This window comes from Porites lutea, chromosome 9 (genome assembly GCF_958299795.1).
Source record: "Porites lutea chromosome 9, jaPorLute2.1, whole genome shotgun sequence".
Classification (NCBI taxonomy): Eukaryota; Metazoa; Cnidaria; class Anthozoa; order Scleractinia; family Poritidae; genus Porites; species Porites lutea.
Window position 1 is genome coordinate 4,834,608 of NC_133209.1, and position 125,000 is coordinate 4,959,607.

Sequence of the window (125,000 nt, forward strand, 5' to 3'; positions counted from 1 at the left end):
AGAAACAAAATCACAATTTGGTACAATTATGGCTTAAAGCATCGCTGTTAAGTGGGATCTACCAAATAAAAAAACAATCCTCCTAAACTGCCATCATTTCACAATAACGCCGTAAACTTTTAATTACTTCGCCTCTAAAACAGCCGAGATATAAACGTTTTAAAAGATGTAACACAAGAAAAATTTTGCCTTATGAATTTATTTTATAATAGATGTCCCCCTCGGCTTTAACAGCAAATTTTGGTAGTGTTTAGGCGTGTTAAAAAAGAAAATGCCTCACATCCGGTTAACATACGTCACTCTAAAACGTCTTTGCTTAACCTCCCTGGTGAAAAATCTGCGGCGCTGTACTTTGCTTATAAATTACATCTGTCATAAGGACAAGTAGGTTCGAAATAGTGCCACTTGAATATCTGCAAAGTGCTCAAGCAATGATATCCGAGCGCTTTTCGCTCGCTATAGATATTTTAAAATCTTTTATTGAACCAATGTAAGGGGTTGAAAGCTACGATTTCCTACCGATCAAAGCAGACAATTCAGATTCAGCCAAAGGGGTTTCCTTAGAACCTCTGAAAATCTTCATGCATTAGAAAGTCATTGCTGTTTATGTTACTTGTTAAGGTAAAGCTTTGAGCAAATCAGCGTTTATGGCATTAATTAAGAAGAATTCAGAAGTTCCAAGTTACACTCTGATTTTCGCAGCCGAATTGACAAATAACATAAGTGCACGGAAAAAACTCTTCCATTATTGTAAAGTAACTTTCTTCCTTTACATAATGGCTCACTAATACCACGTTCATCTAGCACGAAATATATTGCGAGCAGTCTCTATTTTGCTTCAGGAGGGTATACGCGTGCGTGAGCGTAAAGCGCTTCCCGTCTCGCGCCTTTAGCTACGCGCGTGGTCATTTGCGTGTCTTGCGCGTTTCGCTCGACGGGCAAAAAGAAAAGAGGGACTGCTCGTTGCCTAAAAGCACGAAACTGATAATGAAAACAAATAAATTATGGCTTTTTATGGTTTTCACTACCCTGGGTACCAGAGGTTTTTTCTCGCGTGCGACGAGGAGCTTTCGGCCGAAGGCCGAAGAAACGAGCGGCGAAGCCGCGAGAAAAGACGCGGGTCACTTATAACCGGAAACCGGGCATGAAAAGTCTCTGGCACCCAGGGCAGTTTTTCACTTATAATGCTAAGCATCTTAAAACTTCATAATTATCTATTTTCTGTCTTTATTTCGTAAAATCCTAATACGTGACCTCAAAGGATTTGCTGCCCAAACTCTATGGCAAGAATTACGTCTTTTTCTAAATGCCATGAAACAGTTCATTTAGTATAGACCCCTTTAAACCGTTATCTATTACATGTTCGATTCATCGGCTGAGAAAAAAAAAAACCACTTCGGTCTTCGGTACGTCGGCCCAAGTTCAAACTCACTGCGGTTTAGGAATGACCGGTTTACAAAGTTTGAACACGAGCGGTGCGAAAAGAAGGTTGATTTAACATGGAACTTACATAAATATTATAATTTAAAAAGTCTATCGTAGTTTGATCTGCGCTTGGTTTCTCAGGCGGCACAAAGGAAAGTTGAGGAGCGAACATCCGCACTCCTCCTCCGACGGGATATATGGGCACACCCAACAGCACTCTTTTGCTGGAAGCTGTTGACGAAAACAGAAGATACAATTTACTGTTTAATTTTTAAATAGGGATCTCCCAGGTTTATTGTGCTATTGCTGCAGAATATTTTGGTCATCATTATTTAAGAACTTATTAATAGCCTTAATTTTATCACTGAAGCAAGTGCGATCAATGCCTACTCCCATTCAAGTCTTTTCAAGTTTCAGTTAAATTACATGTATGCAAAGTTCATTTGATAGAATCTTGAATCTCAAGGTGTCTTAAAGTCTGGAATCGCGTTTTCTGATCTTCTTTTGCTTTAATAAGTAAACCAGAGGAAGCTAACGACTGTATCCAGTCAATACCTCTAGTTTAACAGGGCCGTGACATTATCAAAGCTTAGCTTTCCCTCACTCCTTTCGTTGCAATTTTTAGTCAATTGCGTTAATACTATGAAGCTAACTGGTTCCCAGCCGTCTCTTGTCTCTCTCGAAACTTGAGCTATTGAAGAAGAAGCTATTGAAATTAGAAGCTTTTGTTGCCAGCCGTTTCTTGCCTCCCTCGACTATTAACCCTTCAAACCCTAAGATCAAATTATGAATTCTCTTTTGCTGCCCCTATTCATTTCCTACAGAAGTTGTAGGGAGAAGCTGATAAAATATCAAGCAAATTCATCTTGGGTGATCGTGTCCGTAATTCTCATGACCGCTCTGTTTAACAAAGTATTGATATTACAAAGAGAAATTTGATGCTGATCACTCTTTAGGTCTTAAAGGGTTAAGCTATTGAAAATGCTTGTAGATATATTTTTTAGTAACTACTATAATTTGCAGTCTGTCAACTTTGAATTGATGAAGAAGCTGTGAAATAAAGAGCTATTGTTCCCAGCCGTCTCTTGTCTCTCTCTACTCTGGAGCTGATTGGAGAAGCTATTGATGAAGCTATTGAATTAGTTTTCTGATACTTACCAGGTACAGACGCCGTGGCCATTAACTGAGCTCTGGGGTTCCCTTCATCTGAGTACTAATGATTTCATAAGAACGTTATCATCATCACCATCATCATCGATGTCGTCTGCATCATCGTCACCATCATCGTCATCAACATTGTTATCATCATCGTCGTCATTATCATCATCATTATTATCGACGTCATCATCATCATCATCATCATCATCAACATGATTGTCAGCAACACCATTATCATAATCGTCGTTATCATTGTCAGCTTTATCGTTTGCATTATCGTCTGCATCATCGTCAGCATCATCGTCATTATCATAATCCTCGTCAACAATGTTATCATCATCGTCGTCATCATCGACGTCAGCATGATTGTCAGCAACACCATCATTATCATAATCGTCATTATCATTGTCAGCATCATCGTCAGCATTATCGTCATTATCATAATCGTCCTCAACAATGTTATCATCATCGTCGTCAGCATGATTGTCAGCAACACCATCATTGTTATAAACGTCATTTTAATTGTCAGCATTATCGTTTGCATTGTCATCAGCATCATCGTCAATATCATCCTCATCATCATCGGCATTATCGTCAGCATCATGGCCATTATCATCATCATCATCGTCACCATCATCCAATGAACATCACAGTGCCTCTTCAGGCTGCCCAGCTTGTTAACGTTTGCTGTTCCTAAATCTCTCAAGATGTCAAGACCAAACTTTTAACTGAACTTATTAGCAAAGCTTAGTTTTTTCTCTCTCCTTCATTGGGTCAATTCGTGTGACAAATAATAGCAAAATTATTACTAAACAGCAAAGACAAAAGCGACAAGACGTTCCCAGACATTTCGGATAGTCAGACAGTCCTTATAAAGCATTAGAGCGGCACAGTTGGAAACTTGATACAATGGTTTAAACATTGTAGCTCAAATGTAGGTAGCTAGGGATAAAACGTAAAAATAATGACTTACGCACAAAAGAATAAAGACAAAAAAGGTAAATAAATGTAAAGAACGTAACAAAAAGGAACTTTTAAAAAATATTTCTATAACCAAGATAATAATGATTATAATGATAGAATAGAAAAGGAAAAGCGTGAAATTAAAAAGAGACTTTTGAAAAACCAAAAATACTTCTAGCTGGATTTTTGCAACGTGACTGCCTTAATCAGTCCTTGCAGTTACGGTTTCAAAAACCAATCAAGTATTTTTCATTGCTGTTAATTCCTTTTCTATTGTTATTATCATCTTCTTAATCATTATTAACACTATTATTATCAATAATTTATTATAATATTTATTTGAGTTTATTTTCATTATTATATGAAATTTATCATCTATTACCATGTATTATTATTTTACTAGTTTTTTTTATTTATCTTTCGTTGCTTTTATTTATTTCTTATTTCTAAGTTCATTTCTGTTCCATTTTTTTTCATTTATTTACATTTTTGCCATTTTTTTCTTTTGTACTTCAAATGAGTCCATCATGTGACTCATTTACGTGTTATGTTTTTTTTTTTAGTTTTATCCCTTCTAACTCCTACAAGCCTTTGGCTGATCCTCCGAGAAGAACGTCAAGACCATCCGAATTATCGGGAAAACTCAAATCCCTCTTGCCTTTACTGTTGTGGTATTATAGGTCTTGAGCTTGTCAATTTACTGTATTTCTACCCACCCTCCCATCCCTACTATTTCACGGGCCATCCAACCCCGAAACCAACCACTTTCCCGGGGCCCTCTCCTACGCATCTCCCAAGGAGACCCTGGGAACGAGTTTGCCCCAAGCTTCCCGAGGTTCTGCGATACTCGTATTTCTAGTTTAAGTTTGAATGCACGTTTCACCTGCTGAAGAAGACCACTGAATCGGCTTCATCATCACCACCACCGTTGTGCTTCACCGCTGACATCATCATTACTTTATCGTCGTCGATAATCAATACAACGGGTTGCCATGTCAACCATGGTTCCAGTCCTACTCGTGACAGTGCCTCACCAGACAGTTCCTTCATCTCTGTAGAAAATGAGACAAGGCTGGAAGAAAATTTAGTGAAGGTTCTCACAGAAATTTCTTCTCCTTTTTTACAGTTTTAACACATGCTTATTTAGGGAATTTAATTCGATACAAAACTCTTATTAAGAATTTTCCGCCCATAGCTTCGATCCGAGCCCAGTTTCATTCCAGACAAGTGCTTCCGTATCATTTGGTGAAAGATGGGCATTGAATATTTTTCTTATTCTAATACCTCTGCTGAGTTGAGCAAGATCCAAGTACCGTTTTCCAGTCAAAGGCTAGGATTTCATGACAGCAGCTATCTGTGGGGAGGCATCACATCTGAGGTCTTTAGGATCTAAATAAAATATATCTCAAAAACAAGAAATGCAGTTTCTTTCAGCAACTGAAAATCTATTACATATAACAGTATCATAAACTCTGTTTTGTATGCGACTCTTGGTTTTGTATTGGATGATGATTACTGGAATTGAAGTCCTGGCTTGAAATAATCATCAAAGGCTTTTAGGTACTGCTTAAAAAACGAGCAGGAGTATATTATCAGGTTTAAAAACTCGAGGCAAAGTCGAGAGTTTTTACACCTGAAATGCACGACAAACGGCTTCAAAATCTCTGATACTAGTCAACTCATTATTGCACTAATATTTAGATTCGGGGTTATTTTGGTCTAAAAAAAAATTGGAGGTAAAGTTTAGCAGTGTCTTTACCAGAAATAATGAATTTTTAAAGTCGTTTTAGAATATTTTGTGTGAACACTTTCTTCCTTTCTGGTACATACCTTGGATTCCTGGATCTTGTATGTGCAGACAACTTCTGGTATTGAACAGACCTAAATGAAAAGTTTCTAAAAGCAGATTATCAAAGCAACCTTGCACCGTGACAGTTCTTTCACGGGCACCGGCGTTAGAATGTCAAAAATATTTCATACCAGTTTGCTTACTAATGAAGCAATGTTCACAGGTTGGAATCCCACTAGAACAGAGGCCAGTTTAGTAATCAAATTACGACTTTTGGTGCAGTAGGAGTACAACTGATCGTAAAACTCTTTCCTTAAACGAAAATACGCCCTCTTTGGGTTAAAATGTTTATCCTCTTGAAAACGAGAACATTCCTACATTATGATACTTACAGCTCATAGGTCGCTGCTGATGGAAGTTCAGAAATGCCATAACACAGCTGGACATCAGTCTGACCTAAATGAAATATTTCTTAAAAACAGAGTAAGTAACATCAAAACACTGGCTTTGCTGAGTTATTAGAATACCGACTGCAGAGCCCACTTGCTTTTAAAGGCCAATGAAACAGATTCAGTGGATCGTTTGAGATCCTAAGTCTCGAAAACTGCACTCTTTGGTAGACTAGGAACACCAGTAACTAAACAAAGATCGTGGGTTTGAATCCCACTTTAACCTGAATGAATCAGTTTTAATATCTGAGGATAGGTGCTTGAGTCAGCACAATTAGATTTAGTGTTCTCAGGGTTCTTTTCCCATCCGTCCTTACCCCTTAGGCGCTGGCAAACGCTCCTTTGCTTCACGCACTAAATCTGGAACATAAAAAGATAATGTAACAGTTAAAACACTTGGAAGAAGAAACAAGTATCTCCCTTACCTTTTCAACTTGGAGTCGTTTTTCAGGCGTAATCAGTGTTGTCTTGCGTTTCTTCAGGAACGCAACCATCAGTGCATCCAAAGCGAGCTTCTTGAGAACATACGTCAAAAAATCAGTTTGGCGTGCTCGGTCTTTAGAGGGCGCGCCCCAAAAAAACGTCTTGAGGCGGCAATGTTCGAGGAAAAAAAATGTTTTGAAAGATGACGTCCAAAGTTCCTGAAATAAAACTAGTTAAGTCTTTTCGCTTTAATAGAAAAGATACAGCGATGAAGTGGCATTGTGCTGGTCAACCTTTATTGTTTATTTCTGAAAAGCAACTCCGTTACAACAATTTCGATTATTTAGTACTGGTTTAAAGGATAAAAAACAAGCTGATGAATTTCTTTTGTTTGTTAAACTTTATTTTTCATCAACTTTTAATTACACACAACTCAATTACAATGACCTTAATATACCAGTTCCATGCTCTGCAATCGTCAATTCACTTCCACTTCGAAAAAGGTAGCGCCGCCATGCGTTTCTTCAAGAACGCATCCAAAAAGAAGAATAAGATAACGTAGAAAAAAGCCATGTGCGACTGAAGATCTCGAATGAGCGCACCCAAATGAGATGTTTCCATTAACCGTCTAAAAAAAAGTGGAGGTAGAGCCAAAGAGCCGCAAAAATATAATTTTCGACGTACCTGAAATGGAAAAATTAGTTGTTTGTGTTTTTACAGTAGAACACGTTGACTCGACACTTAAAGTCAGTAAATGCGCGTAGTTGCGTTAAAAGACCACACTCACAACTCAGTGTTTTTTTTTTTTTGCTGTTGTTTTATTTTTAATGGCATTATTACAACAAGTACTTTGGAAGATACCTGCGAATCAAATCATCATTAGTACATACAACTAATTACTTTATAAATTTAAAACACTCTGACCCGACGCTTAACGTCAGTAAATGCGCGTAGTTGAGTTAAAAGACCAGACTCACAACTTAGTGTTTTTTTGTTGTTTTATTTTTATTGGCTTTACTACAACAAGTATTTTGTAATATACCTGCAAATCAAATCATCATTAGTAATTATAACTAATTACTCTATAAATTTAGAATTAAACTAAAAGAAAAAATCACACAGACAACATATTAGTTAATTAAAAGTCTTTTTATTGAATTCAGTTCGCCGATTACAAAATTCAGTAATCTATATATATTGGGTGCGCTCCTACAAGAATTTGGCGTCTGAGTGAGACTGAGGAGTGTGACATGTGTCCATAAACCTTGATTGACACCTCGAATGAACCACGCCAGGGTCCCCCAGACGGTACGCAGGGATATTTGGCGGTCTGCTATCGAAACATCTTCGATACCAAGCCTTCACATTTTTTGAAGCCGAATCCGGAATCAGATCGAAAGTCGAATCGAAAGCCGGAAGAGAGCCGAATAGACCGATCCGAAAATCTAATCGCCTAACAAAGAAAAAAAAATTCCACATACCTTGTGCCACACTGAATTCTTACTTGGACTGATTGATGTGGTGCAATGCTGCGTTAGCAACGAATCTTCCTACAAAAACAACGTTGCCGTGGAAATTCCATTTGCCGTACGCTATCCATACCAAGCGCGTCTGCTTTACGCAAACTTTGTACCAACATCAATCAGCCCTACCTTATATGGGATGCTGTACTCCGTCTTCACTATATGTTCCTCTACCGAAGGACCAATGATACTGGGACCAACAATCCAATAGACCAAGGCGTAGATATGAATAGTCCTCGATGTTGTTGTTGTTTTTGATGACTTGGAGTTGCTCCAAAGATGAAGTCCGGCCGGCCAATTAAACTTAGAATTATTAAATATTAATAACTGTCTTAATTAACATTGGACTATTCGAACATTGGATTCGAGATTAGATGAAATTCCACTTCTGCGCGGAACATTTTCGGAATTGCATTCCCAATTGCTTAATTCCAAGAAACATCTGTTTGACTCGTTTCAAAATTTTTCAAATTCGTTCCCACATATATAGGAGGAAAGGGAAAAATATAGGACCTAATAATGGAAATCTCAACGTTAGTTAAGACAGCTCTTTAAAAGTTATTTCTATATGCTGTCTTCTCTGGTTTTACCTTGCCTTCCTAATCAAGAAGTCGTTTACACTACGATGTCATCGGCTTCTGTTTGCATAGAAGCAGAATGACTTCTTAGTGTAAACGATCATCAATACCATTGTCGCCATCATCACCATCGTCATCATCATCATCATCATCATCGTTATTGACCGGTTCGTTTCGACGTGATTTTTCTTCTCCGTTCATGGCTGCAAAGGCGGTTACCTCGTTTACTTAAGTAAGTGGACTACTGGACTATCTTTCTAAGCCTCTCGAGGTTCTTTGTTCTTCTTTCTTCGGCTGGCATCTTTCCTTGATGTAGCAATGGACCCACAGTACAATACGACACAGTTCAAACAAATACTTTTTATTCACATTTCCAACATTTTGTTACAATTAACATTCAGAAATAAGTTGAATAAACAGCGTGCTGCGTAGGTTTCAGTCCCAGTAATGGCGTACTTCACGAGCTGTTGGAGGTAGAACAGTGCTGACGACTTCCGGTGGAAGGAGAACGACGAAACCAATGCCCACGAACAGTCGACGTGAAGACTACGTACGCCTACCATTTGTAGACGATCTGCGCCTGCGTAGTGCAATGCAGGACTTCCTAAGAAGAAAACTCTCCAGCGAGGCAAAATTAACAGGAAGACAAATCAAATCGTCTTAGTGTCAACGATGCCATAACTAGAGTATCCTCTCCTGCTACTTACTGAAGGACTATCTATAACCAGCGAGGTTTTCACCTGAATGCCATTCAGGGGCACGCATATCAAGGTATGGTGGGCCTCGACATGTGTGCCCCCGAATATTCGGCCTAATAGCATTCTCATGATCACTTCGCGGGGTACTAACTCTTCTTAAAGCATATCCACGGCTTGATCTTGGTCCTCCAACAATGAAACTGTGTCGTACATTGGTCTTGAAGACTTCCTACGCTTACAATTGTAAGCGATCTAGCCTATGGTGTGTGAATTGTCCCATATTGCCCAAGTAACCTACAACAAGGCGTTGGCTCTTCGCGGAAAGAAACACCTGGTCGCAGATTACCTTTGTTGTACGACTAAACCTGTCAACTGATCTACCATCATAAGTTCGAAGTCTTCAAAAAATTTCTCTTCACACTTGTACTGTTTAACAGCAAAAGCCAAATTGGTAAGAGCAGACTTCAATTTGCGAGGCTGAACTAACTATCTACCTGTAACCAGAGAGACCACTAAGCTTGTAAGCAGTGACCAAATGAGGTCCTCTCACATTGGCTGAATGATCCAAAGTCTCTAGTTAATTAGGTTATGTTTTAGAGTAATCACTGTCTGGTTGAACCTTACGAATGAAAGCTTCACTTGCCCAGCGCATAGACTATCAAGTGAAGTGTGATAGATCAATTCAAATTTGGCGCAACTAAGCGGGAGCCGGAAGTGAAGACGACGACGACGAAGATGGCGGTGGCGAAATCCATCTGAAAAAAACGCAAAAAGATGCAGCCGAACCGTTTCGAAGATGCCAAACCGAATACAAAAAACCGAGCCTATTTCTAAAAGCCGAACTCTCGTCGCTGACCGAACACCTGCAAAGGAACCCAACTTATGAAAAAGGGCAGGGGAGGCCCTTACCAGCCCTGGGAACCCCACTAACTAATCTAACTACAATTAAGTTAAGCCGAAAAAAGAATTCCGCAGTCTTCAGGCCGAACGTGTGTGGAAAGTATGCTTTGCAAGGTTCATCCAGAGCTCTGTATACCCCCCTTGACCCAACCCATAAAGAATGCACCTGACCTGTACCAGTTCAAGAGGTTGGGTATGCTGTGCTGATTGGAAGCTGAGTAGTCAGGGATGGTGGTCTGTGGTCTGATGTGGCGGTGGAGGTCTGTTCTGATTGTCTGATTTGGTGGTGGTCGGGTCTGGCGATGGTCTGATGTGGTCTGATCTGAGGTCGGATTTGGTCTGGTGTGGTCTGACTTGAGGTGGTTCTGATAGACTGGTTTGGAGATCCGCCAAACAAAAATGGTCTGACCTGAGAGCTACAAATCGAAAGCATAAGAAGATTAGGTGATAGTAGTGAAAAGTCTCAACTAAGTGCAGAGAGCTACGTAAAGAGAAACGGAGAAAAAAACGGAAACACCTAATTTTTAAAATTCACATGATTTATTCAAAACTTTAAAACGCTTTTTGACACAAAAAAGTTTGCAAAAACCCAACCAAACCAGGAGCTGATGGGCTCCTGACCAAACTAATTCAGGGTTCTGGAAAGATCTTTTGTATTCCTATACAAGCTCTATCGCAATTTATTTACGCGGGAGTTCACGCGAGAGGTCGCGCGTGATGTAATCATATCATATGAGGTCTGGCGCTGGTGACGATCTTTGCGAATCTTATCCATTCCTAATTAGCATCATAAATTGAATTCTTCAACATCGTAGTAACCATACACAGGCTCTGTCGCAATGTATGCACGCCGAGAGTTCGCGCGTGATGTGGTTATATCATTTGAGGTACGAATCAAGCAAGGCTATTGGTTGTTTCTGTTTTAGAGCAATTAAGCCAGGCGACTGGCGAAATCTGACCAAAAGTAATGGAATCCATCTGAAAACTTTGAGACAACTGATCAATAATTTACTTTTAGTGCAATTAGTCACTCTACTATTCATCATCAATCTAAGAATAAAATCGTCAATAGTCTAATTTTCAATGTCAACTGTTTATTGCCATTTTAAACTATATTGGTTGATGTATGCATATTTTATCCCATCAATTCATTTTATTCTTTTAAATTTTAGCTAAGGTTCGTTCGAATGTATTAAAGACCAATCTCATCTAAAGCAAGAAAGCCTCATAACCTAAGACTAGTGAATAAATAAGTCTAGTGAGCAGCACAAAGGAACACTTCTTGTAGTTGCAAGCTTTTTCGTTTATTTCCGACGCGTTTCATCTCTTACTGAGACTGCTTCAAAGAATAAATACAGCTAACAAAGTACAGCATATATAACACGTTTTGTGCGTACGTAAAACTTCAGATAGAAGTGAATAATAACTTAACTATGCTGCAAACGGGCGTTATAAGAAACGCCTTAATACATATGTTATTACGTGTTATATTTTGGGGGCCATACAATTAGCGCCAATCGTAATAAAAAAAATCAAAAAAATCAAAAATCAAAAAATCAATTATAGTGTTTGGGGAAAGCGCAAACCAAGCAGCAGTTCTCCGCGAAAAAGTTGTACGAGATTGCTCTTTTAACGCTTTGTCAACCACAGCCCCTCGCATTTCACATCTTCAACAGTAATTTTCGTCATTGGGCGGTTATCAGCTTAAAACTGTTAGTTAAGAAGAAAGAGCAAGAAATTCACGAAAACATCCTTTACAAACTTCGAGGCTTTCCGTGAATACGCAGCGCAATAGCTTAGGTCTTTCCTGGCTTTATTGAGTGGTACAGTGGCCTCATTTGTGATATTAACTGAGCCAAAATCTTGCCGTTGTACACCGAGAAAAAAATTAATCAAATTTGCCGTCGTTTTTGAAAATTCCTTTCCTGGTCACTAATTTTTATGTAGAAGAAGAGTAAGACAGGATTTGCTGGGCTACTTTTAACTGGAATGTCTCCATTTAGTTTCGCTCTTATTTCAGTAACCGCCACGTGTTCGACCTTGTACCAGAGCTACGAAGGGCTTTTAAAATCATGCACTAATATTATGCTTGAGCAGTGGGTTACATGTCCACTCGCTATTTCCCTTCTGAGAACAAATAACCTAACATCAAAACAAGAAGATTGGACACCGAAATAACTTACTTTTAAGTTGGACTTCCCAGAATAATTACAAATTTCCACCAAATTGACGACAACTCTAACAAGTAATTTACCTCGTACGCTGGTTTCAACACCTTAGGTTGAGTGCTCTCATAGTTCGCTTTCTTGCAGTAGTGAAGCTCAGAAAGACGGGTAGCCAGTTTATGTGAGAGCGTCTTGTTTCTCTTTCGTGAGCAACCTTCGCAAGCAGCTTTCGCAAACGAAGTTATCAATTTTTGAATGTAGCGCGGAGCAACGTTTTGATTTGAATGCTAATTTTTGATTGGATTTTTTTACTGCACGTGTCTATGTAGCAAGAACAAGCGTTGTTTACCGCAATTATTTGTATGGAAAACCCGAAAATTCCGGGGAGAATTGAAATGGAAAAGAATGGTTTATCCCGGTAAAAAAGTAATACCTTTCGAGGTATTACCTTTTTCCCGTTTTTACCGAAACATTTGTACCATTTGTTTGAATTACGGGGGCCAGGCTTCAAGTCAAGAGAAAGCGAAAAATTTACCGATATTTTGTAAATGGTACAACTCAATCCCGTTTCTGCTTTCGGAGCCAAAAAAAATACCAGTACCATTTGGCGAAAATTTTTCACCGAAATTTCCGTGCAAATGGTAATTGCTCCTAGAATTCGAACGGTTGGGGCTATGACCCTGGTGAAATGACTGGAATAAGGTGCCGACGATAAACTTTTCACTCTTAAGGTGACTCGACCCAGTTTTTTTGGGGGGGTACCATCCTACTTTGAAGCTCTCTGGTATCCCCACCTTTACTTTTATCGTAAGTCTAACACATAGAATGGATAACATATAGATCAATCTACAATATAACATAAAATTTTTGGCGATCGGAGTAAATGTCACGTGGTTATAATGCCACGCCCCTTTGAGGTCTGAGTCGAAAATCTGCTGTTGCCGGCATTTTTTCGTGAAAATCTCTCGGCTACACATAGTGCGCATTAGTGCCTTGCGCTGAACAGAGTTTCACCAAAATCGCAAAGACCCAATTCGAGAAATTCAGCGGTTTCCAAATTTAGGTCATAATTTATGCGAAAATGATAAGCAAACTTTACACGGATTATATCTAATAAACTATGAGATTCATCTCTTTATTTTGGGCATCGTTATAACAGATGGGTCCTTGCAAGTCAGCAAAACGCTTTAGGGCCTTGTAAATGCGCGCGATTTCGAGCAAAGCAAACATATAGAAATTATAGTTTTCGCTATTTGTTGACGTTTGTCAGCGTTTAAGAGTCCTTCTCACTAAAAAAGCATTTTCTTAAAAATTCGTAGTTTTTTTTCCTTCAAATTTTTTCAGGGCCACAATTGATTAACTAACTACCCGGACTCTGAATTTCATGGTCATTGAAAAACTGTGACATTATCTTCTATAAGCCCAAACTTGAGTAAACATTGAAGATTTTTAGCGTTTTGGCTGAGTTTGTGCTTTGGGAGTTGTCTATTGTTTCTAGTCTGTCATTATACAGCATTCTTGTTCAGCACGCGTGCAATGACCACGCTTGGATGACTTCCGAATGCTCACCGGCCAGAATCCTCGTGAACTCCAACATGCTGCTCTGCCTTGTTGGTTTGAGCCAGCAAAGCGGTCGCTCCTTTAAATTTGTGCCCCAAAAAATATCGCCTGCCAGAAAGAGACGCGGCAGAGATGCGCGTATGACTTTCTGTTTAATTTCTTTCTTTGCGCCATTTCCATATATTAGCTTCCGCATAATTATGGCATTATGCTCTATGTCCCTTTAGATAGTATTATTGAGTCAGTTATTGCTGTTGGTGGAGTCTTGCTTTGGGTGAGCTCTGTTTGCTGGGATACCCAATAATGACAATTCCAGTTTGGGATAAATTTGGCCACAAGAGTGGCCGTTTATTTTATTTAAGCATATCAAGCTAGGAAAGTCCAGATACACAAGAAGATTTATCCCAGCAAAGGTGAGGGCACACCCGCCATCTGGGAGATGATTCTGCAAGCCATGCCACATGCCATTCCGCAAACTCATTCCCCCTTTCACCCGCACGTTTACAAGTTAGCAAAACATAGACTTGATACGTCATCGACTACCCTGCCCTCTGGTTAATTTTTACAAAGCTGGCTATTCATTGGCTTTTTAACTCTTCTCTGTTTTGTGTGTACCGCTCGGCTAAAAGTTATTTTTCTGATGTTTCATGACTGGCTAAGCTTTCCATTGAAATGCAGTCCGCCAATAAGAGAGAAAGTTTCTCACAATAGATCTTTAACTTAACATACCCCATTGAATAACCTGTTCAAAACAAAGGAATTGAAGGCGTATTAATGTAGTGGATTATATTTTGCCATAAATAACGGTCGACAAGCAGCATCACTTATCACTTGGCGGTAACTTCGGGACGTGTCTGAAAAGAACTTCAGAGACTTTCAGAACTTTTCAGTGCGATTCGCAGGTAAGGGTGTCTAATGATTTACCAGTTTAGAACGTCATGTTTATCTCTCGGCTACCTATACATTGTGGCAAACAACAAGAAATGATTGGAAAATTATTTAGACTGGCGTTCTTCTGGGACTTCAAAAAGTTTCACTTTGATATGTCATAATTTAAGGCTCCCGCTAAAAATAAGCAAGAGACAACATGGTTTGCAAGAACAGTTCGTTCATTTTGTAGGCGTGCGTTAGGACAAAGTTGGTTTTCCTTTCCGATCCAATTTCCTGGCAAATTAGTGCCTGTCTGCTGATGACCATTTATTTGTAAATTCTCTTGTTTTCTTACAGTTTCTCCAGTTTCTCATCATGGTATCGAAATTGGTCGGTGCAATCTTTCTGGTCACTTTGGTGGTTGCCATTGTCACTGCAGATTATGACAAAGTTGACAAGCCATCTCGGCGCCTTTTTGAGGTAAGTTTTAAATAAGTGGGGGCAAAATAAGCGTTAAGCGTTCTTGAGTTAATTTAGTGCTGTATTTTGGACCGGTGAGGGAAAAGGAGGAATGAGTTTGCGGAATGGCTCGTGGCATGGCTTAAGGAATGACATAAATATTCGGAATGTAAGATATGCAGAGCGACTCAAAGAAATAAATTAAACTGAAAATTGGCCCTTTTTTGGCACGCCTTTCAATCAGCCGCTTTTTTATTGTCGCGAGCTCGACTACGATGACAAAGGACTCCTTCATATCTCACGGTCGATTAGCTTTTTTTGCACGCCACAAAGATTCTACTTACCTTTATATTAGTCGGGCTGAATGGCTACATCACGAAAGTAGGCCATATATGTTAAGAAAAGATGTTTTGGAAGGTCACCATCCCTTTTTTTCTGCAAAAGGTATTTGCGCGATTAACTTCACTTTTTCACCTTTATTGTCATTTGAAACCGCGTGAGAAGTGTTTTTTTTTCAGGCGGTGGGTCGCGCGATAGTTAGTTTGTTTATTTCATTTAGGACAACCGAATCTGCCATTTCCTGTCATCCTCTTTCCCAGGTCCTCTCTCTTCCTCCATGATTTTACCTTGTCCGCCGTTATGATGTTTTTCTAAGTAATGAGGAGGGTAAAAACTCAACAGAAGACTGGTTAAACTTGACATGTTTTCGTACTTTCACTGTGCTTCACCGCAAAAGAGACGTGAGAAAAGAACCGCTTCAGTTTATTTTGGAAACGAGTTATCGATGAATTATCAAGTATTGGTGTTTCAGCTGTGTTTCAATTTTAGCCTTGTTTTAATAGCGGTAATAAAGGGACCGGCAAAGCGGTTGCTCCTTCAAATTGGCGCCAAAAAAAACGCGCGGCAGAGACGCGCTCATGCTTTCCCGTTTAATTTATTTCTTTGCGCCATTTTTCATATATTAAATTACGCATAATTATGTCATTCCGCAAGCTATACAACATGACATTCCGCAAACTCATTCCTCCTTTTACCCTAACCGGGTTTGGACAGGATGCCTTTTTCAAAAAAAAAAAATTGTATGTTCGACTCGGATCACTTTTTTCAGGTCAGATGACAATCATTTTACCAGTATATATGTACAGTCTATGGTTATCTTTTATTCAAAAACGCAAATTTTAAAGGACATCGTTGAATAAGTTGCAGGAAAACAGGAGAAACTGAAATGAATTCAAACGAAATAAATTTAACTTAGAACTTCAGGTAGCGTTTATCTTTTGAAAATCCGTTCAAGGGCTGCGTCATAAAGCTGTGCAATCATCAGTTTCGACAAAAAATACGCATCGCTAACGAAGGCAGATGTTGTTGCATTATTTCCTTGTAATTCTGACTAATTTTCTCTTAGTGTCCCGCCTTAGTCTCAGTAACATAGCCACGAAGCTTTCAGTAACCAGCCCTAATTGATTTTCATGGGCCTTTGAAAACACATCAGCTATTGCTTGTAAGGCCAGTGGACATTGTTTGGGCGATCTGATTTTAGTCTATTGTTTTGCCAGCTGATTAAACAACTCGTTTTGACATAGGCTTTGTGCTCCCCTTCCCCACCCCTTTCAGTTACGTAGCGCGTGAAGGATGCCTTCACAACCGTCTCTCAATCGCTCCTCGCTGCTTGAGACGTTTTGCTCGCGGGAGAGAATCGCAGTCGTCTCTCCCGCGAAACGCACCAAGCAGAGATGAGGGAGGAATAGATGGCTGTATTCGTAGGCTACCTTTCCTCGCCTCTCTCGCTGTTTTTCGTGCGCCAAGTCTGCAGAACAAGTGTTGTTTTGTCGCGTTTCATAGGCGGGCGAAGGCACGCGCGAAGCGAGCGAGGAACGCAGAACATGCGGGACGGGGAAAGGTTAGGTGTCAGTTATTTCTCTCAGCGCCTTCCCCCGTCCTGAGTGTCCCGCGCTCCTCGTTCGCTTGGCGCTTTCCGTTTTGCTCGCCTGAAAAACGCGGAAAAATAACGCCTGCAGGCTATCGTGCGTCCAGACGAGTGTAAAGGCAGTAAAGGCACTGTTTTGACTAACTCGTGATTTATCTTGCAGCGATTTCTTCAACGTCGAAGTTGCAAAAAAGAGTGCGAATGGGGTTGTCGATATGACTCAGACTGCTGTCTTTATAAGAATACTGGCAGAAATGGACGATGCAGAAGTTACAATAATTGGCCACACGGATAGTAAGTTCGCTTTAAGTTAACCACTTATTATAAGTGATATAATCCCAAAAGTACCCAACTATAACTGGCAAACAAATAAGTGAAGAAAAAAACAAATTTATTTACTCCTAAAAAGCTATAACAAAGTAAAATAACTCAGTGGATAGTCTGTTGAAGAAGTTTCACTCGCGCGCAATGTTCACTGTTCTTTTTCATGTTAACAGCGGTTTTCCATTTGAAGTGATTGTTTATTATTCAAAATAAATTAGCTCTGTTTCCAAGACAAAAGATAAACAAAACAAGAAGTTTCCCTGCATATAAGGACTAAGATGATTATCGAGGTTTTAGAGATTTAAGATCCACACAAAATGACGAATTGATCGAATCAAGAGCTATTAAGCTTCTTTCAGTAATTCTCCGTGGCTGACCGTGATAGTGATCAAAAAAGCTCTAGCTAAGGGACTTGTCAGAAATTAGCAGGGGGGGGGGGGGGGAGGGGGAGTGGGAATTTTAAATTTGGGTTCGGAAATGAGGTTGCCCATCCCTGCAATGGGAGTGAAATTCGCTAACCCTCCCCTTGACCTTGGCCTAAAATATCATGACCTTCCCCCTCTTGTATAAATGATAAAATCCAGTTCTTGCAATACACTAGGGTGAGTCAGTATTATGAAAGCTCAAAATATATTTCTAATCTGTTTTTTGTAATGCCATATACATACATTTTAGATGACAGCATTAAGAGTCCGTCTCTGATTCTGACAGCTGATCACTCGACTCTCCTATTTCTCCCAGGTTTTTTTTACGAAATAAAGAACTTCTTTTTTCTTCTGTGGGTGAACTTCTACCTGATCACGGACACATATTTGCATGACCCTCCCCCTTTTAACGGCCCATTTTTCATGACCCATCCCTTTTCTGCAGTCTCAAAAAGTTGTGACCCTCCCTCTGTTTCCACCCCCTCCCCCCTGCTAATTTCTGACAAGTCCCTAACGATTGACTCTGAGGTGATTCACACCACGTAAACAGTTCCAGCTTTTGCGTTTAATTCTCTAAAGCCTGATCTACATGTACCAAGAATCCGAGATAACCAGAAATTTCACTTTTTGGCGCCGATCGTCCAAGATTTTGCCCAGTTAATGTAAGAGCCACCGATTGCGCAGACATTTCCAGTCATCTGGTTTTGTCGGGGACAAATTAGAGCGCTGTTCCGTGAGCTATTTTCGGATCAACTAAGGTTTCTGGGAAACTGCACTCCTACCCCTCCCATAAGCCAACATTTGCCCTAAAAGAGAAGTAAGTGTTATGTTGGCTTAGGGGAGGGGTAGGTGAACAGCCCCTCCAGGTTTATATTTCCTGTGATGCTCGGGGTCATCGTGATGGTTCGCACCTAGACATGCTTGTAATATTTGGGATGTTTGAGAGCACCACTAATTTCCTGTTTTTTAACTGTCCGCCGATGTAAACGCTTAACACAGATTTGACTGTATTTTTGTGCTTATTTTATTATGTTTTGTTTTATTTGCAGCAAATATCAGTGTATTCACCCAGACTACCGATATGTCACCACTACTGAAGTCATAAACGATGATTGCGGTACTTTTAAGGGAGGAAAATAAAACGACGATCATGCGTGCATCTAGTGTGATTTCTCTATTTTCCAATTCCCCATAACTCCCTCTGTTGCCGCCAAATTTTGCATTTTCAAATTCTCCAGGAAGGACTGCATATTCCCAAGATCATTTGAAAACAATAACTTAATACGCAAAAATTGGGGGCAAAAAGACAGAAAAGCCCATGCATTAAGGGGGGTTCGAAAAATGGCAATGAGTGAGGATGTACAGCTGGCAATGCTTTTATTTTCAGTGTGAACGTAGATTGTATCACCTTTTAAAAGCGTTGTATTAAATTTTGTAAAATGCAGTGTGAAAGAACCAACAAATAAATTTGCTGAAGGGAAAAGTCAGTGAAAAGTGATCGCCTCATCTTATTACGGAAGTACGAAGCTAGTGTGTGATACCAGAAAGGGCAGCCCCGCTCAGTCAATCACAGCATTGATCGGGAATAACGCGATGTCAGTCTGGGTTTCGCCCCCTAAGGGATTCCGGAATCCGGGAAAATTTAGGTTGTTGAATATTCGGAATCCTGAGCTTTGAAATCCATAATACAGCTGAAAGAATCCGGAATCCAACTGAACTATTGGAATCCGGAATCCAATTTCCACTGACGGAGACTGGAAGGTAGAACCTGGAAACTGGTTGGAAGGGGGGGGGGGAGGTACTCCCTTATATAGGCTTTATAGGCTATGTGGGCGCCAAAGGGTATGGTTTTTTTAGCTGTTTTGGTCTGAAATAGAGCATCCATTTTGACCGTTTTGGTCTGAAATAGGGTATGGTTTATGCACTCTAGTCTTGAATGTCCTTTACATTGGTCTGCCCTAGGGTGCAGATTTAAGGGTCAGGTCTGAAATAGGGTAGGTAAAATCATATATTTTGGTCTGAAATAGGGTAAGGGTTTCAGTGAGCGTGCCGCACACACCTAATTTTCTGGAAGTACCCCCCCCCGGGACCTGGAATCAGGAATCCACGGAGTGGAATCCAGGTTCCAACCTGTCTTGGATTCCCTTAAATGAGGTCCTCGGCTTAGTGGGGTTACGTATGTCCCTCGTCTGAATTTCAAAACCTGTCTTTGAGGAGGAAGCCATGTCACTGTCGATATTTGTTTTAGTTTCAAGCCATGTTTGTGTCGTTTGTCGCCATTTCTGCTGTCCTGTGTCCCTATTTCAAGGCCATGTCGCTTGTCAGAAACTTACCCAAACAGGGCCTCTTACATGCAGTCTCCTTCAACAGCCATGAACAGCCGTTTTTAGGCTCGTCACGCAACGCTCTTCCCTTCTCTCTTTGTGGGGAGGAGCGTTGCGTGACGAGCCTAAAGGAGACTATCAACCGTGGGGTGACTCTTGAAGACAGATATCGTAGGCAAGCAAGAAATTTTACAACAAATGTTTGGAAAATTCTAGATCTCAAATCGTCTTCCGAACAGATATTTTCCGAAAATTGATGTTGGGTGCCCCTCAGATATCAACTAAGCCGAATTTTGAAAAATGTTAGCGCCAAATATAGGCAGTGTATCTCCAAGAAAGCCCATAAAAAAACTAAGGGTGTCACCATTCTTAAATTCTTCCTCCTCGCTCATTTCTTTTCGCCTTTCTTTTTCCTTCGCTAGTGTGATTTGCGAGCTTGTAGGGCGCAAAAAACCTGCTTTTTGGCCCTATTCGGCAGTCAAAAGGTTGCGGGCAAATATCGCTAGGTTTAAATTTTAAAAAAATCGGCTGCATACACCTATTTCAATTAAGGTTGCTCCAGTGAAGCATGATCAATGATGGATGATCCATGTTTCATAGCCTGCAATGCATTATGGTAAACCTTTTTGTAGCGAGAAGTGTTCATCGGAATAATGGAGTCCGTGCGTCATTTCAAAAAGCTTTTTGAGAAGACTTTCAAGGGAGCTTTCAACTCAAGTTGTTGCGCAAATTCTTAAGCGTGAGTGAGCTGAAGAATCTCATTTTTAAACCTCAGAGTAAGAAATTAGAAGCCGCTTCGTCTACCGCTTGTTTAAGCTGCGCGAGTTTTTGGCCAAAATGCTGATTATTTCAATAAAGCAAATGAACACTATTCCTTCACTATCTTCGTTCAGTTGAAAAAAAAAACTGCCTCAAAAATAAATAAACGCGTAATCTTAAGTTACCTCTTACAGTTCAACAAATGCCTTGAATTTGGTTTTTAAAACTTCATCCAAAATTCCCACGTGCACGACTCAAGCAAACTCGTTAAAAATTTGCAACATTTGCATATTACAACGGAGTTACTGAACCTAAATTTAAATCACTGACTTAAAATGCGGCAACTGCTAAAGGCCTAGGCTTCAATGTTTTGAAACACTTTATCTTAACGTTCTGCTGACATAGCATAGGAGCGCCAGTAACGTTTACTGTCTGGGTTTGTTGGCTCGTCGTGGGCATGTAATTTCTGAACTTGTTCCCATAATGCACCGCGGGCTATGCAACATGGATCATGCATGTATCATTCTTCACCGAAGCAACCTTAAGGTGATTCCCTGGTTTTGCATTGCGCATCTATTACTGCCCATAAGAAGATGGCCTCCGTGAAAAAGAGCATGTGAAGTAACGTTATTAAAATGAAGTTGACCGAAGAGAAACGCTATTACAATTTTTGCTTGCGGTTGTTTCTTGCCGAGGTGAGACTCAATGTGGTGGAAATGTGCATAACGTAAGCAGTACGCGTGTTGCTGAGTTCGACTTCCTCACGGAGAACCTCGATAGTGGATGTTTAATTTGTGCTTATTTACTTTGATTTTCATTTAAACGCTTTCTTTATCACATTGTGTCCTAAAGGTGATATCTCGATGTAAATTCTGTAAAAACGGATTTTTTAATACTTTCTTCCCCCTTTCACATACATTCTATTTTGAAACTCGCCCCAGTCCTCTCTCAAAAATTAAGGAAAATGCATTTGGTGCGCACTTTCTGCAGCTCTACTGCAAAAACGAGTACGGTGACCCCCATTTTTTATTTTATGATTTTAATAAGGACAGTGCATCCTTTCGGTGAGGAAAAAATTGGCACAAATCTATGTTCAGTTTTTTGGCAATTTTACTAAATTGTACGGATTGAGCAATCACGTGTCGAATAGCGCGTGTCCAATTTATTTCTACTTTGGAGCGTAAAGTAAAAAAAAGGGCATTAAAAGGCATTTTTATGGTACGTAAGTGGATAAACAATACATTAAAGTCAAATTCTGTGCGATACCACATGCATCATTGAAAAAATCTTACCTTTTTTGTCTAGTTTTGGGCTGGGCGCGGTTTTTGTCAAAGGGTCCAAAATAGCCTTATTTGTCAGCATTGTGACGTCAAAACGAGCACGGTGACCCCCACTTTTTATTACTTTTTTTATCATCTTCTTGACTTGTTACATTAGTGTACCAAGTTTCATCTAAAATCTATGTTAGGTTCTTTTACTAGGGAATCACCTTAATTGAAATAGGTGTATACATTGATTTCTCAGTCTTGATTGTTATTGATATTTCGTAAACGGCACAAAGATCTATATTGTTTAATGTTTTATACTTTAATAAAATACTCCCAAATACAGCGTTTACTATACTGGGAGAAAAAGAAATATGTCACCGAGAAAAAAAATAATAATTAAGACAATATTTTGAATAATGATAAAATTAGAATGCATTATTTATGTTCAAAAACAAAACAAAGCAAATCTTTGTTATCCCTCCCCCCCCTGAAATATTGCATGACTATTGTTTGCAATTTCTCTTGGGAAAATAAAGATTATTATCGATATATTAAAAATAGCCTTTGTAGTGACCCCCACTTAGTAAAAATCACACTCGCGTCCAAAAGGCGAGGGAAAAAAAAACGCTATCCTGTGATCTAGATTAGACCTTTCTATTTCATGTGTTGCTGATTATTTTCAACGGCAAGAACCCCCCCCCCCCCTTCCTTGTCCAACCCAGTGGACCCATACCTGTAATTGTCAGTCATCGAAAGGCAATTCCTCTTCAAAGTACTAAACAAATAACCCTGTTCCCTCTGTCACGCAACCTCGTCCCAGGGTCCTCTCCCCGCGGGGGCCGAGTAGGAGAAGTCCCTGGGCAGGAGGTTCTGACAAGAGGTGTAGCCAGATGCAGTCGTGGAACAGCCTGAATGGCCCACTTAGTTTTCTAGGACGCGATCCATTCAACCAAAATTATCGGCTCCTGCCAAAACTCAATGGATCGGTTCGGTTCCGACCGGAAAAGGTTTGAAAATATTGGTCTACCTATTGAGGTGGACCGCTTTTCCCGGTCGGACCGGTTGGAATTTCGGTTGAATGGATCGCGCCCGTATGAACATTATATGTAAACTCTTTGCTACTCTTTTCTGTCGTCGGTAAAAACTATTAGGGCAAAATGAATGAATGCAGGATGGAGCAATCTAAAGTGATTTTAAGCGGACAGGCCTGCAGCCCACTTTTCATCGATGTTTTGATAATAAAGAAACAATAAACAAATAGAGTAAAATGAAGATAATACCGTATAAAGTACAGCAAGTACTTGCTAAGTAGTTGGTGAATTTTGGCCAAAGATAATACCCGCCCGAATTAGATTCCAGCTGATTGGGCTAATTCGGTGACGTCACTGAAGTGTGTGACAAAGCGCGACAAACGGGTGTCGATTTCACGCTACAAAGACGCTACAAAAACACGATAATCTCTACAAGTGGTCACGTTCTATCAAGGTAGGAGGGCGACCATGGAAGTATACGAAGCCAAGTACGATTACTGCGATGAGTGTGGGGATAGTCTTCTCAGTTTTAAGAAAGGAGACAAGTTTATAGTCACTTACAAAGACGAGGGAGGCTGGTGGGCCGCGCAAAATTTATCAAACAACGAAATCGGATACATCCCTTCATCGTTCGTTGAGGTGAAGAATATCTGTTTGTGTTTTCTTAGTGTATCGGTGCATCTTCTTGAAATATTGGGATTTCGTAGTAAAAATCTTATATTATTTGATATTTAAATTAACGATAAGCCTTCGGATGTTGTGGTCGGCGTGTGTTGCACAAATAATTATAAATTACTCGTGCAAGGTTCCTGCTCCCGGAGAAATGTATTGCATGTATCGTTGTTTTATTTTGACTATTTTGTTTCTTCTTTGCTAAAGAGCTACACTTTTTGTTTGAGTGAGTTGACTATGTATGAATTTTAAACACAAAGACTGCGGATTTAGCTTCTAATACGAAGCGATCGCAAAAAAGCGTAGAATTCCTCAATAATTATGTTCCTGAAAATGGGAGGAAATCACTAGATTGAAGTATTAGCTTCCGCATGTACTTATAAATCGTCTTCCTTATTCCATGAAGTTCGTTTGAGTTATCCCATTTTTTTTTAGGATTCTCTTTGTATCTGAATCATTTTAGCTAAAAATATTGAATATTCGCCTCTGTATCGCGGCTGACAACCGACGCGTCGGTTAATCTGAAACGTTCATTATATTGCCAGACACAGCGCTGCAGAAATAACAATTTATCTTACCACCACGTTGCACAAAAACGAAATCGGTTTTTCATTGGTAGAAACAACGTTGTTTAATTCATTGTTCAGGACTATCATGGGACTTAGATAAGGTTTGCTAAGGTGACGCACGTGTCTGAACAGTTTCGTGTCTAAGGTTTCGTGTGATTGTCACCCTGTCAGGAAAAAGAGTACCTTTACCCTTATAAATGATTGCAATAAGTTGAAAAGCACACTCTGTTATTTTTTACGCTGTTGTCAGTGTTGTGAGCTACGTAAGTGCAGGTATGCCATCTTTCTCCGTTTAATTTCTGATCGGGATTTCATCGTGTAATGACTCGATGTTTACATAGTCTGGTAGGCTGCTTAGGCTTTGTATTTTGTGCTGCATACCAAATTAGCATGCCGCTGTAGACAGCAAAATTCTGAAAATTAGAGAGGATCGTAACCCCCGAAGAGAGATCTTTTTAGTTGCTATGGCCAGGTTATAAGAACTGTTTTTTTCTTTCTCTTTGGAGATAAACTGCGAGAGACCTTTAGCTCAGATATTTGGGAACGAAGTCGATACTGATTCACTGAACGAACGTAACAATATTACTGAATGTTTCTTTTATTATATATTGGAAGAGCGGGAAAGATAATGAATATTTTCCAAACGAATTTTAAATTTCCTAAAAAGAACACGCGAACACGGTAGAAAATGACTTGAGTTGAAAACTGCATTTCGTCTGCAGTTGGGCAGTTTAATGCTCATTGTGTTCAAAACCCCAGATCCAGGAACTTCACAAACGTGCAATATCCCAATTTCTACCTTTGATATATTATTTCAAGTGTGACATTGGAAGCTTCCATATATTAGTGAATGTTAATACTACTATGAAATATCAGGCTTACATACATCAGCATATTTATCAGGGAAAATTATTCTGCGCTGTATAATTGGGCGAATGGACCAATATTTCGTAAGATAAAAATGGCTAAACCAGTGAGCTTTTCCGGTTGTGGTTTAAGAGCAGGCCGCGTCATGGTTTCGTAGCTTTTTGTTTCCGATTTCTTGGCTATTTTCAATCTTTTCTTTTCGGAATTAGCAAGATTTACACAACAATCAAACGTAATACTGTTTACCAAATTAGGGGATCGAACCCAGTTTCTTCACGCGCAATCTCCTTCAAACTATTTCCCGTTGTGTTGCTCAATTTCTTGTTTTAGTAACTGATCGGCCGTCGAGCTGAAAGTGTAACAACAACTACCCTTCTGTCCAAGGTCAGTATGCAAGCATTAGCTGAAATGATTGATTTGTATAGGTTCGAAGTGGTTTTATCAGTGAGAAGAAGGCGAATGACGTGCTAAACGCCATCAGCGAAAATTTCAGTTGTTTACAGGTGTATAATTTATGTATGGCGTCTATGCGAAGGGGAAAGGCCGCCAGCAAACTGCTTTAACTTTCGGCATTCACTTTGTGAAGGCTGCAAATTATCCTTCTACTTCTAGCTCATGTACCTTGGGAGTGTAGCTTTTCATAGATATTTTCACTGGACAAAAATATGCCTTAGAGGAACCAAAATAGAAAGAGCAATAAGCTCGTCAACATCACCGTCTCTCACGTCATTTCGGTCGCAAGCGAACCGGTTGCTGCGAAAACTGTAATACTGTGCTATTTTTATAAATCGTTTTTACACTCACTTCACAAGCCTTCTTGCAGAACAATATTGAAGCAAATTTCCCTTTCAAAAAGATCGTGTTTGTGATTAATCTGCCTCTTGTTTGTTTTCTGAAAATTTTAAAATTGACAGAAGAGCTTCGCGTGATTCACGCGCGAATTTAGTTGATTTCTACTCTCTTGATTTTCTCTAAGTGTTTCTTGAATAATTGATTGAGAACATGTTATGTGCTTCAAAATCTTGCTGGATTTTGTTCTGCCTTCTCGCTTAAAGTTTCCTGGGACAATAATATCTCTAATTGTCTCTTTGTTGTGTAAATACGGCGTTTTGTTGCCCTTTAAAATTTCCGTAGCATCCTTTCGCCGTTTGAAAGGTGCATGATATATTAAGGCAAGAGCTGTGTTGTTCTTTAAGTCAGTGAATTCTGTATTTTCTCTCATTCCACTCGCAGTTACAGTAATTAGACAATGGTTCGAAACGTCCTTTTGCAAATAAGCTCATGTGATAAAATCAAACATCGCCCATGCCTTGTTTGTGTGCCTTTGCGTTATAAAAAAAGAGATTGTCAATACCCTCTCTAAAATGTTCGTTACATCACACAGAGATCACAACATGGTTCCTCTAATACTTTTCAGCTGTTTCTTATCCCAGCTGTACTCAACGGTAACCAATCAGTTAGCCCACGAGGGTGTACAATGTGATTTGAAAACCAACACGTTACGCATTTTTCAAATTTTGTTTTCTTCATGATTTTTCTCTCAGCATAATTAGGAAGTGTCTATAAGTTAGGAAGAATGTCAATAATTTTTGAAAGATAAACAAGTTATGTCACGATTCACGGTCTGGCTATTTGTATATACCAAAAAAATGGAGGTGGAATGCCTTTTTTGTTGTTTTGCTTTTTGTCAGAACTGAATTATAAAGTACCTTGTAAGTGTTCAAGTAGTACATGTACAGGCGTAAAGATTTGAACTTACAAAAGTTGTTCAAAATTACATTTAAAGCATGGACAACCAAACATGAATTGCATTCCACTGTCATAATGTGGCTATGGGATACATGTTTTTTAATAAAAGCATTTTGTAGCAATTAACTTCAGCAGCATGATGTATGTGCATCATCAGCCTTAGATATTTAGGGAACAGAGAGAAATCCATTAAATTTGGATAAAGGTGGTTTTTGGAATTAAAAAAAATTTGTGTAGCCCAATGTGAAAGAAAATGATTTTTAGCCCCAGTTCATCCTCCAAACCAGTTTTACATCTTGTCATTCGGGCGAGCTGTAGCTATTATTTACTAGCCCAAATTCATTTCAGCTAGCCCCCAAAATTTTTTGATGAGCAGGATTGGTTACACATTTTTTCTGTAATTTGAATGCCCCTAAAAAAAATTCACTTGCCTGTTGGGCAAGTTACATGTAAGAACAAAATTCACTAGCCTGATGGCCACATTCACTAGCCCTGGGCTATTGGACTCTACTTCCTTTGGATGCTGTATGGAATCTTAGTTGAGCTTGAAGGGTAACACCAGTGATAGCCTATTGATATTGTGTGCATAAAAATTTTATTAAAATAACAACTCTGATAATGGTAGTAGCAGTTATTGAGGGAACAAGCCAAAGAAGGCCTTCAGACTTAATAATTGCAAGTTAAAACCTAATGATCTTTAAAAGTTCTGTTGCCTTACTTGAAATGAAATGCTTTGACTCATTATTATACATGCATATGCGAGGAGTGATACAATATTATATATTCCAGGTCATAAAGAATATGGCCAATCAGAATGCTAGAAATTTGTTGTATATTGCTTATGTGTAACATGTCATATTTCATGAAAAAATCTTGGTTGTGTATGCTGCCACAATTTTGCACCACTGAGAAACAGAGAAGATTGTGACTGGCGAAACTTTTCAGTCTATGAAAATTGTCTGGTGTGACCTTAAACCAAATTTTGGGCTGTCTGGAAGCTGAAGTTTAAATGTAAAACAAAAACAGACTGCAATGGACAAAGAAATTATGAATTTTAGTGGGAAGCAACAAACAGAAACCAGAAACGTACTATCACAAAGACTGAATTAGATCCAAAGAAAACTTATATTGATTCAACAATAAACTTAACTGAAATGCCACCAGAAACATCCAATAGTTGTCTTTGCCATTTTCTTCAGTCAGAGGTGCATACAACTAAATTCATTGACAAGCTGTTAATCACCTGGATAAGTGTACCTACCTTTGATCTAAACATTGCTTCATTTTTTTTTTTCATTTTTCTTCTCCACTTACTAGACTTGCTTGCTTAAGCACCAAGACTCATAATCTGCAAGCCGTTTTTCTTCTTTGTATTTAGCACACAAAAGGGTGGTTGGGGTCGCAGGCCTTCCTAGCGAAGACCGTGGAAACTGGGAACAAGAACTGTTGTGTGACTGAAGCCACACATGTTTTGCGAAGAATGCTTAGGAAAGATTAATAAATACATTTGAGAGCTTTTTCCGGAATGGGTCGGTCCACGAATTCTATCCCTTGAAAGAGATGTCGACTTTGGAACAAGTGAACACTTCCGTGATCAGAAGAAATATAATCTTAATTAGCAAAGGCTAACTGGTCGGGTGTTGTAAATGTTTATTGTATGCAAATGAGTCTTGTGATGAGTATGCAGTTCATTTTCGGCAACGATTGAAATGACATGCCATGTTCTCATCACAATGTAATTTCTCTCAAATTGTGGCCCTTGAATTTTCTTGTAATTACAGTTTGTATACATGTGTATCAAAGCCTGGGACTGCAGACATATCTCCGGTCGTTGCTAACACGTGTGTAAAATCAATTCAGAAACAAACACTGTCGATTAAGTAGGAAGTGAAAAACCTTTAGCGAGTAAATCCTGTTTAGTCAAGTATTAATTGACTCCTCATGTCTTATCTAATCTCCAAGCAAGCAAGACTGAAGGCAAATATTAGGAGCTTTCTGTTGAATTTAAATAAGGATTTAATTTAGCATCATATTGGGAACAAAGAGGTTGTTTAATCTTTAACTTTGAAACAACGTTTTGCGTTGTTTGCTTTCTAATATTATTATTATTAGAAAACGGCTCAGCTAGCTTCAAACAGTATTTTTCAGTGAAATTTTTCTAGAGATAGTTGGTTAAAGCCAGGTCCTTTTCTTTTTTAATTTTTATTTTAAAATGAGAAGATTTCAATTGAAGATAATGTTGATGAGCAATAAGTGATGATCTCTGTGTTTGTTGTTGTTTTTTCAGTGTGTAGCAGTAGTTGATCCATTGACATTAAACCAAATGGACGTGACAGCAAAACAGCAGAAGATAAAAATGGATGCTTTGTGTGAACTCACGGCAAAGATATCTCAAAATCCTAATCCAGGTAACATTTGAAGCATAGATAAAATGGCCTAGGAGGGCTTACATGTACAGTGTATAAAGGGGGTGGTAGGGGGGAGGGTCTTATATCCAGGGATCAGCTTATAACCGGATTAAAAAAAGTGCTTGAAAAGAAGCTGCATTGTACGTAGTGCGATCAAAGTACTTTTTGAATATAATTGCTTTTTGAAACTTCAAAAAGTCATACAAATCAAATTCATTTCAATAAAAGCTTTAGGGGAACTTATATCTGGGGGAGCTTACAACAGGATGTATTTTTTGTTTGCATGTAGAAAGGACTATAACTGGAGGGGGGAGGGGGCTTGTAATTAGGGGGACGCTTACAAGGGGGGTTTATGGTGTATTGGAAAAGCACGCCAATTACCAACGTGCGAAGAAAATCTTTTTCCGGGGCTAGTGGATTTTGCTATCGGGCTAGTGAATTTTGTTCTTAACTTACCTGATGGGCAAGTGCTGTTTTGGGGGGAAATTCAAATTACAGAAGGATTGTAATCAATTGGCCAATCAAAAAGGGTTTTGGGGTTAGTTGAAATGACCTGTGGTCTAGTACATGCTAGCTACAGCTTGCCCGAATGGCAGGCTGTAAACCTGACTTTCTTTGCACCCTGAATGACTTATTGAAAAATTAATGTTAACTTTTTTGGCATGTTAATCATTACTGACAGCCATGTAATATGACAATTTGTCTTGACATTTCTTCATATTGGTGTTTGGCATTCATTTGGTGTTAATATTTTTAAATGGCATATCTTATCCACGTAATATGTATTGCTGTATTGGTTTCATGCAGGACGATACCATCCACAATACCCGAGAGAGGATTATCTTGATGAGTCAACTCCACCAACAACTCCTGAGTTCAAAAGAAAAACAACACCTCTCTCCACCTCTAGGGAACAAGAAGAATTACGCAGAGATCTCAAGTTTAGCCAGCAAAGGTGTGTTTCAGTACAGTGTAGAACATTTCATTATTTAGCGCTTACTACCAACCAGGTTGGCACCATCTCCAAAATGTCTTGCATTAAGTCCCTTGAATTCAAAACATTTCATAAGTTCTTGGTGGTCTTAAAATTTTAATCAATCGTATTATTGTGATGTGGTACTCCATAGAGTCGAGGTATAAGGCATTGCTCAGTGTGGGTGTTGAATATCCTGTTTGTTTTTTTCTTTAAAAATCATTTTGCTATTCCTGCAAAGTAGCATTGTTCCAATTTTTTCCCAAACTGTTTTTACCCTTGTTTGTGGTTTTGAGCCCTCTAGGAATTTCAGTGTTTGAATTCATTCAAGTACCTTTCCACATAAAGTGCAATACCAACTCTATTCCCCTCAAGGGCTTTTCCTTTTTTTAATTGACTTCTGATTTAATGTCAGATTCTCCCTTTGTTTTTCAAAAATATACCAGACAACTTGAGAGAGGAAACTAGCAGTATATATCTAAGTCATTGCTTCATGGGGATTTTTTCTGGCACACCCTGGCTTTATTTCCAAGTAGTGGTGTGTTGACGAGATGCCTAATGTAAGAAATGTTATCCTTAAATTGACAGATTTTGTTTCGTCTTTGTCTTGTTTCAGAGGTATTCAGCTGGGTAGACCAGAGCTTGTTAAAACTTGGGAGAAATTTGAGCAAAAGAAGTCGGTGAAAGCGGAAAAAGAAAAGGTCCCTGATAGCGAACTAGAGTCCAGATTTCGCAGCATTTCACAGAAACAAGAGGTAAGAATTGTGGGATCCTTGTGTCATGGAAGCTTTTATTTGTTATTGTCGTTATAGACACAACAATATTAATAAAAGGCAAACTCAAGATTCCTGTCTGCTGATAGTTGACCAGGGTGAAGTCGCAAGTCAACTCACAAGGCTCAAGGGAGTCATTTTTGACCTTGAATGTAGTTAAATTTTACAGTTGATACTGCAAATTGCCTTTGTTTCAGTAGAATCAAGTTAACTGTCATGCAATTGAATGAATCTAAGGAAAAGACTGTCGAAGAAAGGATAGGACCTTCCCCAGATGTCAATATTTGGGGTGGTTTGTAAGAGGCAGTTTGCTGTATAGTCAATAAAGTCATTTGTTATAACTTTCTCTTTAGGATCTTGAGAAACAGAAGGAAGTAGAAGACAGCAAACCAGAATTCTTGAAAGTCAGCCTGAAGAAATCCACTAGAGTAGTTGAAGCTACAAGCTGACCTGGAGAATCAAATTTTGTTTAAAGAAGAGAGTTATGTACACATCAGGTTAAAGTATATTATAAACAGGCTGCTGTGAATGTCTAGGAGGGAAGATAACTACAATAAGAAAAGTAAACTATGTTGTAATCAATGCAGTTTTCAGGAACACCCATGGCATTTACATTTAGAATTAAGCCTCTTTGGGTTTCATCTTCTCCATCCCACCTTTTAAGAAAGGGTGTATTAAGGTTTAAACTTCCCTTTTTAATGTTTTCATTCAGTGGCCTTCTTCCCCTTAAAAGCTCCAATAAACTTCCGTAGGAAGAGACAGAGTATTCCTATTTTTTGCAGTCTCACATGTTTACATTTTCATGTATGAAATGATAAAAGAGGAAGTTGTCAGTCAAGACTGACTTTCTATTACTTCTTTTTTGCCAGAGACACCTAGTTACCCCCTGTTTTTATGCCACTCTCTGTCATTCCTTCACCACAACACATTTTTAACAGCTTTTTCAGGTTTTTGATTTATTATTTTTTAATGTCAAATTATTTGAGCTGAATTTTCTGATAACTAAAGATAATGGGGTGGTGTGTAACCACTGTAATCCTTCAAAACAGCTTGTTCAGTCTTTTATTGCATGGATACAGAGTGTGGTGGAACTTGTCTAAGTCAGAAAGGTAAACTTTGTTGGCATTCGAAGTGCATCACAGAAAAACCACAAAAATAAATACTCTTCAAAATCACAGTCTTTTTTGTTTTCAGATAACAGACAATTTGATATCAGTGTTTCGTATTCTTGGAAGTCATCATGATTTAAAGTCCTAACTAAAATTTATTCAATATTAAATGGCTATTGATAAAAAAGTATTAATTTTTCTCTTTCTGAAAATTTATATTTTTACCCGTCATTAAACGTAATAAATATAATGGCCCAAATATTTTTTCTTATGTAATCTTTACCTGCAAAAATAACTTTATTGTTCTGTCTACTTGAAAGAGTTAATTAAATAATTAATTGTATACTGTTGACAAATATACCTTAGGTTGCATTTGATTGGGAATCTGGATTTAGATTTTGAAATCTGGATTTTGGATTGTGCAATCAAATGCGAAATCCGAAAACAGATTTTACCTCGGAGAAATCCGTACTCAGGGTGGAATTCAATTAAGAAATCGAAAATCCGCATTTCATAGAATTCCTTTCTACCGTTTGATAGGGAAATCCGAAATAGGATTTGCAAAACTATTCTCGTGAACAACGGTCTTCTTTTTGCTAATTATGAGTGCACAGGCAAGACCGCTGTTCTTAAGGACACTTTTTCAAATCCTTTTTTGGATTTCCCAATTGAACAGTTAAAAGGAAATCCAAAAACAGATATCTCAGCATCAAAATCTGTTTTTGGATAATTTTGCTTTCGATTTCAAATTCAGAATCCGGATTTTAAAATCTAAATCCAGATTTCCGAATTGAATGCACCCTTGTTGCTAGTTTAGCTATGTAAGACGAAGACTTACGGGACTGGTTGGATGTACAGATTGTATCATTTCATTTTCTGACTATGAGAGCACACTATATCTAATACTATCTTCTTGACATCACCCAAAAGATTTCACCTTAGCAATCAAAGTTGAAATCTGCCTCTCTACGTAGCCATGCAATATCCTCTATGTCCGCATTAGCAAGTAATTAAAATATATTGAGACTGTATTCGCCCCATGTTAGGGAATCCACGAAAATTTTGCTTGTGGAATCTGGAATCCTGGGCTCTGGAATCCAGCGCACGGAATCTGGAATCCCATAATGTGTGGAATCCGGAGTCCAGAGTCCAGAGTCCAGAGTCCAGAATCTAGTTTTCTATGAAAAAGACTGGAATCCAGTACCTGGAATCTGGAATCCATGGCATGGAATCCAGAATCGAAGACTGTCTTGGATTCCCTTATATGGAGCAAGTGCATGCTACTGCTTCTTTGAAAAAGTGGCTTTCTGTTTGTTATTGTTCCAGTGAACTGCATGTTATTTTCTTTCACAGCTACGCCTGGCTGTATGTTAAAATTATTGTTACTGTTCCCTTGTGCGTGAAAAATTTTGCACACTTTTGGCAGCATGTTTGCTATTATTTTGTATGTTAATATAGTTCCAGTTCAGAACCAAGTTAAGTTAAATAATATTATTTTTGTATTTTCTCAATTTTGTTTAGAAAAGTATCAACAGCAAAAGTACAAAACTATTCTTAAGGAAGCACCGTCCAGTAGCTTCATTTTATTGTTTCTAGGAATTCATCCACAGACTAAAAGTCAGGGGCACCCAACTTTTTTCTGTAAAATAAATTTTCAAAGGAGGAGCAAGTATCGCCTAAAAATTTCAAAAGCTCAAGAAAGGGTAAAAATTTCCGGATAACCGCTCCACTCGTCTAAGATATTCGTAGTTTTCCTACTAAGTTACCGACGATTTTCGCAGTTTTTTTCATTATTTTTATTACCAAGATAATTGCGATTATTGCCAAAAAGATGTCGTGAAAATTTTGATATAAAAACAGTTGCCCCCTATAATTTTGGCTACTCCACGTCCTCAAACTTTCGACCGGACCAATCAAGGTAACTAACAGTTTCGAACGAAACGAAAAAGCCGCCTAAAACTTTCGAGACGACCTAAGCTTCCTGAGACATCCCAACAAATAGATTGATCTCAGGGCAGTTCCAAGTTAACCAAACAAGCTTCTAAAGCGTACCAAAAACCATTTGAGGCACTTCTGACGTATCTGGAAACATTGGGTCGTTGGGTGCCCTTGTGAAAGTTAGAGCCACCTTGTACAGCATCATAAACAGTACCATAGCAAAGTATTGAGAAAGTAGTGTTTAGTCACTTTCGTTTAATGATCACAGTTAAGGATTTTACCCACACAATCTGATGCTTAGATCAACAGGAACTTACTTCATAATGTCTTACATTAATGGTTATTGCATGTCTTTGTCTTTTAAGGTTGAGATTTTGTTGTATATACTGAAGTGTCATACTGCATTATAGTGGAAATAAATAAGTATTCATAAAAATAAATAAAGAAATAAATTTTATTTGGTAGAGAAATTTCTGTTGTTGATTAATTTCCTCTAAGTCATTAATAATTTATGAAGAGCCCTTTTGATTTCTACAAACGTTTACTGCAAGATTTTTTGCTTACTTGTGATTTATAATCATGTTGGTAAAATCGTAATCGCAATCACAGAAAAGCAACTGTAATCATAATGACAATCATTTATCATAATGACAAGTCGTGATGATAGTCAACATCATAACCGCAATCTTAATTCTACTCGTTATATGATAATAATCATGATTTATAATCAATCCCAATCACGGACAACTACAATGATGACTGTAATTGTAGCGGCCTGGATAACCTGCGTCCCCGTCCACCGCCGCTAATGATCTAAAGAAAATCAATAGACCGGGAGCAAGCTTTACCCTAGTCGAACAAGAAAAATTTGTAAGAGCTAAGCAAAGTTCTTCAAAGCGAAGGTTAAGTTAAAAGTGTCAGACAATACCAATATGCTGTAAATTTACTACCCTTTTTTAAAGCTCCCTAAAAAATGTTCTAAATGGTGTTTTGGGCGGCGCCATTTTGCAAGCATATGATTACTCATGAGCGACGCGTTTTCAACTAAACGATGCTCAGTATTTGAGAAAAATGAAAAGATATATATGTAAAAAACAAATGCCTACGACGTTTGACTGTGATGGAGGAGCAAGCTAAATAAAATTAAAACGCACTCTGACCGCTAGCTGGAATCTTTTCTTTATACTTCCAACTTCAACTCGTTAACCATGCTTTAAACTGACTTTCAATCATGAGTTAGCGAGCAGAGAGAAGGATTAGAACAAGGAAGAAGCATTCTCAAGTTGTAAATCCTAGCTTGAGTGAAAGATCTTTGTTTCACCAGCTCAACCCCCGGGGAGGGGGGGGGGGGGACTTCCATATGAAACAGACGGGGATGCTCAACGCCGGGTTGTCTCCCTTAAACCTCGTCCAGATGAGTAAATTGTACGTGACAATATTTTTATTTGCTAGTGTACGTGAGAAAATTTGTGTAATATTAAATTTTGTGACAGAAAGAAATGCCAAAAACTAGGGCATCCGTTTTAATGTGGCGAATAAAACTACCATTTGTGAAAGTCGATCGCATACACGATTCGCCGTGTAAAATTGGGGTGGTGCTAGGGCGAGCGGACAAAGCGGGAGGCGAGAATGAAAGAGATTCAGCCCGTATACCACTTGCCTGTTCGAGGCGATCAGATAGTGGGAACGGCGCAAGGAAAAACGCAGCGCGACTCTCAACTGCCTCGGCGCCTGGAAAGGGCCTGTCAGTGGCCTCCATATACACAAGCAAATAAAATTGTCACAAGTACAAGCTGTCAGATACAAAAATTCAAAGAGGACAGAGACCAAGTTGTTATTGCTTGAAAGATCTATACGGGTATCTGTATGTCGTAACTGTAATTCCACTACTGTTTTCGGCTCCATTAAATCCTACGCCAGTTGTAGAACATTTTAGGAACCACCCACAATGTGAGCACAGTTACTGACAAGGCCTATGAGTAGGAAAACAGTCTGAAGAAATGTAATGCGTTAAATAACAAACTAGTGTTTCTTCTAAGACCACAAGATAGACTAGTGAATGAGCATGAAGTGAAGATAGAGCTCAGTGTTAAGTTTCTGAAAGTGTTTTTCTCAGTGCGCGGTTAATATCTTGGCCGTGGCACTTTACATTCATATTTTGATATTTCGTATCTGAATTCATTTTGGTGCTTGTTCGCATTCTAAAATAGACTGTCAGATAATACAGAAAGCGGGTATCATTGAGGAATAACGCAATTCAAGTAAGGAAATCATCGAGACGCCACAAAATGACGCTCGAAGAGGTCACTTTGAAAGCCAGCGACGGGGTTTTCGACTATTTGTTTTTTCTACGGCAACGAGCATTTGTCAGAACTGGCAGGCCAGTCCATTCCCGTCGCAATGATAATTTCACTTTTAATCAAAACTCTCGAGCCAGATCAGTCAAATTCTAAATGATATTTAAGAAGGAGATCGTTTTCAGCAAAAACTCTTTGAAAAAGCGTATTTCATTTTCAATCTGACTGGTCCGGCAATGGTTCGGCCGGCCAGTTCTGACAAATGGAAAGCGCCCTCAGACTATAGTGAACGAAGTGAGATAGCTTCAAACGAATTGAGTTTAGTGCTATAATGACGGTTGTGACCCTGAAAAGCATTCTGTTTTAATAGCTCTCTCATCCATGGCAACTATCCACGCGCCGGCTTTTACTTCGCGCTTTCTTTCACCTTAATTTTGATTTTTCCCTTTATTTAATTGAATGTTTCACTTTATGGCCACAAAGTAATTTACGAAGATAATTGTCGGAAACTCCACTTGTAAAGCCTACTTTCTGACAGAGTGCCAAATACAAGCTCAAATCAAATTTATTTCGCGTCTTGAAACTTTCACTTTACCTGCAAAACAGCGCACTGTAATTGCGGAGTGTGAAACCGAATTTTGACGCCAGAGATGTGATTGGCCAGGCCGGTTTAAGAAGTGGCCGTACCGTTATTACACGTAGCGAAATTGCTGGTGCCGCAAATCAAGTACATGTAATGCTAATTCAACCTTTGACTTATTATGAAGAACCGTTAACACGTTGTCTGAATACTATTTTTGCTTCAAGACAGGAGAAAATATATATTGAAAGTACCTAGAGCTGCTCATATTGTAACCAGTGGCCTGGTTTCGGCAAAGCTAGCAATCTGATCGTGTTAATTCAGTTCAGTAAACGAAACGCATCCATGGATGGGTATGTACGATTGCACGTTTCTTTTTTATATTCAGTTCTCTTTTCATTTTTTCGCTTACGCTCTTCCCGTGGCCTGTAGATATAATGAAATAAGAGGCACTGGCCTTTTGCGAGGAATACTTAACTGACTGAACCGAAAAAAAAAGAAAATTTGTACGTTTAATTTATTCCCTTTAACTGGTCTCCACTATATTCAGTGTGTATTAAACGGCTGGTGCATATTATCGACTGTTCAGGAAAAACTTCAATCAGTAGCAATTCAGCTAGTAAAATCAACCGTATTTTCCTCATTTTCACCGCACAAGACGGAAAACTGTAGTTGGCAAAAGCCCGTTCGAAATCGACAGAGAAAGACGGATGACTTTTCCCCAAATTTATTGCATTGTACACGACAAAAAAGTCACCTAACATCGAATGGCAAAATAGCCTGACTGCTTTTGTCTTCCTGGGTTTGCCGTGCGTCGCTGCTTTTTTTAAACAAGCTCGATCACGAATGAACAGCGGAATTGGACAGGGAACTTCGTAGTCTGAGTCAGCCTTTAATTTAGACCAAATCATTACACAGCGCGACAAATTACAACGCGAGTTTGGCGGTGACATCTTAGGCCTTGTCCACGCTAATGCGTTTTCAAAAGAATGCGTTTTTCGTTGTCATCGAAAACGCATCGATCGATTCGCGTCCAACGTTTTGATGCGTTTTCGACTGTCCACACTAAAACGGTCGAAAACGATAGAATTGCACGTTGTGACGTAAGCTAAACTCTATGCGCATGCTGCAAACACACGCGCCTGCGATATTTTCTGTCGTTTTCATTTTGATGCGTTTTCGACCATTTTCGACTGTCCACATTCATACTATATGTATGCCCTTCTCAATTTCGATCCACTTTCAACAGCGTTTTCAAATCGTTACGTTTTCGATGAAAACGCTCAGCGTATTATTGTGGACAGAAGGCGTAAACGCATCGAAATGTATGCGTTTTTAAACGAAAACGCATTAAGTGGACGGAGCCTTAATCAGCGCGACTCTTAGATATTAGAAAGAGTTTACGCTTAGTTTAATCAAACCAATATATAGATTTAGCCTGGGCTAAAAGCGAAGTTCTCGTTAATATACTAATAGTTTACTCAAACAGAAAATAAAACCGTGTAATGCTAAACGGCGACGGCGACGAGGTCTAATCAGCCAAAAAACGTGAAACTTCCTAGTTATAAGTTTTATGGAAGAAATGTCGTATGTGTTCCTGTTCGTTTCTTTTTCACTAACACTCGTTTTCACCTTGGTGGCTGCTAGCATTTCTCATTTTCTCACCGCCGCTATTAGAGTTTCATGTTTTTCTTCCAACGAAATTAGTCTCCTTTGTTTTTCATCTCTCGCTCTAGCTCTTTCTCTGTCATCCACGTCAGTGTAGACATCAAAATTGACTTAAGAGCTGTCAAATCATCTTCATACGGATGGCGTATATAACTGACAGACTATTGTCATTTTCTATGTCTTAATATAGTGCTGGAAGTGCTAGTAAACGTGACACTTGACACTGGCTTACATGTAAGGGGTGAACGGAAGTACGGACGTTCACGTGGTTACCAAAAATTCTCGCATCTGTAGGTTATCATTTTTTCTTATCCATGGTGCTCCGCTGCGCGCGCTCGCACGCGCTCGCACGCGCGAGAGCTCCGCTAATATGAGTAGAAGAAATGGTGTCTTCTCCCACTGTACTAAAAAACGCAGCCTTCCATTTAAGCGTTGTCAAGGAAGTCATACTCTGAATAATATGAAACTCAGACGTACAATATGATAAATATTTAAAGAAATTAAAGTATACAAAAATTCCTGTCTCCGGGCTTTAATGTAAACCATACTAAATCTACCACTAAAAAAACTGCGCACTGAGACGGCAAAATTCATAAAAGCAACGTAAGTTAAACTTCAGTTCTTTCTACAGTAGTCGGTGTCTTTAAACAGAATGACGATTTTATGGCTCCAGAGGCCCGTTCTCGAAATACCTAGGATGAAATCAGAGTGAAATCGTGTTCGCCGCGAAGTATCGGGGATGAGGTAAGGAAAAAAAAAAATCTCTGACATCCACGGCCGTTACAGATCGCAGCATCCTTACAGTCAAACAAAGTCTCGTGAAATCGTTGATATTTCCGGCTGACTTAAATGATTTGTAAAATTAATGGATGCTGAAATTTTATATGTTCAAGTATCTTTTACATGATGTGATGAGCGGATTTTTCAATCTAAGTTGTATCCTTTGTATACATTCTGGAGAATGATGACACTATCCGTCTAGATCACTATCCGTCTATTTGCGGATCTGAGTCTAAGGCCCGTTTCGTGCTACTTCCGTGCTAAACTGGCTCGACTGTAGCACGACTTGGTTTCAGTCACTCGAATAAAATCGTTGTTGGTAAAAGAGAAACATAAATATATATTTAAAAAAACCGATTAAGCTAAATTATAAAACGGAATTCTCACGTATTTCTTCATTTAAGCCGATTTTATTGTCTGAAATAAAGTCATGCTTCTGTCGTGTTTAGCAAGGCAAAGCTCACCGCACTACATGGACGTAGAACGACTTGGTTTTCGACGGTCTCGAACTTCGTGCTATCGCCGTGTGCTTCCTGATATCGAAGCTAAAGGGGTCTGTGACACGACTGTCTGGTTCGTGTTGTTAATAACGCCAATTATACCTACTTTGAATGTTTTGAGTAATTACTTTTACGTTTCTGTTTAATGGCAGTTCTCACTGCTTGAATTTTGACAAATTTCGTGACACAGCACATTTAATTCCATCAATTGAGTTCCGCGTGGCAATAGCACGACGTTTGAAACAGGCCAACTCACAACAATATTTTTTATTATTTGTGTAAAGCGCGTGTGTGAAATGTTATTTAATGAAAACCCTTAGGCCGCTCAGTTAATTAAATGGAAGTTGGCAAAAGACTTTCCCCTGGGATTACGAACGTTTGGGTACCAAACTCATGTTTTTCCTTTTACCTACAGATAAAAAGCTTTGTGGTACAGCTGTTAACGAAAGTTCTCCACGCACAAAAGAAACAAAAGGAACTACGTCTACCGTTTCCTACATTATTTACCGAAAAAAGGTAAGAAAAGTACCAGAGCGTTTATAACTAGATTTAACTCGCGAACACTCATCCTTCACATCTCAGAATTCGATTCAAATCCAGTTTCCCATTCTATTTTTGTTTCACGTTTAGAGCCACAATAACTTAAATGTTACTTAGTTCTATCGCAAATGTATTTTCGCTGACTCAGTGTTGTCTGGGCAACTTGATTCGGCTTTTACATTAACATGACATGATATGACGCCAATGAAAAGAAGTTTTCCGTTCTCGAAACAACGATTGCCTCTTACGACGTGAGCTAAATATAAGTAGAATTTTCCCAAAGTCAACTTGACTAATAGTTGTCTATCTCAATGAACGACAGTTTTGTTTTTATCATTCAACTTCTATTACTGGCGCGCTGTAATTTTGTTTTCATTCTTGACGCTTAAATTACTCAAAAGCAAACAAGATATGCCTTTTCAATAAACGATCAATACGTATAGTGACGTATATTACGTCCTTACGGATATGCGGAAAAACGACCAAAAAAATAGAACTTCTGAAGTTTGACTAGTGAAGGATGTTTCGAGATAACATGTTTGAAAAAAATGCAGAAGTTATGCTTCTACTTTTTACTTTAATTTCGTACAAACATCTCAAATGCAACAAACAAGTAAATGGCAAACATTTTTATCCTATTTACATCTAGAAACTTTATGAGTGCATAACATAATTCCCTGGCTATCACAGTCGTGCTAACTATTTCCAATGATAATCTCTTCAATCGAAAACAAGAGACTATAAAGCGGACAGAGAGGGCATCCCCCATATACACCCTATTCCATAGGTAATTCGTCTCGAGTTATTTTTAACACCACAGATCTCAGGGGGGATTAGACAACAGCCAATCACATAGCGCGAATGTGTTCCGCGTGGATGACCCACACTGAGAGCCACGCGTCCTTCACGAAATGACGCAGAACAAAATGGGGGAAGACGCGGAGAGCGATTTTGCTATTCCTTTTGTCGACGAAAACGACTACAGCGAGATTTCTGCGAAAGCTGTGTCAGCGAAACCGAAATTAAAAGAGTCGCCCTTCCTCTCTTGTATAGAGCTAACAGTAGAGCAGGGAAATCCTTAACACACAGAATATTCTCTCAGGATCATTTATAATTTACAATTTGAAGAGGGCAATTTCTGGTTTGATGTTTATTTTTTTCAGTCTTTATAGCGATTATTCCTACCCACTTACTTTGTCAATTTTAGGCGAACCCTCCTAAAGCTGAATTTCAAGGGACCATATTCAAGCTCAGAAAGAGAAATAAAATTTCGTCGTTGCTTATTTACGTCCTCCATAAAACGCGAAATTAGGCATTTTCACGTCGTAGTCGTGCAAAAACGGGAAAGAAATGAACAAAAAAGTGTGTTGCACGTGCGAAGCTGTTGTTTTGCTAATTAAACCTATTGTTTTTTTGACGTTCTAGTTGTCGTCCGCGTCGTTGGATCTTAAACTCCCTAAATTGTACAAACGACCGGTTTCAATAGACCGGCGAAATTTCTCATTTTATTAAAGCACTGAGGTTACGACAACTTCGAGTTAAACTGATTTCACGAGTTGTCAAAGAGTCCAGCGATTCCTTTTTCCCAGGTGAGCGCCGATTCATTTCGCTTCAATATTCAGGAATGCTCTCGATCTTTTTACGCTTTCAGTGCCTCTCGCCCGACATGTTTTGCACGGCGTTTGGTCATGCGAAACCTCCACGAAACATCCACCCCTCGCGCGAGGTAACTTTATCCCGATTCTAAAAATAACTCGAGACGAATTACCTATGGAATAGGGTGTCTATGGGGGATGCCCTCTCTGTCCCCTTTATAGTCTCTTGATCGAAAAGCAATAAGCGCAGCGGCGCTCTTTCGAAAAACACGATGTTTTACTGCATTTAATCCAAAGGGCGCCAACCTCAACTAAGAGTCGCATATGAGAAGAAGAAAAATAAATAAACACCTCATGAAAAAAAGCACTCTTTCGCATAAACATATTTTTCTTCTCCATTCAACCCATTCAGGCGAGAGTGCCGCATTTCCCGGCAATACAGCAGCGCTTATTAGTTTTTGTTTATCAAACCTTTTAATATGTTGATTGTCATTACTGATGTAAGCTTGAAGCATATTGATGTAAGTTTAAACTTTGCTTCGTTTTGAACTTTCATTTCTTTTAAAGAGTATGGTATTTCAATAAGTGATGAAAATAAATATGTATCTCGAAAAACAATTTATTTATCGTAGAGTACGTGATACTCTCAATGAATGATCAATCTAAGTTGAATTACAAGGTCTGCTAGGTCTACAATGAAAATTTGCGTACACCAAATTGTAAAAAATGGGGAATAGCGAAAAAAAGGGAGCGCACGCCATCTGGAAGAGAAAAATTTGTAGAATATTGTATTTTTCGAAAGACCGCAGCGGCGCTTATTGATTTTCGTACTTAAAGACGCCAAAGTAATTTGAGGACGGCGCCCTTGCGATTAAATATTGTTTTGTTATTGTTTTATTATCATTTTGCCAAATAACACAAAATACACATATTAAATCTTTAAAAAAAGATGAGGCAAGGGAGCCCAAGGAAGCCAATAAGGCTTGTGTATAGGACTACCTTTTAAAATTATGTCATCTAATTAATAATTACAATACTGACATCGGCAATTTAACTCTAAGTACGCACAATTTGTTTGGAACAAAGAAAATAATCATTAAATAGGATAAAAATAGAAATGGCTGAACGTGTAAGTGCGAAAACGAGAAAGGAAAGGTGAGAAAAAATAATGCAAGGATAAAAGAGAAAAAAGAAAGCGAAAGAAGCGGAAAATTACACACAAGCATTAGGAGAGCTAAAGTGTGCTTATACCAATAAAAAATGACTTTTTTATTTTCGAAAGGGCACCGCGGTGCTTATATTTGAGGGCGGCGCTCTCTGGACTATAATACGGTTTGGATAGTATTTGACGATTTTATTACATTCGTGGCCATCTTGTATTACATTTGAGGGCATCGTTGCATTTGTGGCCAATTTTTATTACATTTGAGGGCTTTATTACATTTGTGGCTTCAACAGTATAGTGCTTTTTCGGAAAATATATGAAAATTTTGCTCGTAATGACGAATTAGTATGTGTAACCAAATGGCGAGGAGTGAATTTTATTAATAGGGAATAATTTCACGCGCGTTTTGTCCAAATCCTAATAATCTACCTGGCCTATTAAAAAGGGTCGGGAATTTGGATAAAAAGCAAGTGAAATTATTCCCAACGCCATTTGATTACCTATCAATATCATGGGTGACAAATTACGCCCACAATCATGGGTTTTTGAGATGGTTATCGTTTCGAACGTGAACTCCACGCAGTGAAAAGGTTAGAGCTTAAATTTTGGCTTTAAGTTGATATTTTTCAAAATGTTTCGACAAAACACTTGATAAACACAAAAAAAGCACATCAACAAGGATTCTAAGGTTTTCTTATGCGTCTTTTAATGCCCTCTCATCTTCATTTATAACAGTTTAAAACCTTGACGCCATCTTGGCACTGACACCTACGGAACGTTGCCATAGCAATTTGTAATTTCATAGGTGTAAATATAAATTAACGCTGAAATTTCGCGCCAAAATTAAGGGGTAATTTGTCACCTATAGATATTATGCCAAAAAATTCTGCTAGCACAACCTATCAAAACCTAGGCACAGGTCCATTGGAGCTCATTAGGACTAGCACTGGCGGGTCCTTCCTTCTTTCCTTTCCGTAGTTTTAATTAAATACCCGTAAAATGGAGCACTAATGGAGAGAGAGGGTAAAATGTGCGCACTGTCGGTCTCAGGTTTGTCAATTTAAATGCTGTTACGAGTTATCAACGTAAAATAAGGATCTTTCCTTTGTTTGTATTATTTTCATCTTTCTGATGGTGACAGCGCTGGACACTAACTGCTACTTTCTTTATACACCTGACTTAAAGTTGTGGTGTTAGGGAAAAGCAGAAAGATATTGGTCGGATATCTCGGGATGATTAAGAAGGGGAGGTACTCTCTTATATTACGTAAAAGAAGCAACACTGAAGCAGCCCACATGGCGACACGGGTACAAACTCAATACTTAATTAGGGAGCTTAACCAACGACGACGACAACGGTGGCGATAATGTCTCTAAAAAGTAAATTCGCAGTGTTTCAAAATTCATCGCTCTTTTTCTATGCCGTTCAGGGTTGTCACATATTGCTGAATTTTTCCGGAGTTGTATTCTAAAGGGATGTATCTAAATTTAAAAAAAAAGAAAAGAAAAAGGAAAATCGCTGTCTTTTGTTCACAAGTCAGGTTTCATTTTACTTTACAATGGAAGTACAGAGGTTAGTAAAAAAATGGGTTTAAAATAACATCAGACAGGCATATAGATAACAGAAACTAAGAGATATATAAGTGAAGTTCACATCCTCCAGAAATGTGAAATTAAGACAGTTCCATGGGATGTTACTAAAACGGGAAAAGGGAAAATAAAAAAATGGGAACAAGGCAGAGAATTGGAAATGAAGTCACTGATAGGGCTAGGGTTCAAAAAGTTTTGTTCCCATTTTTCATTTTCCATTACCCCGCTTTCCGCTCCACGCTTTAGTAACATCCCAGTTTCATGTCGTGGTCGTGCAATGACGGCAAAGAATTGAACAACAACAAAAAATAAACCGTGATGCACGTGCCAAGTTGTTGTTTGGCTAATGCTTTTTTGCCGTTCTCGTTGCCCGGTCGTCGTCGTTGCGTAAGTTCGTAAATAGACCACTGGGCCGGGATAAGAAAAAGGAAATTCGCCTAGTCATTTGCGGTTTTAAACGATAAGGAAAATTTAAAAGTGGCACCGAATGTTTATCATAAAATATTGCAAAGCAAAGGGTATATTTGTGTTAATTTGAAAATAGACTGGCCACCGTACCTCCGGCTCGAGGTACGACCACGCGAGCGGAATTTTAGATCGATCCTCGGATGAACTTAATCTCATTGTTCCAAAACACTTAGGCGTCTTCCAGGACAGTCGCGCGCGATGTTTCAACAACGGCTCCCCAAGACCATCAAGAGAGCCACCTTTGTACGCAAATGCAAAGAACCTTACGTCGCCCTTAGCAAGTCTGGCGTGTGACCCCCCTTTTTTATGTAAATAGATATATATTTTCTTTCAGAGTTCTACCTTTTTTCATATTTTGTAGTTAGTGTCAATATTTAGTACTGTAGCATAGAAGAGCCATCCTTTATGGAATGCTAACAAAGCGTTATTATCATCCATCATTATTATTATTAAACGTTAATCTTACCTTTGGCATGCTACCCATTTCACTGAGAAATTTAATCCTTCATAATCTACGTTAAATTCTTCGTAATCCTTTTTGGACTAGGTATATGTTACAAAAAGAGTTACTTCGACTTGTTTCTAATGTAACGAAGCAATGCAATTTGAAATGCAACGTGAAGATGTCCTACTTTTTAATCTCAAAAAATACAGATACGGTCTTAAACACGCTTATAGAAATTCTCTAGTCAGTAGCTAGAGAAGAAAATATCTGAAGAATCCATTTTACTTTATTGCGAGTAGATGCAGAATAATTAGATCTCGGCTTTTAATTATGACCATTATTTCTGACCTATTCATTACTGATGTTAAATTTTGTCTTAGAAAGTTACTATTCATTATCAAATTATCATCAAATTTGCATGGCAAAGTCAGTTTCACTGAGCAAAACTGAACAGATGTCGATACCGCTTTCGAGCGTGCTTCTGCAAACCATTTTTGACTATTTAAAGTTCAGGGTAGGTGACCATGCATTCTTTGTTTCGCTCCCATCCCAATACCTAAACTATAGATCACCCAGAAAGATGCTATAATTGTCTCTAGCGACAGTCATGTACTTACAGGGGGCATAGAAAGAGTAGCAAAAGTGTATCTAATCTACTTAAAGCCTTGAAATTACTAATCCTTACTAACAAAACAATAAAAAGCAGAACCAATTACTTCTGCTATTGTAAGTAATTGCATCCATAAACAAAGTTAATCCCTCTGAGACCAAAATCAGTGAATGTATTAAGGTTTAGATCCACTTAAAGTTACTTGGATTAGAGATGCTAGCTACACAGCAATTAGTAATAGAGGACGTGAGAAAAAGGAAGGGCAACGATAAGCGCTGGATACAATAAATTTTTTCAACCTGCAGCAAGATCCTGTTCTGGTTTCGTTCCGATCTTGCATGTACACCATATCAACTTGGTACCTCCGTAAGACCCGCGGTTTCTGGAGGTGTCTTTCGGAAGCTAATTAACCATTTTTGGAGTTGATCAAGCTTGCTGTTTCAAGGTATTCTACAGTTTAAGTTGATAGGGGGCACCAGCGGGATTCTGCTAGAATTGTTACTGGTAGTTTTGATACTCCATAAACGGTGTGGGTCTCACACTGGTTTTCTTTGTACACCCAAACTAACATGCCATGAAATTCTACCACAGATGGAACTCCTATGTGATCAGCCTCTGTTGTAGTAATGGACTTTTTATATTTCCAACTGTTCTAAGTGCTACGCGAGAAAAAATAGTTAAAACGCAAGGACAGGGTGACACAGGAGAAAATTACGCGCAGATTTGAAAATCAAAGGGCCAGATATTTTAAAAGCGGAGTTTAGCCAGTGTTAAACAAAACCGCGTTCTAAGCCATTTTCAGTTTGCCGAACGCTTTTAGGTAAACACCATTTATCGTGAACGGTTTCATTACAGCATTATACCGAGTGTAGACTACAAAAGCATTTTTCTTCTTAAAATAACCCACCGAGGAAGAAATCTGGAGGTCCAAAGATTTCCTAAATCGCAGTCTAACTTAGACTTTGTTTAAATAACCGACCCTAAAGGTTCGTTCCATTTTGTTCAGAGAGTTTCAGAAATTATAGCTGTCGTTTGAGACGATGTACGTTTTCTACCCTTTTTGATCTCTAGCTAAAAAGGCCGCACTTTTAGCGGGTCCTTCTAAGCCTTGGTTGGATTCAATAGGCCCTTTACGGCTCGGAGTCATGTGACCTCTCTTATGCCAAGTAAGGAATACGGCTCTACAAATACGGTTTATATACCAGAGATGGAAAACGTTGAAAAAACAGAAATGATTGCGTGACGAACGAACCCCAAAGGACGTCTGCGGGGAGGCTACAAAGAGTGGGTCCGTAATTTTTTTGATTTTAAACTCTTAACAGTCTGATTCTATGGTGGTTTGAATAACGGAGAAAACACTAACAACAATCAATGGCAAAAGTCACATTCTACCGTATACGCTTCCCGGCCAAGTACGTAATGATTTTTCCTATACTTAAGCAACTCCTCAGAATTTTGCCGACTTTCCTACAATGATGAAATCTTAACTTCTTTTGTGAGGGACCTCAAATTGGCTTTCTGGCTAATCTTTTATTCTCTTTCCATACATATAGATCTGGTATTTTCAACTTTGTATCCCATAATCTTCGCATAAGGCGGGTCACGTGACTGCGAGCTGCAACAGCCATGTTCATGCATGCGCATTTCAACCGCTGGCACTATTATATTTTGCAATTTTTTTGGCGGCTATCATTGTACTGTTTCAGCCAATATTTCCTCTCATACACACGTATGAAGAGTAGCCTGTCGTAAAGCCATCGTTATATACCTTCAAACAGGAGCAAAATTTCCCACCTACATTGAGGGACAAAAGCGTTCGTACACTTCAATAAAATGGCCCTTTTTTGCGTAGTGGACATATCTATCTTCTCCCCCTGTGTATCCCAACCCCTACCTCCCAACCAACGTTGTAGAAGTAAAGGTACTTAACTATTTTAAAGGACATAAAGATCAGCAATTTTTTCTCCTTTTATAAAATCACTGATTCTTTCTTCGAACACCACAAAAAACCTACGAAAATCGTTGAGTAGAGGACCTGATTTACATGTCAATGCTCAAAGGCTTAAAGGAAAGTATTGCTTGGAGTTGCAAATTAAACGACCTGTTCGCCGTTTCTATCAGTTGTTATAATTTTCCTCAATCGGCTGTACATGCTGTTTCTACAATAGTAGATTTTGTCTAGCTGTAGAAACCCCCCGACGTGCCGATCTACTTTACACTACTTCAAAGAGGCGATTTTCTTAAAAAATACTTTAACCCGGCCGAGGAGACTCCATCTGTATTTTCGTTGGCTTGTTTTTTCTTTGCAAGACTTATTAGCATTCATTGCAGTTAATTTACGTTGCTATTGTTATTTCTAATATGTAGTAATACCAGCAATTTAAAAGAGGCAACATTATTGACAGGGCATCTTTCGAAGACAGCCCTATTGTTCAAAAACGTTAAGAGTCACACACTATAAAAAATTCCAAATATATTGTCAAGAAGTCTAAACATTAACTTCAACGCAGCGTCCGTGCCACCAGCTGCTTTTAAACCATATAATATTGAATTACTTTTCAAATTGCTGAAAATTTAACGACGACTGTTTGAAAAAGTTCACTGAGAGGAAAGCCACCGAACGCCGGCTAGTCCCCGTTAAAACTGAACGGTTCATCTTCGCAGTGGATTATACGGCGATTCGCTTTTCTGTAAGGACAAAAAGAATCGGCCAACTCACAGCAGAATCATACACAATGGCTAAAAAATGAGCAAAACCGTGGAGTATGTTGTCAAAGGTAGGAGGTGGTTTTAAGAGTTGAAAATACTCTTCATTTCACGTCGGATCGACTGAAATTTTTGCTTGCGAGAATCAAAAACTAATGTGGCGTGTTCGTTGCGAGGGTAACTCACCCAAACAAGCTAGGGCAATATCTTTCCCAGGATAACCTACTGTAATATCGCAAACACCGTTTCAATTATTGATGAAGCACTCGGCTCCAAGTGCTATGTGAGCATTTTCATTTCCATTTCTGAACGTTTTAATTAACATTTTTCCTTTATGAATTTTTTTCATTATTTTTAATTTTTGATGACATTTTGTTAACACATATCTTATTTTATCTATTCATTTATTTCTGTACATGTACGTATTTATTTATTCAGTTATTTTACTGTTCTTTTTCATTGAAAACGGCTCCGCAAAAACCAGCTTTGTGACATAGGTGCCTGCCCCGTCCAAATATGTTCATTAATATTTTATCATTTTTTTGGTATTTTTTCTATATTCAGCGACCGACAGTTTATTGTAATTAAGGAACAATTTTTCCTGAAAAAAAAAAAAAAAAAAAATTCATACAATCAGAAACACGAACACAGACTATGAAAACAGCGGAACGAATGTCTTTCCTTGACTGAATTTGCTTGGTTTCACTTTTTAGGAGTAAATAATTCTTACATAATCAAAACTTGAGCCCGCTGTGCATTTTATTTACTTGTGTAGTGGGAGGTTACGTAATAAAATTTCTCATATTTTGAACCGGATCCCCCTAATTTCGAAAATTCAAGAGGAAAATCATAAATAAATGCATAAAAACATGTCATAATTCAAGTAATAGGAGTTTTGTTGTATGAAGAGATATTTTGTAGATAATTAGTTAACGATAAGTTATTTTCGTGAGCGGTAACTGCTCTCTGAAGCGATCGTGGAAACCGAATAAATCAGAGATGACAAAGAACGCAGCCATTCGCTTCGATGGTGATTTTTGGCTGGAATATTTTTGCGTATTGTTGAAATCTGCGTTCTTCTTTGCCAATAACTTTTGACTTTTTCTACTGAAAGACAATAAGAAAAGAAATGTCTGACTGGGTCATAATAGTTTTCTCCAAACAATTATTACTTTTAGCGAGGTTATAAACAGCTGATCTCTAGATAGCTCAGCGGGGCTTAACATGTTCTAATAGAAATATAGTTTTTACACTACCAGATAAGAAAAACTGTAATAAGCCACGCTATTGGCCAACCCAAGCGCAGTACGTGCTGTGCAGTGCTTCGTAAAGTCGCGATCTATCGGCAGCGATCGCGTGAAACCGACCGCTGGTTAAAATATTTCGCAGTTCACACACTTAATGAGGATTAATGCCTTCCTTTGGAGTAAGAAATTAACATTCTAACCGATTCCCAATGGATTTCTCCGCAGAACGGACGCAATCAGCGAAAGATAAGATAGAGTTAAGAAACATCACGTTCACCACGGGAATGGACAGCCACCGTCGCACAAGCTGTGCTGTACAGCCGGGCAATCCTACAACTAACTCTGCCGTGGAGAAGGCGGGTATGAGTCGTAAGAGAAGTACGGGTCAAAAGCCTTGTAATAACGGACTAGAGAAGTTTGACCAGACAATACAATCTTTTAAGGACACGGATACAGCGAAAAAATATTACAAGCGGAAAACGAAGATGCTGTCTAGCGCGGCAGCAGTGATGGGTATTCTTGCAGTTGCTCTGGCTCTTTTAGACATTGAACTTACGATCCGAGGCACAGACACGGCCCAGGATCTGTCACCAATGGATTTGTCTGTGATTTTGAATAATCCCTTTCGACTTTCAGCAGCGGTCGTCAAGTCCTCGCTAAGTGTGTTATCGCTTCTGACCTCCATAACTATTTATCGCATGAACGTGAACGAGCTTAGATACTTAGTCGTCAGGAACATCTACCTCAGGTCAGAAAAGTTCGTAATGACTTCTCTGTTTCCGAGTTGCTTGGCGGAAGTGGCTATTTGCCTTTTTCACGTCCCTCCTTTCTTAGACCACTACGGAATGCCTTACGAACTTCAACTGCTGGTGTTTTTAAGGTTATATCTAATCGCCAAATACGTGAAAGAACACAACATGTTTGTGGATAATCAGGCAACGGCAGTCTTCGCTTCAGTGACACAGACAGAGATTTCATCGGTGTTTCTGGTGAAGGCTTATTTCCTCAAGTTCCCATTTAGGCTGATATTTACATTTTACCTTCTCAACATCTTCTTAGGTGGATATTTTGTGTATGTTATTGAAAGGACCCACAGTACTTATTTGGTAAGTACAAATAGCTGATAATTCCAGTACAAATACAACTTTATTGGACAGTTCTAGTGGTACGGAAGTGTCATTGGCCATATAAAAAAACATTTACCAAAGAATATATAACGGACGTGTTTGGTATAAATAACCTGCAGTCTTTGCTTCGACCCTTATCATTCATCGCCTGTTTTTTCCAAGACTTTCTCGACTACCTCAAATAATAATTTTGAGTTCAATAGTTCTCGCTTCATCACTGATTCAAGATGATTTTCTTTAATCAGTTATTTACACAAAAAGCAGTGTTTTTAAGCTAAGATCAATTTCAACCCTTTTGACTTTCAATTCACAAATAAGTCTATGTTGAACTCTGATAGACGCGTCGGCTTTCAATAGTACAACAAGTAAAAAATCGGTTAAGCGTGAGATCGTCTCACTAACAGTGGATTTGTACAGCAAATTCTCGGTATAGAATACCTTATTTAGGATAGATAGGTTTTGTATAAACACTTCGTGGTTTTGGAAGGTGCGAAATGTTTTTATCTCGGTAATGGCGAGGCATCCACCACAGCTTGAGTAAAAGTGATTAAAAATTGAATAGCACTTCATGAGCCGACCTCTATTATAATACTAATAGGGTTTTTGTCATACTCCGGGTTACTTTTATTTTCTTAAACAAAGGTCTCCCTGCAAATTAACCCATCGACCCACGAGTGGCAAACAGAAAGGTTCCACAGCCTCTGTAACATGTGATGTTAAGTGCGTTTTCACGGTGAATTCTTTTTCTCTGTGACCTTTTTTTATTTGACGGTCAAGCTATCGCGAGTTACAACCATTTTATGCGTCTGTCAAAATATTGACAAACGAAATCTATCTATACACACTTAAATGTCAAAACAACAGAAACAGCTCGGCGGCAAAGCGGAAAACTGATTAGTTGATATCGGTTCTTCTAATTCGTCGCATAATAATGAACAAAAAATTTCTTTTTGCCTTTTACCTTTATAATCAATTTGCGATACTAAAAAGAGTAGAAACTTTCAGTCTAAGAAATTCAAAAAAACAAGGTTGAAGATAGCTTTATTTCTAGTTCGGCTTTTAAAACGCAAATAACGCTGGCATCAGAATTGAGATTTATGCGACAACTTTTTTGTGCTAAGTGATCTGAATTAAACTATACACATAACATCATATATCGATGTCGACAAAAGCCGTGTATAGTTGGAATAAATAAACTGAAACTATTTTGTCTGAATTTTTTTAAGTAACTTTTTAAAAATTCAAAAGAGCGGTACATGAAACACATGAAATGACCTTCAGGTTATACTTTTCTTTTCGAGAGAGTTAGATTAAAACTTAACTTGTACCGACAAAAACTTTAAACTGAATGTCATACTCTGACCTTCATGCATCTTAGCCAGTCCTAACTCGGCAGGATATGTGCTTTTAACCACGTGCTTTCTAACACAAAATGTCTATCCTCTAACATTCATGACCGGCGTAATTTTTCACGACGGAGTGGAAACATCGCTAAACTTTATTATTGTCGACTTCTCTGGCATCTAGGTTAAGACTAACATTCAAATGAATTCGTTGTTAAACTGAATAAGCTCAGAACATAGTACTCTTCTCATTAGTTAAGAATAAGAGGACCGTAAGAAAAGGAGATTAGCAAAACAACAACTGCTTTTCACTCTAAAAGCCTTTTTTGTTTCCTTTCTTTCGCAAACAAAAGCAAACTGTGGCAACGAAGTCAGCTAAGAGAAACTGTGTAAATTACAATAGACTAAAATATCTGTTGTCTCTTATTTATGAAAGTGATCGCTTTTCTTGGTTGAAAATTTCGTACTGCATTACGTAACTAGCTTTGACCACAATCATTCAACATAAACAGTTATAATGTTATTGTGAAGAGTCTTCGCCAGAACAGAAAGCTAGAACTTCGTCAAAGCGTAGAGAAAAACACAAACAACATGGAATCTGAAATATGTTGCAGATAATGGACCATTATTACATCAAACTGCAACTCGTAGCGAACGAAAACAGAAGGAATCGAAATCGGTCACCCTTGTATATCTTATCTAAGCGTTGAATTGCATTGGGATGTAACGTTTATCAGCAGGGTTTAGCCTCAAACTGATAAAATGCCATTCTGTTCATTTAACCTAACGCCATGCGAATTTCCGACACAACAAACAGCATGAAATGTAGCAGTATTATAATGAGCGTTTTATTAAAATAGCAACCCTCCCAGTTAAAAACAGGTCAAAGAAGATTTTAATTTTGTTGGTCTTCTAATCTCAAACGACCTACTGCAGTTCCACTAATCCCTACACAGCGCTCTCTACACAGATCACACGAATAATAGACATATATGTATATTTGTAAAAAAGATGGAACTTTATGGAACGTGAAACACGAAACTAATACGCGGCATGGTTTTTCGCGATGCGCTAATTACTTCTTTTGACGTCATAACACTTCATTCTGCTCCCAGTAGCTGTGGCCCACGTCAAAATTAAAAGCAAAAGATATTTTTTTTATAAAATTCATAAAATCATGATAAATAAACAGCATAACGCAATAATACTGTTTAAAAGGTTTAATTTGAATGATAACATCATAGGTTTTTGTCCAAGGATTCGAAAGTTACACAAAGGTAACACCTCTGCCGCATGTCACATTCTTGGAGAATATATTTCAAGCAGCAATTTTTCAGGTCTTTTCTTCTGAAAGTGACTACTACTACTTCTGATCAATTTCTGCCGTATAGTATTGAAAAACGTTCATTCGAATCCTGCTTAACTAATTGTGGACATATTCTTGAAACAGTTGGTTACCATGGCAACATTGTCACCTGTTCAAAGCTCCCTTAATTTTAGCTTTAAGGACTTGTATCCCCCTGACAAAATATTCTTGCATGCCTATTTTAATGTAGCTGAAGTACTGATAAAGTAGCAAAGCATTCTTAAGGGGTGCACAGAGTTAACTGGATAAGTTTTCGAAGACTTTCACTTCGATTATGCTGGTCGGATCGCATGTTTTTTCAGATATTTATCAAAGTCTTTTAATAAAATGATCACCACACCTAATTTTAAACCGCGAATTCCGGCAGTATTTTCGAAAAATATTGGCCTTAATTCGAGCAAAATAGCCAGGACTTGAAAAATAAAAGACTTTCTTTAATTCAACTCCTCCTTATTCATTAAAACGATCTAAAACGGCTGTACGGTTAATTAAGTGCAAGAACTGGTGGAAAAGATGGTGCAAGAACTAGTGGCCAAGTCTGATCGCTTTTACAGATGCTACAAATAACCAGTGCCTACACCCAAGGAAATGTGTCGTAAACAAAACAAGGAGGCTCAATACTATTTTCTAATCGTTCGAAAGACGACTGATATCATGCACACCACTAAATGGCATAGGAAACATATTTAAGCCCTCAAGGGGAGACTTTAAATAATTAATAGTTATTCCTTTCCAAGTTTCAAGCTGGAACTGCGACAATCTAGTCCACGATGTCTGTCTAAATTCAGCACTCTTAAGCTTTCTACATAAGTACCCAAAATGCATATATTTCTGGGTAGAGGGTGTTTCCTTTTTAATAACACGTTGTTGTGCCTTTAAGGCAGGCATGGCCGATTCTATTTTGACATTTGTTTTAATTACGACGGGAATCGGACTGTGATTATTAAGTTTCAAATGAAGCTGGGTCAGGTTTTTAATCAACTCCGCCACTGACTTTTCGTCAAAACAAATTTAACCCGGTTTGCGTTTTTATAGAAATAAGAATTTCAATTCGTGTTATTTTACTAGGTATTATATATATATGCATTTGAAGGCGAAATCAACACTTCACACCTGCCAGCATTGGGCGTAAATTAGCAAGTAAAATTAAGGATGATTTAAAGTTGAAGATGAAACAAGGAAAATTCTATTTAAGAGTCAGGAGACGGCGTTTTTAAACAGTAAAAATGACAATAATAATCAACTGGATCGAGAAAGTGGCGAGATTCCTGTAATTTTTCCTACGCAGTTCATGGCCCAATAAAGAAAACCTTCTAAAAAATAAAAGTTGAAATAATGTCCAGCATATGAAGGGCTGACCCAACCGTTAATCGAGATCACCGGGTTGCTAATTACGACGGATCAAAACTTCGTTCATTCATATGGACACATCGACGACGGCAACGGCAGTGAAAACGTCACTTTTAAAATGAATTCCAGTTTTTCAAACACTGTCGCGTTCATTCCAATTTGACGAAAATGGGAAATGTAGGCGAATTTCCCTCGAGCTGATTTCTTGAGGAGCGCACTCAACTTTAGAGAGGGGAAAAGAAATTCGTCGTCGCTCGTTTGCTTCCTCCATAAAACTTGCAATTCGGCATTTTCACGTCGTAGTCGTGCAAGGACGGTAAAGAAATGTACAAAAAAGCGTGATGCACGTGCAAAATTGTTGTTTTGCGTAATAAACCTATTGCTTTTTTGACGTCCTCGTTGCCGTTTTCGTCGCCGTCGTCGTTGCTAAAGCTCCCTATTTGAATCAAGTTTCGGCGACAGGAGTTGGTGTCTCCGCCACACTAACACCTTAATTTTTTTATCTCACATTGATCATAAATGAAGGGCGCGTTTACTTTTCTCCTTTTTTGTCTTTAATTGAGTGCGTTGTCTGGAAGAAAAGCTGTTATCGGAAAGTCTAATCGAAGATCTGAGTGGGCGACAATATCAAAACCACCGACAAGAAAAAAACGACTTGAGTTGTCCTAAGTTGGGTTTTGGGAAGGAAAAGTCAAGTCGCTTCTTGTATAATTTGTCTTTGCTGTTTTGCTATTGTAGTTGATACGTACTAGTTTAATCTGGATGTCAAAAAATTATAAACTGAAAGTTTCACCGATCTAAATTGGGGGCTGTCTGGAGGACACTAACCGCTTAAATCTGATGAACTTTTAGTTTAGCACCTGATAGGGAAAAAAGACTACACGAGATCTTTCTCCTTTAGACAGATCAGAACTTTGTTAGTAGACTTGATCTTTCTAGAAGTTAAAAAATGAAAATGCCCCCGGGATGAAAATCCAACCTCAGAGCCATCTTGAAAACACAGACTTATTTTGACTTATTGCTCATCATTGGGGAGTACCCACGCTGACAAGTTTTCACACAGATCTTTGAATTGTGAACTTTATCAGCTGCATGCATTTTACGGTCGATTTCTTTTAACAAGGAGTTTCAATTCGCACTATTTCTAAAACTTTGACTGTCTTGGGAAATTTTTGCTTGGTTAAATTATACAATACGATAACACTAAACACTAAAGTTTTGACATTTATGAAAATGGCAAATAACGCAGTAAAATAATCAACATTATTTTGTAAAGAAAATGTCATTAACAAGTTACGACCAATAACATTGAAGAAAGTCGTTATTACGCAAAAACCTAAAGCTTCAATATCACTCCAAGCCCCTTTAATTGCCTGTCTATAAGGCTCATTTTCTACTGGAATAAATTTGTTCTAGCACCAGGTGAAACCGTTTATATTTACTTGATGACTCGCTTATTTACCACCTCAATAACAATTGCCATATTTTTCGAAATATTATAATATTTTACTGAGAATGACCCGCAATGAAATTTCTACATCTACAGGACACCGTATGGATGCTTGTCGTTACCATGACAACCCTCGGCTTTGGAGATGTTGTGCCTAAAAAGCTTCTAGCTCGCGCTTTTGTAGGCTTCGCCTCCGTGTTGGGAATATTTCTGATGGCTTTATTTATAAGCGTCGTGCACGAAGCCCTTCAACTAAAGCAACAAGAGAAAAGGATTTTGGCAACCATGGAGAATGCAGGTAATTTTTCAAACGATTTTCGCGTTCATGATTTTGAAATTATGTTAAGGAACGTTATCTTTGTGGGTTAAAATTTAGTTTTGCACTGCAAATACTTTGGCTTGGTGTCCTAGATTTGCAACTCTTCATCATTACTCTGTTTTGGTCAAGAATTACAATATATATACATATTTATTTGCGGTCTGTGCAACTTCCCGAGTCTTTTAACACACCATTTTAGGGTAAACAATCGAGTCACAGTTAGCAAGTTACTTCAGCATTCTCTGGCCACTTGCTGACAGAAAAACATGTGCTTGCTATTTTCTCGCCACTGAGCATCTACTTAACCTGCTGAACTGGTTTCCACGCCGGTTTTTTCACCTCCCTACCCTTAAAATTCATGGAAAGGAGTAATAAACTAGAATCATGACAGAATCACGAGATAATATGCGTCTTTCTTCAGAACATCTAAGCAGGAAAAAGAACCTGGCTGCCACTTGCATACAGAGCACATGGAAACTGTATCGTTTCAAGAAAGAGAACGCGGACACAATCGAGTGGGGTGACTGGTTCAAAACTCAGAAATTCAGGAGGTATGAGCACAAAATGGCTGAAGACATACGAAAATGGAGATTTGTACGAAGAAGTTGGTCACGAGGTAGGCTCACTACCATTTACAAGCGCCGACCAGCAACGGTCGAAATATTGTTAAGCGATGCGCTCATAAACTCCTGTTACTCCCTAGTTAACACTCTTCACCTCTAAATCAACAGATGACTACTGGAGAAAGTTTTTTTTGGCCGACGACATCGCCATGTTGCTGACCGATGTTTCTAGGAGTGTCGGGAACGTGGAATTGTTCCTTCAGAAGCAAACTGGTGTCCGTCGCATTAGTAAAAGCTCGTTTAAAAGAAGCAGCAGCAGTGTTGAATCACCGCCACCTATTCTTGAAGTAAGTTGTCTCTTGTTCTCAAGAAACGTTTTCAAACCTGTCGTACAATCCAAACTAATTCCTCTAGCCAATCATATAGCTATGACGCAGTTTTCAATCTTGTCATTGACTCCAATTTAAGACTTCCTAATTTCGCTGGCCAACCGTAGCAGAGACAAAGACCCAAATTAACCAATCATAGCTCGAAGTAAGCGCGGGAAACGAGGATTTCAAATCTGTCGAAGAATCCAAACTTAATTCCGCTAGCTAATCGAAGCAGGGAAAGAGACTCAAATAAACCAATCATAGGTCGACGAAAGCGCGGGAAAAAGCGTTTAGGCAAGTTATGACTGGCTTCTCCTAAGATTGGATAAGAAAATGGCGAGGAATTGTTTTTCTCGCCCATCAAGGAGAGAAGTTGGAGTGTAGTAATGTAAAGAAAGAGATAGAGAATCAAATTAACCAATCATGTCTCCAGAAAAGCGCGGGAAAACGCGTTGGCGCAAGTCACGATTGGCTTACCCTGTGACTGGTTAAGAAAATGGCGCGAATTGCTTTCTAGCCAATCAATAAGCGTAGTACAAGTATTTGCTTAAGTTTTGGAATTAATTATTGCGGTTTTAGTAGTTAAAATATTTGGAAGGCTTTTTTTTACAATGTTTGAACCACTGTAATAACATGAACAAATTAAGTATTGATACTTATTGATGGCTTGCAGGAAGAAAATACGAATTCACACGTGGAATCCCAACAGAAAGACAGATGCAGAAAAGTTCATGCGGTTCTAGTTGATCCTTGGGCTCGGCAAACAAACTTTGCACAAAATCAGCGACCACTATCACCCAGTTCATCTACTCCACTTCCAAACCAACTTCAATTTGTCAATCCGCTTGACAAGTGTACAAATGGCCATAGAAATCACGTGCCCTACGGCAAATTTATGGACGTTAACGACAACAGCCGGGTCACATTCCGTACGAGAAAGGAGAGTGACCCTATCGACAGAGGAGTAATCCCCGCTGACGCATTACATGGGAAGATTGAGTCGTTAGAGAACGCTTTAGATCAGATTTACCGAAGAATGAAGACCGAACTTAGAGACGTTCGCGACTCGTTAGCTAGTTTAAGTCCTTTACCGTCTTCCAGAGCTTACAGTTATTCTCACGGCTTTGGTTATCAACGAACAAAAGAACACGCTGACGTATGAAGACCTTAGAGAGGCATGGGTAGTGCGGGCTTAAGGTTGATCCCTTAGAGCTAAAAACTCGATTCTCAACTGATTCAGCCTAGAGAAACTAAAGAAACAATGAAACTGTTTCAGAAACAGTAGCGTAAAAGAAAAAACAAAAGCAGCAACTGTGACGACGTATCTTTAAACGTATCAAAGATCGCGTTTTAAAGGTGACCCTAGCCGTAATACAGAAGTGGGGTAAAATGACCCCCCCCCCTCCCCTCCCCCGCGAGGCGCCATAAGTAACAGTTATAAAGGAAACTACAGAGTAGATCAATTGTTTCTCTATAGCTTGAGTCAAAGTGGACTGTTAAATTATGGTAAGGGACAAGGAGAAGTTCAGGGACATAATTGGAGAGCCTTTCTCTCTCTGGCAGTGACATTTTAAGATTAAAAGTTCTTCTACAATGGACAAGTTTAAATAATTATTATAGTTACTTGTAACAATATACAATATATTTTCTATCATGGATAGTTCCAGAGGAGAAGGCTTTAAAACAAACTAGATCAAAACAAAAACTCTCGATGCATGCAGAATTCGCTCACACGACGTTCAGTTTCCAACTTTTGATAGCGTCTTTGCGACTTCGGATTTCCGTCGCCTTTACAACGCCAGAATGTTCTTACGTTCGCGTCCTAATCGCCAATACTATCAGAAATCTATTGGAATTTATTTTTGAAAGAATTTCCTCTAAAAATTGCATTTAACTACTTAAGGTAGCCCATCCCTTCTGCTTGAACTTCCTGTGGCACAAAGATTATTTTCCATACCTTTTGTTCTGCTCTCGTAAACCAAAATATCTTGAGTTTATTCAGGGCAGATCTCGTAGCAGCATGCGTGACGAGCTCAACTTTTTTCAAAAGTGTCTTTGCGCGATGGAAATGAAGTTTATCCGCACATTTACAATTCGTCCCTGCCACAGAGGTCATGGTGATGGACTGCCTTTATTTTGAAATAATTTTAAGTCTCCCAATCATTTGTAAAAGAAATCTAAGAGGTTCAGTAAGGAGAATTTGATAGTTGACATTGGGACCCTCGGAAGTTTAGGAGCTTTCTATCTGTAATGTAGGTTTTGGTAAAATTTTCTTAAGGAAATGTCGTTGGCATTATTCACAGTAGTGACTTTGGTATCTCGTTGTTACACTCATGTCAGCTATTTGTCAGCGAAATGAAACGCTTTTAAATTGACTAGTAAACATTAAAAAAAACTTAGTTTTCCTGAGAAAGTCAAAATGATAACATGCATAGTGCTATTTTTATGGATAATTCCTCTAAATTCAGGAGTATTTTATCGAACCAAATGTTCACTAATTGTGTATACTGTATATTAGAAAATAAAATCATTGAAAAAATTGTTTTCCAATGCTAAAGGAGTTTTTGAGACATCGGTTCCCTTGGGGTGTCCTCCAGGGTATTTTTCTCGTACCAAGCCCCACGTGGAACCTAAGAATAAGAACCACGTGACTCGCGCTCAGGCCCAACGGGTTTGAGCCAGGCAGCCCTAGTCTGGCGCGGTGAGAGAATAGACTAGCAAGAAAATAGACACTACGAATTCCACCTTTATTAATCCTTTTTCCCAAGAGTCATCATCATCAGTTTTCTCGCAACAATATCAATACATACTCAACAGAAAAGGTTACGAGAATTACATAAAATGATCACTAAAGGGAAAATGCTTCGATCTTTTAACAAATTCTCTCAACTTATTTTATGAGAATTGTATGAAGGGCAGTCTTGAGAATTTGCACGTAGATATTGGGACTGAAAGGGTTAACTACTAGGTTAAGGTTGCGTTCACTGATGGATTTCCAATATTTTACAGCTAAGCTGCTTAGCTATTTGCGAATTTGTTAAAACAGTGTTAATAAACCGACCACATTCTATTGTATATATAACAAATACATTAGTTCTGGTTCTAATAATCTATATCTCTAGTTACATTAATTCCCTTTTTTTTAAAAAAAATCTGAAAATTCATCTTGATGATGATCCGTCTTCAGGACTTTGCAAGGATTAATCAACTGGTTTCAATAATTTACATTTTTAAAGTTTTCCTTTCGGCCAACACACGTTGCCGAGTTTTGCAAAATGGATTTCACAATAATTAAGAATAACTAAGTGCCCCATATGTAATCAAGTGATAAGTTTGTTAGTAAGGTAGTTGACAGCTACCTTATGTCATCGCTAATCGTGAAATAATCGGGGACTTCTGACATATGAAATTAGGTACAGTACTACAAGACAGAAACGATTCACCATTTTTTCGTCCCTATCGCAGTTCTGTAATTAAAGGGAACACCTCTTTTCGTAGAGCCTCATATATATGAACTATAGCTTTTATCCTTATGAATTCGCCATAACATGATTAGAGGGCGAGGGATGAAGCTCGGCCCAAAGTTTGACTTTTTTTAAAATTCAGCTCAAACTTGTGCGCGACTAAGGTGGACGATGGGGAAAAACGTGGACAAAATTCCACGAACGTTTCGCGTAAAAGTCTAATGTTAAATTTTGTAAAGTACGCGTTTAAAACAGAAACACAAAAAGTAAAAAATAAAACCATTATCAAAAATCTTTAAAAAGTGTTGATTTGGAAAACTTCTCCTCAAGGAGAATGGATTTAAATTAAGGACACCAAAAAATGAAGTGAACGCTTTCAAAGGGGCACCTTTAACCAGTGTGCATTGCGGTCCTGCACTTTACCGAAATCATTTGCAACAATACAAATATCACGAACGTGATTTCTGTGTTTGATAACAGGATTGTATCTATGTTTTTTTTAAGAAGGGTATCACAGCCTGCTATTGCCTTAGGTTGAGACGATACAATCCAATTTTCAAACACAATCAGAACGTTCGTAATTTCGTCGAAGTGCACGACCGCAATGCACACTGGTTGAAGGTGCCCCTTTAACGGTCTCCGTTTTCGCTTTGCGCACTTAAGAAGGTAGGACTTCGTTTTCAATTGCCTCCGCTATCTAATGGGGTGTGCACGGCGCTTTTGACGCTCTGTGATTTCGATAATAAAAAAATGTATCAGTGTAGACGCAAGACCAAAACGTTTGAAAAGCGGACCACTCTAAATTGGTTTGAGCGGCTTTTTTTCGATAATAGTGACCAGAGTTTAACTTTGTCACTGCTGCATAAGCATGGAGTGCTATTTTCAAACTTAGCTTCAACATAGCGCGAAGAAACCTAAGCGATACGGCAACATTCCCTGCCACTCGTTACCTGTCTCTAGTTTGCTTTCAAATGTTCTACGGTTATTTTTTTGCTATTTAAAGTCATTATTACGTCTTTTGTTTGGAGACTGTGGGGTCTATAAATTAAGCGTAAACCACCTTTGTCATCACCTCCACACTTCTTCATTCAGGTCTGGCATTTTCAACCGAATGCATTAACCATTTAGCGTGTTCATTTAGCGTTCAACTGAAACGTTAGATTTTCAAACAAGTATCTCTTTTATCCAAAGCGAAGAAGCTTTTGGCACTGCACGAAGATCGTGACGGCGCCTTCAATTTTTCGTTCCATACGTTCTCACTACTGTGACGTACCTCTGTGGGGTGGTGTAAAGAAACACTTTGTCACGTCCCAGGGAAGTGGTGTAACATAGCCTTATCGCACGTTAGGGTGACGGTGGGACAGCTTGTGTTCGTTTGTTTTCAGGGTCACTTTCCTCTTCGTAAACCAGTGTGGGTCTCAAAGAAGCTCGGGTGAGTCCCCAGAACTTACTGGGATTTAAGCCTCGCTTGACGGACGTAAAACGCCAACCCAGATGGTTTCCGCATTGACCACACTCGGCTATAGTCCATGCATACCTTAAATGAAGAAAAACGAACCCTCTTTGTTTTTGCGAAATGCTGATTGGCGGAGATGACGCTGGTAATGACGACACTACCCTTGGCACGTGTTTTTCAATGTTTGTTTACGTTCCCGACGGTTTCCGCTTCGCGCTGATTGGCGGAAATCTGACAGCTCAGTCGACGAGGAGTCACAGGGACGTGGTTGCAAGCTCTCAGGTTATTATAGAGAACTCGTTTCAACGTGTCCGTGCGTTCTAGATCGAGTTGGATTTTGGAAGTGTCGATGTTTTTTAGGAGTGGGGAAAGCCGAAGTACCCAGAGAAAAACCTCTCGGAGCAAGGAAGAGACACAACAACAAACTTAAACCACATATGGCGTCGACGCTGGGATTTGAAGCCGGTTCACATTCGTAGGAGGCGAGTGCCCTCACTACAGCACTACCCTTGTTCCCCAACGTGTCAGTCAATTCTAAATCCAATTTAAACAAAAAATAAACTTGCACCTCCAAAAGTCCACCTTGGTTGGGTCATCGGTCGGGAAGTATTAGACAGCTTTAGATTCTGAGGCGAGGACAACTACGAGTACGAGATTTTCTCAATCCTGAGTATTGCTCACGCGTGAACCAGCGTCATTTTGGCGGGAAAACTTGATAGCCGTCGTCATTCTTCTGCGAGTTTTAGCGAGAATGTCGTAGTGACGGGAACAAGTTTTCAAATGTAAGAAGTTTTATCATTTTGCTATCGGGAGCGGGCTTAACCTTCTTTAGTATAAAAAACCGTACTAACTTTTTGGTGAAAACAAGTAAAATTAAGCTTTCCGGGGTTTATTTTTTTTGAGAACGGTTAAAATCTCGTTCTTGTACTCGAAACTAAAGCTCTCTATTCTCGCGACTTTCGTCGCTCAAGACGAAAGCCCTAAGAGAGTCTGCGCGGGAGCTTAGGGTTTGTTTTTTAATGAGCAGCCCATCGTCACTTACCCAGGAAACCAGCTGTTCTCTGCTGTTGGCCTTCCTCTTAGTCTAACGCTTGTGGCTCGGTAGAAAGTTAGCGTCTCATGCACCCAGCCATTCGGATTGACATATGCACCTAACGGACCATCCAGTGACATGCTGTGTATTTAAAAAAAGGAAACAAAAAAGACGTTCAAGAAATTGTCTTCTAATGCTTGCCTACCTTCTTACAAAAAGTGGGATCACAAAATTTAGCTCCATTTTTGTAAGGATTCATTTTGCTCTTTTGTCATAGTAATTCACCATTTTCATATGGACCATTATACACCTTGCCTACTCCCCAAAATTTTGCGTAGCCGTTGTTTTCTTTTCCTCTTGGGTCGACTGTGCTACCCAGGAGGAATTGGAAACATTGGTTAGGCAAACCTTTTTTTTGGAGGGGTATGGGGAGGCGGGGGGGCGGGGGGGGGGAGGGGCAAACAAGGGTTGCTTACCATCTACAAAGAGGTTCCGGAAAATCTGGTCAGAAAGTAAATGGAGCCTGACTTTCTGGGTCGTTCCAAACGAAAATTTCCGGGAGCAACAAAATCTCTGAAAAGGTAGTCCTGTTTTTCTGGACCGTTTTGATGGCCATTTCTTCAAAGGCATCCTTTATACCAGTTTCAGGCTTTCGTTGCCGTTTTTCGGCAAATGTATCTGATTTGTACAAATGGTAAACGAGATTCTGCGAGGACGTTGACCAGTCCTAAGCTTTGGTACCATTTTCCCAAACCGTGGATCGACCGGTTTGCCCATGCAAATAATAAACAACAGCTCACTTCCGAAAAGAGAGATAGCCTGGGACCCAAACTAGGCGCGCGCTCATTTCTAATGACCATTTGTATGATTAAGTGTCTCACCTGAACAAATCGTTTTTGTCCACTATCTTAGTTTCACATTCACGGCAACACAGGACACTGCACTGTTAAAAACAACATAAGAAGTAGAGAGTAAAAACCCTGTTACGCCAGGAAAGTTTTCTAACAAATGGTGCCACATTTTTAATGCGCCAATGGGAGAAAATTTGCACCAGAACGGTGTTAGATGAACATGTTTCACGACGTTTACGTTGCAGAGTTCATCGCGAAAAGTAGACTGCTCACAGTTCTCAATTTTTCGGTAAAATCGTCGAGATTGAGCGCTCACCGTTACGAAGGGCGGCCATCTTTGTTTCAAATGTACCAAAGGGGCGGACGTTGGGGCTCATAGCGGGGGGAAGAGAGGACAGAAAAAAAAAAAAAATGCGCTCCAGGCAACGATTTTACGGATAACAAGAGGACTGTGAACTGTGAACTCGAAAAGTAAACCTTGACTCTACCTCATGCTATGTTCTATACCTCGCGTTATTACATGTAAACAGAAAATGTGTTCTCTGTGCGTAAAAAAGACGCGTTTTCGCAACTGTGTCTATTGATTCTCCTCCATGCTATGTTCTGTATCTCGCGTTAACACGTCTAAACAAAAAAAGGTGTTCTCTGTGCGCAAAAAAGAACGCGTTTTCGCAACTGTGTTTGTTGACCCCGGTTTTCATGTAATCGTCCCAATCATCCAGACGGAATGCGGGTTTTGGGCGATCGCAATCGTCCAGATAGAACCAGCCTGTGTGGCCGGAGTTTGAAAGGAAAGGGGGCGGTAGAATTAAGGTACGAGGAAACGTGATGGGCACGTGCGTCCATCATGTTCTCGCGTGCCTCAATCGCATGGATAGTTCCGATCGTCCCAACCACCCCGGCCTCCGAGTCTTCTTCCCCGCCCCACGCCCCCCGCCTAAAAATCGATACGATTGCGACGATCCGGAAAATTTTCAGTGGGCAAACCAGTTATAACCTTCACTTACCTTTCTCACAATCTCTAGTTCTCTTCGCAGTCTCTGGGTGGGACAGTTTATGCTCAGTATTTGAAGTCTTAGGTTATCGTCCAGAGGCATGTTGGCTGCCACCCAAAACGAGAAATCTAAAGGTAAAAAACGTCAATTTGCTGTGAAAAGAAGTAGTTAAACATTGTTTGATATGCCCCGTCAAAATGAATCCGGATATTTTTGAAACTGCATATTTTTTAAAAGGACTCGGCCTTCGGTCTACACGAAACTAGTGAATCCGCTCACCGAACCCGCTATTTAGAGTTGTTATTAAGCGCCGTTCCGGGTAAATAAATACGCAGGTTTAAAAATGTCCAGATTAGTGTGGACCTGGGGCCAGGTCATACTAAATATGACTTCTGTGGAGGCGTGTGTAATCATGCGGTTAACACCTCGAACTCCGGATCTGGAGGTCCGGGGTTCGAGCCTCGCCCGTCGCGTTGTTTCCTTAGACAAGGAACTTTACTCCACTTTGTCTCTCTTTACCCAGGTGTATAAATGGGTACCGGCGACATACTGCTCCGGTAGTTCGGGCCTTTGGCTCGTCTGCGCCTTTACCTTTTTTTCACCTTTATGATTTCTAACAGTTATTTTAATTTTAATCGTCAAAACGTCTTTAATTTTCCTTTCCAGCGCACGTGAGTGCAGCCATACCTACCTGTTGGCGCTTTAGGAACATTGTCAATCCGTAGAGTTTCACTCCAACTTTTCAGCTCCTTCTTTATTAACTCCATTAACACAAACTGAAAGATAATCAGTAGAGTAGAAACTTTCTTGAAAGTCATTTACAAATAATTTGGACAATTTGGACGACTCTTTTAGATTTGGAAGATTTTTCTACAAGATGGTAAGAATTATAGAGAATATAACTAATTACAAAGTGATGTCGACAATACAAAATGAGTCGTATTTTTTTTCAACATAACGAAAAGAGTATTGCAGACGTTTAGTCTTTTCTGTGAAAACATTACATTCAATTTGTTTCGGTTTAATGTAGTTTTCTCAGAAAACGCGTACCAGTTTAGACTAACTAGGCCCATAGTAGCTAAGGACAGAAAAAGTTTGGACCACTCATCAGTCTAGCACAAAATATGACATGTGCCCCATAGTGTAGACTATTAACTTGAAACCTCTTCAGCAGTGCTTTCACATGGCACTATTTGTTTTGAATGTAGTTCTAATCCTATGGTGTTACCATTCAAATGACACCTCTTCAGCAGTGCTTTCTCAGGGTACTATTTGTTTTGTACGTAGTTGCGACCTTAGGGTCTGTGTCCGTGAATGAAATCTTATGGGTTGAACACTCAAATTAAACTTCTTTAGCAGTGTTCTCACATAGTACTATTAAGGTACTATTTAGCTCAGTGTGTACTTTCTAACTTTTGGGTCTGTCGAGAAATCTTATTGTGTGACCATAACAATCTAAAGTCTGAGACAACTTACGGGATTGTAGAGTTCATACACCCATCTTGGCCATGAACTTAGACTGACAGCTACCTACAGGTACATAATAAATGGCAACACTAATTACATGTAGCAGATAATATCTTTATCATTTAGACACTAATACAAAGACAAGAATTATTTAACACTGTCTGACAGTCATCACCTCTTAGACATGATTATCAAATTAATCATAACTATAACAAAACTCTCAAATCCGTTTGGCTATCAACTGTCCTGATTTCAGCCTAACAGGACAGTACGTGTCATGCCTAAGAAATTGGACCATACGCACCATCACACGCCCACCTAAATGGCGTTTTTTTTTTCACTGCTAGCAAAAATTCTTGGATTTTATTGTGTTTTGATTTACAAAAGCCAAACATATCACAAGTTTTGTAATAGTTATGATTAATTGGTAATTTAACAGAACTTCATGTCGTCCAATTCGGTCTCCCACAACCTGGTCATCTGATTTTGTTAATCACTTGTATGGTTACAAACCGAATTGCACTCCACTCAGTCCTATTACCATATATTAATAGTGTGAGATTGAGAGCTACCACGTTGGACAAGGTGCATAAAATCTGGACATAAGTACCCAGGGTGTGTGGGGTGGGCATTAGAATTTCTTCAGAGCAGAGGGAGGGGAGGGTACTCTCTCCTGCTCCTGCTAGCTACATTGTGGCTTCCACCAAAAAAGAAGTTTTTCCTCTCCACCAATTTAACTCACTATAATATTTCTTCCAAGCTGTCAGCTTACCCCTGGAGCAAAAGTGGTGCCCCAATGATTTTTGTCACAAAAAGTACAGCTGAAAGAATCTAACACTGCTGAAAAATGTCTTACATGTATCGCTTTGCACATTAGATTAGATTCGAACTGAGATTGAGATTAAAACAAAACACTTCTTGCAAAAAACCGTCTTACTTCTCTTACTGCCTTGAATAAATTTGTCTAATAACATGTGTAAATTTCACTCACCTTCTGATACTTAGTCTTTCCCAGCCTGTTTTTGCCCATAGAGACCTGGTACGGCTTTTCAAGGGCACCATCTGTGGTTGCCTGGCAACCAAACTTGTGATAACAGGACCAGAGTGAACCCTCAGGGTGTGAAAGAAGACTGATTTCTGGAAGGATGTGGACTGTGGCCTGTAGGATACTGGATAAAGAGGAGGCAAACAAACCCTTAGAATGAATGATAGACTAATCAACTACACCCTAGGCTGGGACTTAATGCATCTCAGGCAATCAAATGTCTTACCTGAAGAACACTACTATCTACATTTCAAATGATTGACTATGACTAATTGACTTTTTATAGCAGAAATACCTGTAGCTGCCTGAGTAAACAGCTGGGTTATTTTGTTACGCCATCTCATTACTATAATTTCCACTTCAAATGATGTCTGAGTAATGAGCGTAGAAATTCTACACCCTGATGATGTGTCACTACCCACATTTGGGTACTTTTCTTCTGACTGGTTGAAAATTTGCTTCATCCAATCAGAAGCACTACCTACCCAGATCTGAGATCATTTCGCAGGGAAAACCAGTGGTGGCATTACAAAATGTTAGCTGTGTTCTGAGGCTAGGGTAGTTGCTGGTAGTAAGTGGTTTACGTTGCAGCCCCCGATTAAGGGAAGCAACAAACAATAATACAAATGTATATTACTGAAATGAACTGATTTAACACGTAAGATTTTCAACAGGCCAGAAGCAAACAAGTTGGCTACTTTCTAGAAAAGCTGAACTTGGGACTACCAATGACAAATCCAGCTACATTATCAGTCAAAGTGGGACATAAACTCAGGCATTCTGGACTGCGAGTCCAATTCTCTAACCACTCGACTACACTGCCTCTTTCAAATATCTTGAGACAAATGATATTATTCAATATTTATTACAAAGAACAACCCTAACCTTGTTCTAAGAATTGTTACAGTATTAAAAACTTGTTCTATAACTACTGAGCACTCTGATCTTTTGATGATACTCACCCATCAACTTGTCTGCGTAGTTCTTTAATTCTAAATCTTTGCCGGCCCATAGCTTTAATTCTTAGCGTGCATATCCCAGCCTCAGCTTCTTCTTTCATGGAGAAAATCTCAACTGTTGTTCCAATGGCTGCTAACAACTGGTTTTGACTGCTACCATATCTATGGAAATTAATAGTTACATGTAATGGCAAGCAGATTTCAATAACCACTTTTAATTTTTGCTACAGAACTGTTTTAAAACCTCAAAGTACCCAATCAAAGAAAGACTATCGTCAACTCGTGGGTACGTTGTTTAGAAAATAATCAAGTAGTTATCACCTCTGGTTTTCCCACAGTGAATTTTAGGAAATGATAGAAATTCAGATTATAAATATACTATCCTTGTTCTGGAAACACAATACTTTTCTTGCTGTTTATTGCACTTTAGTAACAGTTATTTAAGTATATATTTAAAAACAAAAAAAACAAAAAAACAGCAAAACAAATAGGCAAACAAGACAAAACAAAAAAGAAAAAAAAAGGGAAGAAAGGAAAAAGAAGGTCCTCAGCAGAATTTGAACCCGGTACCTTCGGGCTGACACGACCTCACAAAGCCACTACGCCATTGAGGATGATCACGTGTTTAGGTGAAAAGTCTCAGTTTTAATGCCTCTTCCATGGAACTTCCGCCAGCAAACGACCGGGGCAAACGATCGAGCCATACTTAACCGATTGAAAAAACGACTCGAAGCAATCGGATGAAATTAACGCTAATTGAAACCAGGCTACTGACAGTAAAAAACAATGTAAACGCATTTCATGGCAATGAAAGAACATAAGCGATAGAAAGCCGATGCAAATCCTCCGCGAAGTAGGATGCAAAACATTAGCTTATGTTTTCTTATCTTGATTTCCGCTGTTATTTTAAAGGTAATGCTCAAACTCACATCCATTTCCCCCCGTGATCTTGGGGAGTCCTTAAGAAGAAGAAGAAGAAGAAGAAAAAGAAGTGCCTTTATTTACCATACATTTCACCAGTCCGTATTTTATACCCAGTCCCAGTCCGTAGTCCGCAGTCAGTGTTTTATACTGACCACCATAAATTCATTCATACACATAACCTACTACACTAATATAAGGTAGGAGATCAAGCCAGCGTCGAAGTTGAAGGAGTCGAAGAGAAAATGCTCATCTTCTCGTCAAGTTTAACGCCTGGACGGATCAAAGGCTTTTGAATCGTACTAATTTGAAAGATTCCTGCGTGTCTTAAATTTGGTAAGACCTCTATCCTAACCGTGCTGTAGCGCACGATGCACGCTTTCAGCGAGGAATTTGATGCTACCGAGCTTCGGCCAGTGCGTGCTTCTTTGGAAACGATAGATCTTCGCACTCTCGAGTTCGGACCCGATTAATTACGAAGTGCGTCTACTACAAGTGAGCGAGTGACTCATTTGCATATCTCAGTCCCTGCAATAACTCGTGGTACGCTCGCGCGTACCCACGAGTTAAAAATGGGCCAGTTTAGATGCTAAAGTTTTGGTGAGACAAGCTTAATTCGAAGTTGACAAATGTCAAGTACCTGTTTGGGCTCTGTGCAAAAATGTCCTCTTCACTAAGGAAATGAGTGGACCAGGGGATGTTATTAGATGGAACCCAAAGTCATAGTACATTTAAGAGCAACACAATTTGAAGTAAGAATTAGTGAAATTGCCAAATAAATATGTTTTTTTGGCTATAAGCACATCCCAAGTTACACGTAAGTCAAATTCCTGGCCAACCAGGTATTTGAAGAATGAACAAGTTGCTCAAAGATGTTACAACTAATGTACAGTTCTTTATTGATTCAGAGACCAATCTTTTCATTTCAAGGTATTAGTTTTGGCTCATAAAAAGGTCAGAGATTGAACCAGACCTAGCAAACCCCTTACCTGGCATTCACTAAGCCAAAGGTCCTGTCCTTTTCTACAATATTCTTCATCATGGCAACTGACTGCAAAAAAAAAAAAAAGATCATGTAGTAAACAGCCAGGCTTTAAACAATAGGTTTGGTTGTTTGCACTTCTCTGATGAAAGGATGCAGTTTCTACACAAGTTGTGATGCTGCAACAGACAGGAACTGAAACAAATGATTTGGGATTATTACCTGAGTTGGTACCAAATGCAATTGCTGCGTAGATATATGTAGATAAATAGATAGCTGTAGATTGTTTATTGTAATTCACATTTCGCAGTCCAAGGACTGAATTACTTGTAAAATTTTTCAAAAAAGATGTATATATAACATCAATCTCTGTCATTAGCGTAAGTTGACAAGATTTTTATTTATGTCTCAGTGACACTTACATAAATAAAAATATCATCTGATTGATAAAGCACATGTTGTGCTGTAGACTTTTCTTTATGAAATTTTATGAACAACACTCTTTACCTGGGGCTGGAACAAATGAAGAGGCAATGTTTGCCCAGGGACAAGGACCAAGCCCGGTAACATCAGCAGTGGAAGAACAATGTTAGAACCAGGCTCATAGTATGTACGACCACTGAACTCGTCCATCTCCTCCCCAAGATACTGCAATCACATTAATACTTTTTTCAGTTATTTTAATGTACTCACCCAGATAAAACCCTGGAGACTGTTAACTCTGGGATCTGGTTAGAAAAGTTCACTAGAGCTTCCAAAGATCTTTAACCCATGTATGAATCTCACAAACTCAAGTAAAAAAATGTGAAATAATAATATATATAAGTTTTCCACTCCATAATCTTCCAATGAAGAACTCCTGGCAGGAGGGGGTGGGGGGAGAGTACTTGTGTTAAATTTTTGCTGGACATGTGCCGCTGGCCCCTCAGAACCCCTACTCCATTATAGACTTTTCTGTGGTAACATTATAGACCCCATCTTAGTCACTCGTTGGGAAAAAAGTAATTTTCGCAATCCCACCTTAGTCAGAGGTCCTGCCAGGGTAAATTCCGACAAGCAACATCACTAACAAAGTAGTGACAGGGTGTAAAATGAAATCGTGCCAAGAGACAACCGCCCTCAGCCAAACTGCAACAGTAACGGCAAAGCCAAGAATAAGCAAAAAAGAATGGTGGTTTGGACTTAATTTATCACCAGTCTGAATGCTAAGAAGGAGTAGTTTTTGTCAATTTTCCTTGCCCTTCAGAGAACGTCTCTTGTCTGTGGAGCTTAAGTGGATCCTCCTGTGAATTGTGTTAATTGTGAATAGCGATGTATTGATGTTTGATACACGAAATGTTAACTGAGAAATTACAGAACTGTATATGGTTTCTTCTCATCACATCGCTATCCCCCTTTTCTAAAATTCCGACAAAGACAAAGAATTTCGGTTCAATTTCCGACAGCAAGGTCCTGAAGCATTTATAAACACCGACATGAGATGTTTTAAAATTCAGACAAGCGACATGGGACCCCTCCCCTTCTCCTGGCAGGACCTCTTAGTCACTTTCTGTTTATGTATCTACCATATAAAGCCTTTTAACTTGGTCATCCTTAAATGAACTGACACATTTGTTAAACTTAATGTGGTGTATATCTTTCTATTTTTAAATCCCTAAATACCTGAATTTTCTGACCTCCAAAATCCTGAAAATGTGCGACCCCATTCTAGTAACTCTTACAAAAATGCAACCCCATAATAGTCAATCCAGTCATGAAAATGCGACTCCATCCAGCCGCACATCCCCATTAGCCTACTACAGTTGACTCTCTCGGACACATCCCTAAAACGGACACCTAGAGTTGGTCCCTGCGGTTTTTTACCCCCTTTATTTGACTCTCTATAAGATGGACATCTCTCTAAGATGGACACTTACTGCCGGTCTCAAAGGTGTCCGTCTTAGAGGGAGTTGACTATACTTCTTCCCCCTCCGGGGAAGAACTGAAGTAGAGAACCAAGGTGAAGCTACTGAAGTAGCATCAACTGAATTAAATCAAACTGGACAAATAGTAATTATGACCCTTTATTCATCATTTATATGTTTCTAAATGACTAAAAGAAGGTCTATCCAATACCTGATGCTGTGTAGGAAGAGATGGATCAAAATTAATGGCATTATGTTGCTCTTCATCACTTTCCTGTACAATTTCAGCTATTAAAAGAAAGAACCAAGAGAGGTAACAGGTAAATTGCAGTTTGACATGACACAGTAACTGCAGCGCTAAAGTGAACTACCAAATTACCCGTGACTGTTATGTTATGTTGTTTGATGGACCGTGCAAAGAGGAATGCATGCAATTTACGTCAATTTACTAACCATTTCCTCCAACTTAAAATCGGAAAAGTACACTCTGTTCATTCTCTCAATACAAAAAAGGTACAGTTTAGGCTCTTCAAGGAGATCGATGCGGCTAGAAATGCCAAAACTAGATAAAAAGCCATGTTTTAATACTGACAGCTGATTTTTAAAAATTACAGCTTATTTTAGTAAAACCCTATCTAACGCCTGTCAGACCATTTCCTTATCAGCCCCACATTACCTGCTGAGTCACTGTTATCTGATTCTGAGTCACCCGGGAGAAAGATCTCCAGTTCTTCAAGAAATCCATTCTGTACCTCGACATCTTCATCCGAAGAGTCGTCCGCCATGTTTGTTTTGATGGTAACACGACAGCAAAGAGTTCTGGGTAAGAAAGCAGCCGGGGGAAGTGATACGTCATGCTTCGTAATTGACCAATCATAGAACGTTTCGTATGCTGTAAGCGGCAAGGAACGTTTCATCAACAAACTTTGCCTGGAAAAACCTCATTTAGGCCTGTTTCAGCGTACTTTTAAGTGACGAACTGTTGATTTGTAGATTGCTAGCTAGTGTATTAGTTATTTCGGATTCAACAGGACGATGAATTGTGACAATCTTATGTTGCTTGTCACCGCAACATTCAGCATTCTCGCCAGTCTTGACTTGGCTCTTGCGAAAGACTATTACAAGATTTTAGGTGTACCAAGAGATGCTAGTGACAGACAGATCAAGAAAGCTTTCAGAAAGCTTGCCGTGAAATACCATCCTGATAAAAATAAGCAAAAAGATGCAGAGGCCAAATTTCGCGAGATAGCGGAAGGTAGGTAACACCTCTCGGAAATTGGAAGTGTTTTCAATTTCGTTTAGGATTGTCAAATATAATTTGAAACAAACATAAGATGTATTCCTCTATAATACGAGGCCGTTACTTTATCTTGAGAATTAGTTTTTCCTCAGTAAAACCCAAGACTTCTCATTCTCGATACACGTCGATACCTCAAACGTTCCAACATAAATTATACGTGTATTAGAGAAAACAGCATGGGACCAGTTCCTTCTGTTAAAGTTTGGTTGTCATTTTCAAGAATTGAGTACCTTTTCATACACATTTATTGTTTTTGCTTTATATTTAAGCTTATGTTTGTTGGACATAAACTCGTTTCCTGTAATTCACTGAAAGGTTTGAATAGATTTTCTGCGTAGAAGATGTCCAATTGTTGTCAGGCTTTCAATTGTTTTTATTACAAGGTGTACTTGGATTGCATAACAATATCTTTGGAAATAATTTGCTTTTCACTTTGGATTTGAAATCCAAGCTTGTGACACTTGAATCACGAATGTTCAACTGGAGGTGTTTTCTGCTTCAATTTAATAAGTCATGTGATTTAACGCTTTTAATAGCAAAGTGATGACTCATTGAAGTGATCAGTTTTTCCGAAGATTAAAGTACAAATAAGCTTACATACTTGTACCTAGCAACAGCTCACTTTACATTACGATATACAAATTTTGCATGTGTCTAGAAGTGCTGCTTGTCAAGTAAACTGCAAGTGTGAATTAAGACTATTTTTTAACCAATGACAATTAAAAAGGGAAAACTGAAAATGAACTTGCACTGACCACACGTACATTGATTGATAGGCTGCCTTGGCCCTCTGCCCCTACTCTGAATTCTTGGGAATGTTAGATCAATTTTACCTCCATGATTCACTTTCTGGCTTACACATAACTGAGCTGAGCTCAGAGCTCAGTTTCTCCGAAGATTAAAGTACAAATAAGCTTACATACTTGTACCTAGCAACAGCTCACTTTACATTACGATATACAAATTTTACATGTGTCTAGAAGTGCTGCTTCTCAAGTAAACTGCAAGTGTGAATTAAGACTATTTTTTAACCAATGACAATTAAAAAGGGAAAACTGAAAATGAACTTGCACTGACCACACGTACATTGATTGATAGGCTGCCTTGGCCCTCTGCCCCTACTCTGAATTCTTGGGAATGTTAGATCAATTTTACCTCCATGATTCACTTTCTGGCTTACACATAACTGAGCTGAGCTCAGAGGCACTTACTTAAAGAAATGTACAGTCACGCGGGGCGTAGGGGTTTGGGGCAAAGTGTACAAAATTAAAATTTGCAACTGTGTAGTGCTCATATGTAAACTATGCACATTCAAGGAAAAATTCCACTACACACAAATGGACATTATTTTGGTCCTAATTTTTCAGTTTGTTCGAAGATTTCCCTGGCCCTTGACAATTTTTTGGACGTCAAAATAATTTATGCTGTTTTCAAAGCACTTATATTTGCTACTCTAGTAATCTTTCAAATGATGAATAATTATGACACATCAGAGAGCAGAGTAGTGTCTGTAAATGCAGTGTAGTGACAGTAAACAGTAATAGACCAGTATTTTAATTTGGTGAAAAATGTTGCAACCCAGCAGTTCCCCTGTTTTTTTTATGCCAGAGTGTACAGTGTACAGTGTAGTGTTTGCTCAGACAAATAATTCTTCAATAATAAATGGATATTACAGTTATTTTTCGCAGACACTTTGGTAAATGTGTCAGTTTGTAGGGAGAGATATTGAATTTTTCATCTGAGTTGATTATGTTGAATTGGCTACTATATAGAGACTCGGAAGCTGTTGTTCTGCCCTCAAAACATATCAAACATTTGGGGTTTGTGTAGCAAAGAGGAGGAGAGCCTTAGACTTTGTTATAGGCTACTGATTAACCTTTGTCTGTCTATTTGAAGGGGCAGAATTTTATTTGAAGAAAAAGAGTGGCTCAGCGGGTGATTAAACACAGCTGGTCATATCTTTAGTGACAATAATAAAATCCCTCTCTTTAAAGCATAATTTAATAATCCTTGCTAAACCTTTTACAAAACTAGCAGTAAACCTTTTACTGGACTACCCTTAAAGTGCTGTCCATTAAATGCCTTGGTGGGGAATTTTACGCACTTGAAAACAAATAATGGACAAATAATAATATTAAATGGCCAAAATTCAAAGTCTTAATAAAAAAATCTTTAATAAAATAAATATGCTCAAAACTTACTGGTGAAATGTGAAAGCAAATCATTCAAGTGATTGGTTACCATGTGATTTTAACAACAAGCTCAAACATATAATTTACAACAATAAAAAATTGAAAATAATAAAATTTTAGGCAGTCAGTGATCTGAAAGTAATGCTGTGTGTAAGACGTTTCACTGGTTGCTCCATAGAATGTTGTGCATGGACATAGAGATAATATAATATAATATATAATAGTAATATAATAATACATAATAGAACAACTTCAAGGTGATGTTAAAGAAACAATTCGCAATGACAATTTTTAGCTCAACAAAGCATTGCGACATTGTTTCGATTAGTTCCAACACTGCAACACTGCTTTGCACTAAAAATTGTCGTTGTGAATCATCCGGTGTACATCTTTATGGTGTGTTTACCAGCCAGGGTTAAATACCCCCAAGGCTGTGCTGTAGCATAATGCATTGCCGGTGGCCCCTGGTACATAACTTTTGCCCCTGTGACAGTGAGACTAGAAAATCTAGAAAATCAATTTTTTTAGAGCATAACCTTGTTCCAGAAAGAACTGGTAACACTTAATTCAACTCTGATGAAAGTACTCTTCAACTCTTTCAGCTTATGAAGTTCTGTCAGATGAAAAAAAGAGAAGGCAATATGATCAGTTTGGATCGGAAGGAATGAACGATAATGGCTTCAATTTCCATTCACAAGGTTTCCGAAGCTTCGATGACATATTCAAAGATTTTGACTTTGGAAGTGGAAATGGACATGGAAAAGAGTGGAAGTTTTCTTTTGGTGGTGGCGGAGGTGGATTCGATGATTTCTTTGATGACGATGATGAAGAAGAAGAAGATGACTTTTTCGGAGGATTTAAATTTGGTGGATTTGGGGACTCATTTTTCAGTGATGGAAGTTTTCACACAACTAGTCATAGAGAAGATGTATTTACAAATGACGATGGAGAAAGAATGCACAGAAATGTCAGACATACAGCATTTAGAGAATCAAGTAAGTGCACCCCTAAGGGTATGCTTATTTCAACCTTATCATGATAAAATTCTGGATTATTCTGGAATAACCTTGTTCCAAAAAAACTTTTTTTTTCTGTTTTGAGAACAGCAATCCATATAAATTTGTTTAGTGTGAAGTGAGTGATGTTGAGAGTCTTGGGACACTAAAATGGACTTAAACGTTACTCCCCCTCCCAACCCAAGCTATGTTAACTTTTGTGCACTCTGTATACTTAACCCAGGCCTGATAACATTACTTTGAGGGGGGGGAGAGAGGGGGTTAACAGGGGGAAGGGTCACAGATGACACCTGAATTCCATCACGTAACAGAGGTGGTTCTTTAAGTCTAGATTTTCATGTACGAAGTGTTTTTCATCGTTGAAGGAGGGTCTGCAATATTTGTGTCAGGAATATTCAGCCTCCTTTGTAGTCATTTAGGGTGGTTGTATACGGAATTCACAGTATGCACAAAATGAATGATTTTATGTTGTATCTTCACTCCCCTTCATGTAGAAAACCTCTCCTTACTCTCATTCTTTCTATGGCATTTAGAGTAAGAGATATTGAAACCTGCTCCTCCCCCCCCCTCCAGTGACAGTTAGTGATGGTCAATGGGTGAGAGGGAATCTGTTGAAAGTGCTCCCTAGTTTTTGAGTTTTATAGCTGGTTACTTTGCACTGATCATCCTCTGTTTCTTTCTTGGCAGGTGGAGGCAGAACATGTCGGACTGTTACAAGAAAAGTGGGAAATATGGTCACAACATTCACTGAATGTACTTAGGCTTTTTGTAGTTATAAGGGGTGAAGAGGGCAGTAGCTTCCATTTAGTCAATGTAGTTCTCAGGTTTGGTGCAATCAAGTTCTCCCTAAGGGCAGTGTCAAATGTCAAACTTTTCTTGGGACAAACCTTATGTTAATACCAAGAACATACTAAACAAATTAATGGGCTATAACTTTTGAAATGATGTCAAAATGTTCAAAACTCAGTGAAACAGCAAGTAGTGCATCCAAACATAATTTCTGAGATCCATGAATTTCCAAATTCTGTTTTCCCCCTGAGAGTGATTTGTCAGGCAGAAGAGAAGAGTTTGATAGAATCTTACATGTACATGTATCTAAAGTGTAGAAGGGTCATTACGAGGAACAGGTAGATGGAATAGTATGCAATGGACACTGCTGGCAGTTAAATGTGACTAACTTTTAGACTTAGATTTATTTTTGTACAATGTAAGGTGAAAAACATGTCATCGATCTCAACTAAGGATGCATTTCTTTGAAAAATTCCAAATTTTTTTTTTGGCCGAAATTGGGAAATGGATTATTGAACTACCGGTAAAGATTGCACATTCTGACTTGCATTTTATAAGCATTTATTTAGGATTTATGAACCATGCACTTTATGTGGTTTGAATGTGGATGCAAAAAACTACACAAGTTTGCAAAAACTCAGCTAAGAAGGCCTGTGGCATTTCTGCTGGTACAGGAAATTAATGTTAAGTTATGTTAATTTCCAATACCTCAATTTCATAGAGCTTCAATTTTCTATAAGGTACATTATTGAACTTGCCCAAGGAAATGCACTGTGTGATAAAAGGTGGTTAGGGAGTGTTGATTGGAGTATAAATGAATTATTAAAAAACTATTTAGTGTCTTTGAACATCACTGTATAAAAGCTGCAAATTGAAGACTAATATTAAGTTAGTTTGTACATATTTGTACATGTAATAAAACACAATATTTCTTTCTATCTTTTGTTGTCTTTTTGTGGCATTACAGCAGAGTGGGTTAATGTAGCATTTCCATTTATTACCCTGTTTTTTTCTTTTTTAATTTGGATTTGCCTTGATATGTGATATAGACTGTATGTGATTGGCTAAGACACTTCCCCCATTTTGTTAACCCTGTAAGTCCCAATTGTGACCAACATCAATTTTCTCTTAACCATATCCATTGATTGTCAACAGATTTGGTTATGAGAATTAATAAATTGATCCCCTAAGAGAAAATGCTTTGATGTTTCATCAAATTCTCTCAACTTATTCTGTAAGAAAATGTATAGAGATCAGTTTGGAGAATTTGTATGTGGATATTGGGGCTTAAAGGGTTAACCCATAGATGATGACTAAAGCTTGAAATAAGACCATCGACACTCTTGCGTAGCATTCAAATAATTTATTACAAGGATTTGTATTGAGAAAAAATAATTGTTTCTGTTGCCTGCGAATTTGAAAATTGGCTAACCCTTTGGTGATCATTTTTAATTCTCATAACCTTTGGTCTTGATACTGTACTGAGGTTGTTAGGAGAAAATTTGTTGGTAACTTTTGGGAATTAATGGGTAGTGAGAGAGTTGACTGTAACATTTTGAGTAACTCTTCATGGATGTCTGATTCATGTAATGGAATTAAAATTCATTTTAGAATTGCACGCCAAAAAATTGTAATGTTACGACTTCATTTGCAGGAGCCGTACACAGTTAAGAGACCCTGGAAATGAAGTTTTATAGTCACATTCATTAAAAGCAGTATTTTTCTTCTTTGAAAATTAAACATTTTTAATAGTTTTAAAAAATAACAAGACAACAATAACAAGAAATATGTACAAATCACACTGACAATTTTTTCCTTCTTTCTTTCAATGCAATATAAAGTGTCTGAGCACTGTTTCACCAACAAGAACACTAAAGCAGCAGTGGTTCTTTCTTAAAGCTCAAAAAAGAAATATTTTTAAATAGAAGGGGTTTGTGGAATAAGGCCCTAAGTGACTCTCAGAGTCAAAGGACAATCCAGCGACTCATCAGAAACCACTTGCAGCTTTTCCCACTCCTTCAATATTTCTAAGTTATCTGCTTTTTCTGACCTTGAAAGAAACTTGAAAAAAAACCTTTTAACGGTGTTAGGACATAGGTGTGCCTAGGATACATGTAGTTAAGGGAAACGTTTCAGCTGCAAGATGCCAACTTCTTCGTTTTTTTCCAGTTGATGTAGCAGTCAATGATATTTGCTAGGTTCTTGTTAGCTTGGTAGTGATCTTTTACTTGCCTCATCCAGCTCTTCCAAGTTGGGTAACCAGAATGCCTTTTTGACAAGATGTACAAATAATAATAATAAATAAAGTTGGCAAAACAATTCATATAAAATTTTAAACAGTACTGACAGTTAAAAAAGAGGGTGAAAATTAATTTCAGTTTTATAAAAGTAAAACCAGTTTTATAAAAGTTGACTGCAATCATCAACTGTAGGGGGTCAAAATATAAGGAAGGTTTAAATTCCAGTTGGGTCTTCCTGAAGCTACATGTACAAGTAGGAATTAAAATGTGTGTGGTTACAAGATACTGGAATGATATTGTTGGATTTTTTTAATGAATGTACACGTAAATGTTGCTCTTGTACTAAATTATGTTAGTAGAAAAAGAAAACCCTTGTTGCTGGTGCTGGCTGGCATTTAATTTTACAATTCTCTCTCAGTTATTTTAGATTCTCATTAGAGTATAATATATTATGGGTAGTTTAAATATTTTTTATTTTTATATTGTATACGTAATTCAATTATTTAATAAAAATTATAAATTGTGTCCCCAAATTAGTATGGGGTTGTCCCCAAGCTCTACAGCTCCAACACATTAATAAAGTTTTCTATACTATTCTATTCTACTCTTGAAATTTTAGTTTGAAGTCGGTTACAAAAAATAAGTGCCTTATACATGACTTGTACATTGCCTGTACCTTAACATAACATCAACCCATAATATTACATGTACAAAAATAAGCCCTCAAAGATCTTTCCTGAATTCCCCTTCAGTGATCACACACAATGGTTAAAGGTTAAGGCTTGATAATTTCATTTGAACCAGAACTTTGTATTTTGTCAGCAACAGGCTCGCAGTTATCTTCTATTAGCACAACTTTCTTTTTGGTGTGGTTTAAAATTTTACAAAATTGTTCATGCACTGACATTTGCATAGGTTGACTTGTTTACATCCCTGAGCCAAACCAGCATACACAAAATGCCAGTGATGCGAACAGTTTTGGAAATGCTAAAAACCACGCCAGAAAGACACCTCCACTAGAAAGATAGCCTTAGAAGTGGTACGTTTGTTGAATCACAAGACTGTAAGAAAGGTCTACTGTAAATGAAACACTCGTGTATCAATTTCTCCTTGAAATATCAACAGTAACTACAGTATTTTGTACGTGCAGGAAGGCTTCTAAAACCAAGGAAAAAGAATGATACTCTCCTACATTCCTCCAAGGTGGACTTACCATGTTAGTGCAAGCAGATGCCAGCATCATGAACTTAGGGTTAAATCCAACACACTGAATAGGGCCCGGGTGGTTACCTTCTAAAACAGTGAGTTTTTGACCACTATCTGAGCCCCACACATGAACACGCCCATCTTGCGACCCTGTTAATAGCAGAGGGGAGAAGTGTGACATCACGTTACCATGGCAGCAAAATTTCTGGCTCACAACAAAGGGGAACTTAAGCAACGACGACGGTGACGGAAACAAGAATGGCAAAAAAGCAATAGGATTATATTATTAGCAAAACAACAACTTTGCATCTGCATCAGGCTTTTTTGTACATTTCTTAGCCGTCATTGCAAGACTGCGACAGGAAACTTCCTAATTTCACGAGCCCACTTTTTGGAGTATACAACACAAAAATTTTCTTTTTCTTTTTCTAACTTAGATACAGTCCTTTCGGATTCAAACCCAGAAACTTTCGCAAACATTTTAAAAAATGAGATGAAATTGAATAAGATTAACGAAGTTGAAACAGTGCAAACTCATTTTTGTAAGTGATGTGTTTGGTTTGTTGTCATCCGGAAATTTTGCTACCTTGGCGACGTGACGTTTATGTTTTATTCTGTTGGATTTTACATTGTGTACAAAAACTGGAGTATTTGAGAATTTTTTACATAAAATCATAACTTGTTTGCCCATTACTAGGAGTTAAAGGGGTAACTAAAGAACCCAGGCCCCGGTTGTTCAAACGTTGGATAGCGCTATCCACCGGATAAATCACTATCCAGCGGATAAGTATTAGGGAAACCAATTGCGCTATCCAGTGGATAGATTTTTATCCGGTGGATAGCACTATCCAGCGTTTGAACAACCGGGGCCAGTAGGCTAGGATGTAGGGTTTCTTTGCATCTACGTGGAAGAAATATGAAAACTAGACTCACTGCCCCCCGCCCCCAAAAAAATCTAGTGCAAGCTTAAGATCCAGTTACATGTTTTCTCACTTTTTTAGATCTTTTTAGTTATCAATATATAATCTAGACTAAAAATATCATAAAAAAACCGTTACTGCCAATTATCTACAAAGCACATGTACCTGATAAGACATATTGCGCATCAGGAGAGAAACACACTTCTACTGGAGATGTTCTTGAAACAGAGTGTCCCTATAATATAGAAAGGTGACTGTACACATTAGAGGTTTCTACTGCTCATTCATATGAGCTCCTAAGGGTTCATTCTTCAAACTTGTATATTTGTTCATCAAAACCTTTCGTGCATTTAATAGATGAATACCAGGTAAGATTCTTATTCATCATAAGATTACTTTCTTAGGATTTGTTATAAAGAAAATTGGTGAGAAAAATAGCATGCCTCATTTTTTAACAGGTATACTTTTCTTCAGTTCTACACTAAAGAAACACAAGGATAACGTTCCATTAGGATGATCTGTATCAGGATCAGTAATCCAAGATCACTTGGTTTGTAGCAAATCAAGGGAACCAACGATCCTACCCTGGAGAAGGATTCATTGGTTCATTTGACTTGTTATGACCCAAGCAATCTCTGATCACTGATCTTCATCAGGATCATCCCAAAGGAACACACCGTAAAAAATATTATGAAAATGAAGAAATGATCATCGCAGTGAACGCAATTTATGCAATTGCGTGAAGAAGCCTGAAAATACTCCAACGGGGATTGAACCCGTGACCTCGCGATACCGGTGCGATGCTCTACCAGCTGAGCTATGAAGCCACTGACGTTGGGAGCAGGTCAATTCTGGGTTCATATCTTCCCGTGAAAGAAATGAGTGTTAATGATATATGAAATAAATCATATATGAACTGCGGATATGAAATGAAAATGAAGAAATGATTGTGGCAGTGAACGCAATTATTTTTTGAAAAAAATTCAGGACTTCAATGGAGTTTGAACCTGTGACCTCGCGATACCGGTGTGATGCTCTACCAACTGAGCTATGAAGCCAATGATGTTGGGAGCAGGTCAATTGTCTGTTTGTCAGACGTCTGACCTTAGGTGTCTGATATCAGAAGTCTGATGTCAGGTGTCTGATTTCAGAAGTCTGTTGTCAGACGTCTGATATCAGGTCTCTGATATCAGACGCCTGTCAGATGTGTGTTGTTAGACGTCTGATTTTAGGTGTCCGATATCTGACGTCTGATGTCAGGTGTCTGATTTCAGACATCTGTTGTCAGACGTCTGATTTCAGGTGATTCATATCAGACGTCTGATGTCAGGTTCTGTTATCAGACGTCTGATGTCAAGTGTCTCTTGTTAGACGTCTGGTTTTAGATGTCTGATGTCAGACACCTAATTTCAGATGCCAAATTTTAAATGTCTGAATCAGATGTAGGTTCTTAGATCGATGGATCCATTGATTGTTAGATCGTTAGATCGCTAGATCGTTATATCGCTAGATCGCTAGATCTTTCGATCGCTAGGTCGTTAGATCCCTACATCGATGGATCGTTAAATCGTTAGATCCCTAGATCGATGCATCGTTAGATCGTTAGATCGCTAGATCGTTAGATCGAAGGATCGTTAGATCCTTAGATCGCTAATCGTTAGTTCGTTAGATCGCTGGATCGATGGATCGTTAAATCGTTAGATCGCTAGATCGATAAACCGTTAGATCGTTAGATCGCTAAGTCGTTAGATCGCTAGATCAATGGATCGATTGATCGTTAGATCTTTAGATTCTTAGATCGTTAGATCTCTAGATCGATGGATCGTTAGATCGTTAGATCGCTAGATCGATAGATCGTTAGGTCGTTAGATCGCTATATCGTTAAATCGCTGGATCGTTGGATCGTTGGATCGTTAGATCGTTGGATCGCTAGATCGATAGATCGTTAGATCGCTAGATCGCTAGATCGTTAGATCGTTGGATCGTTAGATCGCTAGATCGATAGATCGGTAGATCGTTAGATCGTTAGATCGCTAGATCGATGGATCGTTAGATCGCTAGATCGTTAGACCATTGGATTGTTAGATCGTTAGATCGCTAGATCGAAGGATCGTTAGATCCTTAGATCGCTAATCGTTAGTTCGTTAGATCGCTGGATCGATGGATCGTTAAATCGTTAGATCGCTAGATCGATAAACCGTTAGATCGTTAGATCGCTAAGTCGTTAGATCGCTAGATCAATGGATCGATTGATCGTTAGATCGTTAGATTCTTAGATCGTTAGATCTCTAGATCGATGGATTGTTAGATCGTTAGATCGCTAAATCGATAGATCGTTAGGTCGTTAGATCGCTATATCGTTAAATCGCTGGATCGTTGGATCGTTGGATCGTTGGATCGTTAGATCGCTGGATCGTTGGATCGTTGGATCGTTGGATCGTTAGATCGCTAGATCGATAGATCGTTAGATCGTTAGATCGTTAGATCGCTAGATCGATGGATCGTTAGATCGCTAGATCGTTAGACCATTGGATTGTTAGATCGTTAGATCGCTAGATCGATGGATCGTTAGATCGTTAGATCGCTAGATCGATGGATGGTTGAATCGTTAGACCGCTAGGTCGATGGATCGTTACATCGCTAGCGCGTTAGATCGTTAGATCGCTAGATCGTTAGATCGATAGCTCGTTAGATCGCTAGACCGTTAGATTGCTAGATCAATGGATTGTTAGATCGTTACATCGCTAGAGCGTTAGATCGCTAGATCGCTAGATTGATGGGTCGTTCTATCGTTAGATCGCTAGATCGATGGATCGTTAAATCGTTATATCGCTAGATCGATAAACCGTTAGATCGTTAGATGGCTAAGTCGTTAGATCGCTAGATCGATGGATCGATTGATCGTTAGATCGTAAGATTCTTAGATCGTTAGATCTCTAGATCGATGGATCGTTAGATCGTTAGATCGCTAGATCGATAAATCGTTAGATCGTTAGATCGCTATATCGTTCAATCGCTGGATCGTTGGATCGTTCGATCGTTGGATCGCTAGATCGATAGATCGTTAGATCGCTAGATCGTTAGATCGTTGGATCGTTAGATCGCTAGATCGATGGATCGTTAGATCGTTAGATCGTTAGATCGCTAGATCGACGGATCGTAAGATCGCTAGATCGTTAGACCATTGGATTGTTAGATCGTTAGATCGCTAGATCGATGGATCGTTAGATCGTCAGATCGCTAGATCGATGGATAGTTGGATCGTTAGATCGCTAGGTCGATGGATCGTTAGATCAGTAGCGCGTTAGATCGTTAGATCGCTAGATCGATAGATCGTTAGATCACTAGATCGTTAGATTGCTAGATCGATGGATCGTTACATCGTTACATCGCTAGCGCGTTAGATCGTTAGATCGCTAGATTGATGGATCGTTCGATCGTTAGATCGCTAGATCGATGGATCGTTAGATCGCTAGATCGATGGTTCGTTAGATCGTTAGATCGCTAGATCGTTAGATCGTTGGATCGTTAGATCGTTAGATCGCTAGGTCGTTAGATCACTAGATCGATGGATCGTTAGATCGTTAGATCGATGGGATCGTTAGAACGCCACGTCGATGCATCTTCAGATCGTTAGATCGCTACCGCGTTAGATCGTTGGATCGCTAGATCGATGGATCGTTAGATCGTTAGATCGCTAGATCGATGGGTCGTTAGATCGTTACATCCCTAGATCGTTAGATCGCTAGATCGATGGATCGTTCGATCGTTAGATCGCTAGATCGCTAGATCGATGGATCGTTAGATCGCTAGATCGATGGATCGTTGGATCGTTAGATCGTTAGATCGCTAGAACGTTACATCGTTGGATCGTTAGATCGTTAGATCGCTAGATCGATGGATCTTTAGATCGTTAAGTCGCTAGATCGATAAAGCGTTAGATCGTTAGATCGCGAAGTCGTTAGATCGCTAGATCGATGGATCGTTAGATCGTTAGATCGCTAGATCGATGGATCGTTAGGTCGTTAGATCGCTATATCGTTAAATTGCTGGATCGATGGATCGTTGGATCGTTAGATCGTTGGATCGTTGGATCGATAGATCGTTAAATCGTTGGATCGTTAGATCGCTAGATCGAAGGATCGTTAGATCGTTAGATCGTTAGATCGATGGATCGTTAGATCGCTAGATCGTTAGACCATTGGATTGTTAGATCGTTAGATCGCTAGATCGATGGATCGTTAGATCACTAGATAGATGGATGGTTGGATCGTTAGATCGCTATGTCGATGGATCGTTAGATCGCTAGCGCGTTAGATCGTTAGATCGCTAGATCGTTAGATCGCTAGATCGTTAGATCGCTAGATCGTTAGATCGTTAGCTCGTTAGATCGCTAGATCGTTAGATTGCTAGATCGATGGATTGTGAGATGGTTACACCGCTAGCGCGTTAGATCGTTAGATCGCTAGATTGATGGGTCGTTCGATCCTTAGATCGCTAGATCGATGGATCATTAAATCGTTAGATCGCTACATCGATAAACCGTTAGATCGTTAGATCGCTAAGTCGTTAGATCGCTAAATCGATGGATCGATTGACCGTTAGATCGTTAGATTCTTAGATCGTTAGATCTCTAGATCGATGGATCGTCAGATCGTTAGATCACTAGATCGATGGATCGTTAGATCATTAGATCGCTAGATCGATGGATCGTTCGATCGTTAGATCGCTAGATCGCAAGATCGATGGATCGTTAGATCGCTAGATCGCTAGATCGATGGATCGTTGCATCGTTAGATCGTTAGATTGCTAGAACGTTAGATCATTGGATCGTTAGATCGTTAGATCGCTCGATCGTTAGATCGCTAGATCGATGGATCGTTAGATCGTTAGATCGCTAGATCGATAAACCGTTAGATCGTTAGATCGCTAAGTCATTAAATCGCTAGATCGATGGATCGATTGACCGTTAGATCGTTAGATTCTTAGATCGTTAGATCTCTAGATCGATGGATCGTTAGATCGTTAGATCGCTAGATCGATGGATCGTTAGGTCGTTAGATCGCTATATCGTTAAATTGCTGGATCGTTGGATCGTTAGATCGTTGGATCGATAGATCGTTAGATCGTTGGATCGTTAGATCGCTAGATCGAAGGATCGTTAGATCGTTAGATCGATGGATCGTTAGATCGCTAGATCGTTAGACCATTGGATTGTTAGATCGTTAGATCGCTAGATCGATGGATCGTTAGATCGCTAGATCGATGGATGGTTGGATCGTTAGATCGCTAGGTCGATGGATCGTTAGATCGCTAGCGCGTTAGATCGTTAGATCGCTAGATCGTTAGATCGTTAGCTCGTTAGATCGCTAGATCGTTAGATTGCTAGATCGATGGATTGTGAGATCGTTACACCGCTAGCGCGTTAGATCGTTAGATCGCTAGATTGATGGGTCGTTCGATCCTTAGATCGCTAGATCGATGGATCATTAAATCGTTAGATCGCTAGATCGATAAACCGTTAGATCGTTAGATCGCTAAGTCGTTAGATCGCTCGATCGATGGATCGATTGACCGTTAGATCGTTAGATTCTTAGATCGTTAGATCTCTAGATCGATGGATCGTCAGATCGTTAGATCACTAGATCGATGGATCGTTAGATCATTAGATCGCTAGATCGATGGATCGTTCGATCGTTAGATCACTAGATCGCAAGATCGATGGATCGTTAGATCGCTAGATCGCTAGATCGATGGATCGTTGCATCGTTAGATCGTTAGATTGCTAGAACGTTAGATCATTGGATCGTTAGATCGTTAGATCGCTCGATCGTTAGATCGCTAGATCGATGGATCGTTAGATCGTTAGATCGCTAGATCGATAAACCGTTAGATCGTTAGATCGCTAAGTCATTAAATCGCTAGATCGATGGATCGATTGACCGTTAGATCGTTAGATTCTTAGATCGTTAGATCTCTAGATCGATGGATCGTTAGATCGTTAGATCGCTAGATCGATGGATCGTTAGGTCGTTAGATCGCTATATCGTTAAATCGCTGGATCGTTGGATCGTTGGATCGTTAGATCGTTGGATCGATAGATCGTTAGATCGCTAGATCGTTAGATCGTTGGATCGTTAGATCCCAGGATCGATGGATCGTTAGATCGTTATATCGCTAGATCGATGGGTCGTTAGATCGTTACATCCCTAGATCGTTCGATCGTTAGATCGCTAGATCGATGGATCGTTAGATCGCTAGATCGATGGATCGTTAGATCGTTAGATTGCTAGAACGTTAGATCATTGGATCGTTAGATCACTAGATCGATGGATCGTTAGATCGTTAGATCGCTAGATCGATGGATCGTTAGATCGTTAGATCGCAAAGTCGTTAGATCGCTAGATCGATGGATCGATTGATCGTTAGATCGTTAGATTCTTAGATCGTTAGATCTCTAGATCGATGGATCTTTAGATCGTTAGATCGCTAGATCGATAGATCGTTAGGTCGTTAGATCGCTATATCGTTAAATCGCTGGATCATTGGATCGTTGGATCGTTAGATCGTTGGATCGATAAATCGTTAGATCGCTAGATCGTTAGATCGTTGGATCGTTAGATCGCAGGATCGATGGATCGTTAGATCGCTAGATCGATGGGTCGTTAGATCGTTACATCCCTAGATCGTTAGATCGCTAGATTGATAGATCGTTCGATCGTTAGATCGTTAGATCGCTAGATCGATGGATCGTTAGATCGCTAGATCGATGGATCGTTGGATCGTTAGATCGTTAGATCGCTAGAACGTTAGATCGTTTGATCGTTAGATCGTTAGATCGCTAGATTGTTAGATTGCTAGATCGATGGATCGTTAGATCGTTAGATGGCGAAGTCGTTAGATCGCTAGATCGATGGATCGATTGATCGTTAGATCGTTAGATTCTTAGATCGTTAGATCTCTAGATCGATGGATCGTTAGATCGCTAGATCGATTGATCGTTAGGTCGTTACATCGCTATATCGTTGAATCGCTGGATCGTTGGATCGTTAGATCGTTGGATCGGTAGATCAATAGATCGTTAGATCGCTAGATCGTTAGATCATTGGATCGTTAGATCGCTAGATCGATGGATCGTTAGATCGGTAGATCGTTAGATCGCTAGATCGATGGATCGTTAGATCGCTAGATCGTTAGACCATTGGATTGTTAGATCGTTAGATCGCTAGATCGATGGATCGTTAGATCGTTAGATCGCTAGATCGATAAACCGTTAGATCGTTAGATCGCTATGTCGTTAGATCGCTAGATCGATAGACCGATTGACCGTTAGATCGTTAGATTCTTAGATCGTTAGATCTCTAGATCGATGGATCGTTAGATCGTTAGATCGCTAGATCGATGGATCGTTAGGTCGTTAGATCGCTATATCGTTAAATCGCTGGATCGTTGGATCGTTAGATTGCTAGATCGATAGAACGTTAGATCGCTAGATCGTTAAATCGCTAGATCGTTCGATCGTTAGATCGCTAGATCGATGGATCGTTAGTTCGTTAGATCGCTAGATCGCTAGATCGATGGGTCGTTAGATCGTTACATCCCTAGATCGTTAGATCGCTAGATCGATGGATCGTTCGATCGTTAGATCGCTAGATCGCTAGATCGCTAGATCGATGGATCGCTAGATCGCTAGATCGATGGATCGTTGGATCGTTAGATCGTTAGATCGCTAGAACGTTAGATCGTTGGATCGTTAGATCGTTAGATCGCTAGATCGATGGATCGTTAGATCGTTAGATCGCTAGATCGATAAACCGTTAGATCGTTAGATTGCTAGATCAATGGATCGATTGATCGTTAGATCGTTAGATCTCTAGACCGATGAATCGTTAGATCGTTAGATCCCTAGATCGATGGATCGTTAGGTCGTTACATCGCTATATCGTTAAATCGCTGGATCGTTGGATCGTTAGATCGTTGGATCGCTAGATCGATAGATCGTTAGATCGCTAGATCGTTAGATCGTTGGATCGTTAGATCGCTAGATCGTTAGAGCATTGGATTGTTAGATCGTTAGATCGCTAGATCGATGGATCGTTAGATCGCTAGATCGATAAACCGTTAGATCGTTAGATCGCTAAGTCGTTAGATCGCTAGATCGATAGATCGATTGACCGTTAGATCGTTAGATTCTTAGATCGTTAGATCTCTAGATCGATGGATCGTGAGATCGTTCGATCCCTAGATCGATGGATCGTTAGGTCGTTAGATCGCTATATCGTTAAATCGCTGGATCGTTGGATCGTTGGATCGTTAGATCGTTGGAACGTTAGATCGCAGGATCGATGGATCGTTAGATCGTTAGATCGCTAGATCGATGGGTCGTTAGATCGTTGGATCGCTAGATCGCTAGATCGTTAGATCGTTGGATCGTTAGATCGCTAGATCGATGGATCGTTAGATCAGTAGATCGTTAGATCGCTAGATCGATGGATCCTTAGATCGCTAGATCGTTAGACCATTGGATTGTTAGATCGTTAGATCGCTAGAACGATGGATCGTTAGATCGTTAGATCCCTAGATCGATAAACCGTTAGATCGTTAGATCGCTATGTCGTTAGATCGCTAGATCGATAGATCGATTGAGCGTTAGATGGTTAGATTCTTAGATCGTAAGATCTCTAGATCAATGGATCGTTAGATCGTTAGATCGCTAGATCCATGGCTCGTTAGGTCGTTAGATCGCTATATCGTTAAATCGCTGGATCGTTGGATCGTTGGATCGTTAGATCGCTAGATCGTTAGATCGCTAGATCGTTAAATCGCTAGATCGTTAGATCGTTGGATCGTTAGATCGCTAGATCGATGGATCGTTAGATCGTTAAATCGCTAGGTCGCTAGATCGATGGCTCGTTAGATCCTTACATTCCTAGATCGTTAGATCGCTAGATCGATAGATCGTTCGATCGTTAGATCGCTAGATCGCTAGATCGATGGATCGCTAGATCGATGGATCGTTGGATCGTTAGATCTTTAGATCGCTAGAACGTTAGATCATTGGATCGTTAGATCGCTAGATCGTTAGATCGCTAGATCGATGGATCGTTAGATCGTTAGATCGCTAGGTCGATGGATCGTTAGATTGTTAGATCGGTAGCACGTTAGATCGTTAGATCGATGGATCGATGGATCGTTAGATCGTTAGATCGCTAGATCGATAGATCGTTAGATCGTTGGATCGCTAGATCGATAGATCGTTAGATTGCTAGATCGTTAGATCGTTGGATCGTTAGATCGCTAGATCGTTAGACCATTGGATTGTTAGATCGTTAGATCGCTAGATCGATGGATCGTTAGATCGCTAGATCGATAAACCGTTATATCGTTAGATCGCTAGGTCGTTAGATCGCTAGATAGATAGATCGATGGATCGCTAGATCGATGGATCGTTGGATCGTTAGATCGTTGGATCGTTAGATCGTTAGATCGCTAGATCGATGGATCGTTAGATCGTTAGATCGCTAGATCGATAAACCGTTAGATCGTTAGATCGCGAGGTCGTTAGATCGCTAGATCGATGGATCGATTGATCGTTAGATCGTTAGATTCTTAGATCGTTAGATCTCTAGATCGATGGATCGTTAGAGCGTTAGATCGCTAGATCGATGGATCGTTAGGTCGTTACATCGCTATATCGTTAAATTGCTGGATGGTTGGATGGTTGGATCGTTAGATCGTTGGATCGCTAGATCGATAGATCGTTATATCGCTAGATCGTTAGATCGTTGGATCGTTAGATCGCTAGATCGATGGATTGTTAGACCGGTAGATCGTTAGATCGCTAGATCGATGGATCGTTAGATCGCTAGATCGTTAGACCATTGGATTGTTAGATCGTCAGATCGCTAGATCGATGGATCGTTAGATCGTTAGATCGCAAGATCGATAAACCGTTAGATCGTTAGATCGCTATGTCGTTAGATCGCTAGATCGATAGATCGATTGACCGTTAGATTCTTAGATTGTTAGATCTCTAGATCGATGGATCGTTAGATCGTTAGATCGCTTGATCGATGGATCGTTAGGTCGTTAGATCGCTATATCGTTAAATCGCTGGATCGTTGGATCGTTGGATCGTTAGATCGCTAGATCGATAGATCGTTAGATCGTTAGATCTCTAGATCGATGGATCGTTAGATCGTTAGATCGCTAGATCGCTAGATCGATGGGTCGTTAGATCGTTACATCCCTAGATCGTTAGATCGCTAGATCGATGGATCGTTCGATCGTTAAATCGTTAGATCGCTAGATCGATGGATTGCTAGATCGCTAGATCGGTGGATCGTTGGATCGTTAGATGGTTAGATCGCTAGAACGTTAGATCGTTCGATCGTTAGATCGTTAGATCGCTAGATCGATGGATCGTTAGATCGATAGATCGCGAAGTCGTTATATCGCTAGATCGATGGATCGATTGATCGTTAGATCGTTAGATTCTTAGATCGTTAGATCTCTAGATCAATGGATCGTTAGATCGATGGATCGTTAGGTCGTTACATCGCTATATCGTTAAATCGCTGGATCGTTGGATCGTTAGATCGTTGGATCGCTATATCGATAGATCGATAGATCGCTAGATCGTTAGATCGTTGGACCGTTAGATCGCTAGATCGATGGATCGTTAGATCGGTAGATCGTTAGATCGCTAGATCGATGGATCGTTAGATCGCTAGATCGTTAGACCATTGGATTGTTAGATCGTTAGATCGCTAGATCGATGGATCGTTAGATCGTTAGATCGCTAGATCGATGGTTGGTTGGATTGTTACATCGGTAAGTCGATGGATCGTTAGATCGCTAGCGCGTTAGATCGTTAGATCGCTAGATTGATGGGTCGTTCGATCGTTAGATCGCTAGATCGATAGATCGTTAAATCGTTAGATCGCTAGATCGATAAACCCTTAGATCGCTAGATCGATGGATCGATTGATCGTTAGATCTCTAGATCGATGGATCGTTAGATCGTTAGATCGATGGATCGCTAGATCGTTAGATCGCTATATCGTTAAATCGCTGGATCGTTGGATCGTTAGATCGTTGGATCGCTAGATCGATAGATCGTTAGATCGCTAGATCGTTAGATCGTTGGATCGTTAGTTCGCTAGATCGATGGATCCTTAGATCGTTAGATCGCTAGATCGACGGATCGTTAGATCGCTAGATAGTTAGACCATTGGATTGTTAGATCGTTAGATCGCTAGATCGTTGGATCGTTAGATCGCTAGATCGATGGATCGTTAGATCGCTAGATCGATGGATCGTTAGATCGTTAGATCGCTAGATCGACCGATCGTTAGATTGCAAGATTGTTAGACCATTGGATTGTTAGATCGTTAGATCGCTAGATCGATGGATCGTTAGATCGTCAGATCGCTAGATGGATGGATGGTTGGATCGTTAGATCGGTAGCGCGTTAGATCGTTAGATCGCTAGATCGATAGATCGTTAGATCACTAGATCGTTAGATTGCTAGATCGATGGATCGTTAGATCGTTAGATCGCTAGCGCGTTAGGTCGTTAGATCGCTAGATTGATGGATCGTTCGATCGTTCGATCCCTAGATCGATGGATCGTTAGATCCCTAGATCGATGGCTTGTTAGATCGTTAGATCGCTAGATCGATGGATCTTTAGATCGTTAGATCGTTAGATCGCTAGATCGATGGATTGTTAGATCGTTAGATCGCTAGATCAATGGATCGTTAGCACGCTACGTCGATGCATCGTCAGATCGTAAGATCGCTACCGCGTTAGATCGTTAGATCGATGGATCGTTAGATCGCTAGATCGATGGGTCGTTAGATCTTTACATCCCTAGATCGTTAGATCGATAGATCGATGGATTGTTCGATCGTTAGATCGCTAGATCGATGGATCGTTAGATCGTTAGATCGCTAGATCGCTAGATCGACGGATCGTTAGATCGCTAGATCGACGGATCGTTAGATCGCTAGATCGTTACACCATTGGATTGTTAGATCGTTAGATCGCTAGATCGTTGGATCGTTAGATCGCTAGATCGATGGATCGTTAGATCGTTAGATCGCTAGATCGACCGATCGTTAGATTGCAAGATCGTTAGACCATTGGATTGTTAGATCGTTAGATCGCTAGATCGATGGATCGTTAGATCGTCACATCGCTAGATCGATGGATGGTTGGATCGTTAGATCGGTAGCGCTTTAGATTGTTAGATCGCTAGATCGATAGATCGTTAGATCACTAGATCGTTAGATTGCTAGATCGATGGATCGATAGATCGTTAGATCGTTAGATCGCTAGATTGATGGATCGTTCGATCGTTCGATCCCTAGATCGATGGATCGTTAGATCGCTAGATCGATGGTTCGTTAGATCGTTCGATCGCTAGATCGATGGATCTTTAGATCGTTAGATCGTTAGATCGCTAGATCGATGGATTGTTACATCGTTAGATCGCTAGATCAATGGATCGTTAGAACGCTACGTCGATGCATCGTCAGATCGTAAGATCGCTACCGCGTTAGATCGTTAGATCGCTAGATCGATGGATCGTTAGATCGCTAGATCGATGGGTCGTTAGATCTTTACATCCCTAGATCGTTAGATCGATAGATCGATGGATTGTTCGATCGTTAGATCGCTAGATCGATGGATCGTTAGATCGCTAGATCGCTAGATCAATGGATCGTTGGATCGTTAGATCGTTAGATCGCTAGAACGTTAGATCATTGGATCGTTAGATCGCTAGATCGTTAGATCGCTAGATCGTTAGATCGTTGGATCGTTAGATTGCTAGATTGCTAGACCATTGGATTGTTAGATCGTTAGATCGCTAGATCGATGGATCGTTAGATCGCTAGATCGATAAACCGTTAGATCGTTAGATCGCTAGATCGCTAGATCGATAGATCGATTGACCGTTAGATCGTTAGATTCTTAGATCGTTAGATCTCTAGATCGATGGATCGTGACATCGTTAGATCGCTAGATCGATGGATCGTTAGGTCGTTAGATCGCTATATCGTTAAATCGCTGGATCGTTGGATCGTTGGATCGTTAGATCGTTGGATCGATAGATCGTTAGATCGCTAGATCGTTAGATCGTTGGATCGTTAGATCGCAGGATCGATGGATCGTTAGATCGTTAGATCGCTAGATCGATGGGTCGTTAGATCGTTGGATCGCTAGATCGATAGATCGTTAGATCGCTAGATCGTTAGATCGTTGGATCGTTAGATCGCTAGATCGATGGATCGTTAGATCAGTAGATCGTTAGATCGCTAGATCGATGGATCGTTAGATCGCTAGATCGTTAGACCATTGGATTGTCAGATCGTTAGATCGCTAGAACGATGGATCGTTAGATCGTTAGATCGTTAGATCGCTAGATCGATAAACCGTTAGATCGTTAGATCAGTATGTCGTTAGATCGCTAGATCGATAGATCGATTGACCGTTAGATCGTTAGATTCTTAGATCGTTAGATCTCTAGATCAATGGATCGTTAGATCGTTAGATCGCTAGATCGATGGATCGTTAGGTCGTTAGATCGCTATATCGTTAAATCGCTGCATCCTTGGATCGTTAGATCGCTAGATCGATAGATCGTTAGATCGCTAGATCGTTAAATCGCTACATCGTTGGATCGTTGGATCGTTAGATCGCTAGATCGATGGATCGTTACATCGTTAGATCGCTAGGTCGCTAGATCGATGGGTCTTTAGATCGTTACATCCCTAGATCGTTAGATCGCTAAATGGATGGATCGTTCGATCGTTAGATCGCTAGATCGCTAGATCGATGGATCGCTAGATCGATGGATCGTTGGATCGTTAGATCTTTAGATCGCTAGAACGTTAGATCGTTGGATCGTTAGATCGTTAGATCGCTAGATCGATGGATCTTTAGATCGTTAGATCGTTCGATCCCTAGATCGATGGATCGTTAGATCGGTAGATCGATGGTTCGTTAGATCGTTAGATCGCTAGATCGATGGATCTTTAGATCGTTAGATCGTTAGATCGCTAGATCGATGGATTGTTAGATCGTTAGATCGCTAGATCACTGGATCGTTAGAACGCTACGACGATGCATCGTCAGATCGTTAGATAGCTACCGCGTTAGATCGTTAGATCGCTAGATCGATGGATCGTTAGATCGTTAGATCGCTAGATCGATGGGTCGTTAGATCGTTACATCGCTAGATCGTTAGATCGCTAGATCGATGGATTGTTCGATCGTTAGATCGATGGATCGTTAGATCGCTAGATCGCTAGATCGATGGATCGTTGGATCGTTAGATCGTTAGATCGCTAGAACGTTAGATCATTGAATCGTTAGATCGCTAGATCGATGAATCGTTAGATCGTTAGATCGCTAGGTCGATGGATCGTTAGATTGTTAGATCGGTAGCGCGTTAGATCGTTAGATCGCTAGATCGATGGATCGATGGATCGATGGATCGTTAGATCGTTAGATCGCTAGATCGATGGATCGTTAGATCGTTAGATCGCTAGGTCGATGGATCGTTAGATCGTTAGATCGCTACACGTTAGATTGTTAGATCGGTGGATCGATGGATCGTTCGATCGTTGATCGCTAGATCGATGGATCGTTAGATCGGTAGATCCTTAGATCACTAGATCGATGGATCGTTAGATCGCTAGATGGTTAGATCGTTAGATCGCTAGATCGATGGATCGTTAGATCGTTAGATCACTAGATCGATGGATTGTGAGATCGTTAGATCGCTCGGTCGATGGATCGTTAGATTCTAAGATCGCTAGCGCGTTACATCGTTAGATCGCTAGATCGATGGATCGTTAGGTCGCTAGATCGATGGATCTTTAGATGGTTAGATAGCTAGATCGTTAGATCGTTGGATCGTTAAATAGTTAGATCGGTAGATCGTTAGATCGCTAGATCGATGGATCGTTAGATCGCTAGATCGATGGATCTTTAGATCGTTAGATCGTTAGATCGCTAGATCGATGGATTGTTAGATCGTTAGATCGCTAGATCGATGGATCCTTAGATCATTAGATGGCTAGATCGATGGAGAGTTAGATCGATCACTATATCGTTAGATCGCTAGATCGTTAGATCGCTAGATCCTTAGATCGCTAAATTGATTGATCGTTAGATCGTTAGATCGCTAGATCGATGGATCGTTAGATTGTTAGATCGCTAGATCGATGCATCGTTAGATCGTTAGATCGCTAGATCGATGGATCGTTAGATCGCTAGATCGATGGATCATGAGATCGCTCGATCGCTAGATCGTTAGATCCATCGCTAGATGGATAGATCGTTAGATCGTTAGATCGCCAGATGGATTGATTGTTAGCTCGTTAGATCGATCTCTAGATGGATGGATCGTTAGATCGTTAGATCACTAGATCGCTAGATCGATGGATCGTGAGATCGTTAGATCGCTCGGTCGATGGATCGTTAGATTCTAAGATCGCTAGCGCGTTACATCGTTAGATCGCTAGATCGATGGATCGTTAGGTCGCTAGATCGATGGATCTTTAGATGGTTAGATAGCTAGATCGTTAGATCGTTGGATCGTTAAATAGTTAGATCGCTAGATCGTTAGATCGCTAGATCGATGGATCGTTTGATCGCTAGATCGATGGATCTTTAGATCGTTAGATCGTTAGATCGCTAGATCGATGGATTGTTAGATCGTTAGATCGCTAGATCGATGGATCCTTAGATCATTAGATTGCTAGATCGATGGAGAGTTAGATCGATCACTGTATCGTTAGATCGCTAGATCGTTGGATCGTTAGATCGCTAGATCCTTCGATCGCTAAATTGATTAATCGTTAGATCGTTAGATCGCTAGATCGATGGATCGTCAGATTGTTAGATCGCTAGATCGATGCATCGTTAGATCGTTAGATCGCTAGATCGATGGATCGTTAGATCGCTAGATCGATGGATCGTGAGATCGCTCGATCGCTAGATCGTTAGATCGATCGCTAGATGGATAGATCGTTAGATCGTTAGATCGCCAGATGGATTGATTGTTAGCTCGTTAGATCGATCGCTAGATGGATGGATCGTTAGATCGTTAGATCGCTAGATGGATTAATTGTTAGCTCGTTAGATCGCTAGATCGTTAGTTTGCTAGATCGTTAGATCGCTAGATCGATGGATCGTTAGATCGCAAGATCGATGGATCGTTAGATCGTTAGATCGCTTGATCGATGGATCGTTAGATCGCTAGATTGTTAGATCGTAAGATCGCTAGATCGATGGATCGCTAGATCGAACGATCTAAGGATCCATCGATGTAGCGATCTAACGATCTAGCCATCTTACGATCTAGCGATCTAACGATCTAGTGATCTATTAGACGTCTGATGTTGGGTGCCTGTTATCAGACGTCTTAAGACAGGTGTCTGTTATCAGACGTCTGATGTCAGGTGTCTGTTATCAGACGTCTGATGTCAGGTGTCTGTTATTAGACGTCTGATGACAGGTGTCTGTTATCAGACTTCTGATGACAGGTGTCTGTTATCAGACATCTGATGACAGGTGTCTGTTATCAGACATCTGATGACAGGTGTCTGTTATTAGACGTCTGACGGCAGGTGTCTGTTATTAGACGTCTGATGACAGGTGTCTGTTATGAGACGTCTGATGTCAGGTGTCTGTTATTAGACGTCTGATGATAGGTGTCTGTTATCAGACTTCTGATGACAGGTGTCTGTTATCAGACATCTGATGACAGGTGTCTGTTATCAGACGTCTGATGACAGGTGTCTGTTATCAGACATCTGATGACAGGTGTCTGTTATTAGACGTCTGACGTCAGGTTTCTGTTATTAGACGTCTGATGACAGGTGTCTGTTATCAGACTTCTGTTGACAGGTGTCTGTTATTAGACATCTGATGCCAGGTGTCTGTTATCAGACATCTGATATTAGACGTCTGATGTCAGGTGTCTGTTATCCGACGTCTGATGACAGGTGTCTGTTATCAGACATCTGATAACAGATGTCTGTTATCAGACGTCTGATATCAGGTGTCTGTTATGAGACATCTGATGGCAGGTGTCTTTTTTCAGACATCTGATGACAGGTGTCTGTTATCAGACGTGTGATGACAGGTGTTTGTTATCAGACATCTGATAACAGACACCTGACATCAAACAAGGTGTCTGTTATCAGACATCTGATGACAGGTGTCTGTTATCAGTCGTCTGATGTCAGGTGTCTGTTATCAGACGTCTGATGACAAGTTTCTTTTTCAGACGTCTGATGTCAGGTGTCTGTTATCAGATGTCTGATGACAGGTGTCCGTTATCGGAAATCGGATATCAGACGTCTGATGACAGGTGTCTTTTATCAGACTTCTGATGACAGGTATCTGTTATGAGACGTCTGATGACAAGTGTCTGTTATCAGACGTTTAATATCAGAAGTCTGATGTCAGGTGTCTGTTGTCAGACGTGTAATGACAGGTGTCTGATATCAGACGTCTGATGACAGGTATCTTTTATCAGACTTCTGATGACAGGTGTCTATTGTCAGTTGTCTGATGACAAGTGTCTGTTATCAGACATTAGATATCAGACGTCTGATGTGAAGTGTCTGTTATGAGACGTCTAATGACAGGTGTCTGTTATCATACATCTGATGACAGGTGTCTGATATCAGACATCTGATGTGGGGTGTCTGTTATCAGACATCTGATGTCAGGTGTCTGTTTTTAGACGTCTGATGACAGATGTCTGATATCAGACGTCTTATGACAGGTGTCTGTGATCAGACGTCTGATGACAGGTGTCTGTGTCAGACGTCTGATGACAGGTGTCTGTTACATCAGATGACTGATGTCAGGTGTCTGATATCAGACGTCTGACATAAGATAACCCAGGGTTAGAACGAAATTTCAATTCAGATATGAAACTAATGAAAGCTTAAAAAGCTAATTCCACAATTGATCTGCTCCCAACGTTAGTGGCTTCATAGTTCAGTTGGTAGAGCATCGCACCTGTATTGCAAGGTCACGGGTTCAAACCCTGTTGAAGTCCTAAATGTTTTTTTCAGGCTTCTTTACGCAATTGCATAAATTGTGTTCACTGCGACGATCATTTCTTCATTTTCATTTCATTTCATTTCCGCAGTTCATATATGATTTATTTCAAATATTGTGAACAAAAAATATTATTATACTAATAAATGCTAAAAAACCAATGATGGCCTTTTTCACCTTACTTACGGTAAATGTATGCAGCTGTGTGCCTTGAAATGCATCAATCAGATGAATGACACCTCCACTTGCAGACAGCAAGATCATTTTACCATCTGAACTAAATTTCACACCTGTCCACTCAATGTTAGGGTCATTTTGAATGTGGAAAGTTGAAAATGGACCCTGTGAAAATAGGTGAAAAAAAAAAACAAAGCGCTTAGGCATGAGAGATACAGTCGACTCTCTCTAAGATGGACACCTTTGGGACCGGCACTAGCTGTCCGTCATACAGAGATGTCCGTCTTATAGAAAGTCAAATAAAGGGAGTAAAGAGAGGCAGGGACCAACTCTTGGTGTCTGTTTTACAGAGGTGTCTGTCTTATAGAGATGTCCGTTAAGAGAGAGTCGACTGTATTATTTGTACGTACTGACATTACATGTCTATGGAAAAGAAATACAACACCACCACGTTAGTGATGCAAATTTATTTTTCTCTATTTAGGGTACGGAAATTAGATGATTATGTATGATAAAAGTTCAAACTCTGATCGATCAGCATCTTATCATTTCTTTTAGATCTGCCGTTAAAAAAAGTACACGCAGCTTGTGTGTAAAAGTAAGAGGGAAAATTTGTCTACAATAAATATATACATCTTGCATGTAACTAAGCTTTATGTAATTGTTTTATAAAGAAGTTTAGGAGGGGTCAGCAGTTTGATTGCCAGGTATATTTTAAGAGGGGTCCATTGGCCAAGATGGGTAAAGCAGCTATATTGTAGAGTACAAACAATACATGTGAAACAATAACGCTAAATTGTACAATTTTATGCTAATCCTATTGGTTTTTGTTTAAGCACCACTATTTTGTACAACTTAGTCATTTGTATTAGGCAGAAATTCTGTTTGCACTCTAAACTTCATTGTTATTTCAAATTTTAGTGAATAAAGAATCCAGACCTACAATGTACCATAAAATTCCGAAAATAAGCCCCTCCATGCATAAGCCCCTCCATGTATAAGCCCCTCCAAATATAAGCCCCCCAAACGGGTAATGCAAAAAATCCTCCGTTAAATCGCCCCTCCAAATATGAGCCCCCCAGGGGCTTGTACTTGGAAAAATTACCCTCAAATACAAAGTAAAACAAAGTAAGAATGGTAAATTTACTTCCAACTATAAGGCTAGCCCAATCAATTTAGAAACGCAAATTTCCTTCCATAAATAAGCCCCTCCGAATATAGGCCCCTCCAAAAATAAGCCCCTCAAAAATATAAGCTTCGGGGCTTATTTTCGGAATTTTACGGTATCTGCTTTAATATTTGGTTTGACTGAATTTTCTTTTAACAAAATGCTTGTCACTTCAATAGCCCCCAAAAAACATGATAAAACAACAAGAAAGTAGTCCTTTTAGAACTGCAGGCAAAGAAATTGCATGGTTATTACAGTTGTGTTCACAATGAAGGCACGATTTGTAAAAATCTATTACATTCCTCCTATTTAACAAAGCAACACTTTTATGAGTTAATAGTACATGTGTGTTACTGCATGCATTCTAATGATTACTATTACTTTGTAGAGCATATAACAGGAGATATAAGGTTGGGAGGTAATCACGTAAATATCGAATAAAGAAGGGGGGTCACTTGCTACATTGTATTTATATGGTCTGCAGGGGCCCTAACAGAAGTTTTGATCTTTCCAACATATTTTTCCCTCCCCCCTCTACATAAATAATGATCAGTCCCTAATTTCACAAAATGAACTTTGGAAAATTCTTGTGGAATTTTGACTTTGGCCTCTTCTTTGATTGAAAGGGTTAATCTTGACTTCTTGAAATTAAAATGACAGAACATATGTTTGCATATACCCTACCAAGGAAACATGACAAAAATGAAGTTTTCTCCAGTTTCTTGAAAGAAGCTAAAATTCAGTCTAGATATTCTACCTTGTCAAAAGACCTCAAGTCATAAAGCTTCACCATTTCAGAGTCCACACCAGCAGCAAATATGAGGCCTTCAGGATCAAAAGCTGCCACAGGTCTACCATTAACATGCATTAGTCCCTATATAGAAGAAAAGACACAGAAAAAGTTATTTAACAGTAGCTATAAAGAGGTAATTTGAGAGTTCTGTACAGTAACGCAAATGATCCCCAACCGCAAATGATCCCGAGACCGCAAATGATCCCCAAAATGGACCTCAAACGATCCTCGACCGCAAGTGATCCCCAAAGTCGACCGCAAATGATCCCGAAAGAAAAATAGGAATGACTTGGACTCAAGTTAGTGGATCATTGTGTCGATTAATTATTATTACAATAAGTCAGATTAAAAGCTAAATTTTACTTCTCAAGTAAATATATGAATAAAAACTGAATGAAAAAATCATTCAAGCGTAAAAACGAAGTCAGTAGGCAACACGACTTTTACCTCACGCTAAAATACTGCTTGTTCCAATGACTTTTTTCCGGCTCTGGCAGGCAGATTATACCTCTGAAGAAAACGTTTTGACTGAACAAATGTGATTTTTGCCGCTTATTTCATACTGAGAGGTCATGACACGCATTTTCTGTGGTTATTCAGGAGCACCCAAGGAGAATAAAGGTCAAAACCACTTAAACATAGCATTGTTAAACGTGTTTTAGTATTTAAACGGTAGATATAGGCATATTTTTATCCCCTAAAAATTTTTCATCTGTTCGGATTTCCTAGCTGAAAGTCTAGTGATCCGAAAAATATAGGGATCAAAACTTACCTTTTCGAAAATTCCAGTCAGAAAAAAGGCTCCCAAAAATTCTAGGTGACCTTTTTAGGGTAAAAATAGGTCAAAAATAGGCAGTCATGCCATTTTTTAGATGTTTGAAAATCCTAGGAGAGGCAGGCAAGCAAGAAATTTTACAACAAATGTCCCGAAAATTCTAGATCTCAAATCGTCTTCCGAACAGATATTTTCCGAAAATTGTCGTTGGGTGCCCCTGGTTATTGTTGTTTCTGGTCGGCATGATTTGCCCTTTGATGCAAGAGCATTTCCTTTGACCTCTTTTGAAATGCAGTGCTCTTCATTGCTGCTAAATAAGGGTTTTAGGTTGTTTAATTTTCTCCAAAGTGCCTCCTGGATCCGAATAATCATAAGCGACTTTCTTTTAGTACGTGAATGTGACGGTTTCCTACGATGTTTTGTCACGCGATAACTACCGCTTAGCGCCAATATAACTATTCACAACACGTTCATGAGCTGTAAGAAAGTTGCTATTTCGACATAAATCGAAACCTGTGGACATTGATAAGTTCGGGGGCATTTTGACTTGTGTTTATGTTAAATCATGCCTTGTTCCGTAACGGGCACCTAAGTTAGGAACAAATGTCTTGCTGTTTATCACCTAAAATTAACATTTCAGAGAAAAATCAAAATTAAATATTCTGGCTGATTAATTTCACACTTTCAAAAAGATCAGTAAAGTCGATAAAGCTCTTGTTTTGTAGAGGATGCCCGGCTTTGTATTCCTTGGTAGAAAAGTTGAGCTTCTAGCCGTTAAAATAATAGAGTTTTTTCTGCGTAACGTCCTGCCTGTCTTAAATTTTTCAAAAGACGAAACATTCTTGAAAAAAAATTGAAGCAATCGACAAAGGAAGAAGTATACGGCTAATACCATACCTTTTCAGATTTATTCAATTTTTTTTTTCGCCTTGTATAAATTGACCTGTGATGTAGCGTCCTCCTTGCCTTTTTCTTTAAAAGGCGAGAGAAAAAGGTTTTTTTTTTTATAATCAGTCTTTTTGGGTAATCAGTCCCATAAAATCCATTCCATTCCTCAAGTTTTCACGGGATCATTTGCGGTCGAGTTTAGGGATCACTTGCGGTCGAGGATCATTTGCGGTCCATTTTGGGGATCATTTGCGGTCTCGGAGTCATTTGCGGTTGGGGATCATTTGCGGTACTGTACAGTTCACTAATGTATTAAAACTTGCAACAAATACATGTAGGCAGCAACAGCTTAACTTACGGTATTTACATGTAGGTATTTACATGTAGGTATTTGTAGCTTAGGTATTTACAAGTAGCATTGAAACTTCGGTGCCTTTTGTAGTTTTTTTTTTTGTCTTCAAAATCAAAGTTGAAAGTTGGGGCTACTGCTTCTCCATGAATGCAGCTTACGCATGAGCGTATACAGAAGTAATATTAGTGAATACTCCCTTGGGAGTGTCAGTATACCTGACAATTGGGTGATCGTAAGTCCCATAATCTTAGAGTTCGGTCCAGTGAACCTGACACAAACGTATCATCCATCGGTGACATATGAAGCGTCATAACCCTAAAAATAAAGAATTGGGGAAAGATTAAGATGAAAGTAAAAAGTTATGTAACTTTCATTTAATATTCTTGCGGGTGTAACTTCAAATGGTCATCAGCTGGCTTTTCTGTTTGTAATTGCTTTGAAAGATGCACTGAGATTACAAAGAGAATGCAATATCTACCAGAAATACCTACAACAAGCCATATATTTTCTGGGTTGCTCCTAGCCTCTATTTTGTAACATGGGTTAGTGAGAAACTTTTGATATGAAAATGAGAGAATTTGTTAAAAAATCGAAGCATTTTCCTAGGTGATCATTTTAGTAATTCTCATAACCCATTCTTTTGATTATGTGTTCATATTGTTAGAAGAAAATTGATGTTGGTCAATCTTAAGATTTAAAGGGTCAGTATTGCATGCATGGACTCACCTTTTGGTGTGACCTGTAAAATATCTCAAATATTTGTTGTCGTGGAGTGAAAGGTATCGAATGGTATCTGTTATATTAAAAGAAACAGACAAGCAAATGTGAGGCAGTTAAACTTTTGTGTGCCTTTGGTGGTATTTACAGTAACTGTAAATACCACCAAGGGCAAACAAAAGTTTAAACTCACTACACATAAATCCGCTATCTCAAAATTAATGTCACTATCTGTTTTTAAAAAATCCCTTCCTTGAAAAGTCACACAACTAAATAGGACACACAGCCAAAATAAACAAACTACAGGATTGCATAATAATGGGGGGCACAACCCTATCACAGGTAATTAGCGACATTTTATTGTGTTATGTGCTCAAATAACACAAAGCCTTACTTATTGCCCCACTACCATGGGGCAGTAAGTGATATTATTATATGGCTGAGTCTGTTTTCGCCATGCGATTGGTCAATTTGCGGTCCGTAACTTGCTATACGGACCAAACTTTTTAAAGAAAATGCTCATTTCGGAGCTCTAAATCTCTTTACCTCGCAAAAAAGGTTTAAATAAAGTTTTAAGATGTCTGTCAACCTTTAGGACTTGGATGTTGACTTTGGCCTTCAACATTTTAAACTATGTTTATTTGTGAACAAAGGCGATGAAGAAACTAACTCGTAAACTTATCGAAGAGGATTCTAGTCAGTGTTTGAAAATTTTATCGTAGCACACAGTTAAGAACATGAAAATCGACTGGCATAAATTGATGCAAAAAAAACTTGGTCCGTAATTTACAGTACGGACCGAAAACTTGGCTAATAAGAGGTATCTATCTCCCCGGCACCACCGGCTGGATCAGAAAGGAATTAAATGATTTCCCTTGGCTTTTTTTCTTTTTTCCTGAGTCACTACTCCTCCACAATGCTACATGCATAGCTGACCTAACTGCACAGGGTTTGCATTTTTTTACCCACAACAGCTGTACTACCGTAATCAAAATAGGACTTTCAATATCAAAGTACTATAGTGAGAAAATTATTGACATAAAACAAAGCTGTCAGATAAAGAAGAAGTCATAAATGAAACAATACCCCGTAAACATGATCAGGTATGAGATTCTGCTAAGTAAGGCCCAGTTCTAACGTCAATCTTTTTATGTACTCAACTTATACCTATTTAAGTCAACCCAAATGATACAAGTTCAACTTAATTAGTCGGACTCAACTCATTTTCACAATGTACCATGGTCTACAGTGAAAATAAATTTTAGTACCTTCTGCACTAGGTTCAGCACATGAGAAAATCGACATTTGAAAGGAACTCGCTCTACAGTCAAAATTCCCATGTGGGCCACTCGCAGGGCTGTCAACCCCCCATGTCTTCAAACATTGAGAATTGATACGGAAGGGATGATAGATGACATCTTAACACATGGTACATGACTTCATTTGTGCAAAAAATACTTATTGACTCAGATCGTCACAAATTTGCCATGACACAAGATGTGCAAAAAAGCTTATTGTAAATAGTTGTGTACCTTTGCTGGAGACAAGGAGATATAGTTCAAAATCTGGAGTCTCCCGGATTATCCCGGAGAGTTTACAGCACTGCACTTGATCTTAATTCATGGGTCAACCCAAATTAGATGTGTTGGACTTAACTGATTCAAACGTCAATCTCTTCATGTACTTACTTGATGGGATTAGCTTTGGTACATGAAACGATAGACGTTTGAACTGGGCCTACAAAGTCATGTAAGGCCAAGTTAAGACCCCAAACTTTTCATGAGCCTAACCTAATTCGAATTAAGGCCTACCCAAGTTATTTAGACCAGCTGAATTGATTCAGTTGCCGATCTTAATTCCAGCTGAACTAAATTCAAAAGGAGAAAAATATTCATTTTGGTCAGACTGCTTGGAAAATATGTCATAATAATTAATGCATTTGGCTCGGCACATTGAAAGTTTGGCATCTGAGTCAAAGCCGTTCTAAAGTCGATCCAAATTCGAGATTCCCGGCAGGGATGGGATGGGGTGGGGGGGGGGGGGGAGAACAGCTGCGCCGTTCCAAATTGAAACAGGCCTTCCTAATTGATTAAGACGCCGAACTTTTCATGTACTTAATTCAATGTATTAGGTTCGGCTCATGAAAAGTTCGACGTCTGAACCATCCTCGGAGACCCAGGGGCAGATAGTGGGGGCGAGGGAAAGTCTAAACGGGCGGAAAAATGTGGCACGAAGCAAAAGTAAAGAACAGCGAGAAGAGCCCTTGGGGACAATGTTTTACCAGACCAGTTCCAAACAGTCACCGTTGTTCTGGCTTCTGATTGGTGCCAGAAAACTTGTATCAGAAGCCAGAACGGCAGTGACTGTTTGGGACTGGTCTGGTAAGACATTGTCCCCAGGGGCTCTTCTCGCCGTTCTTTACTTTCTTTTCGGCCGTTTAGACTTTCCCTCATCCCCACAGTCTATCTGCCCCTGGGTCTCCGAGGATGCGTCTGAACCGGGCCTAAGGGATACATATTACAAGGGGACATTTAATGCTGTATCTGAATGAAGCTTAAATGATTTAAAAAACAATCTTTTAGCTTACCATCAATCTTTGTGGATGTGTGAATCACGGTGTTAGTTGCATGTGTGTACTGGATTTGCGCTACGCCATATTTCTTGCTGTACAGAGTTCGTTTCGGCCTGTGAAAACGTAATAACTTGTTTATAAACATAAGTTTTCTCCAATTATGTCTTCTTTGATAAAATACACCGTTTATAAACAGAAATATTTCTTAAACAACATTGCACTGTGACTGAACTACCATGAAAATGCTTACTTTCCCTCGACGCAATCGTAAATCACAATCGAATCATCGTCGCTGCTGGAAATAAGAGTCTCTCCATTCGGAGAGAAGTCTATGTGATTGACTCGATCACTGTTTTCTCGAAAGACTTTTGCCACTCGAAAGCTTCGAATGGTATTATCAACCAGCTTCATTTTGTCAAAAGACAGCGGCCGCCATTTTCTTAAGAGGTTTGATTTGGTTTCTTTTCATGCCTTTTACATGACGTATGGGATACGACCAATTTTTCCGCTGGAATATTGCAAAAGACGACATGCACACATCGTCCACGTGTCAACCATGTGGACCCACGTGTATTGTAATGGTTAAAGCAATTGTTTTCCCGCTGCATGCCGGCCCTCCGCAAATTTTGTGTCTGGATTCTATACGGGTCTATACGCAAACAAGAGAGAATTTCTCTCTTGATTAAAGTAAATCGGTAGCTAGTCTCTTGCATTTCACCAAAATTTGTGGGGATTACAACCTGCAAGAACGAGTAAAAACGACCCCTCACCCGTCCAACAAAAATACTGTCAGTTAGTCTGTGAACAGGACGGAAGAACGCGTGAAGTGATGAGATAATGGGGAGACTTGCGTTTCTCGCTTTCTCTACTCAGTTTTGCTTTTGATATACCCTACTGCTTTGAGACCATATCGCTCCTCACCTTCACAAGCTGCAGTTCAAATTTTATAAGAGCAAAGCCACTTAAAAGGACCCAGTTACTTCAAGTCCTTCATAACATAGGCGAAAAGCTGGACAAGCGAGTATAGGTCGATGTTATCTATCTTGCCTCCGTTAAAGCCTTCGACACAGTGTCGACAGGGTTAACCACAAACTGCGGCTCAAGAAGCTCCACCGATTCGGCATCAGCAGTGCCTGTTGACTTGGTTCGAAGACTATCTCACTGACCACGTCCAAAGGGTCACCGTTCTCGGAGTCAAAGGCTCGCCTCTTCCTGTATTATCAGGCGTGCGGCAAGGATCAATACTTGGACCTCTCTTGTTCCTCATATATGTGACTGAATGACCTTCTGGTGACGTGGCGACCTCTGTTTCTCTCTTTGTCGATCACACGAGGTGCTTCTGGCCAATAAAAACCTGGAGGATGGTGCTTGCCTACAACGTGACCTCGAACACATCAACCCATGATGTGATTTCTGCCCGGCGGGGGCGGGGGAGGGGTACTTTGGGAATTTCTGGGTGGGGATGTACAGCTGGGACCCTGGAACCTATTACCTATACCAGAGCTAGTTCAACTGAATTTTGCTACCCTACTGAGTAAACTCCCCAAATCCCCCCTATCCTAGAGTAGCTATTTTCTAGAAACTACTGAGGTTACTAGCACAGTCTAGCCAAAACAAAACCTTATGCCACAGTCCCTAGTCTAGATAAAATCTTCAACCAACTTATCAGTTTCTGAAAACCCTATTCTAGACCCAAACGCTCTGATTTATATACCCTATCCCAGAGTAAACTGCTTGAAAACAATAAAACCTATATAGCCCATATATGGCAGTACCCCCCGGGGATTTCTGGCAAATCAGAGACCTTAATCAATCCAAGTGTGTGCTACTTTCTATCACCAGAAATACTAGTCCGTTTCACTTCCCCGCTATCAATTATCCGATGTTCAAGTTAAGACGATGGAAGCTCAGAAGGACTTTGGGGTTCTAGTTACAAAAACATCTGAAATGAAACTCCCAAGTGCTGGCGGCTTATTCGGCGAAGGCCCGATGATAGGATGCCTGGCTTTATTGGGTGCAGCTTTTGACATTCATGACCAGCGAGTCTTTATACTTTTTAGTTTAAGTTACTTTACTCGTTACTAGTTCGCAGCGACCTCGCATCCTGTTCGCAGGTGTGGGCTCCTCAAACTGTCAATCTTATCCTTGACATCGAAAGCCAGAATTCAGCGGCGTGCAACAAAATTCAATATATCTTTGCCGTATCGGTCCGAAGTTAGTTCTAAGAAGAGCCTTTTAAAAACCGGGTGTCTACCTCTATGTTATTGGCACGAATTTTTAGATCTGGTGTGCTGTATTCAAATGTCTGTCGATCGTTTTATTTCAGTAATGTACCCCACTAGACCCAGGCGCCCTGACCCTCTCACGGCGACTCTGCTGAATACGATTAGAGCCAACACCGTTACTTTTGAGAACACTGAGAAAAGCTTTTTACTGAACGGCCCCAAGAACTTTAACACTTTAACGGCCCACCTTCGCAACGTTGACTGTTCAGTAGCGCACTTTAAAGGTGATGTTACACGTGGGAAGATTCGCAACGACGATTTTAGCGTGACACATCGTTGGGTCTCAATAGGGCCATTTATACGACAAAAAAAAAAAAATGAAAAACTACAATATACTACAAAAAAAACTGAAATCTACAATATAAAAAGGAATAATATATCGGACTATAAAAGGATATTGTATAAAAATGTAATAGAGATTAGTAATACATACTATTTACAAATGTTATTTAGTAGATAGGCATCAACTTCCCAACAGTATACTTTGAAATCGCTACAGTTTCTAATATTTGCCGGAAGGACATCAAGTAACTTGGCAGCAGAGTCTTGAAAGGTGCCCCTCTCCATTGGTATAATTAATCTTGTTGCTGCTCCTGACCGTAAAGATCGCAGATGTTTAACTGTATCTAGTGGTACGTAAGACAGCCAGCTGGGGGAGTGCAAAGCCTGAGTTTGAGAACGTGGAAATCTCTTCAGTGTCTTACTGGTAACCACCCTATCTTAACAATATCGTTTTAAAATGTCATTTACATACTACCTACTCAGGACAAAACTAGCAGCTATATCTACTAGCTGAACACGTTGTACACGTTTTAGTTGAAATTCCGACAAAGGGTAATAGACAGTGTCACAATAGTCAAGTTTTGCCCTCCACACAAGTCCAATATACACAAATGGATACGATTCGTCAAACCGATGGTCCATTGCTACCAATGGTACGATTATTGGTACCAATAGAAAATGATGTCATTCCAATGGTTCCATTGGTGAATACGCATCTCATTAAGGGGACTTAGATTATTTTCCCATGTGACCTGGCTGGGTACAGTGGGGTCATCAGATAATTGCAAAGTATTCAAAAAACTTCACTAGTACTGGTAAAAATATTTTTAGCAAAAAACCTTAACAGTGAAAGTTAAAGAAACAAATTTACTAAATTACATAATGTATACTAATAAATGGACAAATGGGCAAAAAAGAAATGACTTTGGAAAGCGAGAAAATGCATTTATTAGTATTTAAATAATATATACTAATAAATGGAGAAATGGGCAAAAAAAGAAATGATCTTTTAGCGAGAAAACGCATTTATTAGTATTTAAATAATGTATAATAATGAAAGGAAAAGGCATTTTAGACAGAAAAGGAACGGACAAAACGGTTCGAAAGCAAGAGAGAAAGAAAGCTACTTTCTACTGTTCTTTTGTCTCACTTAACAGGAGATACTTAGAGGAAGTTTCAGTTGGTAATTTGTTTTTCCTGTGTGATTGTGAAACCCCCGTTTTGGCCGCACGTACCCTTTTTTCCTCCTAAATTTATAATATTTTTCCTCTCTATCTTTCGTGTGTTGCAACCCTATACAACCGGGTTGGGGGAGGGAGGACTAATGCCCTTTTCGCCCGTTCCACCATTTACTAGTAAATAGTGTCAAGATACTAGTAAATGAAAATCTCGCTAAAAAGTCAAGCCTTTTTCGCCCATTCCACAATTTACTAGTAAATAGTGAAAAGATACTAGTAAATGAAAATCTCGCTAAAAAGTCATACCCTTATGGCCCGTTTTACCATTTACTGGTAAATGTAATTAATATACCAGTAAATGCAAATTTCCTTAAAAGGTCAATACCTTTTTTGCCCGTTCCACCATTTACTAGTATAATTTACTTAATATACCATGAAATGACTTTCGCGAAAAGTCATTTCTTTTTTGCCCGTTTTTCCATTTATTAGTATACAGTAATATTAAGAAAATCAAAAAAATACATTTTTTACTGTTAAAGAATTTTGAAAAAAATTTTTTTACTAGTACTAGTAAAATGTTTTAAAAACTTTGTTAAAATATTAATTCCCCATACAGGGCGATTCCCATGGTCCATTGGTACCAGTGGAGACCATTCTTATCACCACTAACACCAGTGGAGTCTATTTGTGAGTATTGGACAACCCTCGTGCAAGCAACGTGCAAGAGCTGTTACGGAACAATGGACACCAAGAAGCTTACTTACATTTACATATTCTAATCTACTATCTGAGAGTGTAATAGCTGGTCGGTTCTTATCTAAACTATGTACATGTGACATCTGGCTTGTGGATAGCAACATCGGAATCTACACTGTTCATTCGAAGATGCAATTTTGCAAGGAGGCGTTTTTTTTTGTTGTGGCTCAAAGCAGTCAAAGTACAACTTCGAAGCAACCGTTGCCGATGGAAACGCCGTGACGGAACTAACTTATAAACGATATACCGGCTTCTCAATTTTGATTGGCTGATAATATCGTGCGAGTGTCTGATTCTCAATTTTTAGTCTCCCAAATTCTCCACTTTTAATCAGCCCGCAAAATTGCGCCACTTGGAGTTCCCTTGGTGGCGTCATGCTTTTGTTAGTCAACAAACAATTTCTTGATCTACTCTAACGATGTACCGAAGGTGCAAACGCATTCTAAAACCGGGAATAGTTTTGCTTTTAAGCGGCAGCATGTTGATCGTGATTTTCTTCGGCACAACGGAGGAACGTACTGTGATAACGTCAAGCATGAAGCCAGACGATATCGTTTATAACAAAGTTGCGAACGCTTCAAACGGTGGGTATTAAATTTATTATCAGATTATGTGAAAACATTTTCCTAATTCACAGCTTTATAATGCTTAGCGTCAGCATCACGGAAAAGAATGATTAGCAAGTTTCTCCAACTGTTTCTTCCGTTACGACTTCGCTTTCTGAGTGTAGGAATCTTAGGCCTTGAGTTCAAACGTCGATCCTTTTATATGTACCGAACTTAATAACTATTTAGGTCGACCCAAATGATACTTCTAAGAATGCTTACAAGAGGAAATAAATTTTATTAAATTATGCGGCAATTTAGGTTCGGCAGATGAGAAGCTCGACGTTTGAAACGAAATTCGCTCCGCAGTCGAAATTCGCCTGTTGGCCACTTGACATGACTGGATCTTATTTCATGGGTCGACCCAAATCAGACATGTCGGACTTGATTCAAACATCGATCTCTTCATGTACTTAATTGAAGGGATTGGGTTCGGCACATGAAAGGTTCGACGTTTGAACTGGGTTCGGACAAACAAACCTAAACTCATTTCCCTCTAGTAACCTGAGCTCAGTTTTCTCTTTCGTTCCCTAGAGATGAACCCCCCCCCCCCCCCCGCAAAGAATAATTCTTAAAAAGATGGCGTTACTTCTGATCGCTACCAAATTTGGCAACCAGGAAGTACGAAGTTTGAGCTGTAGTTACCTGACCAGTTTCAGTCCCCGGGCGGTCGTCACAACAACTGTGTGAAAACTAGGTTGCTGGAATCGTAAGCAAAAACGCGAAGCGAAAGAACTAAACCGTGGGAACGAGCATGTAATTGGTTTATCCTTCTACCGCTTCTGCTGCTCTGACTCTGACAATCTGATTTTCAGTAGTGTGTCGGTTAAATCGAACCTTCCACATCCCCCTAGACATACTCCCGTTATATATCCCTGACTTTTGACACCTTAGTCTTCCGGGGACTTGTGACTCCCTATCGCCATGCAGCGCGCCTCGCTTCGCGAGGAATTATTACATTTAACGGTGAGCTTTTATTAAGCAAATGCAACTGCATATTAGTCATCAGTTATCTACTATCACCCCCATTTCCTTTTGACCATAATTACACATGTAGGAGGACCAACTGGGGTGAACACGGGATGGGACCTATGCAGCATTGGCTAACAACAGCAACCCCATTTAAATCTCAGAAGATCCTTTTTAAAGCCAGAGCACTAGGTTCAAATTTTTAAAAAGTACATCTCAGCTTCCAACATTAGACCCGCTCTCCCCAGTTACATGATTTACTTCATTTCTCTCCTGTCCGCCCACCCCTTATGGGCTCCCCCCCCCGAGCTTCGCGAGGTTCTGCGATACACGTATTTTTAGTTAATTATTATTGTTTTATGATTATTGCTTTGAATGTATGAATATCAAACGCTGAGTTTACAATAGATACAGAGCGATTCGTATAAATAGAAGTCAATAACTTTGACCGGCTGCATGTATTTATAAAAGTTACCCTCTGCCTGAAAAGATTAATTTTAAAAATTCTTCCTTCATTGAGTTCATTTCTTTGAAAATGGCGCCGTCTTTCTTCGCTGCGACCAACACTGAACAACGGCGCGAACCGTGTGGTGGCTTCTCTATTTTGATTGGTTGCTTACATCGGACGACTGTTTGATTCTCGCTTTTCATTGGTTTATTTCCTGAAGCCCGTCAAATTCTCTATTTTGGTCCGCGAAAGGTGCCACAATGTGTGTACCAGGGCGGTAGCTGTTGTTCAAGGACAACGATCTATTTTTCTTTTACAGCGATGTCTCGGAGGAATATAAAACGCTTTTTAAAAGGTTCACTGACAGTTTTACTTTTACTCAGCACGTTGATCGTGATTTTTTTCACCACAATGGAAAAAAATACCGTGATAGTACCCGGTATGCAGCCGGACGATATTCTTAACAAAGTTGTGAGTGTCGGAAGTAGTTTAAATGTGCATTCTACATGTTCTACGGGTGAGTAAATATCAGCCTTTTTCCTAATTCACAGTTGTACTCTGCTTAGCTTATAATGTATATCCACGTATTAAAAAGAATGATGAGCAAGTATAGCGTTCTTCTACACTTTTTCCTACAACCTGTCCATCTTTCGCCTGACTTTTACTACTTTCCAGTACTAATTTTGGCTCGCAGTTCACAAAATCATTAACAGCAATATCACCTCACAAGCTCATTCATTCTCGTTGTCAAAACCACAACGACTTTATTAAGATAAACAAGATAAGATACTGTGGTCCTTTTATTTAAACATTTTGCACCTCAGAGTGTGAAAAGAAACAGTTTATAATATAGCACACTACTGCAGAGAAACTATCGTTGCTCAAAAACAACCAGCAGCTTAAGCCATGTTCATTATGATATTGCCCCGGGATATTGCTCGAGAATTGTGAAAGTCTTACAGTAATTAATCACAGGTTGATGGTTTCATGTTAAATCCGCCGGAATTTTATATGAGTGGCTACGAGTCTGGCATGATTACGAGCAAATAATACCATTTTAGCTCGTTCTTTGCTTCTTGTGTATATGTTGTATGTGTGTTTTTTCTTTGTGTCCCCATTGCAGACCATATGATACCCCAGAGACCTTTTTCTTAACGGCCATGTCCTAGCCTTACGCCGGCAAGAAAACCATAGCGGATAGACCTTCAGTTCACGCATAAGAACGATGATTTCGGCGCGGAGCGAAGCTTGCGCTGCGCCGTTCACGAAATTGCGGAGTTCACAAATCGGATAGGTGTTCACACTCTTCCGACAGGCGAGATTTCCGTGTCGGTGCGAAAGATATGCAATACAGAGTGCAGTTTATAGGTTTTATATAGCTTTTTTAAATCCACCTGTCGTGCTGTCCATGTGGGTAGATGCATAATCGAATGCGTAAATTTAAAAAGACAAACATTACGCAAACTCGTACTTCACGTGGTGTGAATGAGAAAAAAACGCGTAAAAGCTACGATTTGAGCACAAGAAGTGGGTCTCCAGGGAGATAAACTAAAGGATAATCTCGATTTTCTGAGCATATTAATGTGTCAGAATCTATCGAGCCGTTCTTTGTGTTTAGAACTGTCATTCGCGGCTGGGTAGCAGGTGAGTTATAGCCCTGCCTTCGTCACTTGCATTGTACCCGGCTTGACTGAACTTCCAAAGCGCCAGTGCAAGAGCAGTGATGTTGTTAGCTTGATCTTCCGTCAACAAAGCACAGACGTTCTGAACTGCCATAATGTACCGGAGGTGTAAACGCATTTGGAAAGGCTCCGTTACAGCTTTACTTTTAAGCGGCTCGCTGATCGTGATTTTCTTTATCTCAATGGAGAAACATAGTGCAATAACACTAAGGAAGCAGCCAGACGATATTGCGACTGCTTTTTCCACCGGTGGGTGAATTACGATATGTTTTTCCTAATTTCCAGCTGCATCAGCTTTGCGTCGATATATCTACACGTAAAAGGATCATTTGCAACTTTTCAAAAGTTTTCTTTTGCTCTACTTTGTCGTCCGACAAGGTTTCCAATTTTCTCTTCCGCATTCAATGCTTACATATAGCGCGGCGGTGAAGCCTTAAATAAGGAAACCACAGCTACGACAGATTTGTCTTGCTTAGGGCAGTGGTTGCTGAAGACCTTGTTGGTAGTGACAAGGCGTGCGGCGTTCACACAGACTTATTTCACTTTAATTACTAGTTTGTTTTTATTCAAGACTCTGTGTTATGTATATTCGTTGCTACCTGATTATATCATCCTCATTCAATTCATGTTTCGGCGCACATCAACAACAACCTCAGATGTTGTACGGTTTAATTTGCATATCAGAATAAAACACTGACCGACAACCTGCCGATTTTACTTAATTATCGAGCCGCGGTCATTGAAATAAACTTCAGTTTCAGTTCAAGACTGGCTTAAATGTTATCTCTACTGTCGCCTCAATCGTTCAGAACTATATACTAAGCCTTAATTCGAGTAAGACCACAAAGCGTGAATTAAGAATCCATCGCACAAAACAGTATTTTGATCATGCATCAGCATTAACTGTTATGTACCTTGGGGTATTAAATACAAGATTTGCATAAGCTCCTTCAGTGGCAGAGAAAGTGCTCGAATGAGTTGTTTAAAGCTGAGAGAGCCGAGAGCCAAGTTTTGACAAACATCTGTCCTTTTCTTGTTTTAGAGGTCATGCAGTCAAGCCCAAAGTTATCACTACAACCAAAAGTGAATTTAAAGACAGAGCTCTTCATTAAAACAGGTCAGTGCTATTAACTATTCCGATGCCAAGATTAGTTACAAAATAATATTCTTCTCAAAGGACCTGCCAGGGACGCGCAAGGCGAATACAACCATGACTCTGTGGAAATTGGCAGATATTATTCTATTGACCAAGCGAGCAGAGAAACAAGCGAAGTTTTAACCAATATAAACTATATAAAATATAATCCGAGTAAGACCACAAAGCGTGAATTTCCAGGGCCCTCATTGATAGCAGCACTATGTTTTATGCTGAAGAGATAACCCTGGCTAAATAACATTTATTATTATTATTATAAGAATCCATCCCGCTGATAAACTGATAAACTGGCTTTTTCAGTACTCTGCTGAACGTAACTCAGTTCACCTCTGATCAAGGTTATTTTTGTGCTACTGATAAAGAAGGCTTCTCCACTGGTAAACGATGCTTTTTACTGTTGTTTACTGATGGGGTCAGCGAGAAGGAGAGGAACTCCAACAAAATCAGCCAGTTAAACTTACAAGGTTTATTTTACTTACTCGCAAGGCGGTTCTATATTCTTCCTGATGTTCTTCTCTTTCTCTATCTATCTATAACTAAGTCTTTTTCTCTAAAAGCTTACTTCTCAAAAGCTCTCTATATATTTGTTTGATGGTCATTTATAATAGGCTTACATACTGAATGCGTAGGATGTATGTGCCAAGAAAAACGAGCCACAAACGTATGCTTCGTTAGTTAACTACTAAAAAGGCCGAAATGTTCATTTAGAAGATAACTATTTCCAAGGGATGTCAAATTTGGAGACAACATATCCCACTCTCAAAAAGCACACTGTTGATATTTTTGTTTCTGCATGCAAAGCGTATTAGTAAATTGGTTATTCATTATGTTGCATTTTTAAACTTAAACACTTAGAATGATCTAGAACCTTAAAAGCCTATTGATCGAATATTTATTGAACTTTTATTAACTTTCCATATATCTTCAAAATCGGGACGATAGGTCCTGTAACACCGCACAAAACAGTACTTTGATCATGCATCGACATTAACTGTTATGTACCTTGGCGCATTAAATACAAGATTTGCAAGCTCCTTCAGTGTTAGAGAAAGTGCTCGAATGAGTCGTGGAAAGTTAAGAGAGAGCCGAGAGCTAAGTTTTGACAAACATCTGTCCTTTCTCTTGTTTTAGAGGTCATGCAGTCAAGCCCAAAGCTATCACTTCAACCAACAGTGAATTTAAAGACAGAGCTCTTCATTAAAAAAGGTCAGTTCTCAAATCAATCAATCAAGCTTTATTAACAGTATCTTTTCATTAAAAATGCTCTTCCAGTGAGCCGTTTACATAACAAAATTTTCAGAGAAACTACATTAATGCTAAAATATATATCTATATATTAAGAAAATCTGTCCTATAATTAATTACACAAAAATCAATCAACCTTAAAGGTACATTAAAAGCCTTGCAGAAATACCGCTAAGGCCCGTAGCCTTGTCGACTTGAAGCGAACTCACTAAACGGTGAACAACACCACAGTGAGTCTCGTTCAGGGTAAAACTAGAATCTGATGGCGTAATGTAGTCCTGGAAACAAACACTAGTTTTGGGAATATTATCGGCTAACCTAGGCCCAATGTGAGTAAAGTGATAATTAAGAGCATTAGAGATTTCTAATGGAGTAGTACTTGAGTTATCTCCAGCATCTATTCTATTTATTTCAGTTGTTGATAAATTTCGGCCCAATATTGAATTTACTCATTTCCATTCTCTAGATTTGTTTCGAAATACCTTTATAGTAGTTAGTTTTTGTTTTCCTGATATTAGCATTTACATTGTTTCGAGCAATCTCGGTCCAATGAGCATCTGAATTGTTGATAATTGCAGCCCTTTTCAGTTTGTCCCTCTCAAACATCATCCTTTTTATCTCTGGTGTTAGCCAGGGAGCATAATTATTTCTTATTTTCCTTTTACGTTTTGGCGCGTTGAAGTCACATATTTCTAAAAATAGACGTGACCAAATTTCCCAGGCACGATTTGGATTATCTTCCAGATGAACTAGGTGCCAAGGTGCTATTCATTGTCACTGTTTTTCATAGTCCTACTACAACCACTATTACGTCTTTTAATTTATATTTATGTATATATGTATACATGTTCATTTATAGTACATATTTTGCCCCCTTCGTAGATTTATATATTATTCATTACGTGTCTATAGCCTATTCTACTTTAAATATTGTCTCTTTTGTGTATATATATATATATTTCTAAATTTATTTGTTTTTAGTTTTCTAAATTTATTTATCTATTTATTTATTTTTCGAGGGCCATAGGTTAGAAAACTGTAATAGGTTATTGCGCTTCCCTCTTTAAATAAAGTTATTGTATTGTATTGTATTGTATTGTAGGTTAAGGCTCGGTTAAGGCCAGCGTGGAATGAATTAGCATCAAAATTCCTAAACTGTCGCGACTCCACGATCTTTGGTTTCCCTTTGGGAATACAGAATTTTCTAACTCCATAGATAAGATTATTAACTACTCCGCCGCCAAGATTAGTTACAAATATTCTTGGATCATGTTTACTGTAGGTAGTGTCGACCGATCTATCGGTCGATAAAGCGGTCGATAGTCGGTCGACACTCGGTTCTCAAAGGAACCTGCCACGGACGTGCATGGCGAATACAACCATGACTCTGTGGAAATTGGCTGATTATTCTATTGACTAAGTGAGCAGAGAAACAAGCGAAGTTTTAACCAATATTAACTATATAAAATACTTGATTACTATCACCAAAATTTCGTCTTAGATTTGTAACAAAATTTAAGTAAGGATAATAGTTAGAGTGGTTTTCGTTTGAGTGTCGTAAAACCAAAACCAAAGTAATTACTCTGGCCAATCACATAGGACACAGACAATACATTGAACCAATCAAAACTCGAAGTAATTACATGTGGCTGACGCAAAGCGCGGGAAAATGCATGCGAGCGCGTCACAATTGGCTTTGGTTTTACTTCTGATTGGATGAAAAGGTGGCGCGAATCTTTTAAGCCAATCGCATCGTGTAGAAAGTGCAAAACCAATTACTTTTCGACACTCAAATGAAAACCGCTCTATAAAACATGTAACGATTCTTATTATTTCGAAAGCTTTCAAATATTTGCATTCGTTCGTTAGGAACCATATGCATATGTCATTAGTATTTCTGACTGCGTATGGGTTCCAGCATGTTTCTTTATTCAATTTTTTCCTCGGTCATTAAACAAAGCGTTAACGGATGAAATGATTCATGGAACATGGAACTGGCGGTAATAATTTGCCAGTAAACGCATACAAAGCACGCTTGTCCATTCATTAGGCGAAAACATTCTGAAACAGTCATTAGTCAAGTAGATAGATTGAACTATCTACTTGACTAACAGTGAGTCTTTCAGAAGGTTTTCGCCTAATGAATGTGACAGCAGTAACAGTTCTTGACTTTTTAGCTGATTTACGTTATAATGTTTCCCGTATTTGCAAAGTCTTGACAAATTTGAAACCGGAAAATCTTTGAAGCCTTATTACGCAAACTTACTACGTTCTTCTTTTCTTTTGTTTATATTTCTTCGTTTGTTTAGGAAGAGCCGGCGTTTCTGCCTGCCCGAGATTGGAGGTAATGAATTCCTCGAAGATTAACAAACTGGGGGTGTATCCTCGAGAAAAACGTAAGTGTTAAGCAAACTCGAAGGTTCTCCGGCTAATAAATATAAGTTAGGTGCACGCTTTGACCGAATTCAAGGGAAAATTAACACCCCTTTAAAAGCACAAATGGACAAAACCTTTAAGGAAAGAGCTATAACACAAAGTGGTTTGGTTGTTTATGAACATTGATCTTCAGTCTAGCTGCGCACGTATAGCTTAAATATGGGTTATAGGCGAATTATGCTATGTGGACAGTCAACTGTAATCGATCCTGCAAGTTATACATTGTGAAAAGTAAATTGAAAACTGAAGTGAGAATAATATTGTCAATTGGGAATTTTGGCAGCGACTGTGCAATGAAAAGTGTGAACGATTAATTGTTAATTGACAACTCCAGAAAATATCATTATCATACCATAATGCTCTTTGTTTATCACCCAAAAATTTTGCATAAGCATTGGCTTCAGTTTCTCTTGGGAGTTAAAATGGCCCCAAGAGAAACTGAAAACAATGCTTATGCAAAATTTTGGGGTGATAAACAAAGAGCATTATGGTATGTTATGGTATTTTCGGGAGCGGTCAATTATAATCAGGAGCCCAAAGTTCCTTATATGCAGCAAGTTTCAAAAAACGAGCAATCAAATAATAAATTATACTCGTCATTGGTCAGTGTCGGTTCGGGTACTTTGAAGGTTAGTTCATGACTATATTTCAATTTGACTCGTGTAACCTTCGATCCATCCTTAATCCAATAAAATAATTTTTTACCACTGTCATCACCACTGTCACCATACCATCATCATCATCAACATCATCGTCAGCACTGTCGTCGACAACACCATAATCACCTTTATTGTCACCATCGTCACCATCATCGCTAATGATCGTCACTATCTTCATTATCATTATTATCGTCTTTGTCAATCACTCGGCAAGATAGTCATCATCATCGTCATCATTATTACCATCATCATCATCATCATCATCATCATCGTTATCCTTCCTGTCACATTGTCATCATTGCCATCTCCATTATCCTTCCAATCACATTATCACAATCATCATCATCAATAGGAACAACAGCATCATCTTCATGATCTTAAACGTCGTTTTATTTGTTTTTCCTTCTAGGACACTTAACCATTGGAATCTCGTCAATCACTCGTCCATTAAAAGCAAATTACCTCCCCAGAACTGTTAAACTTTTAATTGAAAATCTTAGCGAGAAAGACAGGAAAGAGGTTTACCTGGTAATATTCTTGGCAGACTTCGATGAAGCACTAAAAAATGGTACATTGAAAGAATTTTTGACTCTCTTCAAGACATTCATTGATGACAGTTTACTTCATGTGATTGCTGCTCCGCGAGAATATTATCCAGCCCTCTCAAATATGAAAAGGAAATTCGAGGACTCACAGGATCGAGTAATGTGGCGTTCGAAACTGGTGATAGACTTTTCTTTCTTAATGTGCTATTGCAAAGACTTTTCACCTTATTATCTTCATTTAGAAGACGACTTGATTCCAGCGCCAAGTTTTTATCCAAAACTACAAGATTTCATCGCTTCGCAGAAGAATCCGTGGCCAATTTTAGACGCTGCATCTATGGGTCACACAGCTAAGATTTATCATTCGACTGACCTTGAAAACCTCGCCTCTTTTTTCTTCCTCATGTACGACGAAATGCCTGGAGACTGGTTAATAGAATTCTGGCGAAAAATCAAATACGATAGAAAATACTTCAAAGCCTTTGTACTACCCCACGCGTCGTTTTTCCAGCATATCGGAGATAACTCCTCCTTTAAAGATAACAAAAATTCTTATAAGTCAAAGGAGCAATTTTTTGACGCATATGATGTCAAGTACAGGGGCTTAAATCCTCAAGCAACGATTAGCAGCTCTTTTGTGTCTAGTGATGGATCAGACCCCCAAAGTGCCTACACCAAGGGCACTGGCCATTTTTGGGCCAAGCAGCCGAAGACAGATGACTTCATTCTCATCAAGTTTACTTCTGTAACTACCGTCCGTGAAGTATTTGTAGACACGGGTTCCTTTAACGCCCCCAAAGATAAACTAAGATGGGGCGTTTTGCAGGCAAGTTTTCAAAATGAAAAGATGCCTGATGAAGCAAACAAAGATCCACAGTGCAAAGACTTCGAAACAATCGGCCACTTCAAAGATGGTAGGCTGAAAATATCTTTAACCCAAAGTAGGAAAGTACATTGTCTAAGAATTCTGGTCACCGGAGGTCAAAGTGAATGGATTTTTTTCAGGGAAATTGATGTTTTGCAGTCTTGAAAAGACAGTAGTTATTATTTAAGTAAAATTTAACTAAAAAGTGCTGACAATGCATAAACAAGGAGAAATAGGCTCCCCGCTCTGCAAAGTCTTACCCGTTGAAGATTATATTTACCGGGGCGAAACGAAAACACGAAAACAGATGGTTATTCGGTAAGGTACGAGTGGTTACAAAGTCTACAATCCATACCCGAGGGTACTCAAAGCTACTCAACAAAGTTTTTCAGTATGCGTTCCGTTGTCTTTTTGCACGACCTTCACGCGCAATGGCCACAGTTATCCACAATGCGTAATATTGTTGCAATTAAAGAGTCCTTCCAACTCACTTCTCTTGTTTTTTTTTCTTCTATATACTACGTTCAGGAGTTGTTAGCAAAACTGCGATTGCACGCAAATACGCTGAGTATGCACATTTTAGACAAACTGAGGCATTGCACGTGCAAATGGCTCATCCTCGGCGTAAAAACCTGTAAGACTCACAACTAACGTAAAACAATGAATACAAAGAAGCCACTGAGAAGTCAACACAATAGAGCCAAGGAAAATAATAGCTAGAAAACAAAGAAAAACTTCACAGGTTTTTGCACCGAGGTAAGCCCGTGCAAATCATGCACAAGACAGAATTGCAAAAGCATGGTTTACATGAACCACTACTTGAGAATATTATGGTATTTTTGCAGTGGCTTTTTGCATCTCAACGAAAAACCGAAAAGTAAACCCAGTCGGTTGCATTTCAGTATAACAACAAATAAAATTAGCAATGTTCTCTACAGGGCAAAGTGAATAAGACTCCCGACTCCATTTGGCCAGGTTCAGATTTTAAGTCAAGCGCACATCACACCTAACAAATGCAAGTATTTTTACTATATTTTATAAAATGTTCATGTTGCCTTTTACACTTTTAATACTACAATTGGTTTGGATATTTCTTGGTGTTGTGGAAACTATTGTACGAGTTAGCTATATTAGGCTGATTTAGCAAAAGAACGGGAACGTCATTTCACGATGGGAAAGCGTGCGGAAAGGACTAAACTCGACTTCCGGTGCCCAATTTGCCGCTGTGCCTTTCGCTGTGCCATTGGTCAAGCCAGTTGTTTGATTTGCGCGCGCCGTCGTAATATGACGTTCCCGTTCTGTTGCTAAATCCGCCTATTGTGTTGTGCTAGAGATAGGATAATGATCGAGTTACGAGTCTGAGTTGAGTTCGAGTTAGTGAGTTAAGATTGAGGAAGGTTTGAGTTACCGTTTTCAGCGTTTATTCATTTCATTTATTTTTATTTTTGCACTCTGAGAATGCA

The 125,000-nt window shown here is 39.3% G+C and overlaps 6 protein-coding genes across 13 annotated transcripts in view; 4 read left to right on the forward strand and 2 right to left on the reverse strand.

Annotated features, from left to right (window-relative positions):
- The first annotated feature begins 23,430 nt into the window (after nt 1–23,430).
- On the forward strand, nt 23,431–34,546 carry LOC140947789 (uncharacterized). Its single transcript, XM_073396982.1, has 5 exons — nt 23,431–23,657; nt 29,163–29,283; nt 30,091–30,238; nt 30,873–31,011; nt 31,383–34,546. Exons 1-5 carry the CDS (start codon nt 23,487–23,489, stop codon nt 31,476–31,478), a joined length of 675 nt encoding a protein of 224 aa, XP_073253083.1. The 5' UTR covers nt 23,431–23,486; the 3' UTR covers nt 31,479–34,546.
- Nucleotides 34,547–50,269: 15,723 nt separating this feature from the next.
- Nucleotides 50,270–60,214, forward strand: LOC140948473 (uncharacterized). Its single transcript, XM_073397716.1, has 5 exons — nt 50,270–51,372; nt 56,999–57,200; nt 57,643–57,837; nt 57,953–58,131; nt 58,829–60,214. The coding sequence occupies exons 1-5, from the start codon at nt 50,476–50,478 to the stop codon at nt 59,315–59,317; spliced, it is 1,962 nt and encodes a 653-aa protein (XP_073253817.1). The 5' UTR covers nt 50,270–50,475; the 3' UTR covers nt 59,318–60,214.
- Nucleotides 60,215–62,222: 2,008 nt separating this feature from the next.
- LOC140947701 (protein cereblon-like) lies at nt 62,223–74,021 on the reverse strand. Its single transcript, XM_073396877.1, has 12 exons — nt 73,909–74,021; nt 73,444–73,520; nt 71,836–71,976; nt 71,336–71,397; nt 69,429–69,587; nt 68,413–68,590; nt 67,431–67,484; nt 66,646–66,730; nt 65,967–66,082; nt 64,990–65,051; nt 64,118–64,249; nt 62,223–63,156 (listed from the first exon to the last, which is right to left on the reverse strand). Exons 1-12 carry the CDS (start codon nt 74,015–74,017, stop codon nt 62,964–62,966), a joined length of 1,368 nt encoding a protein of 455 aa, XP_073252978.1. The 5' UTR covers nt 74,018–74,021; the 3' UTR covers nt 62,223–62,963.
- Nucleotides 74,022–74,177: 156 nt separating this feature from the next.
- On the forward strand, nt 74,178–79,467 carry LOC140947562 (dnaJ homolog subfamily B member 9-like). The gene is made up of 3 exons (XM_073396702.1): nt 74,178–74,487; nt 77,327–77,719; nt 78,428–79,467. Exons 1-3 carry the CDS (start codon nt 74,268–74,270, stop codon nt 78,499–78,501), a joined length of 687 nt encoding a protein of 228 aa, XP_073252803.1. The 5' UTR covers nt 74,178–74,267; the 3' UTR covers nt 78,502–79,467.
- Nucleotides 79,468–80,595: 1,128 nt separating this feature from the next.
- On the reverse strand, nt 80,596–108,909 carry LOC140947561 (WD repeat-containing protein 82-like). Of its 2 annotated transcripts, none has more exons than XM_073396699.1 (9): nt 108,677–108,909; nt 108,442–108,539; nt 105,864–105,930; nt 105,353–105,452; nt 103,087–103,203; nt 101,162–101,326; nt 83,061–83,130; nt 81,983–82,125; nt 80,596–80,797 (listed from the first exon to the last, which is right to left on the reverse strand). In XM_073396699.1, the coding sequence occupies exons 1-9, from the start codon at nt 108,835–108,837 to the stop codon at nt 80,735–80,737; spliced, it is 984 nt and encodes a 327-aa protein (XP_073252800.1). In that variant the 5' UTR covers nt 108,838–108,909; the 3' UTR covers nt 80,596–80,734. The 2 variants fall into 2 exon arrangements, with proteins under 2 accessions (XP_073252800.1, XP_073252802.1); XM_073396701.1 differs by having other exon boundaries at nt 80,598–80,797; nt 101,171–101,326; nt 108,677–108,906.
- Nucleotides 108,910–113,297: 4,388 nt separating this feature from the next.
- LOC140947515 (alpha-1,3-mannosyl-glycoprotein 4-beta-N-acetylglucosaminyltransferase C-like) overlaps nt 113,298–125,000 on the forward strand; it is a 38,245-nt gene continuing 26,542 nt past the window's right edge. The window contains exons 1-6 of one of the 7 annotated variants that reach the window (XM_073396639.1): nt 115,291–115,466; nt 117,674–117,748; nt 118,919–118,993; nt 121,342–121,428; nt 122,537–123,514; nt 123,545–124,627. In XM_073396639.1, coding sequence (XP_073252740.1) covers nt 115,361–115,466; nt 117,674–117,748; nt 118,919–118,993; nt 121,342–121,428; nt 122,537–123,514; nt 123,545–123,702 — 1,479 coding nt within the window. In that variant the 5' untranslated portion in view covers nt 115,291–115,360 and the 3' untranslated portion in view covers nt 123,703–124,627. Of the gene's footprint in view, nt 113,512–115,262; nt 115,467–117,673; nt 117,749–118,918; nt 118,994–121,341; nt 121,429–122,536; nt 124,628–125,000 lie in introns of those variants that run through there. The other 6 variants (XM_073396638.1, XM_073396635.1, XM_073396642.1 and 3 more) reach the window with 6 other exon arrangements.

Bases quoted from the DNA above. Each gene is read 5' to 3' on its own strand.
- LOC140948473 (XM_073397716.1), top strand. From the start codon at position 50,476: ATGGATTTCTCCGCAGAACGGACGCAATCAGCGAAAGATAAGATAGAG. The intron at 51,373-56,998 runs GTAAGTACAAAT...CTACATCTACAG, and splicing joins GGACCCACAGTACTTATTTG to GACACCGTATGGATGCTTGT. The intron at 57,201-57,642 runs GTAATTTTTCAA...GTCTTTCTTCAG, and splicing joins GGCAACCATGGAGAATGCAG to AACATCTAAGCAGGAAAAAG.
- LOC140947789 (XM_073396982.1), top strand. From the start codon at position 23,487: ATGGAAGTATACGAAGCCAAGTACGATTACTGCGATGAGTGTGGGGAT. The intron at 23,658-29,162 runs GTGAAGAATATC...TTGTTTTTTCAG, and splicing joins TCCCTTCATCGTTCGTTGAG to TGTGTAGCAGTAGTTGATCC. The intron at 31,012-31,382 runs GTAAGAATTGTG...CTTTCTCTTTAG, and splicing joins GCATTTCACAGAAACAAGAG to GATCTTGAGAAACAGAAGGA.
- LOC140947561 (XM_073396699.1), bottom strand. From the start codon at position 108,837: ATGAAGCTGGTTGATAATACCATTCGAAGCTTTCGAGTGGCAAAAGTC. The intron at 105,931-108,441 runs GTAAGCTAAAAG...TTAATATAACAG, and splicing joins CACATCCACAAAGATTGATG to ATACCATTCGATACCTTTCA. The intron at 101,327-103,086 runs GTAGAATATCTA...CTATTTTCACAG, and splicing joins ACTTGAGGTCTTTTGACAAG to GGTCCATTTTCAACTTTCCA.
- LOC140947701 (XM_073396877.1), bottom strand. From the start codon at position 74,017: ATGGCGGACGACTCTTCGGATGAAGATGTCGAGGTACAGAATGGATTT. The intron at 73,521-73,908 runs GTAATGTGGGGC...TTCTTTTAATAG, and splicing joins AGATAACAGTGACTCAGCAG to CTGAAATTGTACAGGAAAGT. The intron at 64,250-64,989 runs GTGAGACACTTA...TTAAATACACAG, and splicing joins GACAAAAACGATTTGTTCAG to CATGTCACTGGATGGTCCGT.
- LOC140947562 (XM_073396702.1), top strand. From the start codon at position 74,268: ATGAATTGTGACAATCTTATGTTGCTTGTCACCGCAACATTCAGCATT. The intron at 74,488-77,326 runs GTAGGTAACACC...CAACTCTTTCAG, and splicing joins ATTTCGCGAGATAGCGGAAG to CTTATGAAGTTCTGTCAGAT. The intron at 77,720-78,427 runs GTAAGTGCACCC...CTTTCTTGGCAG, and splicing joins TACAGCATTTAGAGAATCAA to GTGGAGGCAGAACATGTCGG.